This window comes from Gadus chalcogrammus, chromosome 23 (assembly GCF_026213295.1).
Source record: "Gadus chalcogrammus isolate NIFS_2021 chromosome 23, NIFS_Gcha_1.0, whole genome shotgun sequence".
Taxonomy (NCBI): domain Eukaryota; kingdom Metazoa; phylum Chordata; class Actinopteri; order Gadiformes; family Gadidae; genus Gadus; species Gadus chalcogrammus.
The window spans coordinates 1,705,266-1,809,251 of record NC_079434.1 but is presented as its reverse complement, the minus strand read 5'-3'; the positions used below and the strand labels follow the sequence as shown (position 1 = coordinate 1,809,251).

General features: G+C 47.7%; 5 protein-coding genes across 6 annotated transcripts in view; 1 reads left to right on the top strand and 4 right to left on the bottom strand.

The window, feature by feature from the left end:
* Window positions 1-4,476: 4,476 nt before the first annotated feature.
* On the bottom strand, window positions 4,477-22,880 carry myd88 (MYD88 innate immune signal transduction adaptor). The gene is made up of 5 exons (XM_056584488.1): window positions 22,411-22,880; window positions 22,177-22,287; window positions 10,117-10,285; window positions 8,672-8,763; window positions 4,477-6,736 (listed from the first exon to the last, which is right to left on the bottom strand). The coding sequence occupies exons 1-5, from the start codon at window positions 22,730-22,732 to the stop codon at window positions 6,582-6,584; spliced, it is 849 nt and encodes a 282-aa protein (XP_056440463.1). The 5' UTR covers window positions 22,733-22,880; the 3' UTR covers window positions 4,477-6,581.
* Window positions 22,881-23,333: 453 nt separating this feature from the next.
* cry-dash (cryptochrome DASH) lies at window positions 23,334-32,711 on the bottom strand. The gene is made up of 14 exons (XM_056584487.1): window positions 32,461-32,711; window positions 31,994-32,166; window positions 31,356-31,449; window positions 31,103-31,230; window positions 30,774-30,922; window positions 30,427-30,515; window positions 29,985-30,058; window positions 29,823-29,912; window positions 29,500-29,579; window positions 29,361-29,420; window positions 29,026-29,183; window positions 28,757-28,876; window positions 23,991-24,179; window positions 23,334-23,859 (listed from the first exon to the last, which is right to left on the bottom strand). Exons 1-14 carry the CDS (start codon window positions 32,518-32,520, stop codon window positions 23,752-23,754), a joined length of 1,572 nt encoding a protein of 523 aa, XP_056440462.1. The 5' UTR covers window positions 32,521-32,711; the 3' UTR covers window positions 23,334-23,751.
* Window positions 32,712-32,789: 78 nt separating this feature from the next.
* Window positions 32,790-77,568, bottom strand: map3k22 (mitogen-activated protein kinase kinase kinase 22). The gene is made up of 18 exons (XM_056584486.1): window positions 77,163-77,568; window positions 70,598-70,677; window positions 69,632-69,676; window positions 62,959-63,068; window positions 59,937-59,974; window positions 56,085-56,184; window positions 55,146-55,244; window positions 53,305-53,419; window positions 50,793-50,926; window positions 49,629-49,696; window positions 46,453-46,514; window positions 43,452-43,523; window positions 42,762-42,926; window positions 42,184-42,332; window positions 41,630-41,761; window positions 39,065-39,194; window positions 36,183-36,360; window positions 32,790-35,934 (listed from the first exon to the last, which is right to left on the bottom strand). The coding sequence occupies exons 2-18, from the start codon at window positions 70,614-70,616 to the stop codon at window positions 35,706-35,708; spliced, it is 1,845 nt and encodes a 614-aa protein (XP_056440461.1). The 5' UTR covers window positions 70,617-70,677; window positions 77,163-77,568; the 3' UTR covers window positions 32,790-35,705.
* Window positions 77,569-79,560: 1,992 nt separating this feature from the next.
* Window positions 79,561-86,284, top strand: acaa1 (acetyl-CoA acyltransferase 1). Of its 2 annotated transcripts, none has more exons than XM_056584303.1 (12): window positions 79,561-79,880; window positions 80,287-80,380; window positions 80,478-80,535; window positions 80,644-80,723; window positions 80,807-80,849; window positions 80,923-81,021; window positions 81,427-81,507; window positions 82,183-82,373; window positions 83,645-83,824; window positions 84,773-84,828; window positions 84,932-85,078; window positions 85,570-85,706. In XM_056584303.1, the coding sequence occupies exons 1-12, from the start codon at window positions 79,704-79,706 to the stop codon at window positions 85,657-85,659; spliced, it is 1,296 nt and encodes a 431-aa protein (XP_056440278.1). In that variant the 5' UTR covers window positions 79,561-79,703; the 3' UTR covers window positions 85,660-85,706. The 2 variants fall into 2 exon arrangements, with proteins under 2 accessions (XP_056440278.1, XP_056440279.1); XM_056584304.1 differs by lacking the exon at window positions 85,570-85,706 and adding an exon at window positions 85,774-86,284 and having other exon boundaries at window positions 79,562-79,880; window positions 84,932-85,077.
* An 8-nt stretch (window positions 86,285-86,292) lies between these two features.
* dlec1 (DLEC1 cilia and flagella associated protein) overlaps window positions 86,293-103,986 on the bottom strand; it is a 26,817-nt gene continuing 9,123 nt past the window's right edge. The window contains exons 16-39 of the mRNA XM_056584745.1: window positions 103,724-103,800; window positions 103,452-103,593; window positions 103,259-103,352; window positions 102,989-103,119; window positions 102,198-102,359; window positions 101,558-101,688; window positions 100,848-100,998; window positions 100,371-100,487; window positions 98,893-99,011; window positions 98,446-98,640; window positions 98,221-98,288; window positions 97,988-98,139; window positions 96,647-96,762; window positions 96,454-96,524; window positions 96,105-96,362; window positions 95,790-95,938; window positions 95,471-95,593; window positions 95,113-95,204; window positions 94,911-95,001; window positions 94,611-94,808; window positions 93,009-93,185; window positions 86,881-87,031; window positions 86,669-86,786; window positions 86,293-86,507 (exon numbers count right to left, since the gene is read on the bottom strand). Of these exons, the coding sequence (XP_056440720.1) occupies window positions 86,381-86,507; window positions 86,669-86,786; window positions 86,881-87,031; window positions 93,009-93,185; window positions 94,611-94,808; window positions 94,911-95,001; window positions 95,113-95,204; window positions 95,471-95,593; window positions 95,790-95,938; window positions 96,105-96,362; window positions 96,454-96,524; window positions 96,647-96,762; window positions 97,988-98,139; window positions 98,221-98,288; window positions 98,446-98,640; window positions 98,893-99,011; window positions 100,371-100,487; window positions 100,848-100,998; window positions 101,558-101,688; window positions 102,198-102,359; window positions 102,989-103,119; window positions 103,259-103,352; window positions 103,452-103,593; window positions 103,724-103,800 (3,210 nt within the window). The 3' untranslated portion in view covers window positions 86,293-86,380. The remainder of the gene's footprint in view (window positions 86,508-86,668; window positions 86,787-86,880; window positions 87,032-93,008; window positions 93,186-94,610; window positions 94,809-94,910; window positions 95,002-95,112; window positions 95,205-95,470; window positions 95,594-95,789; window positions 95,939-96,104; window positions 96,363-96,453; window positions 96,525-96,646; window positions 96,763-97,987; window positions 98,140-98,220; window positions 98,289-98,445; window positions 98,641-98,892; window positions 99,012-100,370; window positions 100,488-100,847; window positions 100,999-101,557; window positions 101,689-102,197; window positions 102,360-102,988; window positions 103,120-103,258; window positions 103,353-103,451; window positions 103,594-103,723; window positions 103,801-103,986) is intronic.

Sequence of the window (103,986 nt, the reverse complement as noted above, 5' to 3'; positions counted from 1 at the left end):
AAAGAGCCAGACAAGGTGCGCATATGTGTTGACATGCGCCAGGCAAACACAGGCATCGAAAGAGAGCATCACCTGACTCCTACTATAGACAACGTCATTCACGAACTGAATGGAGCGACAGTATTCTCAAAGCTGGACCTGACGTCAGGATACCACCAGCTGGAACTACATCCCCTGGGACTGAGGAGGTACATGCGCCTCAACTTTGGCAGCTCCTCAGCTGCAGAGGTGTTAAAAAATTCTATCAATCAGACACTTCAGGGCATCGCCGGAGTGAAGAATCTCAGCGATGACATCATCGTTTACGGGGCGACACAGGCTGATCATGACAAGAGCCTGACTGCTGTGTTCCAGCGACTAAAAGAGCGCGGCCTCACACTGAACCGAAAGAAGTGCGAGTTCAACAAGACTCGACTAGAGTTCTTCGGGTTCATATTCTCAGATGGCGGCATCTCAGCTGATCCGAAGAAGGTCGACAGTATATGCCAAGCCGACAAACCCAAGGATGCAGCAGAGGTAAGAAGCCTCTTGGGCATGCCGAACTACTGCTCACGCTTCATTCCTGACTTCGCTACAGTCACGGAGCCGCTGAGAAAGCTCACGAGGAAGAGCACACCATGGCAGTGGGGTGCGGAACAGGACGCGGCGCTGAGCATGCTGAAAGAGAGTCTCACCAGTGAGACCACGATGGAATACTTCGACCCGAACATGGAAATACAGCTCGTCGTCGACGCTAGTCCAGTAGGATTAGGCACAATACTACTGCAAAAGAACAAAGAAAAGAAACACATCATTGCATATGCAAGCCGAGCGCTCAGTGATGTAGAGAGGCGCTACTCTCAAACAGCGTGAAGCGCTCGCAATCGTATGGAGCTGCGAACATTTTAATCTCTACATCTACGGCAAAGAGTTCACTATGGTGACGGATCACAAGCCACTCGAGCTCATTTGGAACAACCCGAGGTCCAAGCCACCCGCCCGCATCGAACGATGGGGACTTCGACTGCAGCCGTACAACCTCAAGGTAAAATACAGAAAAGGGTCTGACAACCCGGCTGACTACATGTCCCGTCACCCAATCCCAGCAAAAGCACCTACCAAAAACACACGTGCAACAAAAGTAGCTGAAGAATATGTGAATTTCATCATGCAGAATAACACACCAAAAGCAATGACTCTGGATGAAATCAAGTGTGAGACTCTCAAAGATGAAACACTACAAAAGGTCAGTGCTCTCATACACAACAATACGTGGCACACGTTCACAAAAGACACTGTACTGAGACAATATGAACATGTGAAAAGAGAGCTCACAGTGTCACATGAAAATGACATACTAAAAGGTTCCAGAATAGTCATTCCCTCCTCACTTGAGCACAGGGTCCTCCAGCTCGCACACGAGGCACATCAGGGAATCACAATGACAAAGGCCCTCCTGAGGGAGAAGGTGTGGTTTCCAAACATCGATCGACAAGCTGAGGCGATGGTCAGAAACTGTTTGGCATGTCAAGCTAATACACCAGAAACACACAACAAAAACCTCTGCAGATGTCAGACCTCACCGACACCGTCTGGCAAGATGTCAGTGCAGACTTCTACGGCCCACTGCCGACAGGTGAACACTTGCTAGTTGCTAGCACTTGCATCCCCAGAACGGTGAAGACTGACAACGGCCCCCCTTTCAACCGTGAGCAGTTCAGCAAGTTTGCGGCCTACATGGGGTTTCACCATCAAAAAATCACACTACTATGGCCTCAGGAACGTACTGTTTACGTCATTACAGACTAGTAGTATAAACGCAAACCGGATGTGATGCCCGGGGCGCGACCTACAGTCAGGGCAGGATAATGTCATATTTTCTTTGTTTAAATAAATCACTGCACTAAATAAATCACTGTGTTACAGTTTGACTCACACTGGCTCAGTCACTTACTCACCTCACCTCGTCCACTGTGTGTGTGTGCCTTTCTGTGATAAATAGGCTACACAAACTGTCTTTACCATGTCGCAGTCAAAACTGTACCAACACAAATATAGAAAAGAGTGGGAAGCAAGCTTTTAAGGGCTGGTTAAAGCCGTTTATTGGAGACGATACACAAGCATACTGTCACTATTGCAAGGTAGATTTCTGTGCCATAAACTATTTTTTGCAAACTGTCATGTACAGGGCCTTATATCAAGTCTTTTAAGTCTCCCTTGGATGGTGATGAAATTAGGGCTAATAATGTTTTATAATGGCTATGCAATGGAGAAAATGAATGGGATTTTTACTTCCGGTTATGCAAATTATGCGATAAAGTCATCTAGCGACTTCTAGCGACTTTTAGGAGAGCCAATAGATACTTTTCTTACTGAAGAGTTGGCAACACTGCTTTCAGCTGCCCACCCCTCCCTCTCCGTCGAAAAAATAATAACATAAAACGGCTAATGAAACGCTTGAGGTGGCGTTTTGAAAAGAAAACGTAATTTTTTTTAGGACCCGTCCACAGCCCGCTTAAACAGCTGCAATACCAGGCTGGGCCGCCTGTTATATATGTATCATATGTAATATGTCTCATATTTGAATGTTTGGTGGGCTTTTATTTTGAAAGTCGTCGTCGACGCTAGTCCAGTAGGATTAGGCACAATACTACTGCAAAAGAACAAAGAAAAGAAACACATCATTGCATATGCAAGCCGAGCGCTCAGTGATGTAGAGAGGCGCTACTCTCAAACAGAGCGTGAAGCGCTCGCAATCGTATGGAGCTGCGAACATTTTAATCTCTACATCTACGGCAAAGAGTTCACTATGGTGACGGATCACAAGCCACTCGAGCTCATTTGGAACAACCCGAGGTCCAAGCCACCCGCCCGCATCGAACGATGGGGACTTCGACTGCAGCCGTACAACCTCAAGGTAAAATACAGAAAAGGGTCTGACAACCCGGCTGACTACATGTCCCGTCACCCAATCCCAGCAAAAGCACCTACCAAAAACACACGTGCAACAAAAGTAGCTGAAGAATATGTGAATTTCATCATGCAGAATAACACACCAAAAGCAATGACTCTGGATGAAATCAAGTGTGAGACTCTCAAAGATGAAACACTACAAAAGGTCAGTGCTCTCATACACAACAATACGTGGCACACGTTCACAAAAGACACTGTACTGAGACAATATGAACATGTGAAAAGAGAGCTCACAGTGTCACATGAAAATGACATACTAAAAGGTTCCAGAATAGTCATTCCCTCCTCACTTGAGCACAGGGTCCTCCAGCTCGCACACGAGGCACATCAGGGAATCACAATGACAAAGGCCCTCCTGAGGGAGAAGGTGTGGTTTCCAAACATCGATCGACAAGCTGAGGCGATGGTCAGAAACTGTTTGGCATGTCAAGCTAATACACCAGAAACACACAACAAAAACCTCTGCAGATGTCAGACCTCACCGACACCGTCTGGCAAGATGTCAGTGCAGACTTCTACGGCCCACTGCCGACAGGTGAACACTTGCTAGTTGCTAGCACTTGCATCCCCAGAACGAAGACTGACAACGGCCCCCCTTTCAACCGTGAGCAGTTCAGCAAGTTTGCGGCCTACATGGGGTTTCACCATCGAAAAATCACACTACTATGGCCTCAGGAACGTACTGTTTACGTCATTACAGACTAGTAGTATAAACGCAAACCGGATGTGATGCCCGGGGCGCGACCTACAGTCAGGGCAGGATAATGTCATATTTTCTTTGTTTAAATAAATCACTGCACTAAATAAATCACTGTGTTACAGTTTGACTCACACTGGCTCAGTCACTTACTCACCTCACCTCGTCCACTGTGTGTGTGTGCCTTTCTGTGATAAATAGGCTACACAAACTGTCTTTACCATGTCGCAGTCAAAACTGTACCAACACAAATATAGAAAAGAGTGGGAAGCAAGCTTTTAAGGGCTGGTTAAAGCCGTTTATTGGAGACGATACACAAGCATACTGTCACTATTGCAAGGTAGATTTCTGTGCCATAAACTATTTTTTGCAAACTGTCATGTACAGGGCCTTATATCAAGTCTTTTAAGTCTCCCTTGGATGGTGATGAAATTAGGGCTAATAATGTTTTATAATGGCTATGCAATGGAGAAAATGAATGGGATTTTTACTTCCGGTTATGCAAATTATGCGATAAAGTCATCTAGCGACTTCTAGCGACTTTTAGGAGAGCCAATAGATACTTTTCTTACTGAAGAGTTGGCAACACTGCTTTCAGCTGCCCACCCCTCCCTCTCCGTCGAAAAAATAATAACATAAAACGGCTAATGAAACGCTTGAGGTGGCGTTTTGAAAAGAAAACGTAATTTTTTTTAGGACCCGTCCACAGCCCGCTTAAACAGCTGCAATACCAGGCTGGGCCGCCTGTTATATATGTATCATATGTAATATGTCTCATATTTGAATGTTTGGTGGGCTTTTATTTTGAGTTGGGTGACCCTATGGGGTCGTGACCTATAACCCTGAAGTGAAATGAGCCTGGAATAACAGGGAATTGTCTTTTAAACTGAATCCAAAATCATATGCAATATGGCTCATATTGGAATGTTTGGTGGGCTTTTATTTTGAAATTCCACATCAGAATGTCCTGAAACATCCTGGGTGACCCTATGGGGTCGTGAACTATAACCCTAAAGTGGATTGAGTCTGGGATAACAGGGCATTTTCTTTTAAATTGAATCCAAAATCAAATGTAATATGTCTAATATTAGAATTTTGGTGGGCGTTTATTTTGAAACTACATATCAGAATGTCTTGAAACTTCTTGGGTGACCCTATGGGGTCGTGACCTATAACCCTGAGGTGGAATGAGTCTGGCATAACAGGGCGTTTCCTTTTAAATCTCCAATAAACTATTGGCATAAGCTTACATTTGTCAATTAGTTGGGCTTTTATTTTGAAAGTACATATCACAATGTCCGTACATCTCCTTTGATAGTATTTGCTTTTAATGACTGTCTTTCGGTATGTACCAGACAAATGCTTTTATTTTAAACTAGTTCAGAGGCGCTGAGGCGCTATTACCGTTATGGCTAGTATATACAGGTACAGCACAAAACTGGGTCGGCTGGCTTGACCGCCGATCTCGATGGGTCGGCTGGCTTGACCGCAGTCCTCCTCTGGCAGTGCAGTATAAAACAGGTCCAACAGTGCCTCTTCTGGTGGTGCAGTATAAAACAGGTCCAACGGCGGATCCTCTTGCGGTGCAGTGTAGAACATAATACAAAATATATGCGGAGCAATGACGACCCATGCTGGAACCTACTGGAACATAACGCTTCTGTTTTCACTGACATGGTCAGATATTACTAGTCTAAAATTAAAATGATGTTGCAAACCGCTAGGGACAGGATATGACATTCACACCGATGCGTTTGTATTTCCCCTTCATATATTTGACTAGAGGAATTAAACACAATGAAAAACGACCATAAATAGAAAACGAATATCATGATTGTAAAACATTTTGAAGAACATGAACATCCATGAAAGATCATAGCAAACAAAAATAACCGGTAATGCAGTAGTGAAACAGGAAGTTACAGCCACAGTAACGTTTTGCTCACAGCTGATTTAGGCAATGATCAGTAATAGGAAATGGCATCGCTTGATCACAACGTCTGATCTCAGATCTGTTACAGCAGGACGTCTGGGGAGGCACGGCACAGAGCCACAAACCAGGTACCGCAACGCCTGGGTCTGTTTCCTCAGAACAAACTGATGATGAATGAATAAATGAAGCTTTCAATACGTTTATTTTTTAGAAAGGTCAGTCTACAAGGGATTGATTTAAAACCTTTGGAGACTTTCTACCGTTTGCTAGTGCTGGCCGTCTGTTCAATCACTTAAAGATCCTCTCCTCCCGAGAGGTGATTGGTTGTAACAAATCCCAGCAGAATCAGGTGACACCTTTTCACTTAGATCACACTTTAATGTTCACCTCGATCACACTTTAATGTTTACCTAGATCAAACTTTAATATTCGCCTAGATCACACTTTAATGTTCACCTAGATCAAACCTTAATGTTCACCTAACACTTTTATGTTCACCTCGATCACACTTTAATGTTTACCTCCTAGATCACACTTTAATCTTCATCTAGATCAAACTTTAATCGTCACCTAGATCACACTTTCTCTAAAGTCTACTAAAGACGACACAACATCAACGCTGTAGGGAGTCACAAGTAGGCCTACTAACTGTCTTTTCCTTTTGAATCTATATTACACAATATGAATATTACATTATATGTTATTAGTGGAATTTCCCCAAACAGTTCAGAATAAAAAAATAAACCACAATTTCATAATTAAAATGTTATAAATGGGCATTGTCAGCAAATGCAACTTTAAATCCCTGCCTTGGTGACTATGAAAGGGACAGGGCCATGGCCAGGGGCCCTCGGACCAGCCCAGGGTGGATATGAGGAGGGAGAGGGGCCTGGGGGGCTATGAGAAGGAGAGGGGCCTGGGGGGCTATGAGAAGGAGAGGGGCCTGGGGGGCTATGAGAAGGAGAGGGGCCTGGGGGGCTATGAGAGGGCCCTGTGGGGCTATGAGAGAGAGAGGGCCTTGGCCAGGCGGCTCCAGAACCAACCCTGGGTGCAGGGCCGGGTGTAGTCGCAGACGGTCAGAAAGCGCAGGATGCTTGGGAAGGGCTCGCTCATGGTCTTGTAGACCACAGGGATCAGCCTCTTGCTGCGGGCCCCTGGGGGCCACAGAGAAACACATGCTACATGGTGAGACAATCACAAATAGACCACGGATCAAATCCCTCCGTGTCAAGCTCTACAGACCTGAGTCTCCACACACAGAGACTTGGTTCGTTGGTTGTGCTTTTCTTTGACCTACACGCCAGAGTCTGCATCCCCTGACATGTCGTGCTGCATGGAATCCCTTTGACTGAAGGCATGAGTGTATGTTGCTGTACAAATCATACGAAAATATGCTCGGGTTCGGGTTGGGCTAAGTCACATCTGCGTGATAAGGAGTTGGTTGGCATTGGCCTTGCTTTTGTGTTAAAGGTGCCATGACATGCTATTTTATGGATGCCTTAATATAGGTATTAGTGGGCCACTAAAACAGTATTCAAAGACGTTCCCGAAATTCAGCCGTGGTGCAGAGTTACAGCCACTCCGAGTCAGTTGCACATTGAGCTTCTCCCAAATGCGCTGTTTTGGTGTCTGTAGCTATAATCCAAAGTAGGAGGAGCGAGGCGGGTCAAGGAGGAGGGTGGGGGTGTGGCCCTGAGCAGCTTGCAGCCACGGTACCATGCGCTCTGTTTACAGTGGATGTATCGCAATGGCGAGGCACACACAGCCTTTAGCCGTGTTCTGTAAATATTCTAGAACACACTGGAGTCCTGGAGCTCTATATCTAAATAATATCATATTATACATAGATATCTATATCATATAATATATATTATGGCCAAAAGCTGTGTGAGCCGATATTATGAATCTCAAACGACAGCGTTGGGTTCTCAGACGTTCCTGGTTCTACCACGTCTACATCAATCTGAAGTAGACTGAACCGCGACATGGAGGAGAAAGGGATTGTTGCCGGGCAGCGCTTAGGCACCTCCGCCTCCTGCAGCGCCGAGGCGGCGGTCCCTCGGCAGCGGGAAGCGGGGCTCAAGCGGGAGACATTCGCGGCCAACAATCCCTTTCTCCTCCATGTCGTGGTTCATGTTCTTGAGGGAGTCAAAGCCAAAGTTCCTTTCCCCCAATTCATTCTCAACCATGGCTGAGATAACCCCCACTACGAGTCTCGTTGTGGAAATACAAGAGTCGTCAAAGAACCGACAGAAAACACTTGCGTTACAGTGTGTGTAATCACACACACACACGTGGCGCTCCTCGCACGGTCGTGTCTCATTGGCGGGCCAAATTCTCTGGGCGGGCAAGGCAGAGAAAGGGGAGGAGCCTAGATCCTTTTATGACAACGTATGGGACCACATTCCAAATCAGCGCGCTTGAGCCTCTGTTTTTTCTTCAAAGGCGAGCAGAACACCTAGTGCTCGTTTTACACCGAACACAAGATTTAGCCACTGGGGGACCATAGGCAGGCTAGGGGAACTCATATTTATGTTAGAAAACCTCATAAAGTGAGATTTTCATGCCATGGCACCTTTAACGCTAATTTTACTTCGCTGGGGACACTCGTGTTAATTATAATTGCATAGGCTACCTGTCCTACAGAACATCAGAGCATCTTGTGTCATTTTGTGGAATTTATCGTTATCGTGGTCATGTGGGACTATGTGAATTTCAATTGGTTATGATTCTGCGGAACAAGCGTGCGTACGTTAACAGCGAGCACAAGAATGCTCGCTGTTAATGCGTGCTTGTTGCACTCATCTGTTGACATTTCCAAATGCATTGCAGTTGTTTAATTAAGGCGTGCTTACATACACACAAACGTAAACGTGTCTTTAGTATGAGAAAAAATAGACTTTATCTCTGTCGGGCTCGGGTCGGGATCGGAAATATATATATTGATGCCTGTCGGGCTTGGGTCGGGCTCGGTTTCTTCTCTGTGGACGCGGGCCGGGCTCGGACAGAAAAAAACTGTGAGTGCATGTGTGTGTGGTGCTCTGAAGGCGTGCCTGTATCAAAAGGTTAAGATTAAATCGTCCGCTCACCAGGACACAGGCTGAGGGCAAACTTGGTCTGGAAGTCGCAGGCGTCGCTCCTCAGGTACTCATCAGAGATCACCACCACCATCCTCTTGCACCTGAACCAAACACAAAGGTCAAACATAGTGGTCAGCCACCTGAACTCAACACTGAGGTCAGCAACTGAGGCTGCTGTCTGATGAAGGGGTCAGGTATGGTGCTCAGGGTGGCCTTCATGTAATCTGTGGACCAGTAGGTCCGGCTGGAAGTCAAACACACTCTAGAATACCCCATTCTCCATTATATAGCAATAGGAACTATACAAAAACAACACATTAATAAGGCATGTATACATTGTTTTGTATTCTTCTTTACTTCAATACTATTTACCCTAATTTCCGTCCAAAGCTACTTCCAGGGACTAGGATGACTAACATTTCCTACACGTCCGATGATTCTCCTGAACCTGTTGAAGCGCCGCAGCAAAAGCATTGTATCTTTTTGATCTCATAGACATTCTGTACGTACGAGCTGCCATTGAGTCCCAGCCACGAGCACACAAGGGGGTCGCAGTGCAATGTGTTCACGCTCACCGGGATACGGATATCACCAGCAGATGTGGATGGGGTCAAATATTGTGTGGAATGTTACGTACATTAAGCACATAAGCTGCATTACGCCCACATAGCCACAAGGGAGCAGGATCAAACATACAAGCGGTAATATCTACTCCAGCCACAGAAGGCAGCATCTTTAACACATGCGGAAGCCAGAGCTAATACGTCACATAGGCCACACCTACTCGATACTAACGCAGCGCCAGGAGCCAGACGAGGTCAGAAACATATGGCAGTCCCGACTTGCGAGTTAGATACGAAGGCCTGCCGTTTGTCGCTCACACGCGTGTTCAATACAATTCCCCTCTTTTTGGGGCATGGGTCATGTTTGGAGCACACCGGATCTGCCGGGTTGATTGGGTCTGATTGCGGACACCTGCTCGCAATCAGACCTGCCAGGGAGTGTGTATTTATGTGCCTGCTTTGGTTTTGCAATAGGAAGGAAGGCCAGTGTGAGCGGGAGCTTGTGCAAGGACAATCGCTGCAGCAACCAAGCCGCATTCCGTGCTACCGCTTTGGCACGCTGATATGATTTACTGGCACACTGTTATTATTTTCCTCGATTAAAACTGCCTTTCTGCCAAGCACCACCCTGACTCCGTCCGCTCTGAAACAGGAACCGTTATAGTATGAATATATTCTACAGCCTGAACCCTGAGAGGTAAAGCTATGGATATATTCTACAGCCTGGACCCTGAGAGGTAAAGCTATGGATATATTCTACAGCCTGGACCCTGAGAGGTAAAGGTAAGGATATATTCTACAGCCTGGACCCTGAGAGGTAAAGCTATGGATATATTCTAGAGCCTGAACCCTGACCATGTGTACCAGTGACGGGCCTTGACTGGGTCTGACCTCTTTTCGATGAGCTCAGCGGTGATGGTCCACACACAGGACCCAGGCAGAACATCTCGGTCAAACACACACAGCTTCAGGTTGTAGTCTGTTTTCTCCAACTGCTCGATCATCTCATGGACGAACTGGAAGTCACTCTGACAGTAGCAGATGAAGGCATCGAACATCTCTGAAAGAATCAAACAAATACAAAACTCAAATCAAACAATGGTACAGACACATCGGTACCTTAACACTAGTGATCCATTCTAAGAATTGCCCTTATACACAGCTTTCAGAATTGCCCTTCTATACAGATCATTGAGTTCAAGGAACTGTGTGTTTTACATTGTGTGTCTGTTATTTAGGTCTGTATAAATCAGAATATGTTTGGGGTTCTTTGGGGTCTTAAGTTTAAAGGTCCCATGACATGAAAATCTCACTTTGAGGTTTTCTAACATAAATATGAGTTCCCCTAGCCTGCCTATGGTCCCCCAGTGGCTAAAACCTGCGTTTGGTGTAAAACGAGCACTAGCTGTTCTGCTCGCCTTTGAAAAAACGGAGACTCAAGCGCGCTGATTTGGATTGCCTTTAGGTATGTTGTCACAAAGCATCTAAGCTCCTCCCCTTACTCTGCCTGGTCCGCCCAGAGACGTTGGCCAGCCAATGAGGCACGACCTTGCGAGCGCCACATGTGTGTGTGTGATTACACACACTGTAACGCAAGTGTTTCTTGTCGGTTCTTTGACGTCTCTTGTATTTCCACAACGAGACTGTAGTGGGGGTTATCTGAGCCAGGGTGGAGAAGGAATTGGGGGAAAGGAACTTTGGCTTTGACTCGCTGAAGTACATGAACTGCGACATGCCGCCGGTTGCCGCGAGGCACCATCGCCGCGAAGCACCACCGCCCGGCAGCGGGCAGCCGGCAGCAGGCAATGCGCAGTTCAGTCTTCTTCAGATCGATGTGAAATTGGAAGAACCAGAGACGTCGCAGAACCCGACAAAGTCGTTTGTGATTCATAATATCGTCTGGAGGCGCACACAGCTTTCGGCCGTGATAATATGTATTATATGATATAGATATCTATGTATTATGATATTATTTAGATATAGAGCTCCAGGACTGTAACGCAAGTGTTGTACACTTCCTTGTTATTTGGATAACCGTTCTGCTTTTGGTGTTATGGCGCATAACCCGTCGGACTCTCGTCTCTGGTGTTTCTACAACGAGACTCGTAGTGGGGGTTATCTCAGCCAAGGTTGAGAATGAATTGGGGGGAAGTAACTTTGGCTTTGACTCCCTCAAGAACATGAACCACGAAATGGAGGAGAAAGGGATTGTTGGCGGCAAATGTCTCCCTCTTGAGCCCCACTTCCCGCTGCCGAGGGACCACCGCCGGAGGCGGAGGTGCCTAAGCGCTGCCCGGCAACAATACATTTCTCCTCCTTGTCGCGGTTCAGTTAGTCTGGCTGAACGGAAGTGGACTAGTGCCTAGTGTCGGATTTGGCCGCGACTCCTCCCCTTCCGGTTGCTGGCGTTCCCGTATTGTGCTCCCCCTCAAACTCGGAAACTAGGCAGTATGGCGAGTATTGAAGAGGACTTTGACAGCGCTGTAAAGTTGGCATGTTTGGCTCTTTCCGTCGAAATTTGCAAAGAACTGCAAAAGATTTGCTTACAGCATTTGCTGAGGAAGAAAGATGTTCTATTTTGCATGGACACCGCTGCTGCTTCCCGGGCTTAGCCCCGCCCTAGACGATTGTGATTGGTTTAAAGAAATAAAAACAGGCCCGCCCAGTTTCCCCACGGATAGACGGCTCGAGGTAGCGTGGCTCCAGACCATTCTACTTGCTGTAGTTTGGTCTGGCTTTGCGAGACTACGGTTCAGTCTACTTCACATTGATGTGGACGTGGAAGAACCAGGAACGTCGGAGAACCCAACGCGGTCATTTGAGGTTCATAATATCGGCTCACACAGCTTTTGGCCGTGATAATATATATTATATGATATAGATATCTATGTAGGCTATATGATAATATTTAGATATAGAGCTCCAGGACTCCCGTGTGTTCTAGAATATTTACAGAACACGGCTAAAGGCTGTGTGCGCCTCGCCATTGCGATACATCCAGTGTAAACAGAGCGAATGGTACCGTGGCTGCAAGCTGCTCAGGGCCACACCCCCATCCTCCTCCTTGACCTGCCTCGCTCCTCCTCATTTGCATTATAGCTACAGACACCAAAACAGCGCATTTGGGGGAAGCTCAATGTGCGACTGGCTCGGAGTGGCTGTAACACTGCACCACGGCTGAATTTCGGGAATGTCTTTGAATACTGTGTTAGTTGACTGTGTTAGTTGCCCACTAATACCTATATTAAAGAATACATAAAATAGCATGTCATGGGACCTTTAAGAAATTAACCAAGGTTTTCTGATACATGAGTGAGGTATCTCACTATGGGACACGCCCCTCGGGCTGTCCCCCAGAAGCAATTTTACACTCCGTCAGTCGTAAATGGCCAACAGATGGGACGTCTTCTTGCAGAGGAGGGACTTCCTCCTACTACATAAGTCTTGTCTCCACGTCATCTCTTCAGTCTATAGGCAAACACCTCTTCCTTGCTCCGGGCAAGGAGGGTGATCCGGTGAGATACCTCACTCATGTATCAGAAAACAAATGATAACGCTGAATCAAATACCTTGGGAACAAATGCAGGATTTAGCTCAAATACTTCCCCCATAAAAACTGCATAAATGCCGGGGTTTACCGAAGTGCATGGGTTTCACTCATGTGTTAAGCCGAGGCCAACGCAAGCCACAAAGCTCTCTTAAACGAGAGTGTCTTAGCTCTATCTGTTGTAAGGGCTCAAGCGGTGGGCGTGACAGCACATACATCCTCGAATGCACGCCATTTCCCGGCATATGCGTAATGTGTAGAGGAAGCCCTGGCACCCTGGATAGTCGTAATGACAATCCGTGGGAGCCCAGCAGTCGTTCACGGGCTAGGCCCACAGAGCCATGCGCTCTGGATGAGGATGGGAGATTTCCCAGTGCGCTTGCGTCAGGAGAACCCTGCATAAAGGCAGAGGCCAAGGCTGGCTGCACAGCAACTGGACTATTACTGCCAACCAATATTTCCCCTGCCAATGGGGGGCTATAAGGACCAGTGCATGACCCCTCTCTCTTGCACTCTGGCGAGAGTTAGAAATATCAGTTCTAATGGGGAGAAGCGTACAGTAGGACGCGTTCCCACTCGTATGCCAAGGCATCCAGCCCCATCAGGGCACTCCGACCGGTTAGGGAATAGAACAGAGGGTACAGAGTTTTCTCCTCTGCTGCAAAGAGATCGATCACCGCTTGACCGTATCGCTTCCATATCCGGTCCACGACTACGCTGTGGAGTTTCCAATCCTTTTAGCGAGGGTCGCCCCTGGACATTAATTCTGCTCCCCAGTTCCCGGCATGTTTGCTGCTCTCAGAGACAACAGGTTAGCGTTGATCCACATGGCCAGTCTGTGTGCCAACGTTTGCGTTTGACTGGAGCGTAGCCCCTCCAGTCAGTTTATATACGCCATTACCGTGGTGTTTTTGGTCCTGAAAAGAACATGTTGCCCTCTCAGAAAGGGAAGAAAATGTTTCAGCAACAGTGACACAGCCTGAAGTTCATGTGAACAAACAAGTTTATGTGAACAAACTGCATATGTGAACCCCACATGCCATTTATTGTTCTGCCCTTGTATACGGCTCCCCATCCTGCTCGAGAGGCATACGTCGAAAGGACTTTCCGTGCCAGGATAGTTCCCATGGTAACGCCCATAGTTAAAAAGGAGGCGCGTCTCTAAGGGCGCAGCACCAAGACGCACGCCATTGAGATCAAAATTTTGTGATGGCCATGGCGCGTCGGGTTAAATTTGAGTGATGCAACTCATCGCTGAACCGGGCTCATGTAGGCGGTCAAGTCGGACTACTACCAGCGCCGACGCCATCAGAACTAATAGTCTGAGGCACGTTTTGAACTCCAATATCATACCCCTGCAAAAGAGTGTTGTCTTCCAACCTCTACGCGTCACTGAATTGAGGCACAAGCCTATGAACGTTATGTTTTGAGTAGGAATCAAAACACTCTTTTACATGTTTATTGTGAACCCCAGGTATATTAGGTGCGATATGAGCAGCGCCTGAGCCTCCTGGACTGTGTGGTTAGAAGCCAGTTGTCTATGTAAGTTGCCAAACGTATTCCCTTCTCCATGAGAGGCCCGATAACAGCCTCTGTGCATTTCAAAGACACCCTTAGACTTAACGAAAGGACGAACGGGAGAACCAAATACTCATACGTTACGCCCTGGAAGGCGAACCTGAGATATTCTCTGTGAGGGGGATAAATTGGGATATGGAAATAATTTGTTAAATCTATGCTTGTGAACCAGTCTCCTGGGCCCACAAAGCATATAAGAGCGGCGTGTGTCAGCATTCTGAAACTGTACTGTCTCATGTATCTGTTCAGACCGCATAAATCTAATATTGGCCGAAGGTTCCCTCCCTTCTTTGGGACTAGAAAGTAACTTGCCTTTTAGTTTTTTAGACAGGTGATTTCCTCCTGTAAAACATGAGCATTTTCTCCAGGGGCCTGCGGCTACAGTATCCCGTTGAAACGGATAGGAGTGGACCCAAATTGGAGCATGTAGCTGTGGTATTATTGAATAATAGTGTAAGGAATGCCTTTATTTTGTAGTAACCTGATGACGTCTGTACCGGGGGGAGTCCCGTGCATGCGCACACTAGTGTACGGTTACGGCTGGAGAAGAAGCCTAATAAAGACACACTCCGATTACGTCGTTGTACGAGCCTTATTACAAGAATAACCCGACATGGTGTCAGAACTGGGCGACTTGTAAGCGGAGTCAAAAGGAAAAAAAAATAAAAAGACGACGAAGAGGAAAGTATATCGTTTACGCGGGAATGGGAGATGAGCCGGCAGCTATGGCGCAACCTACACCAACTGCTACGTTCACAATACAACCTCCAGAGCCATTCGATTTTACAAAGCCTCAAGATTGGGAGCGTTGGATAAGGAGATTCGACCGCTTTCGGCTTGCAAGCAACTTAAACGCGACGTCGGAAGAAAACCAGGTGAACACGTTAGTGTATTGCATGGGCGATGAAGCTGAAGATGTGCTTAAAGGGCTAACGCTAACTGCGGATGAGAGGAAGGGGTACACGGATGTCAAGGCGGGCTTGGATGCATTTTTTGTGCCTAAAAGGAATGTAATTTACGAAAGAGTCCTTCATCACTGCTCTATACGGATTAGCTGAACACTGTAAATATGGACAGTTAAGGAACGAGCTGATCCGCGACAGGTTAGTGGTCGGGCTGAGCAACGTCTCATTGTCAGAAAAGCTACAGCTAGACAGAGACCTTACCCTTGAAACTGCTATAACTAAGACAAGGCAGTCTGAAGAAGTTAGAAGACAGCAGTCTGACTTAAGAGGAGTAAATAGCGGTGCAAGCAGGTGCTCTAATGTTGATGCTGTGCATGCTAAAAGCTACAGAAAATTTCCCTCAAAGCCTCAGGCACAATCACCAGGCAGAGGTAAACCTAATGCATGGCCACAGTCAGGCTCAAAGGCCTGTTATAGATAAATGGAAAAATGCCCTCGCATGGAATAATGGAATGCCCTGCTAAAGATGCTGTGTGTCACAACTGTGGCAAAAATGGACATTATGGCAAGGTGTGCAGAAACAGTGCGAAATCTCTGAATGCTGTCACTACAGGGGAAGAAGAGTGCTTTTTCCTGGGGGCCGTGGATTCTGGAGAAGACCCGTGGACGGTGCAGCTACAAGTGAGACAAAAAACAGTGTGCTTCAAAATAGACACTGGTGCTGATGTCACCGCCCTGCCAGCCGAGGTGTACCATGACATTACAGGGGGGCATGATGTGAAGCACCTGGCAGAGTCGACACGCCCATTGTTTGGGCCAGGTGGCAATGTACTCTCTGTCCTAGGTGTAGCCAGAGAAACACTGCACTGTGGCAAAAAGACAGCCATAGAGGACATTTATGTCGTAAAAGACCTGCACACTGCACTGTTGGGAAGGCCTGCCATAGAAAAGCTTCAGCTTGTGTGTAGGGTTGACGGCATCACCATGGAATCGTTGAAACAACAGTATCCGAAGCTGTGTAGCGGCTTGGGTCTTGTTCAGAGGCCCTACTCAATTAAATTACAGCCAGAGGCTGTGCCCTTCTCTCTCCACACACCACGCAGAGTACCTCTACCCCTTATGGGAAAAGTGAAGGAGGAGATAGACCGTATGGAGAAGATGGGCGTAATCACCAAGATTGAGGAGCCGACTGATTGGTGTGCCGGGATGGTGGTGGTGCCAAAGAAAGCAGGTGCTGTCCGCATTTGTGTGGATTTCACAAAAATGAATGAATCAGTATGCAGAGAAAAGTTTATCCTGCCTTCTGTCGAACACACTCTGGGCATGCTAGCTGGCGCAACAGTATTCAGCAAACTAGATACCAACATGGGCTTTTGGCAAGTACCATTGACAAAAGAGTCGGCCAAATATACCACCTTCATCACGCCTTTTGGGCGCTACTATTTTAACCGTCTACCCTTCGGCATAGCATCAGCTCCCGAGCACTTCCAAAAGATGATGGTGACAGAAGTGACCGGTGGCCCGGAGGGGGTACTGTGTCACATGGATGACATACTGGTCTGGGGACAGACACAGGAGGAGCATGATGTGCGGCTACATGCGGTGCTAGAGAAGGCACAAAAGGCCGGCATTACGCTCACCATGGACAAATGTGAGCTCACACGCCACACAATCAGATTCCTGGGTCATGTGATTTCAGCAGATGGAGTGAAGCCAGATCCAGAGAAGACGAGAGCAGTACAAGAGCTGGATGCACCCAAAAATGACAGCGAACTCAGGAGTTTTCTGGGCATGGTCAATCAGCTGGGCCGCTTCTTGCCTAACCTGGCTGAAAAAGACTAAGTGCTACGAGACCTGCTGTCCAAGAAGAACCACTGGTACTGGGGGATAGAGCAGCAGACCGCCTTCGATCGGTTAAAAGCAGAGCTGTCATCCACACCGGTGCTCACACTATACAACCCAAACAGTGCACTAAAAATCTCTGCTGATGCCTCTTCCTTTGGCCTGGGGGCAGTCCTGCTGCAGAAGAGCAATGCCATGTGGTCACCTGTGGCATATGCATCCAGGTCAATGTCACCGACAGAGCAGCGCTATGCTCAAGTGGAGAAGGAGGCCTTGGCTGCAACGTGGGCGTGTGAAAGGTTCAGCTGTTTCATCCTAGGAAGACCATTCGAGCTGGAAACTGACCATAAGCCGTTGGTGAGTCTGCTGGGAGGGAATGCTTTGGATGACCTCCCACCAAGAATCCAAAGGTTTAGGATGAGACTCATGAGGTACAGCTATACAGTCAATCATGTCCCTGGAAAAAGCCTGTGGACGGCCGACACCTTATCTCGTGCTCCTCTCAGAGCCGCAAGAGCGAACACAGAAACAAGCCTACTAGAGGACACCAACATCTATGTAGACTCTGTCATCAGCAACATTCCTGTCAGTGGAGATTATCTGAGCAGCCTACGTGACCACCTGAAGGCAGACAGCACATGCTCTGCACTGATGGAGTACTGCACAGACGGCTGGCCTGACAAGAGCCAACTGCAGGGCGTGCTGAGACATTACTGGGCTGATAAAGCAGTGCTGACTGTGCACGATGGACTGCTGCTGCGGGGCACGCGGCTCGTCATCCCATCGGCCTTACAAGGTGATGTGCTGGAGAGACTACATGAGGGACACCTGGGGGTGACAAAGTGCAGGGGCCGGGCCAAACAGACGGTATGGTGGCCAGGACTCAGCAGCCAGCTGAATGACATGGTGCTGAAATGTAGGACCTGCATTCAGGAGAGAAGGAATGTCACAGAGCCGCTGATGCCAACGGAGACGCCAGACAGGCCTTGGCAAACCTTGGGAGCTGACCTTTTCACGCTGAAAGGCAAGGCCTATCTACTGGTCGTAGATTATTCTCGAGGTACGTGGAAGTTGCACTGCTGTCACCCACAAGGTCCACAGATGTGGTGGTGCACCTGAAATCCATGTTTGCTCGTCATGGAATTTGTGAATTTCTTAAAAGTGACAATGGGCCCCAGTTCTCCGGTAGCCACTTCAAAGCCTTTGCAGCAGAGTATGGCTTTGTGCACATCACGAGCAGCCCCAGGTTTCCTCAGAGCAATGGGGAGGCGGAGCGCGCTGTACAAACCGTGAAAAACCTGCTAACAAAGGCATCAGACCCATATCTTGCATTGCTGGCCTACAGAGCAACCCCTCTACAGAACGGTTTTAGCCCAGCCGAGCTGTTGATGGGGCGCCGCCTCCGCACTACAGTTCCTGCCCTTCCAACCCTGCTGAATCCAGTGTTGCCTGACTACAATGCGCTGGAGGCCAAAGAAAAGGAGAAGAGGAGGAACGACGCGAGATCCTTCGACAAGAGACACGGAGCGAGAAACCTGGAGCCACTCGTACCTGGGGAGGATGTGTGGATCACCGATGCACGAGTCCAGGGCAAAGTGCTATCTACACACAACACCCCTCGCTCTTATATCGTCCAGGTGCCTCAGGGCACACTGAGGAGGAACCGGCGTCACTTGGTGCCACTGCAGACCAACGGTGGGGTAGTCGACGCTGATGAGGGAGGAGAATCACCTGCACCAGATTCAGTTCCACCAGTGACAACATCACCCAGCAGAGAGGGCCCCACCACCACAGAGACTGTGTGGACCAGGTGTGGGAGAGAGGTTAAAAAGCCGCAGAGACTTGATTTGTGATTTATTGATTTGTTTTCCACAGTAAAAAAAATAAAAAATAAAAAGGAAGAAAAAGAGAGTGACATGTGATTGTTAAAATGTTCTGCTTCACTGTTTACCTGAAACCTGAGAGTTTAAGTTTTGAGAACACAGCCTACTAAAGTAATAGTTCACAGTATGGTAATGTGTAAGTTATTTTATTTATATTTTGCATGCTTCAAACAGGGACAGATCAGGGACAGGTCTTCCAGCAAAAGGGCAGAATAAAATATTGAATAATAGTGTAAGGAATGCCTTTATTTTGTAGTAACCTGATGACGTCTGTACCGGGGGGAGTCCCGTGCATGCGCACACTAGTGTACGGTTACGGCTGGAGAAGAAGCCTAATAAAGACACACTCCGATTACGTCGTTGTACGAGCCTTATTACAAGAATAACCCGACAGTAGCCGGCGGTTACAGTTTTTATAACCGAATCTGATGCACCACATGCCCGTCATTGTTGAGCCCGACTAGACAGAGGCCTGTCTAGCCGGGCTCAACAGAGGCATGGTGGGGTGTGCACTAGGGATGCACCGAATTTTCGGCCACCGAAAATGGCCCAAAAGCTCATTTTCGGTTTTCGGCAGAAATTATTTTAACACCGAAACAACACGGCCGAAACAGAAATTGGTGATAACGCAAACAAATAGCGCAGCAAGCAGCACACGCTTGTCTGGATAAGCGTCAATATGTCTGCGGTGTGGACGTTTTTCAACGTTTCGGAGAAAGACCCACGTATAGCGATTTGCAAAAATTGCAATGCCTTGATTTTAATGAAGTTAGTACACAGTCATAGCCATAAATGCAATGGTACTAGGGTTGCCGCGGTGTGGACACTTTCACACCGAGTAATACACTCGTGTCAACACCGGTATTACCGAGTATAAACGGTATAAACTTTGAAACTAGGTCAACCGCCATCTTCTCCGTCAACTCTCCTCTCACACTCGGTGACAGCGTCTGGCAGCGCGCCAATTCTCGTTGACAGCGTCTTATAACGTTCTATATATAATAGTATAATATAATTGTATAGATAATATCACGGCCAAAAGCTCTGTGCGCCTCCGGATGGCCGTAGCGAGGGGAGCTCTCGTAGGGATTGGGCTTCGCGGGGTTTGTTTACCGGCGTTGCTATGGCTACCGGTCTTGTGTGTTCCAACGCTTTATTAGGTAGCCTATGTATTAGGTTTGTATTTTTTTAAAGAAAAAACACATCAATAATAAAACGGTGCAAAGACAATTTTTTTTTTTAATCAAATAGGCCTAAAGATGACGGCAATTTTTTTTTTATTACTGGAAAAAAAGAATAAAAAATTACTTGGTGTTGGCCTCAACACCGGTAACACCGGTAGTACCATATACCGCAGCAACCCTAAATGGTACCAATAATTGGCATAATAATTTCTATCAGTGTTTTGGTTTTCGGCCTTGGTTTCCTCATTTTTGAATTTTTTTTTATTTTATTTTTTTTATGCCCTCCAGACACCGTTTTATTACATTCTGTTCCTTTTTAATGTTTTAGAATTTTTTCTGTTTTCACATGAAGCTCTCCCCGTCGTGGCCATTGCCTTGTAGCCCTTATCCGTCAGTGATGACTGGAAGCATTGGACGAAGTGTTGGGCTCGCCTAAGTCATGGCAGACTTCTTCGTGGGGTGGAGGTGCGACGCCAACAGTGGTTCAACCGGAGGCCGGTGGAAGAACCCTTCGCCTGGATACCGGCTCAATCCAACAACGAACCACCCTGGACAGGGATCTAGGCTGAGAGAGGCTTGCTCCAAGACCGGGTCGCTTCATATAGCCACTCGGGAAAGGCCGGAAGCAGCAGGCTGGTTGAGATTCTAGCCTTTGGGAGCGCTTGCTCTCGTAGCGAAATGTGGCAGTTTCTACCGGGGGCTCAGGTCACTCGATGTTCAGCCTCGCAGCTGCCCTTTTGCAGGCCTCGTGGAGGTCCAAGCTGACGGCCGGGTTCGGGGACCTGGCACACACGCCACCTACCACCATAGGCGACGCGGTGCGGGGAGGGAAATAATCATCCTCCTCGTCCTCATCAGAGCCGAGGCTAATGGATTCCTCTCCCGACTCGGAGTAACCGCCCTCAGCTTCGTCAGGCTCTGCCAGCAGGCTAGCCTCGATAACGTCGGGTTGAGTCAACCACAGTGCCTCAGAAGCTTCGCATTTTCTCCGCTCTCCCCTTATGAACAGCCGCTGTTTAGTCACAGGCCATCTTAATCAAGTGGATTGCAGCTAGTATGGATACTAGCAGCTGCTGTATGGTGACGGTCTAGCTTTAGCCTCTCAGAGGTCTGATGTAGCGATGTAGGCTAGCGTTCGGTGACCGAGGGGTTAGCTCGCTCTGAGAACAGTCTGCCAGGCCGTCTACACCTTCCTTCTGAGAGGTGCTTCTAGGAGCGAGAAGAGGTTAAAGACTGAAGAGATGATGTGGCGACGGGACTTATGTAGTAGGAGGAAGTCCTTCCTCTGCAAGCAGACGTCCTGTCTTGTCTGTTGGCCAGTCACGACTGGCGTAGTGTAATACTGCTTCTGGGGGACAGCGCGAGGGGCGTGTCCCATAGTGAGATACCGAACGAATGTTGAAAGAAATCACAAACACTTCAGCAATGGCAGGACAGGCGAGATCAAGGTGTGTGTGTGTGTGTGTGTGTGTGTGTGTGTGTGTGTGTGTGTGTGTGTGTGTGTGTGTGTGCGTGCGTGTGTGTGTTCCATTATCAAGGTAACACGAATAACCCGCTTCAAAAACTAGCAAAATAAGGAACAAAAACAACCGATCAGAGAACGTGCATCAAAGAAAAATTAAAACTAGATCATAAGGATCTGAGAGAATAAGGAATAACTTTTAAAAGAATCACTATCGGTAAAGTATAGTTGTGTAGTGGTCTCAAGTCTGTGGGTCAGTATTGAGTGAAAATCTGCACCTGTTCTGTGGCTTATGTTCATTTTAGAATGATCCACATACTCTTCGAAGTAAGGCAGCAAAATGTGAACTAATGGCCCGTTTTCGTGTGAACTAAATAACAAGAGTAGTCTTACATACATTACCATTGTTATGACATAGGGGGGCATGAATGTAATATAAATAAGAGTATACCTCATTACACCACTGTGCACAATCAATCAGATCTTGCATCGTTATGACTGAAAATAGTATTAAAATGGGTCGTTCTATGAGGTGATGTGGATGACTGACCGTCTCCCATAGTGATGTGGCGGTCCTCGGCCCGCGTGACGCAGCTGTCCACTTCCTGGACCTGCACCGGGGGCTCACTCTGCCTCTCCAAGTACTTCTTCACATCCACATCTGTTCAAGGTTCAAGTCATGCATATGAGCGCGCACAATTTTCTTTGTTTAAACACCTTAAGCTCCCCATCAGTAATATGCATAGGTACCATATCATAATATAGCATTTAACACACAACCAACCTATTAAAGGCCGGAGCTCTTCTACGATGTCTCTTCTCTCTGAGGCTTCCAATATGTCCAGTAACTTCCCGACCGTTGCGTTCGTGCTGCGGGCTTCCCACAGCTCCAGGATCATCAGCGTGGGGTTCTTTGAAGTCTCAAAGTTCTTGATCTCCAGGTACTCGAAGTCCATGCTCTCCGCCACGGTGGTCCAGTCGGCAGCCACGGTGCACCGCGGGTTGAGATACAGGCTCAGCCGCCTCCGGACGCTCACGTTTAGGGCCACCAGAGGGATCTGGCGCAGGTCCACCTCGGGGTCCTCGCACAGCTTGGTGGCGCACATCTTAAAGAGGTGATCTATTACGTTTGTATTGAAGACGATACTTTCAAGAGACGACGTATAACGCTATGTTGTAGAATAACTTTTAGCAGCCATGGTCGGAACTTCTAGAGAATGAGGAAATGATTCGACACCAGAGAGGGAGGAGCAGAGATCGAGTACTTTCACAATGCCCCCTTCAAATATATACTGTTATGAATACTACTACAAAGAATGAATTGAAATCTTTCAATCCCATTGTTCTTTTGTTTTGGTTTTGATTATGAAATCTTATTCGGACGGACTAGAACCGAGAAGGCCCTGTGGGGCAGCCGACTGGCCATATTCTAGTTCTTAATCTAGTTCATTTAAATTAAAAGGTGCATTCTGTAGTTTGGTGGCATCTAGTGGAACGGACTTTGCAGATGTTAAATACAAAATTCATAACAAAAAAAGTACGCACTTAAAAAGGAAACATAACCGAACGACTTGTTAACTATGAACTAGTTTTACAGAATAGATCTATTAATGAACTTCCCCCTGAGTCACTTGGCTCCTCGTTGCTGTCGTAGACGATGTCATCATTCTGGAAGAGGGCTATAATCATAACACCAACAGCAATTACAAAAAGAAAACTTTTTTTATTTGCACATTTTTGTAACGGTTTCAGTTCTGCAACAAATATTTATGTTCAGTAGACAGCATAGAAGAAAGAAACGAGAAAGGGCTGAACACACCCCAAGTAGCTTTCCATAGAAAAGCATCCAAACCACAACCTTCTCAGTCTCACAGAAAGTGCAACGTGACGACGGACCAGAGCACATCTTAGAAACACTTTGAACGAGAACCAGAGATTGACAACCTCAATGCAATTCAAGCATTAAAATATAAAGACATGAGCACATTTCCCCCGATTAACAGCAGCGATATAAAATAACCACGCAGAACTACAGACAGGCCCCTGGTGTCGGCCCAGCGTAGAGGAAACCAGGTTTCACTTCTGCAAACAGGCAGGAGCTTTGTTACATCTATCCTTGTTGTTTTCATAAGTTTTTGCTTTTAGAGAAATAGAAATCGATGCCTCTGTCTTTGTGTTGCTTGGGCGTGTGAGAGGGGCCCTTCTTTCCTCTTGCTGACGGACAAGAGTCACTCTGAAAAAGACAATAAAGGACATGTTTCAACTGGTGAGCGGCCAACTTCCCTCCTATAAAGGGACAATAGTGAAGTGTCCATTGTTTCATGACTCAATATATGCCCTCACTCTGAGCCCACTTCCACTCACCTGTCGTCCGCCGGCCTTCCTGCCCGTGTGTCTGCTCCACTCCGGGGCCATGACCACGGGGTGGGGGTAGCTGGTCCCCAGTGTCACCTGGGCGTGGTTCAGGGCTGAGGGCCCCAGGGCCCATGGGGCGTGCACCTCCCCTCCCCCAAGGCCCTGCAGCTCAGGAACCCACCGTCGCACATAGTCCCCCTGAAACACACACACACACACACACACACACACACGTCAAGATCTGAAAATCAAGTGTTGAGCAGAAAGATACATGAATGAAGTATATAAAAACCAACGTGTTTCTTTTGAATAATAAAACCAGACAATGAATATTGTGTTTCTTATATGAGAGGAGGGAAGGAGGGGATGATCCCTGTTCTGTGTTCCCAATCAGAGTTCCTTCTTTCCATCTGGGCCCCTTCATGGGGTCCTCATCCTCTGTGGGGGCCCCTGGAGGGGGCACCTGAACCCCTTTCAAAAGGTCCCATGGCATGCTACTTTATGGATGCTTTAATATAGATATTAGTGGGCCCCTAACAGTATTTGAAGACGTTCCTGAAATTCAGCCGTGGTGCAGAATTACAGCCACTACGAGCCAATTGCACATTGAGCCTTCCCCAAATGCGCCGTTTCGATGTCTGTAGCTTTAATGCAAATGAGGAGGAGGGAGGCGGGTCAAGGAGGATCTTGCGGCCACGGTACCATGCGCTCTGTTTACAGTGGATATATCGCAATAGCGAGGCGCACACAGCCTTTGGCCGTGTTCTGTAAATATTCTGAAACACTCCGGGTGCTCCGGCGAGAGTCCTGGAGCTCTATATCTAAATAATATCTTATTATACATAGATATCTATATAATATAATATATATTATCACGGCCAAAAGCTGTTGGAGCCTCCAGACGATATTATGAATCTCAAACGACTGCGTCGGATTCTTCGACGTCTCTGGTTCTTCCACATCCACATCAATCTAAAGTAGACTGAACCACGACATTGAGGAGAAAGGGATTGTTGCCTGCGGTTGTCTCCCGACGGAGCCTCACTGCCGAGGCACCACCGCCTCCTGCAGCAGGCAGCGCCGAGGCGGTGGTCCCTCGGTAGCGGGCAGCGGGGCTCAAGCGGGAGACATTCGTGGGCAACAATCCCTTTCTCCTCCATGTGGTGGTTTATGTACTTAAGGAGTCAAGGCCAAAGTTCCTTTCCCCCCAATTCCTTCTCCAACATGGCTGAGACAACCACCACTATGAGACTCGTTGTGGAAATACCAGAGACGAGAGTCCGACGTGTTATGCGGCATAACAGCAGAGCGGTTATCCAAATAAAGAAGTGTACAACACTTGCGTTACAGTCCAGGAGCTCTATCTAAATGATATCATATAATACATTGATATCTATATCATATAATACATATTATCACGGCCAAAAGCTGTGTGCGCCTCCAGACGATATGATTCAAAAACGGCTGCGTCGGGTTCTCCGACGTCTCTGGTTCTTCCACGGCCACATCAATCTGGAGTAGACTGAACCACGACATGGAGAAGAAAGGGATTGTTCCCCGCGATTGTTGACCGCGGTTGTCGCCCTCCGGAGCCTCGCCGCCTCGGCAGCCTCGCCGCCTCCGGAGCCTCGCCGCCTCGGCAGCGGTCAGCACTTAGGCACCACCGCCTCCTGCAGCAGGCAGCGCCGAGGCGGTAGTTCCTCGGCAGCAGGCAGAGGGAAGCGGGGCTCAAGCGGGAGACATTCGCGGGCAACAATCCCTTTCTCCTCCATGTCGTAGTTCATGTACTTCAGGGAGTCAAAGCCGATGCCGAGATTCTTAGCCAAAGCCTAAGAATCTCGTTGTGGAAATACCAGAGACGAGACAAAGTCATCGTCTCTGAAATGCGCCGAACACAGCACTAATCTGGTTCTATCGTTTTTTTCCTCCAAAAATCAATTGCAACCATTTCTCCCTTAAAGGTCCCATGACATGCTATTTTATGTATTCTTTAATATAGGTATTAGTGGGCAACTAACACAGTATTCAAAGACGTTCCCTAAATTCAGCCGTGGTGCAGAGTTACAGCCACTCCGAGCCAGTCGCACATTGAGCTTCCCCAAAATGCGCTGTTTCGGTGGGCGTGTCAAGGAGGAGGGTGGGGGTGTGGCCCTGAGCAGCTTGCAGCCACCATGCGCTCTGTTTACAGTGGATGTATCGCAATTGCGAGGCGCACACAGCCTTTAGCCGTGTTCTGTAAATATTCTAGAACACACGGGAGTCCTGGAGCTCTATATCTAAATATTATCATATAGCCTACACAGATATCTATATCATATAATATATATTATCACGGCCAGAAGCTGTGTGAGCCGATATTATGAATCTCAAACGACCGCGTTGGGTTCTCCGACGTTCCTGGTTCTTCAACGTCCACATCAATGTGAATACACACACTGTAACGCAAGTGTTTCTTGTCGGTTCTTTGACGTGTCTTGTATTTCCACAACGAGACTGTCGTGGGGGTTATCTGAGCCATGGTTGAGAAGGAATTGGGGGAAAGGAACTTTGGTTTGACTCGCTGAAGTACATGAACTGCGACATGCCGCCGGTTGCCGCGAGGCACCATCGCCCGGCAGCGGGCAGCCGGCAGCAGGCAGCGCGCGGTTCAGTCGACTTCAGGTTGATGTGAAAGTGGAAGAACAAGAGACGTCGCAGAACCCGACAAAGTCGTTTGTGATTCATAATATCGTCTGGAGGCACACACAATATGTTATATGATATAGATATCTATGTATTATATGATATTATTTAGATATAGAGCTCCAGGACTGTAATGCAAGTGTTGTACACTTCCTTGTTATTTGGATAACCGTTCTGCTGTTGGTGTGATGGCGCATAACACGTCGGACTCTCGTATCTGGTAATTCTACAACGAGACTCGTATTGGGGGTTATCTCAGCCAAGGTTGAGAATGAATTGGGGGGAAGGAACATTGGCTTTGACTCCCTCAAGAACATGAACGACGACATGGAGGAGAAAGGGATTGTTGGCGGCGAATGTCTCCCGCTTGAGCCCCGCTGAGGGACCACCGCCGGAGGCGGAGGTGCATAAGCGCTGCCCGGCAAAGATCCCTTTCTCCTCCTTGTCGTGGTTCATGTTCTTGAGGGAGTCAAAGCCAAAGTTCCTTCCCCCCAATTCATTCTCAACCTTGGCTGAGATAACCCCGAATACGAGTCTCGTTGTAGAAATACCAGAGACGAGAGTCCGACGTGTTATGCGCCATCACACCAACAGCAGAACGGTTATCCAAATAACAAGGAAGTGTACAACACTTGCGTTACAGTCCTGGAGCTCTACATCTAAATAATATCATATAATACATAGATATCTATATCATATAACATATTGTGTGCGCCTCCAGACGATATTATGAATCACAAACGACTTTCTCGGGTTCTGCGACGTCTCTGGTTCTTCCACTTTCACATCAACCTGAAGTCGACTGAACCGCGCGCTGCCCGCTGCCGGCTGCCCGCTGCCGGCTGCCCGCTGCCGGCTGCCCGCTGCCGGCTGCCCGCTGCCGGCTGCCCGCTGCCGGCTGCCCGCTGCCGGCTGCCCGCTGCCGGCTGCCCGCTGCCGGCTGCCCGCTGCCGGCTGCCCGCTGCCGGCTGCCCGCTGCCGGCTGCCGGCTGCCCGCTGCCGGGCGATGGTGCCTCGCGGCAACCGGCGGCATGTCGCAGTTCATGTACTTCAGCGAGTCAAACCAAAGTTCCTTTCCCCCAATTCCTTCTCAACCATGGCTCAGATAACCCCCACGACAGTCTCGTTGTGGAAATACAAGACACGTCAAAGAACCGACAAGAAACACTTGCGTTACAGTGTGTGTATTCACACACACACACACATGTGGCGCTCGCACGGTCGAGTCTCATTGGCGGGCCAACGTCTCTGGGCGGGCCAGGCAGAGTAAGGGGAGGAGCTGAGATTCCTGATGACGTCATGAGCACAGATATTCCAAATCAGCGCGCTTGAGCCTCCGTTTTTTCAAAGGCGAGCAGAACAGCTAGTGCTAGTTTTACACCAAACGCAAGTTTTAGCCACTGGGGGACCATAGGCAGGCTAGGGGAACTCATATTTATGTTAGAAAACCTCCCAAAGTGAGATTTTCATGTCATGGGACCTTTAATATAATATAATAATATATAATTCCTCTGTCTTTGGCAGGAGATACAATGTGGACGTTTTGCTTTGGCATGACACACAGGTTCGATGTCGTTCTGCCATTTTATTCAAAATTCTGTATCTAGCCTGTTCTTTTATTAAGCAGAACTAGCTCAATGTCTCGGCTCCTTCAGAATTTCTGTGGGTGGTTACGAACCAACCAAGTGGGAACGTCCATGAATAATAATTTGAAAACGCTACGTAGCAGTGTCACCTTATCCAGATTGGCTAATTTTTTCTGCCTATTTCCTTTCATTGGCATACAGCAGAAAAAATGCATAGATTTCAAACTTACCACAGGTCACAAACTTATTCTGACCTATGTTATTTAACAAGCAATAGGAAAAATGTGATTTTAATGGCATGCGATCTTTAAAGTAACGTGATGAAGGCTTTACACATGAAGTACTCACTAAATTGGCAAGCCTGCATATTATAATGGATATAACACTGCATTTATCTTGAGAGCATTATACACCCCCACACTAAAAAAAAAAACACACTATACCTCCCCGGATACTCTGTACTGAGGGCCTTGTGTCTTGAGGGATCACTGACCCGACAGTACTTACGTCAGCGTCATAGTCCAGCCCCTGCTTGATCATGTTGAACTTCCTGTTCTCTCTGGGATCGTTGCCCAGGCCTGCACTGTACAGCCAGTTGCCATAGTTACTGCACACATCGTGATCCACCTGTGGCAGAGCAAAGCCATTGAACTCTGGATTGGTGGCTTGAGGCCAACATCATCAGGAATCTTCATCCATTTGTTCATGCTTTATATTTGGATATATGGTGAAGTAAAATATATGTATTATCACATTTAAATCCATAAACCCCTTACAAGTAGATATTCAAACCACTCAGCGCCCATCCTCCAGTCCAGGCCAAGGTCCTTGGTGAGGAAGCTGGCCACGTTCTGGCGCCCCCTGTTGGACATGAAGCCCGTCATGGCCATCTCCCTCATGTTGGCGTCCACAAAGGGTATGCCCGTCCGGCCCTCTGGGAAAAGAGGAACTCACTATAAAACACAATCTAATATATCATATAATACATCAATGCAGTTCTATGTAGAGATTACTATAGGCCTATATATCCTAACACACTCATGATTTACTCATACATCTGTTCACACAGAAACATTGAGGTAAATAATAAAGTTAAAACATCTTCAGAAACCTTTCCATGCATTGTAAAGTGTCATATCCTTCTTCCACGGAACAGACTTGTCTTGGAGTCCTGGACAGAAAACACGGTAAGATTAGATTCTATTCACGGATCATTTACAGAAATATGCGGAGGAATGAACTCTGTTGACCTTTGAGATGGAACAGTCTGTTTCCATACTTGACACCCACAAACTTGAAGTAATCCCTCCACAGCAGTTCAAATATGACCCTGTAGGAAAACAGATTTAGCGTTACAGTTGTGTTTGTGTTGTCAAGATATATCATCAATGATTGATACATTTCATTACATCTAGATCGTGAACATGAACAAAACAACTTCGATTTTTGGCATCCTCTAAAATCCACAGAGCTCATGTTCCTACGCTGGACATCACACAGATGAAGAGAAACCAACTATGAGGGCCTTTCCCCGATCAATCTCGGCTCGACGGAGACATACAGATGCACTTACCAGTAGGTGCTCTGATTGGCTGTTCGCTCGCTCTCGTACTGCCGGACCTGGTGGTAGATGTAGCGCGGGGAGATGCACCCCAGGGCCAGCCTGTAGGAGTCAGGGTCAGGGCAGCTGAAATACCACAGAGTCCGCCACAGATCTCATGTTCACCACACATACCAGGAGGAAAACTTAGTTGAGTAGTCCACACCAATGAGGCCATTGCGCGTCTCTTTGTAGCTAGCAACTGAATCCTAGAGCAGACAACACACAACCAAGGATCGGTTAGAAACGGGAGCGCTTTTTTATTCTTCCTGATAACGTTTTTTTGTGATTCCATATAAGATTGTCTATGCCTCATCCCTGGATAATACTCATTAATACTCTGTCTCTGTGAAGTTAGTGGATATTTAAACAACTGCATGTTTGTTTTTGACGTGATTATTAAGTCTTTAACAACTTATACAGCGATATACAATGATAATTCAAATCCTTTCATACATTTTTTACTGGCACAATTACACAACTTAATTCCCAATGACACACGTTCAGGAAACGATTCATCTTTATGTTCTTCATTTTGATCGGTGTTTATTATGTTGTTGATTGCAGTTGTGCATACCGTGTCCCAGAAGTAGTGTTTGAGTCTGGCCAGGACCTGGCTCTCTCCTCCACTGCAGGGGAAGGCTGAGCGAGGGTCAGACACTGGCTCTATGGACAACAGCAGAAGATCAGAGAACAGCATCTGACAGACTGAATATGAACCTCTCTTGTTAGCATTAAAGATGATTCAAGCTACGGCCTTGTTCCAGAACACAACATGTCCGCCCGCTGGCTGGCCATCCAAAGAAGAGGAAAGAAAGCAGTTGCAGCAAGCTGAGGGAAGCTGGGAAGAAATACTTTGAGCTTGCACCGCTGTAATGAGCAGGAGTGGGTGTGGATCGGAGAGGATATAGGAGCGACCTTTACCGGTCTGACCAAGTTCCTCCAAGGTGGGGATGTCTCCCTCTTCAAGGCCTGGGGGAAGAGGCCTCACCTGGTCTGGGCTGAGGAACAGAGGCCTCACCCTGCTTTGGGTCTCCACCGCCTTCCTGAACTGCGTGTACACATCGGGGAGCCTGGCACCAAACAACAGGACAGCAGAGGCTCAAGGAACGTACAGGCTGTTCTCTGGAGGTCAGAGAACAGCAACAACATCTGACCTGGTGTTCTCACACCAGGTCAGATGTACCAGACGTGCCAGACGCCACACCATCACAAGAGCAACCAGCAGGAGGGGGGCTGCGCCCGCGGGTCACCTGGCCGGTGGGAAGGGGAGGTCGTCCCTGTGGTACAGCGTGGAGCCCCAGCAGGTGTGAACTTTGACCTTCATCTGGGCACAGACTTCCATCACCGCCTGCTCCACAGCTCGCTCCTCAGAAGCCACCTGGCAGAGAACAGGAGAGGTCACATGAGGAATAGCGGAATAGGCTACAAGAGGACACGATGAGCTCGCCTGCAGGGACCCACGGCATGATTGGCAAGCGAGCTGACCAATCAGGTGCTACCGACCTCCTGGTGGAAGACCACTGCGCTGACAAAGGGCAGACTCCTGATGAGGTCCGCCACCACCTCCTCTGGGCGGCCACGCCGGACCACCAGCGTGCTGACACACACACATAAAAATACACACACACACACACAGACAATTAGCACCATGCCAGGCAAGCTGCATCCTGTGTAAGGACCATCACGACTCCCCCCTCGCTGAGCAGACTGAATTCTGGTAAATAGCATGGCAGTGATGGTTGATGTAAGCATGACCTATAATGCACAGGTATGTCCTGGACTGCTGGTGTTGTTGCAGTTGTTAAAGCTACTAGTGCCTACTGTCAGTTTTGTGGTGAGGATGCTGATGGAGAAAGTTGTGGTTCTATTTGTGGAAGAGGTACGCTAAATTGTAACTATTACCATATTTAAACAGAATGTGAAAATGAGTTTAAAAAGGAGTCAATTAAACTTCTTTCAGAGAAGGGGCCGTCCATTCAGAGAAACATGGCATGCATTAGGCACCTCGCCTAATGCTGCTTACAGGCAGAGAAGCCCTTTATGACGGCCCTGAACACCCTGCACCCAAATGCAATGTGATCAGAACACACCAATGTCCACAACACTCCACAGGCAGCTAGAGCACAAAGTTGGCTGCTCACCTGCCCTTCTTCAACAGGGCGCTACGGAGGTCCCTGATGCTGTCCAGCAGGAAGCGCAGCCGGAAGGGCCCGGTGCGGGGCAGGTTGTACACGGCTGTCCCCAGGTAGTGCCTCGGGTCGAAGCAATACAGCGGCACGATGTGCTCCGCATGGCTCTGAGCCCAATGGAACACCTGACATATACACACACACACGCACGCACGCACGCACGCACACACACAGTATACAGACTTATGAAATCGATAACATTGAGCGTCCACTTAAATAAACTATTAGCCTACAAACAGTGCCAGTGCGCACCAGACGATGTTCAAAATGCCATCAAATTTAGTTGTGATTAATGTTACGAACTTATGAGTTGCCACAGACACGTCTACAAAATAGATTTTGGAATGGTATTTGCTCCTACTTTACCTAACACTTTAACGTATGTTTCATGCTGACATAACATGTAATGTAAGATGTACCTCATGGTCGTGGAGGCGCAGGTCCTGCCTCAGTAAACAGATCACGGTCCGAGCAGACATCCTACCTATTGCCCGAGCGGAAAGTCACACTCTGATCTTCTTAATGTTTAACAAAAACAACCAGTTTCCCTTCTCTATCTTTCTGCTCTTCGGTATCACTGACTCGAGGCTCATCAGCTGTTAGAAACCCTAGATTTACATAAGGCAAGCTTCCGGCTGCCGCTGGTTGTACAACGAGAGGCACAGCGCAACATCCGGTCGTCCCACTCAGAGACCTTTCAGCCCCCCAGCCTCTAGTGTCTACTGGAGACCCTGCAGCCCCCCAGCCTCTAGTGTTTCCTCAGGAGATCCCCCAGCCTCTACTGTTTTCCTCAGGAAACCCCCAGCCTCTGTCTACTGGAGACCTCCCAGCCTAGTGTATACAGGAGACCCCCCAGCCTCTAGTGTCTACAGGAGACCCTCCAGATAGTGTCAACAGGGTGTCCCCATATACTTTCCAACAGTTTTTAACTTTCTCTAATCTTATCCGAGTATACTATAAGGTAAATATAAAGATAGAGAAAATGTCCTACTTAACATTAATGTATAATCCTTATATAATATTTAATATAGACTGAAATGTTAAAAAAAAAACATACTGGCATGCATTACTATAATATCAACCATCAAGTTATTTAAGAAATATAATATTAATAATATTTACCTTAAATCAGGATTCAGGATACAATAGAATAGTCTTAGACTTTTCATTTATTAAGTTAAATGTACAAAAAAAATTGATGACTTGATACATTCCATGTTTCAAGGCCTTGTCATTAGACAAATGTGTTCTTCAATCGAAAGCTTGCTTTTGTTCATACTGTCGTAACAGGTCACAAAGAAATTATATAGTCGTCAATAAATCACAGTCCAATCTGCTGCATAACATGGTCATTTGATCAGATAGATCTTTATATAATGTAAAGAATTTCATACAAAAGTGCATAACAATATCTATGTACAATACAATCATTTTTTTTGTATAAAACAACTTCAGCAAAGCATGTGTGCTTTAATCAACTCTATTTGGGGATCTCCTCACTCTGGCCGCTTTTCATTTTCTGTCTTTATTAAATTTGTCATAGATGAATCACATAAGGCACTGACAAGAGTCGGACATATTTGATCATGAATCTACAACTGCCACTCTTATTGGCTATCTAGCTTGAGCAAGTGGCAGTGCTCAAATTCGTGTCCTTCTCATTTCTCCCCCAAGTATACATGCATGCCTTATTTTTGGCTAATCCTAACATTGCCCCCCAATGGCAACATGTTGCATCGTGTTTCACCATTCAGGACGTTCTCCAGACGCACTCCTCAGAGGAAGTGGGAAGCCGATCATCGTCTAGACAGCGAAGTGGGATAAAGGCAAATGAGCAATGTGGGTTTGGTGTTGAAGCTCAGACCGGCAAGCTATGTCTGGAAGGTCTTCACAGCGACACCAGTAAAATCAGGGTAAGCTCTCCTCTCATTGGCCACTGTGGCAGATGTGAAATATCACTCTACCCATCACTCCTGAAAAACAGCAGAAAACGTTGAACACAAAATACACCCAACGCCAAATACTGCGGTCCTCCATGTTGTGGTGAAGCACCTGTGGCCAACCGCCTGCCCAGGTCCGACCAGTGACTCTCATATGGCCAAACCGTACCACTTCTAATTTATAATGTTCTGTTTTTCAACCTCATTCAGAAGGGTGTTGCTGGTCCAGGTGTGACACCTGATTCCGACCACATTGTAGATCCTGTTTTAGGTTTGCACTGCGTACTATTTCATGGTGCAGCAAGCTAGCAAAAAACAGAAAAGGCCACAGGGTCTGAGTTAACAAAACCAAAGGACAATCATTGTAATGTTAATACTGCACATCCAAATGTTCTTTATGTTTCTATGGGACCTTTTGTCTCTTTGGCCATTTCCGCACACAGGGAAGCTGTACATCATTGGAATGAATTTAGTAAGCTACCTTGAACAGTAGTGGTGGTATTGCTTATATATGCACAGAGATATACATTGCACATTAATGCAAAGACACAGAACTGCTTTCTTCATGTGGGACCAAATTACAGTCGCAACTATTGAAATTATATAAAAAGCCTTGAATAGAAAAATATCTATTTGATTTCTATTGATTATCGTGCATGTTTGGAATCTTTGAATGCAAGGTATCAAAAGTGCATCTCATGAACTCCTCAAAAAAAGAGAAAAATCTTTTTTGTGAGTGCGATGCAGCTAAGGTCTAAGGTCTAAGTACAAAAATACATCCTTACTTACAAACGTTATTGTAAGGCGTTAACAAAAATAGTTTTACTTTTTCTTTCTGGCGATAACAGTTAAGGCCCATTAGGTAAGGGGGCTTTTGGAAAGTGTTAATAATAGTCTTACGAAATACATTTGACCATCAATCTTCACCCCTCACAGCTTGGGCTTATGAGTGACTTACAGTACTATCAGATGTGATACAACTCAGCTGGACATTACAATCACCTTGTAACCTTGGTTACCACGACTCTGGACCAGTTCCCAGACACCATCCTTGGCAGTAGAGGACTGTTAGTAAAACACAGAGAGGGTTTCTAAAAGACAGACGCCTCCAGGGATAACCAGGCATCCTAGCCTATCTACACAGAAATATATATATAAATATATGTGTATATATATATATACATATATATATATATATATATACACATACATATATATATACATACCTCCAGGATCCACAAGGCATCCTAGCCTCTCTGGTGTGAGTGACTTGACCCTCTAACCTTGATATAGGTATAGATATATAAATATATATATGTATATATTAGTGCTGTCAGTTTAACGCGTTATTAACGATGTAGAGAGAGAGTGAGATAAAAAGAGACAGACAGACAGACAGACAGACAGACAGACAGACAGACAGACAGACAGACAGACAGACAGACAGACAGACAGACAGACAGAGAGAGAGACAGAGATAGAGACAGAGAGAGAGAGACACTGGGGGAGAGAGACAGAAATAGAGAGAGAGGAAATGCTTCTTCAGTCTGGCCATGGCAGAGACTGGTAATGGGTTGTATGTGAGACTGGGAGTGTGACTGGGTTGGCGTGTTTCTCCTCCCCTCCCTGAAGTCTTTCTGGGCAGGAGGGTGAGGGGGTGAGGGATGAGGGATGAGGGGGTGAGGGGTGCACCCAGGGCTGCAAGCGGGAAGGGGGCTCAGCGCTCAAAAGACCCCCTGGACGAACGGGTGACCCAGCAGCAGCTCAGCGGTGGGCCGCCACTTCTCCTCCACGAACACCTGGCGCAGGAAGTCTCTGCTGGCATCGGACGCGCCCTCGGGCAGCAGCGGTCGGGTTGGCTGCGTGGCGATCTTAAAGATGGCCGCCATGGCTTCGTACTCCGCCCAGGGGGGCTTCTGGGTCAGCATCTCCACCACGGTGCAGGCCACGCTCCTGGAGAGACACACGACATCATCCCCACGAAGCAGCATTATCATCCATAGACAAAGAGGACATAAACATGAAGTTAGGAATTCATATGAAGTTAGAGCTAGTTGGTAGCGGAATAGGCTACATATATCTAGGCTATGAATGAATGACATTGTTAATAACACAGCTGCATATTGAACATCGGCTTTTAGAGAAATATAAGATATAAGATAATTTAATGTGTTGAATCCACTGACAGAACAGCCGCTTACCACACATCTGCTTTGCGGCCATACCCCTCTCCGTTGATCACTTCCGGACTCATCCAATAGGGGGTGCCGGTGACGGACTTGATGCCTGTGCCAGACATGCAGATGGTCTGGATGCGTTTGCTCGCTCCGAAGTCTCCTAGCTTGACGTTCCCAGTGGAATCTCTCAAGATGTTAGCGCCTGGTGGAAATGGAACAAAAATTATCTTCAGACAGTTTGAAGAGTTCTCTAAGTGTTTAACCGTATTCCGTAAGACAGAACCTCATTGTTTCATAACCTGACCCTACCATAGGGCTGGGCGATATATTGCAAAAAAATATTATCACGTTTATTTTTTCGATATCGATATTAATCACGATATATAATATAAAAAAAAAAAGACATAACATTAGGTGAGGGACATGACAGCTGCGGTAGGACGGCGGGCCAAACTTGTTGTAGCGTGCATGTTCATACTTTCTGTGTAGTCGCTTGGATGGTATGTTTTTAGATGTTGAAATAAATTAGTTGTGTTTCCCAATCGTGCTGGCACCGACCGACGGCATAATTTACAGACGGTCTTATCCTGTTCTTCATCAGTTTTGAGATAGCCAAACCACTTCCATATAATGGACGTCTTGTAACCTTTTTTATCGACTACTTCACCCTCTGTTGTTCCACTCATTTTATTCTGTCGCAAAACGCTCCTCTCCTCTCGTCTTTCCTTACCGCGGTGCTGGAACGGAAGCTCAAACATGCACCAGGAAATGGGTGTGTACTTAGACATTAACCGCAAAACTGCGATCTGACTATTTTGTTTATTTCTGCTGTGTGATTGGCTGTTAGGTAAATCCATATCAGAACTGTTTTTTTTTATTTATTTTTTATTTTTTTTAAATTTTTTATATCAAGCATTTATGTCTTATGCTTATCGTCGTAATCAACGTGAGTTTTTTCGCAATTAATAATCGTAATCGAGTTATCGCCCAGCCCTACCCTACCATACATATTTCATTAGAATTATTTACATTATGTTACGTATTTTAAGCACATAAGCTGCCCCCCATAGCCACTAGGAAGCAGGATCGAACACACAAGCTACATTACCCTCACATAGCCACTAGGAAGCAGGATCGAACACATAAGCTGCGATAACTACTCCAGCCACAGATGGCAGCACCTTTAGACAGGTGAGAATGGACAGGTGAGAATGGCGGAGCCATTACGTCACACCAGCCACGCCCACTTCACATAGAGAGCACGATGAGAGCACGAAATTCAGATTGAGAGGCCAGAATCAATAGGAGCCCGGCCGATACGCGTTAAATACAATTCCCTCCCTTATGCTTCATAGTTACCATACCGAAATATGCCTACTTTAACAAATAAAGTGAGTTAAAAGCGACGAAGGATTGGACTACTTTCTTCAAGAAGAAACGCAACAATTAAAACAACTGAACATTGTTCCGTCAAAGCAGCTACAATTGCAACCTCAGGCTTTTTTTTGTGGTAAGTTAATGTAAGAAAATGTCCACTAATCAAAAATGGAGGAACTTTCCCCAACTCTAAAGAGGCTGTATATGACATCAATGACACGATAACACGTCACTTTCTGCTGTTCTACAAGCACTTGGATGCTGCCTCATGGAGGGCGAGCGACAGTTGGAATGGAGCCCTTTATGGGGGCCAGCGAGGGTGGGAATGGAGCCACTCAGAGGGCCCCCACACCAGGCCAGCCTGGTCCTAGTGGTTCATTCCTCCACAGGGCAGACATAGAAGACACAACCTCCACGCCCTACAGAGGGGAAGATGGGCAGACTGCTCCATTTTCACTTGAGCCCTCATAATCGATGTGACCAAAGACCTCATCGAGTCCCACTTTCTCACAGAAACACACATTCTGCTCCACTTCTCATGTGTGTGTGTGTGTGTGTGTGACACACACACACACACACACACATGCATGGAATGGAACTGAATTGAACTGAATGGAGACCCAGGTCTGAGCTACACGAGGCTGAGCGCTGCTCTCCTCCCCAGATGTTGTGCTCCTCTCTCCTCCCCAGATGTTGTGCTCCTCTCTCCTCCCCAGATGTTGTGCTCCTCTCTCCTCCCCAGACGTTGTGCTCCTTTCTCCTCCCCAGACGTTGATTTCCTCTCTCTGGATGTTTCAGTACGTCCAGAATGTTTGTGGGCAGCGCAAACCCATCGCATCCCGTTCACTGTTCACGGGGCATTTTTAATGTAGCTGATTTCAACCGACGCAAAGATCACCTTCAAACCAACAAGCCGCAGCAGGAGACGTGTTCGAAGCAGGGCTCTCTAAATCAGCTTTATTGTGGGTAATATTCTACAGCTCAGGTAACAATGACACTCCAATTAGGAATGGCCTTGTTGGTCAGGGTCATGTCTACGCTACGCTGTTATTTGTATGTAACGCAGCTTTAACAATAGGACAGTTAATAACTGCTGTGTAAACAGGTGTCATAGGACACAAGCCCATACAGGCAGTATAGGGGTGACCCGTTTCTTATGGGAGAGAATAAAGCAGGCGAAACTGCTCTCCTCATCCAGTTTGGAGCCAGTGAGAGGACAGGAGGAAACCCTGACATCTGCGGGCTTCCTTGGCCCAGATGCTGTTGGAGAAGAGATGCTATGGGCCTCTTCTGGATAAATAAAGGCTCACTACAACGACAAGAAGATAGGTTCCTGTTGCCATAAAATATCCTAATCAGTAAGGGCAGAAGCCAGCCTTCTGCCCAGAACCTAGGGTTACCTACCTAACCCTACCAAACCCCACGGTCATGGGTTTGTTGGGGTCGTAGGGTCGTTGGAGTGCTGGGTCATGGAGTTTTGGGGTCGTTGGGGTCATGGGGTCATGGGGTTGCGGGGTCGCATGCGTTACCTTTGATGTCCCGGTGGACGATCATGTTGCTGTGGAGGTAGAAGACACCCTGGAGGATCTGCCGGGTGTACCTCCTGGTCACGTTCTCCGTCAGAGCACCATACGCCTTCAGCTGGTCCTTGATGGAGCCCTGAGGGGGAGGGGACAGAGGCTGAGTGACAGGAGGACTAGAGCCCTGAGGGGGAGGGGACAGAGGCTGAGTGACAGGAGGACTAGAGCCCTGAGGGGGAGGGGACAGAGGCTGAGTGACAGGAGGACTAGAGCCCTGAGGGGGAGGGGACAGAGGCTGAGTGACAGGAGGACTAGAGCCCTGAGTGGGAGGGGACAGAGGCTGAGTGACAGGTGCCCTGACTGATAGTTACTTACTATTCACCCTCTCACTAATGACATGTCCCTGTTAGTACTGGGTCACTATTCACCCTCTCAATAAGGACCTATACCTGTTAGTACTGGGTCACTATTCACCCTCTCACTAAGGACCTATACCTGTTAGTACTGGGTCACTATCAGTGGTGGACGAAGTAAACCAATTGTGTACTTGAGTAAAAGCACAGTTACATTGCATTGAATATTACTCAAGTAAAAGTAAAAGTATTCACCTCATTTTTTTACTTGAGTAGAAGTACAAAAGTATCTGCCTTCAAAAATACTTAAGTATTAAAAGTAAAAGTATTTTATTTATTTTTTACTGTCACATCAAAACCCCTACTTGAACAGGTGAACAATGCTTTACATTTGCCTAATCAAACAAACAAATAATATTAATGATCTCTCTCAATGACCACACCACCTTGTGCTTCCAGGTCCAGCGTGACTTTGCAATTCTACAATCAGGACGACACCTGAGGTGCGTTCAAGTTCAGCGAACATAGGCGAACGTTCGCAACGAACGCGTTGACATTAAACAATTAATTTTGAACGATTTTTGAACACCGTTCTAAACAAACTGTAAACGAAAAAAATGGATACGAAGGCCATGGTATTAGCGGCAGCCTCCATGTTAATGGAAGAGTTTACAGAAGAGGGTTTGCAAGTGGTCGACCTCGTTGAAAGCCTACTGCAGACAACCAGTACGGACAATTCAAGAATAGAGGGCTACGTCACCGAAGTTGTACCCACTTACTGCGATATAACGTTCAAATCACATTTTTGGATGCAAAAGACAACAGTTGAAGTAAGGGTGTAGATAGGCTATATGAAACGTTTTATCTATTGCTTTCTGTGTAGGAAAGGAGTAAATGATTTCAATATAGTTTAGTTTAATGCCATGGCAACGAATGTCACGTAGCCGAAGAGAGCACCGCGATCCATCTCTGTTTGTGGAGAACTACCTCTTCAGACAGTTTGCCTATGTTCGTAAACGTTTGCTTGCTTATGTTCGTTTAACGGAAAATGTTTAAAATCGTTCGCGAACGTTCGCCTATGTTTGCGATTCTGAACGCACATCTGTTGTTAACTTCAGCAGATAATCGTGCGCTGGGCGCTGCCGCTGATTGGTTATAGTCGCGATACACTTTGACCTTTTGGTATTTTATTAAAAATAAAAAAGGAACGAGTAAGGAACGAGTGTTTCTGTAAATGTAAAGAAGTGAACAGTAATAATTCGCTTTAAATGTAGTGAAGTAAAAGTATAAAGTCTTACCAAATAAATGTACTTGAGTAAAGTACAGATACATGGAAATGTTACTTAAGTACAGTAACGAATTACATGTACTTCGTTACTGTCCACCACTGGTCACTATTCACCCTCTCACTAAGGACCTATACCTGTTAGTACTGGGTCACTATTCACCCTCTCACTAAGGACCTATACCTGTTAGTACTGGGTGACTATTCACCCTCTCACTAAGGACCTATACCTGTTAGTACTGGGTCACTATTCACCCTCTCACTAAGGACCTATACCTGTTAGTACTGGGTCACTATTCACCCTCTCACTAATGACATGTTCCAGTTAGTACTGGGTCACTATTCACCCTCTCACTAATAACATGTCCCTGTTAGTACTGGGTCACTATTCACCCTGTCACTAATGACATGTCCCTGTTAGTACTGGGTCACTATTCACACTCTCACTAATAACATGTTCCAGTTAGTAATGATTAAGTCCTTTAGGGGCAGGTAGGGGTCCGTTCTCTAGCTCCATGTGCACTGCGGCTGTCGTGGATTGAACCCAGAATCCTGAGGACTATACCCTAACCAGAGTCCTTGATAAAAACCTTTGCTTAATTACTTTGCATTAAACGGTTCTCGTGTTAGTTTTGGGATTTATTTGTAACTCAATTTTTGAAGTTTCCATAAAAGAGAGGAAGAATCGAGTAGGTCCAATCCTTGCTACTTATCATCATCCTCAAACACAGCGATACGGAGACATACTAGACAGGATCTATACTCCCATATAAATTGTGGGATGGGAGGCGAACACAGATTTTAATGTCTGGAAATGTTTAAAATGTATATATTTTCTACATTTCATGCTTACTCATCAAGAAAGTGGATTCAAGTGGAAGTTTTGTGGTACACACACAGACACGTAGTACACACAAACACACACGTGGTACATACCCCGGGCATGAACTCCACGAAGATGGTGAGCTTCCTGGTGTCCAGGTCCCTCAGAGAGCCGTAGTACTGGACGATGCGCTCGTGATGGAGGTTCTTCAGCAGCTGGATCTCACACTCCAGGGCATTCACCTCCTGAGAGAGACAGAGAGACAGAGAGACAGAGAGAGAGAGAGAGAGAGAGAGAGAGAGAGAGAGAGAGAGAGAGAGAGAGAGAGAGAGAGAGAGAGAGAGAGAGAGAGAGAGAGAGAGAGACACAGAGACAGAGAGAGAGAGAGAGAGAGATAGCGCGCGAATGGGACAGAGAGTGAGCGAGAGAGAGAGAGACAGAGAGAGAGAGAGAGAGAGACAGAGACAGAGAGAGAGAGAGAGAGAGAGACAGAGAGAGAGAGAGAGAGAGAGATGCACAGGAGAGAGTGAGAGAGACAGACACACCCACACACAGACAGGGATGAAGATGGACACAATTAATGGACGATGTTCTGGAACTTACGAAGATGTACAATAAGGGTTAAACATGAATCTGTCTGTGGACCGCAGGTCTCTGTGTGTCTTACCTTGCTGGTGTCCTTACAGTCGGGATCAAAGGGCACCTGCTTGGCGGCCAGCTCGCGGCCCGTGTCAACGTCGTAGCAGAGGTAGACCTCGCCGAAGGCCCCTCGTCCCAGCAGCTTGCCCTGCCGCCAGTTCACCGGGGCCCGGGGGGCTGGGGGGAGAGACCCCGTTAGACACACCTCCTGTAAATCAGTCACGACCACTGCCATCCACACGTCTTCAGTAAGACCCCCGGTACCCCCCCTAACCGAAGATGGGCACCTCACCGAGGCTGAGTTTTTCTGTTCATCTCTTTTTCTGTTCAACAAAGCAACCCTTTGCACCATCTTTTCCTCTGCCCTATCTGTTTCTTCAATCTAAAATGACGGACCCGCCGCGGTTGTCATTGCAGCAGGAGTAGGAAATAGACCCTTTTAAATTCTTCTTGTCTGGTGCTGTCGGATGGTTAGCTCAAAGGTCAGGGGTCATCAGGACTAGAGTGTGATGCTGTAGTGATATTTCAACCAGCAGCTACCTAACCATGAGCAGGCCCTGGTGTTCAGTGGCTGCTGGCCGTGATTGATCGGTTCAGTATGCTCACATTTGGGCGTGGCGCGCGGACAGCTCTTCTCCATGGGGCGAGCAAGGGTCCGCAGGTCTCCGTACTGCGGGCTGCTCTCTCCGTTGTAGCTCCGCGTGCGACTAGACGGAACCAGCTGGAACAGGTTCTCCTGAGGCATGAAGCTCCGTGGGAAAGTCCTGCGGCCTGAGGGCCACACACACACATGAGATATAGAGAGCGAGAGAGAAAGAGGAAAAGAGAGAGAGAGAGAGAGAGAGAGAGAGAGAGAGAGAGAGAGACAACAGGGCCAAAACTAAGAGCAGAGTGCCTCCTGCCATTAAGCTCTACTTCCTGTCAGATAGGAAGAAGCATGTTTTATTGTTAGCCAAATCATAGAATGCTGCAACAGTGTAAATCTTAACAAGCAACTTCTGCTTTACAGGACAACATAGCAGGCCAGCATTGGACCTCAACAAATCCCCTTCAATGTGAAAAACACACCGATGACTGGAGGCCCAACCCCTTCTGAGTATGGGACAGAACATCTATGTAAGTGTGTGGTTTGTCTGTAAGAGTGTGTTTGGTTTGTGTGTGTGTCTGTAAGAGTGTGTCTGTGTGTGTGTTTGTCTGTACGAGTGTGTGTGTGTGTTTGTGTGTGTGAGAGTGCGTGAAAGGATGTGTGAGTCCGTGAGTCAGTGTGTCCATAGGTGTGTGTGTAGTCAGGCTCACCGTCTCCGTAGTCCTTGCAGCGGTTCGGTAGCTGGAACTGACGGGGGAACGTCCCCCCCTTCCCATGGCGACCTGCAGGTGGAGCAGAGGAGCAGGGAGTCAGGAGCAATCAGGAGGAGCAGGAGCAGGAGCGAGAGAGAGAGAGAGAGCGAGAGAGAGAAAGTGAGAGAGAGAGAGGTGAGTGGTTCTTCAGAGTCTCTCATATCCAGGATGGACCAAACAAATAATACAAAGAAATCACATGCTTCATGAGGAGTAAAATTATCCACTCATAATTATCGATGGATTCCCAGTACCCTTCTCATCCAAAGTAAAGAGCCTCGGCGTCATCCTGGACAACACCCTCTCATTCGCACCCCATATTCACAACATCACCCGGACTGCATTCTTCCACCTCCGCAACATCGCCAGACTCCGCCCATCACTGACCCAATCCAGCACTGAAATCCTAGTTCACTCATTTGTCACATCACGCATAGACTACTGCAACGCCCTCCTCACCGGACTCCCCACCAAACTCATCAACAGACTGCAGATCATTCAAAACTCAGCCGCCCGGATCATCACCCGCACCAAATCATCTGACCACATCACCCCTGTCCTCATTCAACTTCACTGGCTCCCAGTACACTACCGCATCCAATACAAAACCCTACTCCTCACCTACAAAGCTCTCCACAACCTAGCCCCCAGTTATCTCTGCGACCTCCTCCAAGAATACACTCCCTCCCGCTCCCTCCGCTCAACCTCTGCTGGACTACTATGTATCCCCACATCACGACTCACTTCAATGGGTGCCCGGTCATTCAGCTGTTCAGCACCCAGGCTCTGGAACTCCCTCCCCCCACACATAAAACAGTCAGACACCATTACAACCTTCAAGTCACAACTCAAAACTCACCTGTTCAAACTCGCACACAACGTCTAACTGATCACTGTTTTGATTGTTTTTTGTTTTTTTTCTTTGTTTTGTTTTGTCTTGTTTTTGTTTTATTTATTTCTGATTGCTTATGTTTATTTATTTATTTATTTATTTATTTTTTCCACAATGTCTATATGCTATGTAAGGTGACCTTGGGTGTCTTGAAAGGCGCCTCTAAATGAAATGTATTATTATTATTATTATTATAAAACCAGTGCCTCCATTCCACGTGTGGTGGGGGTTTACACAGTAATCACTAAGTCTCTGCGCCGTATCCCGGGCAGAGAGCCTCAAAGAGAGAGTCAGGGTTCAGGCTCTCCTCTAAGAGCAGTAAGGCTGCTCTGTCTGGCCATGCAGTAAGTGCAGTTAACTTCAGTTAGCTGGTGTTAGTTTCAGCTAGCTTCAGTTAGCTGGAGTTAGCTTCAGTTAGCCTTAGGCACGTCCCCAGTAGAGCGGTAACTAAAGGCAGGTAGGGAGCAATGCTGACACTGACACACACTGACACACACTGACATACACACACACACACACACACACACACACACACACACACACACACACACACACACACACACACACACACACACACACACACACACACACACACACACACACACACACACACTTAATAATACACACACACACACACACTAATACACACACACACACACACACACACACACACACACACACACACACACACACACACACACTTAATAATACACAAACACACACAGACAAACACAAACATAGGTAATAATACAATAACACACACAGGCACACAAACACACATGTAATAATACACAAACACACACACACACACGCAATAATACACAAACACAGACAGTCACAGACAAACACACATCTAATAATACACAGACACACGCATGCACACACGTAATAATACACAGATGCACAGGCACACACACACACACACACACACACACACACACACACACACACACACACACACACACACACACACACACACACACACACAGACACAGACACACACACACACACACACACACACACACACACACACACACACACACACACACGTAATAATTTAAACACTCACAGGCACACACAAATGTGATCAGAAACACACATACAAACACAAATTTATAGTCATGCATACCCCAACACACATGTTTACACAAACCCACACCCACACACACACACACAAATACACAAATGTCTACACACACACACACACACTTGATAGAGAGCAATGGAGCCACTGTCAATTGAAAGCAGCTGTTGTGTCAGATGACCGCCTCCCCCTTACGTTGTTTTTGTGGTCGTATCCCATGGCGACGGCAGGAGGAGGAGGGTTTTGTTATTTTATTTTGGGGCTTTCTGGCCGGCGCCAGGGGAAGGGAAAAAACTACTCACAGCAAACGCTGAATAAATACTGAGTCAAGAGACGGAGGAAGACGCACAAAGCCCACAGGGGGGCGTATGTACTGCTGTGAACGAGAGCGAGAGCGAGAGAGAGAGAGAGAGAGAGAGAGAGAGAGAGAGAGAGAGAGAGAGTGAGAGAGAGAGAGTGAGAGAGAGAGAGAGAGAGAGAGAGAGAGAGAGAGAGAGAGAGAGAGAGAGAGAGAGAGAGAGACAGAGAGAGAAAAGACAGACAGACGGACAGAGAGAGAGCGAGAGAGAGAGACCCCTGTAGGGTGCTGAATCCTGTCAGCTGAATCACAGAGACTTGTGATATCATTACACCATTCTCCTTTCATCACCAAGAGATGATGGGCTTCGCCTTAGCAGAAACCATTACTCCTCCCTGCATAGGATATCCCTGTGATGCTATCTAACAGTTAGCAGCCCCCCCCCCCCTCTTACAAGCTGTGTCCAGATGATTTTTGCATTAATCTACACACACACACACATCTGTAAAAAAATGTCCCCTTATTACAAGTCTTTGCTGGAGTTGTGCATTGTTGTGCGATGGTGTTAAGGTAGAAGGCAGAAAAGGTAACGTGGGACTGAGCCACATGTTTCAGCGTGTTTGTAGGACTGTTGATGATAATAATTGTTCAAATGTATTGAATAAAAGATGGATTCTGTTCTTACCTTTGTATTCATAGTTGTGGTTCAGGTAATTGTTGTCACGGTTGTTCTGCGAGAAAGGAGGGCTGGAGACAGAAGGAGACACAGTGAAAGGGGAGAAGTCTGTAGAGCGCAGCATAGAGCAGGAAAAAAGGTTGAGTGAATTGTTGAATTTTGGTAAATGTTAAAACTGAATAGATTAGAATTTGCATAATAACGATTGTTTCAAAACGACGATAACCCGCCCTCTGCCGTCATGGGGGTCGCCAGTATTGCCAGAATGGGCGGGAAATCTGCCCCAATCTGGCAACACTGGCGGAGGCGTCACTTACTGATCCTAAGCAGTTTTATTTCAGAGTGCAGCAAATTGATTGATTCAGAAAAAAGCTTTGTTGATAGTATTTTCGAAAGCTTACATTTATGTCACGTCGTCTTTGGGGTCTCTGTGCAGTACGGATTGCGTAGCCGGTCAACGAGAGCTCTTTAGAGGTCCCATGGCATGCTATTTTATGGATGCTTTAATATAGTTAGAGTCACTACAAGCCAGTCGCAAATTGAGCTTTCCTCAAACGCGCTGTTTCGGTTTTAATGCAAATGAGGAGGCAGGCCGGTCAAGGAGGAGGGTGGGGGTGTGGCCCTGAGCAGCTTGCGGCCACGGTACCATGCGCTCTGTTTACAGTGGATGTATCGCAATAGCGAGGCGCACACAGCCTTTTGCTGTGTTCTGTAATATTCTAGAACACTCTGGGAGCTCCGGTGGGAGTCCTGAAGCCCTATATCTAATAATATCAATCTAATAAATTGATGGAGAACCCGACTGCGTCGGGTTCTCCATGTGTCGGGTTGTTCCACGTCCACATCAATCTGAAGTAGACGGAACCACGACATGGAGGAGAAAGGGATTGTTGCCCGCGATTGTTTCCCACTTGAGCCCCTCTCCCACTTGAGACCACCGCCTCGGGCAGCGCCGAGGCGGTGGTCCCTCGGCAGCGGGCAGCGGGGAGCGGGAAGCGGGGCTCAAGCGGGAGACAATCGCTGGCAACAATCCCTTTCTTCTCCATGTCGTGGTTCATGTATTTCAGGGAGTCAAAGCCAAAGTTCCTTTCCCCCAATTAATTCTAAACCATGGCTGAGATAATCCCATCTACACGTGTTATGCGCCATAACATCAACAGCAGAACAGTTATCCAAATAACAAAGCAGTGTACAACACTTGCGTTAGAGTTCTTGAGCTCTATATCTAAATAATATAATTTATATCTATATCATATAATACATATTATCGCGTCCAAAAGCTGTGTGTGCCTCCAGACAATAATATCAATCACAAACGACTGTCGGGTTCTTCAACGTCTCTGGTTCTTCCACTTCCACTTCAATCTGAAGTAAACTGAACCGCGCGCTGCCTGCTACGTGTGTTTGAACAATTCGCCAACTATTGACTCGTTCTTCCGACCTGTGGCTAGTGTGCCAGTGCCAGAGTCCTGCACAGGTCTTATTTAGAAAACCCGCAATCGCCCGTACCCGCAATACCGCATCCGACCCGTGTTCTGACACAGTAGCATGAACTACATTCCGCACCCGACCCGACCCGCTATAAAATTGATATTGACGCCCGACCCACACCCGAAGGAAAATTAGACACATAAGATGGAACGCCGGGGAATTACACTATTTTGTGTTTGGCGTGGTGTTTTAGATTGTTGTGCAAAAAAACCACATCATCCACTGTTGACGGTTTTAGTTGACTCCTCCAATCCTGAATAACATATCCAGCATCGGAGATGTCTGGCGCACTCCCGTGAAACTGTCGCTTCCGTGCTCATCGAACGCATGCACGGGCACGTGGAAACAGTTGGTATAGATGAGACTCACAATAAAATTTGACACTGAATTTGAAACCGCACATTGTAATTTATGCATCTATTATCAAAATATGTATTAGTAAGTAATACAGTGAAATAATGAGTCACATTGGCATGTTGATTTACGGTGTTTGCCGCAAAGATTTCTGGTTATGCCCCTAAAATTAGGGGGGAAAGTTAGGGGCCACAGTGCTCCTAGTGAAAAAAGTTAGTCTAGAGCCCTACACACACACACACACACACACACACACACACACACACACACACACACACACACACACACACACACACACACACACACACACACACACACACACACACACACACACACACACACACACACACACACACACACACACACACACACACACGCTCTGTGCCCGTCTGTCTGCGTCTAGCCGTGCCCTTCGACCCCCCCATGCGAGTGACGTCTCTGCTGTGACCACTGGGCGGCGGGGGGGCCGGGGGCACGCCGCCAGGTCACAGGGAAACGTTCCACTCACTCCCTCACTCCGCGCTTCCTGCCATTGTCCAGCAGTGGGGGACCAGATAAGCTCTCTGTGCAGGTACAGCTTCCTCCTCCCCTCTCCCTCTCACACTCTTTAATCTCGCTGCGGCTGGAGAGAGGGGTCTTTCTTTTGCTCCGTCATTCTTTCGTTCTCTCTCAAGGACATTTGGCTCACCACATCCCTCTCTCTCACTCTTTCACACCGTCTCATTATGTGTTCTTAAATGTTCTTGCTCTCCTGCTGTCATTCAACACTTGCTGTCACTCTCAACACCTTTCCTTACCCCTCGCTCTCTTGCAACACCTCTTTCACTATCTCTCCCCTGTCCTTCGCTCTCCCCCTCCCTCTCACTCGCCCTGTCTCTCTCCTGCGTTCTCTCTCTCCCACAATACTTCTCCGCGGAGAGTGGCGATAACGGTGGAATCCACGTGTACAGATAAGGGGTTTGGTCGTCATGGTAACAGCGTAGCGACCTGATTTCCTCCGAGGGGACAGAAGGAGGGGTCGGGGGCGAGGCACTGGCCTTCACACCCTCAATACCTCACTGTGTATTTGTGTGCGTGAATGTGTATGTGTGGCTATGTGTGTGTGTGTGGCTGTGTGTGTCTGTCTGTGTCCGTCTGTGTGTGTCAATGTGTGCGTGCGTGCACAGGTTCCATGTTCCCAGTGGCCTGTCGGCGCTAGCCTAAACGCCATGGCTACAGCCGTTGCAGCTGTGTTTAAAATACACTTAGTTGCTTAAAAACGGACACATTCACACCCATACACACAGAAGCACACACCCAGACCCAGTGTGACAGTGTGTGTGTCAAAGCACATAGCCCACCTGTCCAGGGCCTGGTCTATGGATTGACAGCTGCTGGAGATTGAGTTGTCTGCACAGGCCTGGAGCAGCTGTGAGAGAGAGCGAGAGCGAGAGAGAGAGAGCTATTGTCAGCATGGATCACATCAGCGAGGAGAGACTACATGCAGGACCCTCAGCTGACACAGTACGGACATCCAGCCCTGACATTCCACTGGTTCAGAAAGACCACGACGCAGGCTGTTGTTCCCTTGTTTTGGATCTATTCCTTCATGTAGAGAAATGGCCACATGACATTAAAGTTCATCTCTTCTCAAAGGACTGGGTGATAAACCCATCATAACCGTCGCTTATGGCTTCATAAGGGAGACTAATTAGACTCAGTGTGCAAGCTCCTCCACCTCTACCTGAGGCTTCACCACGCTGTGTGGAGACTCTGTGTTATGTCTACGTCAGTACAGGGCTGGTATTTGTTACTTCTACGTCAGTAGGGAGCTGGTATTGTTACGTCTACATCAGTATGGAGCTGGTCCTTATGTTATGTCTATGTCAGTACGGAGCCGGTAATTGTAACTAGAGCCCGACCGATATATCAGCGTGCCGATATTATCGGCTGATATTAGGCGTTTTCCAAACTATCGGTATCGGCCGATTAATTCATATTTTTAATTTTCTTTCTTTTTTTGGGGTTATTGTGTTTTTTTCGAAGGACTTTGATTTTCATATCTTAAGTTTGTATTTTTATACATTTTATTGATCAGAACTTTAATACATTTTGATTTAGACTTTTCTGTTGTGACAATAATATAAAGTATATTTTTAAAATGCATTACCTTATTATCTTAGTGAGGACTCATAAATAACTACAAATAACCAATGTTAGGGAAATCGGTTTATGTTACGTGTTTCTGGAATTTCTTATGCAAATATATATCGGCCGGTATATCCGAATATCGAATTTTTAAATCACCAAATATTTGTATCGGTATCGGCCTTAAAAACCCTTTATCGGTCAGGCTCTAATTGTAACATCTACGAAAGTACAGAGCTGTTATTGTTACGTCAACGTCAGTAGGGAGCTGGTCCTCATTGTAATGTCTACTTCAGTAGGGAGCTGGTATTGTGACGTCTACGTCAGTACGGAGCTGGTATTGGTACGTCAGTACGCAGCTAGTACCCGGTCCTTACGTTCTGCTCCAGGCTCTCGGGGATGAACTCCCCCTCGCTGTGGATGCTGGTGCAGGAGCCTTGCCGGGCGATCTGCTGCTGCTCCTCCGGGACGCTGCCCGGCGGGGGGGAGGTGCGGCCCGTGTGCAGGGAACCTATCGGGGTGGAGGAGGAAGAGGAGGAGGAGGAGGAGGAGGGGTGTTGTGCGGAGGAGGAGGAGTGGGAGATGATGGTGAAGGACCGAGGGGATGGTGCAGGGGGAGGAGGAGATGGTGATGGCGACGGCGATGATGAAGGTGATAGAGAAAGAGGAGGAGGTGGAGATAGTGAGGGCGAGGATGATGAAGGTGGTGAAGGAGGAGATGGTGTTTGGGGAGGAGGAGGTGGAGAGGGCCATGGGGAGCATGATGATGAAGGTGGTGATGATGAAAGTGGTAGAGGAGTAGGTGGTGGTGGAGGAGGAGGAAGGATAGATGGGGAAAGAGATAATGGTAGGATGAGAGAAGAAGAGAAGAGAAGCTCCAGAGATGGAGCAGAGGAGAGAGAGCAGAGCCCAGGGTGATTCAGGTATTCATGGGTCAGTTCACGACGGAGCAAAAACAACAAGAATGATTTAACAAAACTCTGGGATTTGCCCCTTCAGCCTAGCAGCTACAGCTAGGTACCTCTACGGCCCTCCTGCCTGTTGGGAGTCATTACACAAGGACGGCCTTCCATCGCTCCAAAGACAACAGTAACCACGAGGCAAAGGGACAGCAGAAAACCCAGGGGCATGCTGGGACATTTGTTGAAAACGATCAGGGTTTGGCCCTCATCTAATGTATTTGCTTATTAAAGGATCCCCATTAGCTGAAGTCAGCTCATTGTTCTGGGCTGAGCATACAGAACTGTATAAAACATAATACAAAAACAAAAATAGTAATACTTAAGAACCTGAGCACTTAGTACTCTCTCTCTGTCTCTCTCTCACCATTTTCATCCTTCTTTAGATGTCCCTTTGGGGATAAATAAAGAACTTTAACTATCCATCTATCTTCAATCCCCATCCCTCTCTTGGTTTTGTTCCCTCCCACTTTTTCATCTTCTTCCCCCTCCCTCTCTCCATTCCCCCTCCTCCCCTCCATCCCTCCCTCTCTCCGTTCCTTCCTCCCCTCCATCCCTCCCTCTCTGCGTTCCTTCCTCCCCTCCATCCCTCCCTCTCTCCGTTCCTTCCTCCCCTCCCTCTCTCCGTTCCTTCCTCCCCTCCATCCCTCCTCCTCTCTCTTCCCCCTCCTCCCCTCCATCCCTCCTCCTCTCTCTTCCCCCTCCTCCCCTCCCTCTCTGCGTTCCTCCCTCCCTTCCATCCCTCCTCCTCTCTCTTCCCCCTCCTCCCCTCCATCCCTCCTCCTCTCTCTTCCCCCTCCTCCCCTCCCTCTCTGCGTTCCTCCCTCCCTTCCATCCCTCCTCCTCTCTCTTCCCCCTCCTCCCCTCCATCTCGGCGTTCCTCCCTCCCTCCCATCCCTCCATCTCTCTCTAACTGACTGGCTTCTTGATTGACAGAGAAGGGGATTCTATCCTTCTGTTTTCTCTTCATCCTTCCACCACGCTGGGGCTCACACTGCCAGACAACGCATTACGGTAGACGTATCCACCCCAAGGTCTAGGCAGCGTGTTACAACACCAAAAGCTCAGAGTGAATTCAACGCACAGCATGGCTTCATGGGCGGCTATATGCACTTCATTATCTGAGACGTTTCACATCATTTCATCATTCCTTCGTTAGTCTGGCTGCTGGCGATATGTGATCATAACTGACACACAAACATGAAGTTCAAATTTCCTTCAATCTTCCAGGCTTTGCTCCCAGATGAACCCAAACCAACCTTCCTGAGCCTGGTCTAACTGCCACGTGTCGCGGAGGTTCTCCAACAACACTCATCTGGTGTGTTCCTGGTCCTGCTCTGTGGCTCTCAATCCTGGGTGATGATTGATAGAGTGGGGCCCCCTGGGGTGGCAAGTCAATGATCTTCCCACAGACCGGATTGGCCTGCAATAGGTTAACTTCAAAATCTGTGTCTCCCAGCGTCTGTGTGGAGGTCTGTGCCTTAACTCTCTGTCTCCCAGCGTCTGTGTGGAGGTCTGTGCCTTAACTCTCTGTCTCCCAGCGTCTGTGTGGAGGTCTGTGTCTTAACTCTGTGTCTCCCAGCGTGACTGGAGGTCTGTCCCTCCCTGTGATCTTGGCCCAGCACCCTGTGAACAAATACTCCATGCGTGTACCGATGAGCCAAGCTCCATTACAGAGATTACTTTAGTCAGGACTCTAAATGGCTCATTCACGTCTTCTTGCATTTGGATCGACCAATAGGGATTGATTCGGTGTGATTAAACTCTCATTGTGCGTAAGGCTGTGTGTGTGTGTGTGTGTGTGTGTGTGTGTGTGTGTGTGTGTGTGTGTGTGTGTGTGTGTGTGTGTGTGTGTGTGTGTGTGTGTGTGTGTGTGTGTGTGTGTGTGTGTGTGTGTGTGTGTGTGTGTGTGTGGGGTCACCTGACCTACCTGTGGAGTGTTTGCGCACCCTCTCTCCTCCCTTGAGCAGGGAGCCCTTCAGGTCGCCCAAAGACCGGGAAGATCTCATCTCACTCTGCTTGTCCCTGGTGTTCACCTGAAGGTACTGCAGGAGGGGCAGGAGGTGCAGGAGGTGGAGGGGAGGAGAGGAGGAGAGGAGGAGAGGAGAAGACGAGGGGAGGAGAGGAGGAGAGGGGATGACGAGGGGAGGAGAGGAGGAGAGGAGGAGAGGAGGAGAGGAGAAGACGAGGGGAGGAGAGGAGAAGACGAGGGGAGGAGAGGGGAAGATGGGAGGAGGAGAGGACAGCATAACGTCATTAACACGGTTACAATATTGATATCACGACAGTGCAGGCCTGAGACCAAGGTGCTGTAATCAGGCTGGTGGGCTTCACTAGACCTTGATGAGCTCTCAGTGGGAGCCTCTTGGCCTCAGCCATCCCCTCATGGCCTTGATCAGGGCAACCCACCTGGTTTGGAAGTAGGGTACTTCAGCTGCTGTTGGGAACTTTTTTAAAGTAGTGCATATTTAAAAAGGTGGTTTGAGTCTTTTACCTTCCACTGTTTCTCTCTGGCCGTTCTTTTAGAAATCATTCATACACATAGTACGCCCTTTGTACCATCTCATCTGGGGTACAGGGACCGGTCTGTGGTCAGTCTACGGGGACTGGTCTACAGTGACGGGTCTACGGGGACTGGTCTATTGTCTATGGGTACTGGTCTATAGGTAGTGGTCTATTGGTAGTGGTCTATGGGTCCTGGTCTACGGGAAGTGGTCTATGAGTACTGGTCTCCGGGAAGTGGTCTATGGTTAATAATCTATGGGTTGTGGTCTATGATAACGGCCTATGGTTACTTACATACCTTTGGTTGTTTTATACAGTTATATATGCTAGTGCCCGCCCTGGTCCAGGATCCTGGTCTACCACCGTGGTGGGCTACCACTAGGGTCTACCACTGCGGTGGTCTACCATCGCGGTGGTCCACCATTACGGTCTACCCTTGAGGTGGTCTACCACTGCGGTAGTTTACCACTGCGGTCTAACCCTGCGTTCACACCAAAAGATTCATTTGCTGCCCGAACGCGTTGACGCCTGAGTTTTGCGGCGCGTCAAATCAAGTTTTGTCAAAAGTTGAAATATTTCAACTCGAGCAGCATTTGACGCGCCGCAAAATACGTGAACGCGCCCTTCGCCCGTGCCCGGCAGCGGGCACGGGCATGCCGCGCCGCAAATCAGATTTTGACGCGCCGCAAATCAAGTTTTGCTGCCCGTTTTCTCGGCAGCAAATGCTGCGGCAGCAAAGCAGCAACGCGTCTCTACATTCACTTTGAATGGGATCACGACGCGCGTCAACTTTTTGCATCTTTTGGTGTGAACGCAGGGTAAGATTGAGGTCTACCACTCTGGTGGTCTACCATTACGGTCTACCATTGAGGTCTACCACTGCGGTGGTCTACCACTGGGGTGGTCTACCACTGCTGTGGTCTACCATTGGGGTCTACTACTGTGGTGGTCTACCATTACGGTCTACCATTGAAGTCTACCACTGCGGTGGTCTACCACTGGGGTGGTCTACCACTGCTGTGGTCTACCATTACGGTCTACCATTGAAGTCTACCACTGTGGTGGTCTACCACTGCGGTGGTCTACCATTGTGGAGGTCTACCACTGCGGTGGTCTAGCATTGAGGTCTACCTTTGAGGTGGTCTACCATGGTTTCTACCATTGCGGTCTACCACTTCGGTGGTCTACCATTGCGGTCTACCACTGTGGCCCACGACGGGTCCTCTAGCCAGGCCTCTGATCCTGGTCTAGGGGTGGTGGACTCACATGGTTCTTGGGGGTCTTTAGCAGTACCCGCAGCAGACCGTTGACTCCCAGGAGCACGGCCCGGTCCAGCTCCTCCTGCGTCTTCAGAGGCAGCAGCATCTGATTGGACCAAACATATCACATGACTGAAGTAGCGCTCCGTACCCACGAGGCACTGTGTCCCCATGTTGGACCACAGGTCCCCATGTTGGACCACCGGTTCCCATGTTGGACCACAGGTCCACATGTTGGACCATGTTGTCCCCATGTTTGACCATGTTGGACCACAGGTCCCCATTTAAGACCACAGGTCCCCATGTTGGAACATGTAGTCCCCATGTTGGACCACAGGTCCACATGTTGGACCATGTTGTCCCCATGTTTGACCATGTTGGACCACAGGTCCCCATGTTGGAACATGTTGTCCCCATGTTGGACTACAGGTCCCCATGTTGGAACATGTTGACCCATGTTGGACCACAGGTCCCCATGTTGGAACATGTTGACCCATGTTGGACCACAGGTCCCCATGTTGGAACATGTTGACCCATGTTGGACCACAGGTCCCCATGTTGGAACATGTTGTCCCCATGTTGGACCACAGGTCCCCATGTTGGAGCATGTTGCCCTATGTTGGACCACAGGGCAGTATGCTAAAATCGTTGGGATGAGATTTAGGTACTAGGGGTCATGTACTTAGAAATACCTGTATAATATATACATATATAAATATATAGATATAGATATATATATATAGTAATTTAACAACCAAATTTAATTAAATATCGGAGAGTATGTTTTCCTTCCTAAAGGAAATGATGAATGTTCCTGATTCTGGTGTCTGCACGTTCTCTCCTGTTGGTTTGTTTGGATTTAGACTTCCATTGAGGAGGCGTAAGATAGGACCACACTTTGGCTTAGCAATTTCTGCTGAGACTTTTCTGCGTCAGGGAGACTGACCTCTCTGTCCAGGTAGAACATGTCCATCCTCTGGTCGAAGGCCTCCGTCACCTTCTGTACCAGCTCCTTAATGTGCAGGGGCCTTTGGAACGGGATGATGCTGAGGAACACCAGGGACCCGCAGGGTTAAAGGTCGAACAAACTCACGAAGCGTGTGAAACAGGAGGCTAACGAGGACAACCCCAAAGGTCAGGGTTCAATCCATTGTTACCACTTCAATGACCAGAACTTCTTAACACACCACTTCCCAGCAGACCTCCAGGAGTGACTACAGGCCCTTTAAAGGAGACTGGAGTCAGGGAATCAAGCACCCACATGGTGAATGTTCATTATTCAAGTCAGCGAAGAGAAAGTAGATCAATGTGTACAGACAGAGAGAGAGACAGAGAAACAGAGAGTGAGAGGCAGAGAGACAGAGACAGACAGAGCGCGCGTGAGAGAGAGCGAGAGAGCGAGAGAAGGAGAGAGAGACAGAGATAGAGATCGATGCATTCTTATGCTTAATGTCCGTCTGATGCAAAGATTATCAGCAAATTTTGCAGACAAAAAATCTACTGAATGTATACTATATGTATGTGCAGGTGTGTGTGCCTGTGTTTGCATGTTTGTTTTTCTAAGTTAGAGTAGTGTGTATGTGACCCATGTTTTCCTGCATGTTTGTGTCCCTACGTTTGGAAAAGTGCCTGCATACGTGCGTGTGCACAAAAAGTGTTTATGTAGAATTGAATTGCACAATGAGTGTGTGTGTGTGTGCGCGCGCGCATGCGTGCGTGCGTGTGTGTGTGTGTGTGTGTGTGTTCTGAATCAGCACATGTATGGACCACAGTTTGGACAGCGATGGGCCCCTCGGGGAAACAGAGAGGAAACTTCCTGAGAGGAAAGAGAGAGCGAGAGACCAAGGGGGAGAGAGACGGAGAGAATCTGGAACAGCAGCATCATCAGCAGGAAGTCGTCTCTCCCCCAGAATGACAGAGAGGAGGGGGGAGACAAGCATGGAGAGAGTGGGAGAGGGAGAGAGAAACAAGTATTGAGAGAGTGGGAGAGACAAGAATGGAGAGAGTGGTAGAGGGAGGGAGAGACATGCATGGAGAGACAAGCATGAAGAGAGTGGGAAAAACAAGCATGGAGAGAGTATAAGAGGGGGGAGAGACAACAGAAGGGAGATAGTGAGGTAAAGGGGTGGAAAGTACAGAGCTTGATCTCTCGCCAGCCTTAGTCTTGTCTCTCTGCTCATCTGAATCCAGCCTCCTCATCTCCCCCTGTCTCTCTCTCTACCCTCAATGTAGAATGATTAATCAATCAATCTCTCTCTCTCTCTCTCTCTCTCTCTCTCTCTCTCTCTCTCTCTCTCTCTCTCTCTCTCTCTCTCTCTCTCTCTCTCTCTCTCTAATTGACTCTCTCTCTCTCTCCCGCGCCACCTTCTCTTGGTATGTGTTTCGCTCTCTCCCAACTCTCTCTCTGGCTGAGATTTTTTGTGTGTGCTCCCCTCCGTTATCTCCTCCCAGCATCCTGATAAAGACTGTTTTCATCCCTTCATTTCCTCATCAGAGGCCAGGCGCCTGCTATCTTAATGACTGCTCATTGGTGTTTCATGTGATGGGATGCATTCTGGGAAGGGAGGGGGAGTGGGGGCGTGAGATGAGATAAAACCCAGTGCCGCTCCATCTAGTGTTTACCCCTTGATGAGGGGCCCGGATGGGGAGAGGGCCGCTCCAAACGTTTAGATTTAGGCTTTCTACTTTCTCAGTGCTGCACATGCACTCACTCACACACAAACACACAGGGCAAGAGGCAGGATCCTGTTTCCTGCCTCCAACCTTTACTACCTGCCAATGAAAAGAAGAGAGCTCGTCCAATCAAACTTCAGCGTGGACGGAATGCAGCTGACAGACCGCTCGTCCCGCCTGGGAGACGTGTGTCACCGAAATGTTGGACAAAAGGGCTTTCTGTCTTCAGCCAGTCTTAGGTCTGTCGTCAGTCAGTCTTAGGTCTGTCTTCAGCCAGTCTTAGGTCTGTCTTCAGCCAGTCTTAGGTCTGTCGTCAGTCAGTCTTAGGTCTGTCTTCAGCCAGTCTTAGGTCTCTCTTCAGCCAGTCTTAGGTCTGTCTTCAGTCATTCTAAGGTCTGCCTTAGGTCTGCCTTCAGTCAGTCTTAGGTCTCTCTTCAGCCAGTCTTAGGTCTGTCTTCAGTCAGTCTTAGGTCTCTCTTCAGTCAGTCTTGGGTCTGTCTTCAGTCATTCTAAGGTCTGCCTTAGGTCTGTCTTCAGTCAGTCTTAGGTCTCTCTTCAGCCAGTCTTAGGTCTGTCTTCAGTCATTCTAAGGTCTGCCTTAGGTCTGCCTTCAGTCAGTCTTAGGTCTCTCTTCAGCCAGTCTTAGGTCTGTCTTCAGTCAGTCTTAGGTCTCTCTTCAGTCAGTCTTGGGTATGTCTTCAGTCATTCTAAGGTCTGCCTTAGGTCTGTCTTCAGTCAGTCTTAGGTCTCTCTTCAGCCAGTCTTAGGTCTGTCTTCTGTCAGTCTTTGGTCTGTTTTAGATCAGTCTTCAGCCAGTCTTAGGTCTGTGTTCAGTCATTCTTAGGTCTGCCTTCAGTCAGTCTTAGGTCAGTCTTCAGCCAGTCTTAGGTCTGTCTTCAGTCAGTCTTAGTTCTGTCTTCAGTCAGTCTTTGGTCTGTTTTAGGTCTGTCTTCAGTCAGTCATAGACCTGTCTTTGGTCAGTCTTCTGTCAGTATTTGGTCTGTCTTCATTCAGCATTTGGTCTTTCTTAGGTCTGTCTTCAGTCAGTCTTAGGTGTGTTAGCATTGAACATGTCCCGCGAAACCAAGAAGGAACGGTAAAAGTAAAGGCGGTGTGTGAGGAACAAGTTCATCTCCACTCCTAACATTGGAGAAAGAGAGAGAAGGAGAAGGGGAAGGGAGAGAAAGAGAAAATGTGGAGTGAATTGGACATAAGTGAGTGGGACAAGGTAGGGTTATGCATGGAGATTCAGAAGGAGCTCTTCTTCCCAGAGTGAAGCAAGGTGTGAAGTGAGCTGAATGAATGGAGAGTGAGAGGTGAAAATAACCAAGAAACAGGAACATGACAATGATAATCATAGCCACAGCAGTGGCCAATTAAGCCAGGGAAACAGAGTCTCTCTCTCTCTCCATCTCTCCCTCTCTCCCTCTCTCTCTCTCTCTCTCTCTCTCTCTCTCTCTCTCTCTCTCTCTCTCTCTCTCTCTCTCTCTCTCATCATGCCTTCCTGTGAGCCTCCCCCAGGTGAGCTCAGTGTCACCAACCGAAACTTGATTCAGATAATCATGTGAGAGCTAGGCATGTTCCAGGGCTTTTTGTTCTTCTGATGTTCTCGGAAAGTGACTTTTCATTTTTCACGAGCTCATAGCACATAGTTGCACATAGAAATGGAGACAGATGGCTGAAGTCAGAGAGCGTTGAAGCAGCAGCATCGTGGAAACTGTTGCAGATTTATGGCTGCAGGGATTGTGTTGCAAAGGTCAAGCAAACTTTTCCTCTTTGACAAACGTCTCAAACTGCAGGAGTAGAAACTGCTGTCTTGGATGTTAAAAAAGGGAATTACATTTGCCGTCCTGGAAAGGGAAATGTTATCTGATAGCGTTTAATACGGAGAACAGATCCATGTGTCCTCCTGTCTGTCCGGACGTCCTCACTTCGTCCTATAGCTGAACCAGTGAACCATTATTTCTCTCATTATTTGTTTATAACTGACCACCGGGAAATTCCTCTGCCTCCATGGCACATTGGTCTCCCTCCACTGTCCCCATAAAGCCTTGGAAACCGCAGTAAAGCCCCCGTATATCCGCCCAGAGCAGAGGAGAAAAAACAAGAAGACCATCCAACCTACCGTTTTTCTCTCTCATGCTCCAGCTTCACTCGTAGATCCTGTGGAAAGGGCAGAGACACGGGGCAGGGTTAGGACGCACGCACACACGCACGCACGCACGCACGCACGCACGCACGCACGCACGCACGCACGCACGCACGCACGCACGCACACACTCAAACAGGCACCCACACGCACGCCCGCACGCACCAGCAGGACGTCGTTGGTCCATTGTTTCATCATGAGGCTGAGACGTAGAATACTTAGACATAATGAAATGATGAATAATGAATGATAAACACTTAACAGTAAGGACAAGATGACAAATGTTAACTAACTTCAGTTAATGCAGTAGCATGAACTAACAATGAACTACCTGTTAACTTATGTATCTTGTACTAATGGTGTTTGTGTTTACTTTTTGTGTCGGTAACCCTAAAACTATTTAATATTTATTAATACCTTAGTTAACATGAACATTTTCTAAAGATGAATACCATTAATCGGTATTTTGGATAACTGCAGTAGCTCAGGAGGTAGAGTGGGTTCCCTGGTAACCAGAAGGTTGCTAGTTCGGTCCCAGGCTCCTCCTAGGTGAGTGTTGAGGTGTCCCTGAGCAAGACACCTAACCCTGACTTCTCCTGACGAGCTGTCTGTCGCCCTGTGTGACTGACTCCGAAAGCTTTGGATAAAAGCATCAGCAAAATCCCCTAAATGTCAAATGTAATGTATATATTTATTAATCAGACCACTGTTAGTTAATGCTGTTACTGCATTAACTGATGTCAATGAATGGTAGATTATGGCACCCTTATTGTTACCACTGAATGTCCCGTTCCTCATTCCCCAGCCTGTTGAAGCCTCTCTCTCCCTCCTTCGCTCTCGTCTCCTGCTTTTCTTTATTTGAGGTGAATTCTGGCCAGTTAACATTCCTGCTAAGACATGGAACCGTGTTACCGTGCAAAGGGACAGCGCTCGATTGGCTGAGGAGACTAAATTATGACTCGCTCAGGGACATCTAGAATCTGTCCCAATGAATAGAGAACAGTGGAACACGGTTCAAACACAACCGATAACCCCCAATATGGACCCCGGATCAGGGTATGGATGCATGAAACTCCATTAGGTCAATACAATATGAGTCTCTCTCTCTCTCCTGTGTCAGTTACACAAAGCCTCTGGTCTGCATTGATAAAAAGCCTCTGATAAAGGTGCTGGCATGTTGCTACAAGTGTTACAAGACTTTCCGATCCTCTGGGAGATTAGAAAACAAATTAAAATCAATGACAACGTCGCGCTACTGCACATGCAAACCATGGGGCTAGACCAGAGCCACAGTACATATCAAATATACACGATAGTGTGTATAAAAGCCTGTGTACATCATTATGATGCTATAATAGAATACACCATGGTGTCTATCAAAGTCTACATCTGAGAGATGCCTCAGATGATCTCTCAACCAACCAGAGTCTTTACTAACACTGCTGGCCATACTTCTGCAACTTGCATAGACCATATTTACATAAATATTCCTCCATGCTGCACTAACCAGTTTCTCTATTGGTGGCTTTTAGTGACCATACTATTATAACAATTATCAGAAAAACTAAAAATCCTAAATGTAAGGTCAATAAAGTACATAATAGCCCTGAACCTACATAATAGTCCTGACATTTTTTGGGCAAATATTGGTGATATTTACTGGACTGATGTGTATGCTGCTGAGGAGCCTGAGGGCTCCTTAAATATCTTCATGGAAAGCTTCATGAAGATTGTTGATAAGCATGCCCCTATGAGGAAGTGGATTGTAAAAACGAGACCAGCTCCATGGCTGAACGAGACTCTAAAGCGCTTCATGAAGGATAGAGATGAAGCCAAATTAACATTAGTAAAGTCTGGATTAGTGGAAGACAGATTCATGTACTGTCAACTAAGAAACCAGGTTACAAAACTGAATAGATCTATGAAAAAATAATATTACATGCAAAGAATAAATGATGTAAAGAAAGATGGTAAAGAACTCTCGAAAACCCTTAATGAAATAATGGGGATAAGGACAACCTGGTAAGCTTCCTTTGTGGAATCAGAACATACGTTTCTGACCAAAACATCTGATATAGCAAATTATTTTTATAATCCTGCATAAATAAGGTCTATGCACTAAGGCAGAATATGGACAATACTGATACTGATTGTATAAAGCTCATATCAAATAATGTGATGTTAGACAAGAGTTGTACTTTTCAGTTTAATAGTGTGGATGAGCGGGAAGTAAGGAATTTGTTGAAGTTCCTGCCTGAACACAGCTCATGTTGGACAGTTAAGTACTTGACATGGCAGCTGAATATGTTTATGGTCCGATATGTCATATATTAATTGTATGCTTAATGAAAGGGGTTTATCCCACTATCTGGAAAGAGGATAAAATTATTCCCTTACCTAAAGATGGCAAACTAGCACTCACTGGGAAGAACAGTAGACCTATCACTATTCTCCCAGTTCTCAGTAAACTGATGGACAGAATAGTCTACTCACAAATACAGGAATACTTTGATTGTAGCGGTTTGAGCAAAGCTTTTCAACATGCTTACAGACATAACCATTCAACTTTTTCCGCCATACAGTAATGACAGATGACTGGCTCAATGAAATACATGGTTGACTCTGCCGTCGGTATGTCAATGTGTGTATCAACCGATGTAAGTCGCTTTGGATAAAAGCGTCTTCTAAATGCCCTAATTGTAATTGTAATACAGTTTATCATATTTTCATGTCTGCCCATGCCTTGTGTATGGAACTGTTTGGAACGGGGAACTGTTTGTAGAGCAGGGCTCTGCTCTATATACATATATTACCTGTTAATACAGGCTCTGCTCTATATACATGTATTACTTGTTTGTACAGCATGTTCTGCTCCATATTCATGTATTACCTGTTAATACAGGCTCTGCTCTATATACATGTATTACCTGTTTATACAGGTTCTGCTCTATGTATTACCTGTTTGTACAGCAGGGTCTGCTCTACATACGTGTATTACCTGTTTGTAGAGCAGGGCTCTGGTCTTGGGCTTGTTGCTGTTGTGCTGGGCATAGCAGCGACCCAGAGCTGCCAGGTCCTGCATGATGGAGTTAAGAGCCTCTTCGTCATCTGAGGAACACACACACACACACACACACACACACACACACACACACACACACACACACACACACACACACACACACACACACACACACACACACACACACACACACACACACACACACACACAGTTATAATCAGGATTATTACTTAATCCCCTAGCAATAGTTGCCCTCACTATTGAAAAATACCTTTGTGATCCATATTTTAAGTTTTTTGTTGATTTAACAACATTGCAGGATTTCTTTCAAATCTACAGTGTAAACTGTGTATAATGCGTGGCATATTGTTAGACAATAATTGACAGGCAACAGAAGATAATACAAGATCTTTAAGAGACAGCGAGAGAGTGGCTGAGAGAGAGGCAGAGAGAGAGAGGCAGAGAGAGAGAGAGAGAGAGGCAGAGAGAGAGAGAGAGAGAGAGGCAGAGAGAGAGAGAGAGAGAGAGAGGCAGAGAGAGAGAGAGAGAGAGAGAGGCAGAGAGAGAGAGAGAGAGAGAGAGAGAGAGAGAGCAAGAAAAAGAGTCAGTCATGCATTCCAGCTTTTCAGCGGTATTTTGAGATGAGGCAACACCTGCTTCGACTACATCCTGCTATGATGTCATGTTGTGCTGACAGATGCCCTATCCTCCATCCAGCAGGGACATCGCCATGATACCACCAAATATGCGGAGATAACAAGAGGTATACAGAGTCACTTGACTCTTCAGGTGCGTTCAAAGCTTTTAAACAGGAGACAGGTGTTCCACTGTTTGTTTCTCCCTTTTCCTGGGAGACAGAAAGCCCACTGCTACTCGGGCATTAGGCTAATCAGGAGTAGGGGACAACGGAGTGTGTGTGTTGGGGTGATATATGTGTGTGGGTGTGTGTGTGTGTGTGTGTGTGTGTGTGTGTGTGTGTGTGTGTGTGTGTGTGTGTGTGTGTGTGTGTGTGTGTGTGTGTGTGTGTGTGTGTGTGTGTGTGTGTGTGTGTGTCTATGTGTATGTGTATGTGTATGTGTATGTGTATGTGTACGTGTACGTGTACGTGTGTGTGTGTGTGTGTGTGTGTTTGTGTATGTGTATAGGAGTTGTGTTTTTTTTAATGTATGTATATAGTCGTTTGTGTGTGTGTGTGTAGGTGTGTATGTGTGTGTGTGTGTGTGTGTGTGTGTGTGTGTAGGTGTGTAGGGGTTGTTTGTGTAGGTGTATAGGGGTAATGTGTGTGTGTGTGTGTGTGTGTGTGTATGTGTGTGTGTGTGTGTAGGTGTGTAGGGGTTGTTTGTGTAGGTGTATAGGGGTTATGTGTGTGTGTTTGTGTGTGTGCGTGTGTGAATATATAGGGGTTGTGTGTGTGTGTGTGTGTGTGTGTGTGTGTGTGTGTGTGTGTGTGTGTGTGTGTGTGTGTGTGTGTGTGTGTGTGTGTGTGTGTGTGTGTGTGTGTGTGTGTGTGTGTACAGGGGTTGTCTGTGTGTGTGTGTGTGTGTGTGTGTGTGTGTGTGTGTGTGTGTGTGTGTGTGTGTGTGTGTGTGTGTGTGTGTGTGTGTGTGTGTGTGTGTGTGTGTGTCCCACCACGCAATCATTAGACACTTCAAAGGGAATGGGCGAAAAATATTTTACTTTATATCAACACAGCGACTCTGAGAAAATAGTTGTTGGGATTAAATTTGCTTTCCCTTGATCATAAGGGGACAGCTTTACTTTTATCCTAACTAAAGAGAGATTTGCACGTTTAGAGGAAACTCAGCCCAGCTGGTCTTCACGCTGGCCTCTCTGTGCTGGACCGCAGTCATCGCTGTGTTGGAAATAAATAACCTGGTCTCCTTGGTCCAATAGGTTAGCCTTTTAAATTATGACAGCTTTAAAGATTCATGGACTGCCGAGGTCAAGGTGAAGCCAGAGCAGGAAGCACATGCTGCACCCTCTCTCACCCCTTCACCATCTCTCTCTCCCTTCCTCCATTCCTTCCTCCTCCCTCTCTCCATCTCTATTCATCCTTCTTTCTCTCTGCCCGATCATTCACTCGATCTCCCTCTCTCTGTCGTCCCCCTTTCTCTCCCTCCCCTTCTATTGTTCAAACTCTCTCTATCCCACATGTACACTCTATTGTGCACTTGCCTGGGTCTAAACACACACCCTCTCTGTCTCTCTGTAATGTGTACACACACATGTACACAGATATACACACACACACGTATACAACGCCATGTACACACACGTGTACACACACACATGCACTCTTCCTTGTCCCTGGTTGATAAGAGCAGCAATCATGCAGATGAGCCTGTCAGGCATTACCATATGTAGCGCCTCTAATAGGTCCAATTATCTGACTGCAGTGATTACAATATGGAGGAGAGGCCGTTGACCCCGCACTCCGTAGAGACACACACACACACAGCGTTTGTGTCTGAGGCGGACAAACCGCAATAGGACTCACTCTCCTTATGCTTTAGGATTGTCTGTTTGTGAGCACATGTGCTCTGTTGACAGCTCCTTAATGAGAACCTGAGACCAGGATGAGCCTACTGACCCCTCCTGACCCCTCTGACCCCTGCTTACCCCCCAGCCAGACGTTCCTGAACACTCACTGAACGTGGCTTTGGATTAACGCGTTTGCTAAAGGGCTCTTTAGTAAATTATGCCTTTTGCAATATAACTAATATTTAAAACAGCATATATAGAAGAGCGTATATAGAAGAATATATACAGTAGAGCGTAAATAGAAGAGTGTTTATAGAAGGGTGTAGATGGAAGAATATATAGAAGAGCATACATAGAAGAGCATACATAGAGCGTATATAGAAGAGCCTGTCTAGTGGCGGTAGATGGCTGCACCCGGTAATAGGAGAGAAAGGTAAACAGATTAGCAGCAGTCTGTATCACTGTCAGATAATGGCGATGCAAAGCCAACAGGTCTGAGTAGCACTGCTGGCTGCTGGTTCCCCGCCTCCCTCGAGCAACAGCTGCTGCATGATGTGTGGATGTGTGCGACTCTACCGCAATAGCTCTGAACAGAAGGGTATTACAACACTCATCTGGTCTCTGTATTCCTCCGATAAGATAAACCGATGAGCCGAAGGGGAATCACTCTGACGTCAGCACAAACACAACACACATCAGAAGTCAAGCCTATCTGCGTTCACATCAGCACAGAAGGGGCGTGGCCTGTGGAGTTAAGGGGCATGACATGTGGGATGATGGGGCGTGGTCTGTTGAGTGAAGGGGCGTGGCCTGTGGAGTGAAGCCTGACAGCTCTGAGCCTCAGCAGGCTGGACGGAGGTGAGGAGCAGTTAGGAGCTGTGAGGATGAGGAGCAGTGAGGAGCATTGAGGATGAGGAGCAGTGAGGAGCAGTGAAGAGCAGTGAGGAGCAGTGAGGAGCAGTGAGGAGCAGTGAGGAGCTTTGAGTAGCGGTAAGGAGCAGTGAGGAGCAGTGAGGAGCAGTGAGGAGCAGTGAGGAGCGTTGAGTAGCGGTAAGGAGCAGTGAGGAGCAGTGAGGAGCAGTGAGGAGCGTTGAGTAGCGGTAAGGAGCAGTGAGGAGCAGTGAGGAGCAGTGAGGAGCGTTGAGTAGCGGTAAGGAGCAGTGAGGAGCAGTGAGGAGCAGTGAGGAGCAGTGGAACCCCCCCTGGCAGGACCTCCCGCTGGGTACGAGGCCTCAGAGCCTAGGTGTCCCTGGGTACTGGCAAGAAAACACATAACATCCTACTACTGTCTCCAACTAATGTGGTTTGGACCATAAGTACCTGCTTTATGGGTCTATTCTTAACCGTCATATGCATCCATACAGTCCATATAGACCTAGGCTGTCTCACACACACACACACACAAAGTCCAAATTGCACACGCACAGACAGCCTCCAGACAGCTACCTACACACTGGCCAAGGCCCAACACACCTGTGGGACACACCTTGTGCATTCAAGGTAAGGCAGGCTTCAGGCCGGCAGGATAGGTCTTTTTTTAATCATCGTTTTTATATTTTTGGAAACTTTTTGTTTTGCCCAAATGTTCAAAGTTTCCAAAACCTACTATGTATCTTTCCTGGGGAGGGGCCAGAGGGCAGATTGGGAGGGGCCAGAGGGCAGATTGGGAGGGGCCAGAGGGCAGATGGGGAGGGGCCAGAGGGCAGACGGGAGACAGGAGGACCAGGTGAGGACCAGAGGGGAGACAGGAGGACCAGGTGAGGACCAGAGGGGAGACATGAGGACCAGGTGAGGACTAGAGGGGAGACAGGAGGACCAGGTGAGGACCAGAGGGGAGACAGGAGGACCAGGTGAGGACCAGAGGGGAGACAGGAGGAACAGGTGAGGGCCGGAGGGCTGTCCAGCGTCTGGATAAGTTGAGATTTCCAGCCGGTCTGACCTTACCTTTGTGTCGTGTTCATAAAAGTATGTTTAATAAGGGTTATTTCCGCCAAGATCTCGTTCTGGCTCACCTAGGGAGCCCGAATGTGTGTCTTATGTGTGTGTCCTATGTGCGTGGGTCTTATTTGCATTTTTGTCCCATTTGTGTTTGTCCTACGCGTGTGAGTCTTATGTGAATGTGTGTCCTATTTGTGTTTCTCCTATGTGTGTGTGTCGTATGTGAATGCGTTTCCTATGTTTCTGTGTCCTACGTGTGTGTGTTTTATGTGCATGTGTGTCCTATCATGTGTGTGTGTCCTATGTGCTTGCAGCCCCCAGACAGGACAGGGTTACTCTACACTGAGGTCACCTCTCTGTAACACTGCCTTTGTCTCCGCCTTTTCTCAGTCCTTCTGTGAATGTCTAAACAAAAACACAAAGCCTCCGTCACCAATGCGTTGTTCCGCGTTGCATCTGATTGGCCGGGCCAATCAGAGAAGGCCGTTTCACTGAGGCCAGGAGACACACATGAGAGTGAACTAGAAGCAAAAGGAGAAGTGTTGGGGGTGACGGAGGGCGGTCGTGTTTTGCCCTAAAAGGCAGAAGTACAACACTAGTGCTAGTTCCAGAACCAAGCTCAACCTCTAAACTGGGCGGGGCTACAGGGCGGCCAATGTTTCCAGGGGAATGAGGAAGGCAATGCTTGTCACGCTCCAAGCTTGTGAGCAAAAGCCACAAGAGCTCACACTGTGGTTGATATAATCACCACCAGCTAGCTGAGGTTTATAAAGGCTCGGGCTGGGCGTTGCTAAAGTGTTCTGAGTGAAGAGTGCTGACGTCATGCTGTGTGTAAAGTTGCTGGTTTGCAAGCAGGTAGTGCCAGCTCAGGTTGAACAATGTCGATTTCAGGGTTAGAGTGTGTGTGTGTTTGTTTGACTGCTTTAGCTGGTGCCTTGCCTTGCTAGCAACAGAACCCGGGCCCTCACACCTAGCAACAGAACCCGGGCCCTCACACCTAGCAACAGAACCCGGGCCCTCACACCTAGCAACAGAACCGGGCCCTCACAACTAGCCACATAACCTGGGCCCTCATATCTAGTCCTCCTGAGGCTGAGTCTCTCCAGACCTTTCAGGGGGTCAGCCTAGGTCCTGAGGCGGCCCCAGGTCTATCCCAGTGTTGTTTTTGGCAGGCATTTTAGATTTAGTTTTAGTCTTAGTCTTTTTGACGAAATGCTTCTTAGTTTTAGTCCCATTTTAGTCATTTCTATCTTTGAAAGTTTTAGTCTAGTTTTAGTCTGACGAAAACTCAAAAGGTTTTAGTCTAGTTTTAGTCCGACGAAAACTTGTCCACCAGCCTCTCTCTGTAGTGTATGAGTGTGTGTGTGTGCCGTGTGCGTGCAGGCGCAGCTGCGCGCGAGCACACGAGCCAGTGTTGCGGGGGGGGGGGGGGGGGGGGTGGAAGGGTCTCACGTGACGCGTTTTATCCAATCAGGTTGCTTGGATGCTCCCATTGAAACCCATTCTATTCTACGTGAACCACCTACATGTAAGCCGCTAGAAGCAGTTAAAATCGGAGCGGACTGGAGCGGAGTGAAATCCCCGCTCCGGCCTTTGAATTTAAAACCGCTCTGCGCTCCAACCCGCTCCAACGTATTTCTTCCGCTCCGCTCCACCACCCGCTCCACCACCCGCTCCGCTCACATGCTCTCACTAACAATTTAGTCTCGTCTAGTTCTCGTCTGACGAAAATGTCTACATTTTTCGTCACATTTTAGTCTTTATATGGCTTTGGTGACGTTCGTCTTAGTCTCATTTTCGTCATGGAAAAAAGGGGTCTGACGACGTCATTTTCGTTTTCGTCTTGCCTGACGAAAACAACACTGGTCTATCCAGACCCCTTGTTTGATGTGTTTAGGAGGAGGGGTTTCTAACTGCTACGCTTGTGATCTTCAGATACAAAGCCGTCCCATTGAGGAAATAGGTTTGATATGTAATCCCCAAAAGTTAGTTTGGGAATTAAAGATGGTCACCATAAATAAAGGCCCTTGTTTGAATGTGAAAGGAGCTGTGCTGGGCTTACCTTGAAAGCCTTTCCCTGGAAATCCTCAAGTATCTCTAGAGAACCTGCTCCTGATCTCCATGTGAGTGGTACAGCCTTTATGTCATGAGATCGGGTCAATCAAGCTATGTTTACAGTGGAGTTAGAGAGAGGGAGGGAGAGAGAGAGAGAGGGGGGGGGGGGGGGTACCTTGTGTATTCCTGTGCTGCCCAGGTCCAGTCTGGAGGCCTTCATCTGTAACCGGAGTCCAGAGTGAAACAACCAGAAACCACATGAGGGAGCAGGATGAATAATAACGTTTTTACTTTCTTTTGGTTTTTCAAATAAATAAATGACAACAATAAAGACATGCAGGATGAAGTACGTACATGCAGACACACACACACACACACACACACACACACACACACACACACACACACACACACACACACACACACACACACACACACACACACACACACACACACACACACACACACACACACACAAACACACACACACACACTATGTGGGTAAACTAGTGTGTGTTTGTGTTAGTGCTCAAGGTTGAAATGGATGAATATGAATAGATAAGCTGCTTCATAATGACCTGAATGATTTTAATTCAGGAATATCAGCGTAGTCTCTTTATTACGCAAGACCCCTACAAGAGACACTAACGTATTAAGAAATAACATAACAACTTGCTACAAACCGCACCATCTGGTGACTCTAGAACTGTTAATGTCTCCATCAACACATTTCCTATCTCTCCCTCCCTCTCTCCCCCTCCCTCCCTCCCTCCCTCCCTCCCTCCCTCCCTCTCTTTGACACACATTTATTTTTCTCACACTTGAAAGCTGTGCCTGCATAGTGTTCCTGCTGGAGGAAGTGTGTATGTTTGTGAGTGTGTGTGTGTGTGTGTGTGTGTGTATGTGTATGTGTATGTGTATGTGTGTGTGTGTGTGTGTGTGTGTGTGTGTGTGTGTGTGTGTGTGTGTGTGTGTGTGTGTGTTTGCATGTGTGTTAGACATGGTATTCCAAAGAGGTAAAACTTTGAAAATATACAGATACACAAATGTGTGTGGTGTGAGTGAGAGTGTGTGTGTGAGAGTGAGATTGTGTGTGAGTGAGAGAGTATGTGTGAGAGAGTGCGTGTGTCCCGTTACTTACCCATGTTTACTGTCATCATCAGGAAGTGGTTCTGTTGGACCGGAGCACAGAGCTCAGCTCCTCCTGGTTAAGTCTTCAGCCTGAGAGACAGAGAGCACAAAACAGAACCATTCATAACTCGCAGTTTATTCCAAAATGGACGCCCAAAACTGGTCACACAGCTATGTCACGCAGAAACCATCCCAGGAATGTCTGTTCCTCTGTGAACTACTAAGGGCACATGTACGACCATGAATGGTTAACCACATACCTAACTTCTAACCTGCCTCTTCGCTGAGCTGCACTCTTAGGCAACATCACCAGCCCTGACTATTGCATAAGCACGTGTGTGTCCTTGAGAAAATAGAACAATAGGTGTGTGTCTCAGCGCACATCACCAGGTAAACACTGTATGCACGAGGAAGTCAGGAAGAGACAGCCTCCTGCGTGCCTGAACCAGAGCAACAGGTGAATAGCGATGTCCACACAGCAGTAAGAAGCCAGTGAGCCGCAATCAGCTGGTCAACCTCGTTGTGAAAGTCTCTTTGCGCCGATGAAAACTAATTACCTTTTCTATTTGGCTGTCAGCTTGTCACTTTGGCTGTCGGCGTTTGAGCCGCCACCGTCCCATGACGGCCTACCTGTAGATCCAGCTCCCCCTGCTCCTTACCGTCCTGTAACGGCGAGCCCTGGACAGAGGGGCTCTTTAAAACCCATAACATCTACTTCCCTAATGAACATGGACAGTTCTGATTCCCCAGCAGTGCGCCTATCCCTGCTCTGCATTCCTGGGTGTTTACTGGCTATTTTGGTAGCTGCTGTATTCCACACCAGCCCTTTATTACACTTGTTTATTGAACATTTATATCATAATGTTACCTCCTTTATGAACGCCCTATTGCACTTCTGCTGGGATGCTAAAGTGCATTTCCCAGGTACTAGGACTAAAACAGTGGAGTCGAAGCTAGCGTTGTCTGGCTAACTCTGCAATAGATCTCTGGATCTAATTCGGACCTCAATCCATTGAATCCATGTTCATTGGATTGGAGGGTTTCCACTGGCAAGAGCAGGGATGAGGACGATAGAGCTCAGGAGGGAGACAGACTGAGCCGAAGACAGAGCCGCTCACCACAGAAGAAGAGGACCAAGACAAGAGCAGCCGACCGCCGAGCAGACGGCCGTGCACAGTGCTTGGCTGAGAGAGTGTACATACGTACACGCCTGCAGACACACCAGTACACACACACACACACACACACCCTCTCCCTTTCTCTCCCATACACACAACCCCTCTCTCCCTCTCACACGCACTCTGAAACCCACACTCAGATCCACAGACCCGGGCCTGTCTGGCAGCCAGCTCACCAGAGATGCCCATCTGTCTAGCCTCTCCTCGGCCGAGCGTGGAGCCAGGTGGCCGACGCTCACTGACGGCCGGCCCAGAGCACCCCACCGTCCCCGGCTTTGAGGAGGCCCCCCAGGGGAAGGGTCTGCTAACGACCACGCTGCTGCTGCTATCTCCTCCCTCTGTGGGGATGTTTCCTCACAGAGGAAGAGAGCGCCGATAAGAGGACCGGCCCAGAGGGGGGGGATGCAATGGGAGAAAGAGACTCAGGGTGATGCTACTTCTGAGCTACATCTGAGCTACACATGCTAACGCTAGCACTTCAAGATTTCACCACCGAACACTGAACTCTGAGTCTGTTTCATGTTTCCATACGGAATCCCTATAAGCCTCATGAAAACCTGCCGCTTGTTGGTCTGCATGGATGATGGACAACAGGAAACTGAGGAGGGAATGTCTGCGGTACGTTGAACAGGAGGGAGAGAGAGGGAGGAAGAGGGACAGAGGGAGAGAAAAGGAGGGAGAGAGGAACGGGAGGGAGAGCGACGGAGGGAGAGAGACGGAGGGAGAGAGGGACGGGAGGGAGAGAGGGACGGGAGGGAGAGAGGGACGGAGGGAGAGAGATGGAGGGAGAGAGGGACGGGAGGGAGAGAGAGGGAGGAAGAGGGACAGAGGGAGAGCGACGGAGGGAGAGAGACGGAGGGAGAGAGACGGAGGGAGAGAGGGACGGGAGGGAGAGCGACGGAGGGAGAGAGACGGAGGGAGAGAGACGGAGGGAGAGACGGACGGGAGGGAGAGCGACGGAGGGAGAGAGAAGGAGGGAGAGAGGGACGGGAGGGAGAGCGACGGAGGGAGAGAGACGGAGGGAGAGAGGGACGGGAGGGAGAGAGAGGGAGGGAGAGAGACGGAGGGAGAGAGGGACGGAGGGAGAGAGACGGAGGGAGAGAGGGACGGGAGGGAGAGAGAGACGGAGGGAGGGAGAGGGAGGGAGAACGACGGAGTGAGAGAGAGGGAGGAAGAGGGACAGAGGGAGAGAAAAGGAGGGAGAGAGGAACGGGAGGGAGAGCGACGGAGGGAGAGAGACGGAGGGAGAGAGGGACGGGAGGGAGAGAGACGGAGGGAGGGAGAGGGACAGAGGGAGAGGGACGGAGGGAGAGGGAAGGAGGGAGAGAGCCAAGGGGTACAAGAGGTGCAAACACACACACAAAACACACACACACACTTCCTGCTTTGTTATTACGTCTTTTACTAAGGAAACTGGTGGTGGAGGAGGGTGGGGGGGGACTTTCAGGGTAATTCTCCTTCTTCTGGGGCCAGGCTGGAGGAGGAGGAGGAGGAGGAGGAGGAGGAGGAGGAGGAGGAGGAGGAGGAGGAGGAGGAGGAGGAGGAGGAAGTGCCCAAGTAAGGATTGTGACCACATGTCTGACATCATCGCTGCAGAGACCAAGAGAGAAAGCCTTCGCTTGGCTGCCCTCACTGGAAGAACATTTCACAACAAGGACTTTCCATCCCCTCCCCATCATCATCATCATCATCATCATCATCATCATCATCATCATCATCATCATCATCAGGGCAGATCCACTACAGCAGCCCACAGAGGCCTTCTGACCAATCAAGGCTCCAAATACAACAGACTGGGAAATGTCCCGGTAGACATCCCCAACGTACTGCAGTGTGAAATACTCAGTGAAGGAACATGAATTACTGCCAATGATTTAGACACTCATACCCACAACAACAAAACAACCACCCAATTGGCCCGTATGATGACACATGACCTCTGACATCACTGGCCAGTGGCCACCAGCTGATGACATATCAACCAGAGAGCCGTCTGGACAGAGGACTCAAGAAGCCCCCTGTGGTTCCCCCGTCGCCCGGCAACCGGGGGGGGGGGGGAGGCAGCCACTGAATGGAGCCAGGACTAAACACTAAGGAATACACACTCCGCTTCCCCCTAGCCTGGAGTCCGGGAACTGGGGGATGCTGGGAAATGAGCAAACTTCTACTAAAGATACGGTGGAGGAGAGGGTTGGTGTGTGTGTGTGTGTGTGTGTGTGTGTGTGTGTGTGTGTGTGTGTGTGTGTGTGTGTGTGTGTGTGTGTGTTTGTGAGAGTCTGATAGATAAGGGTGACAGACACAGAGATGTATATTGAGTCTCAAAGTGTGTGCATGCATGTGTGATTGTGAGTAAGTGTGCGTGAGTATGAGTGAGTGAGTGAGTATGTGTATGTGTATGTGTATGTGTGTGTGTGCGCGCGCAATGGTGAGATCCAGATGCCTCGGACACAAGCTTTCTGAGTTGTGACGTAATTTCCGGTCTCGGAGCACTTATGGCGTTCCCGTTCGTCTTTGTGATTTCGCCATGAAATTGGCTAGTCTTTGTTTATTGTTAGCTACATTAGCAAACCAGCTCGAACACAACTTTACATTATATTGCACACACAGCAAGACCTTGCAATGCAATGCAATCAAGTGTGTAAGAGCATTTAAAATTGAAATTAAAATGACCAACATGGTACAAAGAAATACAACGAAAATAAATCTCTTTGCGGGCGCAGCACTTTTTGTTGCGTCATCACTGAACTCGGTATACTCCGAGGGGGTCCGACCATATTCAGCCTCTCGTCGGGATCTCACGATGTCCTCGGTTGAAAGCACAACATCAAAACACTCTGGGTGACTCCGTCGTTAGAGGTGGTCGCCAGAGACCCAAGGACCAGCAGCATAAATTATCTGCCTGCTTCTCCTCCCCCTCCTCCACCCTCTCCTCCCTCACCTCCTCCTCGACCCCCTCGTGCTCCTCCCTATAGCCAGAGGTACAGAGTCCCTTTTGGGGAGACGCGTGTGGAGCAGCTGGAGGGGTCTGGGGAGGAGGCACTTCCCTCCTCCGTCCCTCCGCCAGGTGTCACAACGCAGGGCGTACAGAGAACCCAAGGGTTCTGAAGGGTTCTGAAGGGGTTTCAGTGGGAGTGAAAGGAAGCGGCTTCACAGCAGAGGGCCGACATGGGGAACTATTGCAGACGTTACTGTGATAATGTGGTTGGGGACGGACACCCTGGGGAGGTGACTACGCTTTATGTTGAGGGGCTTCAAAAGGGTCAGCCCAGGGGCCTGGCCTGGTGGAAAGGGTGACCAGGAAGAGGCTCATTTATTGGGCTGGAAACACAGATATGATGAAATAAGGATGTTGTGCTGCTCTGGTCTGGTGGTTTGTTAGGCTTCAGGCCTGTGTTGTGTTCTGTCTGCGGTCACGGCTCTCCTCACAGAGTCAAAGAGAAGAGACTGGAACAGCCTTTCAGAGAGCTGCTATCTGGAGAGAACGCTCCTCACACCCTGCTAAGGCCGGCGCTGCCTAGGAACGTAAACACCAGCGCCACAACACACCGTGCTGCGTGAGTCACTCCACCTATGACCCCCAGGCCTCATGCTGCCAGTGGGCTGGTTCCTTGGCGAGGGTGGAGGGCCGCTTCTGAGATACAGAAGGAAGGGAGCTCTACACAAAGTGCACACACACAGTTTGAATGGACACACACACACATTTTTTTTAAATAAGGCTGTCGCCGTGGTGATTCTCTCCCAAACATTTCCTCAGAGGTTTATCAGGGGCGAGGAGGGCTGGAGGAACACGATTATTTTGAGTCTAAATCCAGACACCGCAGGATTATTGGTGGAGCTGGTAGACATGCAGCGACATTAAGACAAATTATATCATGACCATGACTACCACGTTTCCATGTGTGGGCGGGGAAGAGAGAGAGAGAGAGAGAGAGAGAGAGAGAGAGAGAGAGAGAGAGAGAGAGAGAGAGAGAGAGAGAGAGAGAGAGAGAGAGAGAGAGAGAGAGAGAGAGAAAGAAAGAAAGAAAGAAAGAAAGAAAGAAAGAAAGAAAGAGAGAGAGAGAGAGAGAGAGAGAGAGAGAGAGAGAGAGAGAGAGATTGCAACACCTTGTTGAAATCTCGCCTGCATGAACGGAGTGAAGTCAGGGCAACGTTAAACATATGGAGAGAAACCCAAGCTGGTCTTAAAGTGAGGAGGGGTTTTGTGTTGAATGGCTTCAGATGTAGCTGTTTTCCTTGGGACTGGTACTCTGTTAAGTGAGACATATTTTCGGCATTTGGGGAAGATATCAACCCAGCAACACACAGCAGAGACGTCTCTCTAACACACAAGGCTGTGTGAGCACTGCAGAGAGACGTGTGTGTGTGTGGTTGTGTGTGTGTGTTTGTGTGTGGGCACAAAGCCTTGCGTGTGTGTGCAGAAAGAAGTCTGTGTGTGTGTGTGTGTGTGTGTGTGTGTGTGTGTGTGTGTGTGTGTGTGTGTGTGTGTGTGTGTGTGTGTGTGTGTGTGTGTGTGTGTGTGTGGAGATGAGTGAGGTGAGGTCTATATCCTGGGAGACCCAACAGTGGTATCACCTCAGACTGGACTGTTCTGCTTTGATGCAGGGGCAGGGCTTAGCGTTTTGACACTTTGACTTCAACCCCTAGTCTCTCCAGCAACCCCATGCCCCCCCAGAGCGTCTCAGAGGAACAGGTTTGTGCTGATGGGTCGTTCTCCTGTGGTGATGATGACCTCCTCCTCGTTAAACGCTCTCCCAAAGGCTCGGAGTGTGTCTCTGGTGTGTTTTGAGAAGATAGAGTTGTTGGGCCTAAAAGGTAGGCTTAGTAAGACCTGCTTTCAAGGCTTGATTTTAAACCCTGCAGGACAATGAGTGAAGACGCTCAACAGATGTTTCAACAAAACAAAAATCACACAGTAATGACGACAAACCAAACCACAAATGCTTTTTCTGAAAAACAACAATGATTGTGAAAGCATCTCCGGTTGTGTTCCTGCTCTGATGCACACTGGGTTCACCTCGTCCTCCTCGGGAGGGATTCCCCCGCTTCAGTAAAGTAACATAATTTCCATGTAAAAACCAATAAAGAAAACAGATATATAAGAAAACTGCTCTATAACATCTAGCATAAGATATTACATTGTAGTAGCCAATAATGCATAACATAAATTCTATTTTATTAAGGGAATTCTGGTCAACTCTTCCTAGTTGATGGTCTAGGATGCGCTTTAAGGCCCATTTGATCAGCCTCAGTGCAGGCAGCCTTCTGCAACTTAGGGAACAGGACATCAACACAGTCTAATACTTTGGTCCCACTAAAAAAATGCTTATATTTGCACTGCCTTAACATAATGCTATTCTAAATATCACAATAATTAAAGATCATGAAATACACACTTACCAGGTTATTCCTCTCTTCATTTTCTTTAACAAACGCGAGTTGAGGGATAGTTTGTTTTTCTACTGAGAAAATCCCGAAATTATCGAAAAGGAGCCGTTGATTTTGTTGAAGACCCGATAAATGCAAGGGGAAAAAATATTCTCGAAACAGTAGCCTACAATATCCGGAAAATACGCTCAGTTATGGAGCGCATAAATTGCAACATAGGCCTACAAATTCTTCAGAACTTGCACTCATAACTCATCAGATGATTTACTCCACTCAGTGTGCACATAATCCACAGGGTCCGGCGTGTTCATCAGTCACTATTAATTGCAGACAACGTGTTTAGAATAAAGTTTTCCTCTCCCGTCAGCGTCCGTCTCGTCTCCCTACAGTCGAGACCTCCGAGGTTTTCCGTGGAGCTTCTGACGTCAGCAGCAACGTGACACTCAGGAAGCGGTGACGCCGTCACTGCGCCCTGCATAGCACTGCGTAAAGGTGGGGTCTGCTGCCCCCTGCTGGGTAAAGCACTGTATAAAGGTGGGCTCTGCTACTCCCAAGTAGTGATGGGAATTTCGATTCACTTAGAAGATTCATAGTCATTTGAGTGAATCACTAAAAAGATCCCAATCTTTTGAGTCCTTTGAATCTGAATCAGTTGAAATTTTGTCGCTGAATGAGCCCAGCAGCCCACTCCCTAGTGCCTAATGCGCACGCTCACAGCAAACCACTGTAATGCAGTTTTGAGGATATCCAGGGGAAATACGCGAACATATTTGAATATTAAAAAGGATGCATTGCAAACATCGGAGATGTCGCCAACGTGACTGCTATCTGAATTAGGAAAAAAACGTATGGATTAATTTTTTTTCTCTTCGAAGCTCGTCAAACACAGAAATATTCTGAGAGTTCACATAGTCAGCAAACAACTTTATTTTTAATAAGCTACTTTCATTTTAGAATACAATCTCTTGTAAAATAATGCCTTTGTAACAAAAGAGTTTAACGATTTACATTAAGTATGAGCCCGACCCATTTAGTATGAGTCCGTTGAGTTGGTCTTTCACTCAACAGGATATGAGTCCGACCCATTCAATATGAGTAATTTGAGTTAGTCTTTCACTCAACCGGATATAATCCGACCCATTTCAACTGAGTCCTTTGAGTTAGTCTTTCACCCAGCCAGATACGAGTCAGACCCATTTCATCTGAATCCTTTGAGTTAGTCTTTCACTCAACCGGATTCGAATCCGACCCATGAATTCGCTCAGTCTATGGATCTGGATCTGTGTACAGCTCTGTCTACAGGAAGTTCTTATTCAACCACGCAGCTGGCAGCTCCGGGTCCGTATGCTTTATCTAAGTTACTATGCGCATGAAAAACGGATGTGTTAATGTTGTTATTGACCTACAGTTTGATGACATTCGTGCATTGTTTTAATAATGTCGTCCGTAGCAGCCAGAACCGAAAGATTCGGGTTAATTGAGACCACGGACTCGTGACTCATGGGTGAATGTAAGGATCCGGATCTTTGAATCCGATTGACTCAGATTCAACCACCACTACTCCCAAGTGCCCCTGACTGCAGCCCGCAGATCGAGGAGGAGCTAAATGTGGGCGGGGTTAAACGTTTAACCCCGCCCACATTTAAGGAAAATTCCGCGCAGCATCATGGACTCAGACGGAAATACGTTCTCCCGCTTTCTGCAGAAAGCGGGAGAACGTATTTCCGTCTGAGTCCATGATACTTTTCTGCCTAGAGGTAAGTTGCCGCTCTCTGTTCGTGTACATTATACACGAACAGTAAGTCATCGTGCTGTGTGCTGTGCTGTGCTGTATTGATGTTTGAGAATGTGCTGCCGGATCTCCGCCACCAGATGGCGCCCGAGAGGGTAAAACCATGGGTTAAACGTTTAGACCCACCCAGATTTAGCTCCTCTTCGATCTGCTGGGCTGAAGTCAGGGGCACTTGAGTTCTGCAGAAAGCGGGAGAACGTATTTCCGTCTGAGTCCATGATGCTGCGCGGAATTTTCCTTCAATGTGGGCGGGGTTAAACGTTTAACCCCGCCCACATTTAGCTCCTCCTCGATCTGCGGTCTGCAGTCAGGGGTTACTCGGGACATCTGCACCATGCAGAACGCTTTGTAAAGATGGGGTCTGCTGCTCCCTTGCTGGGGATATCTGCCATTACAGGATATTTTATCTTCAGCCGACAATAAACACAGAGAGTAATTTGATATATTGCACTCAGTCTATGCTTATTCTGATATGCTTTTTAAATTAGTTTCGTACCTCACGATGCTAAGGGTATAGTTGTGAATAACATTAATAATATTCTTTAGATAAAAAACGCACAATTCTTTGTAGGTACATGCATGATTCTCACCCTTGAACTTTGTCCCTCGGTACTTGCCTTAACTATTTGCGTTAATTTCACAACAAGGAACAGTACAGAAGTTCAACGACACGTGAAGTTATTGTATCAGGACGCACTTTGATTCATCAGTCCTGCATTCTGCTTTCCTGCGTATTTGCGTATTCGCCCGACACCTTCACCATGCACAGAGTTAAAGTCATATCTGGCCATCTTTCATCTTACCCTCCTCAAGGTGGGAACAGAAAATGTAATATAAACCACTGTCGTGCCAGAGCTGCAGTCTCCGGGCCGGAGGACGTGGTGGTAGTGCATGGACGCAGGACGGCCATCGGGAAGGCGAAACGGGGTTTATTCAAGGTTTGGTCCTTTAAGCCTTATTCAAACAGCGTCGTCTGCCCAAACGTTTCCCTAAGGCCCTTTGAAATTGTGTTGCACAGCTTGCATGATAATCCAATCGGTGCCTCGTATTGCGTTTGTGCATGCCATGTAGTCGGTATACCACTATTTTAAGTACCATGGTATAGGTTGAGGTGCGTTCCCCTCAGTACAATATGATATAGTTTGAGGCGCGTTCCCCTCAGGATACTATGATGTAGTTTGAGGTGCGTTCACCTCAGTACACTATGATATAGTTTGAGGTGTGTTCCCCTCAGGATACTATGATATAGTTTGAGGTGCGTTCCCCTCAGTACATTATGATATAGTTTGAGGTGCGTTCCTCTCAGGACACTATGATGTAGTGTGAGTTACCCCTCTACCTCAGGACACCACACCTGATGAACTCCTCAGCGCAGTGATGAAGGCCGTGATGACGGACATGGGGCTGTCCCCTGACCGACTCGGGGACGTCTGTGTAGGTAAATTAAGTTATCATATATATTAGAGTCATAAGGAGGCATAGCCCACGATGTCTTCTAACACTCACCAACATCACTGTGTGTCTTACACTGGCAGGCAATGTGCTCCAGCCCGGAGCAGGGGCTGTGATGGCCAGAATAGCACACTTTCTCAGGTGACATGACTAGGGTTATTATGGTGAACCCCAAAGAGTACAAACAGCACATCCTGCTCCAGGGTCCACTGAGTTCCACTGATCATTGTTTTGGTGTATCTGCTGCAGTGAGTTTCCAGAGACGGTGCCTGTGTACACGGTCAACAGACAGTGTTCTTCTGGCCTACAAGCCCTGTTCAACATAGCAGGTTATCCATCTAATCTCTTAATAGCTGCTTATTGTTACTGATGTATACGACATGATAGACAATACCTTTTATTCTGTCTCCAGGAGCGATTAAGAGTGGCTCCATCGACCTGGGCCTTGCGTGCGGGTAAGGAGATGGGACCACTCAAGCCTGTAGGCCAGGTGTGGCTGTAGACTCCTAACCATGTGTTATCCTGCAGCGTGGAGAGCATGTCGCTACAGGAGATGGGGAACCCCGGGGACCTGAGCCCCAGGCTGGTGGACTTTGAGAAGGCCAGGGCCTGCGTGGTTCCCATGGGGTGAGGCTCATATGTTAACCACCACTCCATCGTGGTGTCATAACAATCAATGTGTTCAGGACCGCTGGTATGAAATGTATTATTAAGGACCACCTGAACATACACCCTCATCTTTGATTGGCTGTATTTGTATTTGTATTTGGGTATTTTTTAATCATCCTTTTAGTTCTCATTTATAAAATGTGTATTTTATAAGATGACTGAAACGATAGTGACCCAAACAACAAATAAGACTGGGCCATCACCATACTGGTCCGAATGGTTTGGAAACACAAAGTGTGTGTGTGTGTGTGTGTGTGTGTGTGTGTGTGTGTGTGTGTGTGTGTGTGTGTGTGTGTGTGTGTGTGTGTGTGTGTGTGTGTGTGTGTGTGTGTGTGTGTGTGTGTGTGTGTGTGTTCTTTGCAGTATCACCTCAGAGAATGTAGCTGAGAGATTTGGGATCTCCAGGGAGAAGCAGGATGCCTTCGCAGTGAGCTCACATCAGAAGTAACACATCAGACAGCCTTCTCCACCTACTGCTACACCTACGACTGCACCTACTGCTACTACACCTACTACCACACCTTCTACACCTACTGCTACACCTACTCAGACCCCTGCTCTACTCCTACACCTGCTACTATTCCTGCACCTGCATCTACACCTGCTGCCACACCTGCTGCCACACCTGCTCCTACACCTGCTACTACACGTGCTCCTATATCTGCTACCACACCTTATACACCTGCTACTACATCTGCTACACCTGCTAATACAGCTGCTACTACATCTGCTACTACACCTGCTACTACACCTGCTCCTACACCTGCTACACCAATGACTACACCTGCTATACCTGCTACACCTACTACTTTACCTGCTGCTACACCTACTACACCTTCTGCTAAACCTGCTACTTCACCTACTGCTACACCTGCTACTCCTGCTGCTATACCTGCTACACCGACTTCTACACCTGCAACTACACCTGCCACACCTGCTGCTACACCTACTACTACACCTGCTACACCTATTACTACAGCTGCTCCTACCCCTGCTACTACACCTACCTCACCTGCTATACCTACTACTACACCAACACACCTACTGCACCTGCTGCTCCTCCACCTGCCTCTCCTGGAGGCTCCAGGTCTTCTGACCTCCGCCCTCCTCCGCCCTCAGGGCCGACCGGGCCCAGCGGAGCGGCCGATTCGAGGCGGAGATCGTCCCAGTGGTCACAAAGGTGACGGATGCCGAGGGGACAGAGTGCACGGTGACGGTGCTGAAGGACGAGGGCGTGCGGCCCTCCACCACGCTGGAGGGGCTCGGGAAGCTCCGGGCCGCCTTCAGGCCGGACGGCAGCACCACCGCCGGTAGGCCTGGATCCACCCTCTGCCCCCCCCTCTCTGCTCCACCCTCCTGGCTCCGCTATCTGCTCTGCCCTCTGCTCTACCCCTCCTGGCTCCCCTCTCCTGGCTCCCCTCTCCTGGCTCCGCCCTCTGCTCCATCCTCTGCTCCGCCCTCCGTTTCATGATGGCTTCAGCGCTCACTGTCTACTAGTACAGCAGCGTCTTTCTTTATGCATAACTCATGACAGTTTAACACTCATTAATGCATAATTTGGTGAGTGCTCCATGCAGCACTCAACTATTGTTCTTCATAAGTTTTATTCTTTCTTTCTTTCTTTCCTCTTTATTATTATCTACAAATTGAGACTTATTTCCTTCCTCAATTTTTCATCTAGAGACGCCATTCAAATTTAAAAAAGCTTTGAATCGTGAGCTTATTTTCAGATTTTTTTTAATATTTTATACTTTTAAGAAATTCTACCTTTTAAAATAGTATATTTTTCTTTAACATTGGAGTCAATGGAAGGACAGCAGAGCCATCCTCCTATCTGCTCAACTGTTTTAGACTTAACTAACTATAGATTTTCAACCGTTTACCTTCATTCAAACCATTTAACAAATCTACACACATGTATCTTCAATAATATCCAGATATATCGATATCATTTAAACTTTATTCAGAATCAGTTTTAGTTTCATACCGGCTTCGTTTTCAGTTGGTCTCATTGATTTATGTTTACGCTGGAGCGTGAGGACGTTCAGCAGGTTGCCAGATTGGGCGGTTTTCCCGCTCTATTGGGCTACTTTTAATCACGCACCGGCTTGCTATTCTTTTACACACACACACACACACACACACACACACACACACACACACACACACACACACACACACACACACACACACACACACACACACACACACACACACACTGCAGGGGAATACATTTGACCTTTCAGATTCTTCAGTTCAATTCATTTTACATTTATGCATTTTTAGCAATGCTTAGTGCTTTTCATTCACCTTTATTTATTTATTTATTTATTTATTTGTTTCCAACCATTTACATTTGCATTTGTACATTGTTTACTCCATTTAGACTTTAAATTTTGTTCAAATCCCTTCACTTGATTTAAGCCTTTTAACGTTTCTTTATGTCTTAATGTGATTGTGATGACTAGAGCAATACTTAACTCTAGTTAAGCTGACCTTAATAACCTCAGGTCCTTCACGATAGAGGTTGCTGCTAACCCTTATTGTTGAGTAGTATCATCATCCCCACCTCCTCCTCCAGGTAACTCCAGCCAGGTGAGTGACGGGGCGGCCGCCCTGCTGCTGGGCCGCCGCTCCGCCGTGGAGGCCCTGGGTCTGCCCGTCCTAGGGGTCCTGAGGGCCAGCGCCGTGGTGGGGGTCCCCCCCGACATGATGGGCATCGGCCCCGCCTACGCCATCCCCGCAGCGCTGGAGCAGGCTGGTGTGTGTGTGTGTGTGTGTGTGTGTGTGTGTGTGTGTGTGTGTGTGTGTGTGTGTGTGTGTGTGTGTGTGTGTGTGTGTGTGTGTGTGTGTGTGTGTGTGTGTGTGTGTGTGCGCGCCCCCAATTCCTAGGTACTGGGTCCTGCTTGTGTCCTATTTTGACCAGACTGCTCTTCTTTTAATGATGGTGGAAGGGTTCAGAGTCAAATGTAGCCATGTCCTTCTTACAGGAGGGTGAAGGTTTCACTCTAGCCATGTCCTTCTTACAGGAGGGTGAAGGGTTCACTGTAGCCATGTCCTTCTTACAGGAGGGTGAAGGGTTCACTGTAGCCATGTCCTTCTTACAGGAGGGTGAAGGGTTCACTGTAGCCATGTCCTTCTTACAGGAGGGTGAAGGGTTCACTGTAGCCATGTCCTTCTTACAGGAGGGTGAAGGGTTCACTGTAGCCATGTCCTTCTTACAGGAGGGTGAAGGGTTCACTGTAGCCATGTCCTTCTTACAGGAGGTTGAAGGGTTCACTGTAACCATGTCCTTCTTACAGGATGCCTCAGTAGACATGTCCTTGGTACAGGAGGGTGGGGAGGGTCTGTTCATGGACATGAGGACGAAATAAGCTGGTCTCTACTAGCTGCTGGGGCTTATAAAGTCCTTAGATGATCTTAACATGTTTGCTACTTCAGTGTGGTAGCGTCAGTTAAGCGAGGCGTTGCACCATGTCCATACTCATGGAGTTATGGGTTATGCAGATGTACCCTGTGTGCTAGTAGATTCCCACTGCACAAAAATGTGTAATTCCCAGAGCCAGTTCACAATATAAATTATGGAATACACTCAGAGGGAACTCTTGCCCATGCAATTTTAAATGATAATTATTGCCTGTCTTTGAGAATTATCTTTGTAAAAAAACAGTAAAGGATGGACCTAACATTATGTTTTTTCCGTCCATAGGACTGAGTGTTGCTGATATTGATGTCTTTGAAATAAATGAAGCTTTTGCAAGCCAGGTGAAATATACGACAATACTTTTTAATTAACTCTTAGGCTCTGTAGCAACGAGCCTAAAAGGACAACGTGTTGTATTCTATTTAATACGGTATGTGTTGGTAGGCGGTGTACTGTGTAGAGAAGCTGTGCCTCCCGCTGGACCGGGTGAACCCGAACGGCGGAGCCATCGCCCTGGGCCACCCCCTGGGCTGCACCGGCGCCCGCATGACGGTCACTCTGCTGCACGAGCTCCAACGCAGGGGGAGGAGGTGAGGCTGCTCGCTGGCACCGCCACACGCCTAGTCAACCGTGGGTCGCCAAAGCACCTGTAGTCCACAACAAAGCACCTATTCTACAGTATCACCGGTCTTCCTCCAGAGGCTCTACATATCATTTGGGTTTATGGTAAACCGAACCATGACCAAAGTCCCAGTGCCAATAATGTTCCAGCAGTCCTACCGTGTTACACCGGAAGTTCTAGAGGGAGATGGCACAAAGCTGAGAGTCTGGTCTCTGTTTGATCTCCATGTCTGTCCACTGGGGGTATGATGTGGTCACTGTCTGGTCTCTGTTTGATCTCCATGTCTGTCCACTGGGGGTATGATGTGGTCACTGTCTGCTCTCTGCCTGATCTCCATGTCTGTCCACTGGGGGTATGATGTGGTCACGGTCTGGTCTCTGTTTGATCTCCATGTCTGTCCACTGGGGGTATGATGTGGTCTCTGTCTGCTCTCTGTCTGATCCCCGTGTCTGTCCACTGGGGGTACGGTGTGGTCTCTGTCTGCTCTCTGTCTGATCCCCGTGTCTGTCCACTGGGGGTACGGTGTGGTCTCTGTCTGCTCTCTGTCTGATCCCTGTGTCTGTCCACTAGGGGTACGGTGTGGTCCCTGTCTGCTCTGTTTGATCCCTGTGTCTGTCTACAGGGGGTACAGTGTGGTCTCTGTCTGATCTGTCTCTTTCCACAGGGGGTACGGTGTGGTCTCCATGTGCATTGGGACCGGGATGGGAGCTGCAGCAGTCTTTGAGTATCCTGGGCCCTAGAGGAAGTCCTGAGAAAAGTAAACTAGGATCTCTCCACCCAACCATACTGAGTCATACTGAGTCTAAGGAGCGATGATTTAATGGTGTTTGTGAACGCCTCACAAACTGCCCTTTGGTCAACCAGAAGAACTCTAATCTTTGAAATGATTGATTTAATCTCAGGTGCATCCATTTCTTTACATGACACACCAATCCTGCCAGATGGTTCCCTGTACATGATGTATTAACCTTAATTAGTTAAGGTGTTGCAACTAATGTTTAATCCAGCGCAATGAGAAGTGTGTAATTAATACGAATAGGGATGACGGGACCAAGCACAGGTGTTGAATTTTAATAATGATCACTGATTGATTTGTTTTTAATGTTCAGAAAATAAACAGAATGAAGATTAATAAAGAGTCACAGATTAATGTTGAACTTTTTATAACAACTTTATTCTTTACTGCTCTAAAAAATATTTTCACCGGGAAATGAGGCGCATCAATAAAGCAGAGGTGTGGGTATAAAGAGCGTTTACAGGGAGACGTGTGGTCAGTAGGACCCCAGGCTGGAGCCCAGGGCCTCATCGTAGCCTCCGCGGCCCCACAGACGAAGCTTCAGGCTGGGCTGGATCAGAGCGCCGTGGATGGTCAGCGTGGCTCTGAACTCCCTCGCCTCACTAGAGAACATTAGAGAACAACCACCGTATCAACAATCCTTCTGTGGGCTGCGGCTTGGGGAGACCCCTCGTCCACTTCCTGTGTGGCGGCCCTTCTAGGCTGCTTCAGTCCCTCTGTCAGGAACCTGCTGGGAGCGCGTTGAGGCGTGAAGGTGCCCTACCTGGCAGTGAAGCAGACCTCCAGATGCTGCTGGCCCCTGGTGAGGGCGGGGTCCGGGCCCCTGAGGACCCCACTCTCAGGGGTCACGCTGAAGGCATGGGAGTCCGCCTCGCTTGACTCTGAACGCACATGCACACACAGAAAGACCACCTTTAGCCGTGGTAGTGCACAGCGAGAGGCTTCACTAAGGCCCCCGGTCCAGACGGGGCTTACCGAGGCTGGCCCTCCAGTAGGTGCAGGTGCCATGGCTGAGCAGGGTGACGTGGGCCAGCTGGGTCCGGCCCACGTAGCACATGCCAAAGTCCACTGAGTCCCTCGACAGACGGAGCCCCGACACGGCCAGGCGGGCACACAGAGGAACCACCTGCAGCCGAAACACAAACCTCACGTTACCATGTCCCGTCATCTGACCTGATATTCTGATCATGATCCTTTCAAACGGGAGACATGTTTGAACTCTGGGCCGTTTGGAATAAGAAACCTACAGGTGTATAGGTCAGTAATCTTTTAAGGGCTGGAATCTGGACAGAAGCCCAATGACTATGGAGCCAGTTTCCTGCCATAATTCAAACCTGAAAAAAAAAGTTTCAAAGGCTTGTAAGTCTGTGTTTGAAAACTCAACACCTTGTAAAAAAGGTTTTGCAACTCTGAAAAAATAGATTATAACCTGAAAAAATTCAAACGTCTGTAAACATGATTTTGTGTTCTATTTTATCTTTTTCATCATTTTCACCAACACATTTTCAAAGTTCAAACAATTTCACCAGCGCATTTGCAGAGTTTCAAATCTGGCACTCTTCTAACAGTGTATTTCATTGTTTCCCGGTTTTGAAACCTTGTGAATGGCATTCTGCAAACAGGTGTTCATACATTGAGAAATAAGTGTTGAAAGGTTGTATATTTAGTTTTAAAAACTTGTAAAGGTGTATGTTTACGCCATTGCAACGTATTTTTTCAGCATTGACTTTTCAGAGATTTGACCACACAGGCGCAAGCTTTGAGTCACGTGAATATTGGCACTGTTCTGTCGCGCATATGTTTTGAAACTCCTGACAGTCAAGTCTGAAGAAAAAAAAAACGTTCCTGGGGGCGGGACCATTTAGCTTTAAACCTATTGGTTGCCCTCGGCTGACGTACATTCCAATCACATTCTTGTCATCGGCAGAGCACTGTCAATCACGCACAGCCCGGTGAACGGCACGTGTACATCCTTCGTCCCTCCCTTATCCCCATGCGGGTGTTGGCGGATGGGGGAGTCTGTATGGCAAGCCGAGTGTGCCACAATTCGACTTCAATTAAACGCGTTCTGAAACGCCAGCACGCGTGCCCAGAACGCGTTTTGGTTTTCCAGAACGCGTTCCGGCGTTTCAGCGCGCGCGCCCAGAACGCGTTCCGGCGTTTCAGCGCGCGCGCCCAGAACGCGTTCTGGCATTTCAGCGCGCGCGCCAAGAACGCGTTCCGGCATTTCTGCGCGCGCGCTCAGAACGCATATTAGCATATTAACAGCACGCGTGCTGTTAATATGCTAATGCGCTCCTCCCCTCAATTTTCTCAGCCAATAGATTTGAGCCGTTTTCCCCTAATCATATGCTAGGGCAAACACACAGACAACATCAGTCGAGACCAGTGCCCTATACCACGAAGCTCGCTGAACATACCCAGGCTTTCTTGGGAAAACCTGGCTCGACAGAGCCGCAACTCGCAATCAGAGTTAAATGGTACCACGAAGCTCACTTTAGATTCAATTAGTTGAACCAGGTTTTCCGCATTAGGTTCAGTGCGCGTTCACGTGAAAGGGGCGTTTTTTGCGTCATTTTTCTCACCTTTACGATAGATCAAGCAGTCTATATGCGTATAAGTGAAAATATTCTGCATATTGTCTGTAAAATAACTATGCCAAATGCAGAATTGTTCGCCATTAATCCAAATAGAATGATATCATCTGCATATTAACAGCACGCGTGCTGTTAATATGCTAATATGCGTTCTGAGCGCGCGCGCAGAAATGCCGGAACGCGTTCTTGGCGCGCGCGCTGAAATGCCAGAACGTGTTCTGGGCGCGCGCGCTGAAACGCCGGAACGGGTTCTGGGCGCGCGCGCTGAAACGCCGGAACGCGTTCTGGAAAACCAAAACGCGTTCTGGGCACGCGTGCTGGCGTTTCAGAACGCGTTTAATTGAAGTCGAATTGTGGCACACTCGGCTTGCCATAAGTCTGGGCGGTGGACTGCGACGGCATGATAGTTGTCTGACCCCTTGGAATGTACTCAGGGGCGATTCTAGTCAGTGTTGCCAGATTTGGTTGAGCTAAATCCGCCCAATCACGTTCCAAAACCCGCCCACTTCAGCAAAAAACCGCCCAATGACGTTTTTCACAGGAAAAAAATAATTTTTGAATAAACATTAAACGCATGTTGTGGTTCTAGTGTTATATGCGCCAAGAGTTACTTCTAATGGCTGCAATGTTTTATGCTCCGTCCGGTTGAGGAGTAATAATAAACATCCCTGGGGATTTTACCATATCGACTCGTCCTTCTGATTACGCGGTAACGCTACGGTATTAAACAATTAAGCCCAAATGGCAAGTTCTATTTTATTATCACAGACCGTGCATGTCACAGAAAATGTGGAAAAATTAACAGCAGTAACATCCTATCTATGGTAACATCAACCACCTGCCTTTTCGTTAGTCCTAATAGCGTATGTGTGTGCGCGAGAAAGGTGTGTGTGTGAGTGACGTCAGCGAGTGAGTGGACGAGCGAGGAGAGTGAGCGGTAGGGTGTGTGTCTAGTGAAGAAGCGAACGAGTCCGGTAGAATAAAGTATCCATCCTGTCAATAATCGGTGGCCGCTTCATTCCGACCTATAAGCAGACACACTGCCGGTGAGGTGGGCTCTTAATTCAACGTTACAATAGCCTACCTGCAACGAGCTTTGCTGTCATCTGCTGGGGCAGGCGCGATCCACGATTTTAATTCAGGGTCGGTCTCCCATTCCTTTCTATAAAGTTTTTTATATTTCCCCCACTTCGGCATGATGCTTATTTCGCTAACAGAGTTGAGAGAGAGCGGGCTTTTGCCTCAGACTTCTGCGTCGGCGCACAACGGTTTGTTGATGTGACATCACGACGTGAAGTATATTGAAGTATAGGCCTACTGAGTTTTGTATTTGTACCGTTTTTAAACCATAAAATAACAGTTTGGTGTGCTGTTTTCACATTATTAAAAAACCGCCAGATATTGGCAAAAGCAGCCCAAAATGTATATACCCGCCCAATGCATTTTTTCCCCGCGAGATGAAATCTAAAGTAGCCCAATTGGGCGGGAACCCGCCCAATCTGGCAACATTGATTCTAGGTAGTGTGGGGGTGTCACGTTAAAATTGTACCGGGGGTATGGCAAGCCGAATTGTCATTTATTAACTCAGTTTGACTATCCGGAATTTACATTGCAGATATCTGCAATTCAGTTTCGCCTAGTCAAAACTAACATTTCGGATATCCGCAACTACATTCCTCCTATCCGCAATTGTCATTTCAGATATCCACAAAGACATTCCTCCTAGGCGAAATTACGTCATTTTCGCCATTCATGTCTATGGGGTTTCTCATTGCGGATATCTACAATTCAGTTGCGGATATCCACTTTGTGAATTACGGATATCTGCAACTGAATTGTAGATATCTGTAATTCCAGTTTCAGATATCTACAATTTGATTCTGACTAGTCATAATTCCAGTTCAAGATATCTTTAATTCACCTCAATTCAAGATATCTACATGTCCCTTTTTAGATATCTTAAATTAAGTTTTGACTAGGCGAAATGAAGTTGTAGATATCTCCAACTGGAGTTACGACTAGTCAAAATGACGTTGTAGATATCTCTAACTGGAGTTACGACTAGGCGAAATGACGTTGTAGATATCTAATATCAAGTTATAGATATCTTGAAAGGAATTTTGATTAGAGATATCTACAATTGTAGATATCTTTAACTTTCATTCTGCCTAGGCGAAACTGAATTAAAGATATCTTGAATTCGAGTTTTGACTAGGCGAAATGACGTTTCAGATATCTCTAATGACGTTTCAGATATCTGTAATGACGTTTCAGATATCTGTAATGAAAAATTATAGGACCGTTTACTTTAAGCGGGAGCGGAGCAGCTCCTCGTTCAATCATCATTCACACAATTCACTGATTACATCGCTCCATATTTTCTCGTGATCTTTTCGATCACAGCCAACGCCATGACTGCTCCTTTCTTATTCCATTCGGAAATGAACCCACTTCTTCTTTGATTATGGCGGCAAGGGGAAATTACGTAATTCTGGATATCTAAAACGTAATGCCCAACACTGAAATGACGTTTGAGATATCTTTAACTTTCATTCTGCCTAGGCGAAACTGAATTACAGATATCTGCAATTGTCATTTAAGATGTGTGACGAGTTGAATGTCGTTTTCCTTGAAGTCATTGCAGATATCTATAATTCAGTTTCGCCTAGTCAAAACTGAATTACAGATATCTCTAACTATCGTTTCGACTAGTCAAAACTACGTCACAGATATCTCTAACTGTCGTTTCGACTAGTCACAACTACGTAACAGATATCTTGAATGAAGTTGTTGATATCTACAATGTAAATTCCGGATAGTCAAACTTAGTTAATAAATGTCAATTCGGCTTGCCATACGGGGGCGAAAATTGTACCGGCCTACGTCATCGTTTGTTTACATCCTGACAACCTGCCCGGCAACAGACGACGCGATGCAGAAAACATGTTTCCAAACGACGAAATAACATAATACAGATAGCGGATCGCTATCTGTATTATGATAGATAGCGATAACACTTGCTTTTACTTTATATTTGTATTGTATTTAATTGTTTAATCGAAACAATAAAAAAAATTGCCCGCAAAACGGGCGATCGCGTCAAATGACGCGTCAAATCACGTAGGAAGGTTCTTGAACATTCTAGACTATGAAACCTGCTTAAAACACTCAGTTTACTAGCTAAATTCGATTAAACAATTCAATACAATACAAATATAAAGTAAAAACAAGTGTTATCTAGCGATCCGTTATCTGTATTATGTTTCAAGAACCCTCCTACGTCATTTGACGCGATCGCCCGTTTCGCGGGCAAAACATTTGTCATTTGACGCGATCGCCCGTTTCGCGGGCAAATTTTTTTATTGTTTCGATTAAACAATTAAATACAATACAAATATAAAGTAAAAACAAGTGTTATCGCTATCTATCATAATACAGATAGCGATCCGCTATCTGTATTATGTTATTTCGTCGTTTGTAAACATGTTTTCTGCATCGCGTCGTCTGTTGCCGGGCAGGTTGTCAGGTTGTCAGGATGTAAACAAACGATGACGTAGGCCGGTACAATTTTCGCCCCCGGTACAATTTTAACATGACAGGGGCCCTAGGCAGAGGATTGTTGACGGGGGGGGGGGGAATGTACGTCAGCCGAGAGCAACCAATAGGTTTAGAGCTAAATGGTCCCGCCCCCAGGAACGTTTTTTTTTTTCTTCCGATTTGACTGTCAGGAGTTTCAAAACGAGTGCGCGACAGAACGCTGCCAATATTCACGTGACTCAAAGCTTGCGCCTGTGTGGTCAAATCTCTGAAAAGTCAGTTCTGAAAAAATACGTTGCAATGGCGTACACCTTTACAAGTTTTTAAAACTAAATATTCAACCTTTCAAAACTTATTTCTCAATGTATGAACACCTGTTTGCATAATCCCATTTACAAGGTTTCAAAACCGGGAAACAATGAAATAGACTGTTAGAACAGTGCCAGATTTGAAACTCTGCAAATGCGCTGGTGAAATTGTTTGAACTTTGAAAATGTGTTGGTGAAAATGATGAAGAAGATAAAATAGAACACAAAATCATGTTTACAGATGTTTGAATTTTTGTTTGATTTTTTTCAGGTTATAATCTCTTTTTTCAGTGTTGCAAAACATTTTTACAAGGTGTTGAGTTTTCAAACCCAGACTTACAAGCCTTTGAAACTTTTTTTTTCAGGTTTGAATTATGGCAGGAAACTGGCTCCATAAACGACCAGAACATCATGGCAGATTGTGTTTGAGGGAACCAAAGCCCTTTTGGAGCTGGGCCCTTCCAGGACCCCATAGGTTCACGGAGGCATGGGCCTACATCGTTGTTCAGGCAGCACCATCTCAACCGGCTCCAATCAGATTTGGGAAGAAGACTAATATCACGTATATGTGTTTATAACACTTCAGCATGTGTATTGATCCATTTAAAACATCTTTGATGTGCATATTAATCACCATGGCGACCATGGAGTGTCTGTTCACCTGGAGGCTGTTGTTGCTGTATTGAATATGGAGTTTTTGCCGGAAAATCAGGGTCCTCTTCTCACTGCCACGGCGGATAGGTGAGACAGGTGAGACAAGTGAGACAGATGTGGGCGGGGCTTCCTTCAGATGGGACTGCTCCAATAGGGCCAGCGAGCAGTGAAAGGACACCTTTACCTGCCAATCACAAGCAAAGCATCTTGAATACGGAGGAGTAGCGAGGATTGATCAGGGATCCTGACCATGGAACCTAAACCCACGTGTTACCCACAGCTGTATGTTGACCAGCCACTTCTAACCCCTCGTGGCGGTGGGTCCTCCCAGATGTGTAATGATAGAACAGCCTACTGGGGAGATAGATACCCTAGCGGCTCTTTTAATCTGCTTTGTTTTTTTTTTAACCTTCATGGACATGAAGGTGGAGAGGGAGGGAATGACAGAGCAAATAGAGCGTAACAGTGACCGCCCGCTTTTTTAACAGCTCTGTTTCCGGAAGTCAATTTCCCATTCATTTTCAACGTCCACTTTTCGTAAAATCCTTACATAAAGAGTGTTTAGCCTGGAACCAAGCCAATCATTCGTCAAGGTAGTCGTTACCAGAAAACGTTTGAGTCTGGGCAAAAAATAATTTGGAAAAGGGAAGAAAAGGAAAAGGTACAACTTGTACAAGCCTTTTCGCAATGGTTACAACCCAATCCTTAAACGCGTTTCTTGCATCTTATAACCTTTGTCATGATTATATTGTTTATATTGTTAATACAAGTTGCGTCATATATTCTGTGTGTGTTTGTTTATATGTGTGTATTTATAGTGTTTAATATAGTGCATTGCGTTGTCATCGACATGGCACGTACCTTCGTTGCTGGCTGCGGTTACCACGTAACGTTACTCGTTTGTAATACATGTGAATTCAGTGTTGTATTTCAATTATGTATTCATTCAACATTATGTATTCCTTTGCTTTTATGCTACCCAAATTACTTAAAAGCACTGCTAGTGCTATATCATATATTTGTACTTTTATTTTTAACATATATTCTATGTCAACAAATTTTTCAACATGTAGAGCACATTTCCTCTACAGCTCTAACCACAGCTCGAACTTTCCAGTGATATAAATCATGGTTGCTCTGGTAATCATGGTTGTTCAGCAGCAGCACAGCCCGTCTACGGACTCTTATTCCTTCCTATTAGACATTCTCTGGTAGCAGTAGCAGTCGATCACTTTCGCAGGTGCAGTAAACGTTTCCTGGTAACAGCGAGCTCCACCAATCAAACACGTGTTTTTAAAAAAAACTAGATGTTGCCTCGTTCAAGTGGGCAACATCTTTTTTTGGGATCTACAGAAGCAAATACCATCAATTCCCAATATAACGGTGCGTGGTACGCATCATTATGATGGTTACGACATTATGGCTTTAACCAACATCTCTGATGAAAATGAATGGGATTTTTACTTTCGGAACAACACTGCTGCACGCTATAACCCAGGGCTGGATGGACCCTTTGTCTGAGGTTCCCGGTTGATACCCCCAGGCCTGGAAGGCCTGGACGTAGACCCCCTGGGGGCCATCCCCCTCTGGATGGGGCTGGACCTCTCACCTTCAGATTCTGCTGCGGCTGCAGCAGCAGGGGCGACCCGTCACTGGTGGTTGGGTTGCTGGAGCTGCTGGTGCGAGGGCGGGGCTGAGGGTGGAGGATGGAGAAGGGAGGCTGCGTCCCCAGCCTGAAAGACAGGGGCGTCTCCAGGGGGTTCCTCAGCACCAGCATCTGGCCCACCTCAAAGTCCCGCACACACATCTGGGGAAGGCAATGGGGATTGGATAACAGGATGATATGATGATCAAAAAGTAAACTGTGTAGCAGAATTGTTTGGCCTCAGGTGAAAGCCCAAAGTCCCACCTGGCTCTCTGACTCCCCCTGCAGGAGGTCATCGGCGGAGACGTCAAACTGCAGTCCCCCGTGGTGGTCAGCGTCCGTCTCCACCGAGAGTCTTCAGGGAAGACCACCAACATGACTCATGTGACTCACAACCCACCAGAGCTCTCTGTGTGGCCGCCTTCCCTAGAGATACTGAATGGGTTTCAGGATACATGGTACTTACAGCGCCGCCCTGACCACTGCCTGCAGATCCACCCTCACAGGCTCCAGGTCCAGACCCTGGGCCCTCTGAACCTTACCTGGGACACACGCCGCCTGAGGAGTAGAGTTGAAGACGTTGAGACGTATCTGTCTGAGGCTATGAGGCACAGACAGATAAGATCCTGTTCACTACTCATATACATATGCTGAATCATTAAGCAGACAAGAGCCTGAGACTATCCATCACTAAAGACCAGGAGGCCTTCAATGGGTTCAGAGACCCTGAGACTACAAATTCAAGAGCTCCAGAGCCCTGAGCACCAGCCCCAGCTGCAGACTGATGTGCGTCAGGGGGTTGGAGTGTGTGCATGGAGGCGTACCCTAGGCTCCAGACTCATGAAGCCCAGGGCCAGGCCCCGGCAGGTGGCCTGGTCGAGGTCCCACGACAGGCTCAGGGGGGTGAAGGCGACATGGACGGTAGCGCTCCCCTTGGCCGGGACCACCTGGAGGGGGTGTAGAAACGGGCACACAGGGGTCAGAGGGCCTGCTCTACCACAAGGCGGCAGCTGATGGGGTAGCACACGGCTTGTCACAGGTGGGAGTGGTGGACCACATTGTCACCACTAATCAACCATTAGGCGCAGCATATCAGACGCTAATGGAGGAGCACAGCTTACTGCACTGTCACAGGTAACTGACCACTTGCTGTGGAGTGATGCAGTATGGGTAGTCGGAGAGGATGCCTTTATGTGGCCGGATGTAGACGGAGAAGAGCTTCCTCTTTTGCCGCTGTGGAGAGCAAGCCCCCTCTTCCTCCTCCTCTTCCTCCTTTCCCACCACTGCTTCCTCTGTGGTCGGGGAGTGGTCACCAACTACATCCTGTGGCAGATGAAACCGAAAAATGTCAGATTTCTTGTTCCTATGAAGGAGTTTTAGTACAAAGCCACAAGAAAATCACTTGTTATCAAATTGTTCTTATGTCTTTTGATATTGTTTAGTTTGTTTCCTCTGAACTCACAGGCTCACTCTGGAGGGAGGAGCTTGTTCGCTCAGAGCTTGGCGTGCGCTCTCTCTGCCACAGAGATTGGACGTTGTTGTTAGGGAGGGCCAAGGCCCCGCCCACAAGCTGGTTGCCGTCGGCATCCTTAAGGGGGAAGGAGTCTCCGTAGGCCACCACCATGTCCAGAAGCTTCCGCTCCCGCTGGGGGTCCACATTGTGGGGGTCCAAGTTCTGGGCATCCACGTTGTAGGTCTCCCAGTCCAGGCGGACGTCTGGGGGAGAATCAGGAAGACCACGCTTACACGGGGGTCTAACATCTAAACATATACTCTAACACGATGATGACATGATGATATACGTCACCATATGGGCTGGGGTTGATGATACGAAGACAGCGGGAAACTGTGTCTCCCCCCGACAGGTGAGTACCAAACCTAAGGACAAGTCGATTCAATGAAATGATTCCCTGGTTAATGATATCAGTACATCAGTACACCGTCCAGCTGACGACACCGCAGCTGGGCCAGCTGTATGAATCAAGATAAGAGCCACCCACTGCAATGTGGGCCCCTGGTGCTGGTCTTCAGGGCGCGGCCCGGACATCTGGAAGTACAGCGGACAGCCGCTGACACGCATCTGGACGGGGATGAGTCGGGGCCGCAGACCGCCGACCTGGGGGCCACAGACCAGACAACCGCAGGAGAGAATAAGGGAAATACGGTATGATACATTACGATAGTACTTTATGGTCAGAGCAAGTCTGAAATGTGTCTTGAATCCCACTAGCTCTAAGTACAAACATTACAGACAAGACATCAGGACAGGACATCATAAAGGACATCAAGATAGGACCCACAAATAAAAGAAAAATACATACATTCATCATAGCATTACAACAGACGCGAACATTTGGAAGGAGAGAAATGTCGGACAAATTACGTAGATCTTGCTTCATTTATATGAGAAAAGTAACAAATATTACTTTACTATGACTATGGCTATCTCTATACTATTAGTATTAACAATCCATGTATTCATTAATTGGATCAAAGTGTGTGCTTTCATCAATAAATCAAATAAAGTGATTTGGAGTACTTAAGGAGTAGGTAGGGGTAAGGTAAGGGACCCTGCTCCAGAATGTCCTTAAGGAGCAGGTAGGGTCAAGTTAAGGGACCCTGCTCCAGAATGTCCTTAAGGAGCAGGTATGGGTAAGGTAAGGGACCCTGCTCCAGAATGTCCTTAAGGAGCAGGTAGGGTCAAGCTAAGGGACCCTGCTCCAGAATGTCCTTAAGGAGCAGGTAGGGGTAAGGTAAGGGACCCTGCTCCAGAATGTCCTTAAGGAGCAGGTAGGGGTAAGGTAAGGGACCCTCCTCCAGAATGTCCTTAAGGAGCAGGTAGGGATAAGGTAAGGGACCCTGCTCCAGAATGCCTCCATGTAGATGCGGACCATGGGGTACGACACAAAACCTTTTGGCTTAGAGTACAAAATAACAGTACACCATCCTTCCCCCCACAGAAGGCCGCTCATCCAGATGTTTTCTGAGGCCCTGACTAGCGTTAGGTTAAGATTGCAATGAGAGGACATTTTGAATATGTATTGCATTATATGTACATGCATGTGTATATGTATATATGTATATATGCATAGAAGTATGCATGTGTGTGTACTTTATCCATATTTGGGATATAGTTGGTTTTCAAAAGTATGTCAAGTGTCTTTGCTTAAAAGACAAAGTATTCTGATCCTCATTATTAAGATCAGATGAGTTGTAATACAGTAGCTCTCCTTGTGAGGCGTTGTGTATGTTGTGTACTTTCAGACGTCGTTGACCCCTGACCCTTACCGTATAGACCAGGTGGTCCCGGTAGTGGCCCCACGTTGACCCCTGACCCTTACCGTACAGACCAGGTGGTCCCGGTAGTGGCCCCACGCGTCGCTGTACGCCGTGACGTCCAACAGCCGGGTCTCAAACGACGCCAGCGTCCCGGAGCTGGGTCGGGCTAGGAACACCGCACCCCTCCCACCGCTCAGCAGGTCCTCTGTGAGGTCTGTCACACACACACATGAAGGTCAGGGCTCTGGTTCCTGAACGGAGGTTCTGGTCTAAACGCGGATGGGTAGACCCCCACCCTCGTGGGCTTTCAGCTCCAGCTTCCTGGCCTGGACGGAGTGGAGCGGCTTCTTTCGGTACTTGAAGCTGAAATGCAGGTGAAAGTGTTTTAGTAAGTGAGTGAACGGTGCTCTCCCTCTGTCTGTCAGTTGTGATTTGCAATATTTGAAAGGCACTTTCAAAGGCACCGAGATCAGATTATTCAGGTCGGATTCAACGCTGGTCCTGTCACGTGGCATCTTACCCTTTCTGTGATTGGCTGTTGGATCCTGAGGACGCAGGAGCATGAGCCATAAAGTACCGGGCCTCTACCTTGAAGGGGGCGGCAATGGCAGAGTGGTTGGTGATGGCCATCTGCAGGGTGACCTCTCTCCTCAGGACCATATCGTCTCCAAAGTCCAGCAGCAGTGGGGCAGCGTGCCCGTCTGGAGAGGAGGAGCTATGGAGAGAGACGGTGCCAAAGAACAGCGCCACGCTAAGGACTCCCAGACTCCCAGCTCAAAACCCTTTGTCCTCAGTCTCCCTGTGGGCATCCTTTAGCAAGATGTTTAATCCCTACCTGCTCCTTAATGCCACGCATCTGAAACTCGCTGTTGGTCACCTGACTGTAGCAAGACCACAGACTAAATGAAAATGTCAGCAATATGTGTTTGGTTTACAAAGAGCCTGCAGGAAGCTAATAGAGAATAACCTCTGGCCGGGGACAGAGTAGGACACGGAGAGCGGCTTGGCTTTGGAGATGAAGCCCAAGACCACGGGGAGATCCATTCCATGGACACGGCACAGAGCTGTCACACCCCTCACCTCTGACTAGAGAGAGAGAGAGAGAGAGAGAGAGAGAGAGAGAGAGAGAGAGAGAGAGAGAGAGAGAGAGAGAGAGAGAGAGAGAGAGAGAGAGAGAGAGAGAGAGAGAGAGAGAGAGAGAGAGAGAGAGAGAGAGAGAGAGAGAAGAAGAAATGGGAGGGATAGTAAGAAGAATAGAAAGGAAAGCATGGCTCACGAACACAGATTAAGATGATCTGTATGCAAAGTTGACCTTGTTGAACACAAATGCAGAGCAAATGCTCCAACACAAAACACTTTACATTCGCTACAACGTCCTCAATATAATGTGAGCTCCAACCTAGAACCCATATTTAAGGGATGATGTAATTTGAAACATTTCACTCTAGCAAAATAAACAAAGCAATAAAAAAATAAGAGCAGGACAAAAAGCAGGGTTTAAACCTGGATCTAATGGACCAGAGACCCAGAGGGACTCTAGAGGGTTTAAAACTGGATCTAAAGGGCCCAGAACGTTGATCCAGCTAAAGTCTTTACACCGCGCAACTGGGTAGATCTTTTTCATGCCGTCCACCTCTTCCACCTAGTGGGGCCCAGTCTCTCATCATCCACTCATCTCCCACACACTTGCCGGCAATCTTCCATCAGCATGCAATATTTCAACCCCTATTTACCAGACAATCACCGCTAGATCGTTGTTTCACACCTAACAGTCAGTACCTCTTCCATGGCCCTTCCTAGTGTCTAGATTGCTTAGTCCTTGTGTTCTGTTGCTCGCTCCCCTGTGTAAAAGGTTGCTGAACCCTCGCCTGTCTGACTACCCTCCTGTCGCCCAACCCTCCCCTTTCCGACTACCCGCCTGCCATCAAGCCCTAAAGCCCCGCCTTTACTTATTTGTGTCCCTCATTAGAGACCCTTTCGTTTGACTGTCCGTCTCACTATGTGTTGAGCATTTGGGTCCACTCGCTGTACTTCACCATAACAATCTTGCTGAGAATAAACACAGTGGTATGAAACACAGAGCGTCTTCCTCAGTTAGGTTCACGATTTAGGTTTAAAACCTTCCTTAAGTTGTGTTGTACAGTCCTTCCTGTAATCACAATGCACTACGTGGATGTGGTTGTTTTCCTACACTGCTGAAAAAACAAAATTTAAAATAACTAAAACGACTAAAGATATATGCAAGAAGAGGGAGAGCGATGTGAGGCAGAGCGATGTGAGGTAATTGGAATCACCCGTAACGCAATCTGGGGAGTCAGTCTTCTAGAGAACCCTAAGACCTCGTTACAGCAAAAGATTACTGGCACAGTGACCCTCACTGGTGGATGAATACAAACAGGTACGCCTCAGGAGGTTAGGAGCACCCTTCAGGAGGAGCGTGCTCACTTCCGTGTGTGTGGTGAACTCAGCCGTGACCTCCAGGGTGGCATGAGGGGCCAACGTCCCGGATGGGGGCTGGAAACTGGCGGTGCACAGGGCCGCCTGCTTCCCCTGCAGCTGGGACTGGCAGAGGAAAGGGCAGTTCATATGGGTTTGCTGGAAAAACCAAGGTACAGCTCTGACAGCTGCCGGGCGCTCTTTGGAATATAATGGATGTCCACCAACTGCCCAATTTTCGTATGGTCGTATGGTCCAGCCATACGCCGCTAGAGGCTGATTTACAACTCAACAATGCTCGGGTAACAACCAAGACTTTAAGGAGGATGATAGAAATTGTAGGCATAGTTAAGTTTGTTCAACTCTGTTAAGCCTTTCACGTTTCAGATGTTACTGTAACAATGTTAACGGATGTTACCAAAGCCCATAATACCTTACCTCTTATTATACAAAAAGCATGCCAACATCCAATCAGAGAGAGCGTACCATCCAGGTGAAGTGGGCGGGCAGCAGGGTCTGGTTGAACAGGACCACAACCCCCCTGGCGGGGACCCCCATGTAGATCTCAGAGAAGGCAAGCTCAGGGCTCACCAGACACACCTGGGGGGTCTGGACGTCTGCCTGCACTGACAGGTAACTATGACGACAGGAAGGAGGCGACAGAGGAGCAGGAAGAGCAGTGAAGGTTAGAACTCTAAGATGAGGCCGCTGCCACAGCAGAGCTGGGACACAAGATGGAGTCCTAGAATACAGTGGAACTTATTCTTAACATATATTATTATTAACATTCTTTCATCCACATGAACGAAGATTGAAGTCATACGACCTCGAGTTAATAATATCAGTGGATATTTATATCAATGAAATCCCCTCCTTTTTATGAGAATGCTTGTTTACCAAATACAAACAATGGGCTGTTTGACGACCAATTGTGCCAAATGTGACGGCCATTAATATCAATGGAAATAGAAGAAGAAAGTGTGTCATCCGATGGAAGGGTTCTATTTATACTAAGGGAAGAGAGGCATGCGAATCATCTTCTGCATGGTTAGCGCATTAGCGTGCTGAACCACGAGACAGCGCTTAGAGGCTGGTTCCCCCCTACCGAGGCTGGTTCCCCTCCAGTGAGGCTGGTTCCCTCCCACAAAGGCTGGTTTCCCCCCACCGAGGCTGGTTCCCCCCCCACCGAGGCTCACCATCCAGAGCCCTGCTCCACGCTCAGCTCCAGCAGGGCCTCGAAGTGTCTGCAGGCCCGCCCTCTGAACACCACCTCGACACTGCAGGACGCCTGAGGGGCAAGCTGCCCTCTGCACGGCTCCACCACCAGCTGGGAGGAGAGAGCACCCCTAGGGGTTAGACTAGGACACTAGGGAGGAGAGAGCACACCTAGGGGTTAGACTAGGACACTAGGGAGGAGAGAGCACACCTAGGGGTTAGACTAGGACACTAGGGAGGAGAGAGCACACCTAGGGGTTAGACTAGGACACTAGGGAGGAGGAGAGAGCACACCTAGGGGTTAGACTAGGACACTAGGTGTTTGTCAGTAAGTGCAGAATTGATCAATGTGTATAGCAGGTTTGTGAAATTAGATTAGAAAATTGCTACCATTTCAACAAGCTTAAAATGACCTTGACATAATGGTCAGTAATGCTGACTATTAGTGAGTTCAATAATGTTAGCAATAAAAAACTCTTTAATTGATACACTCTACAAATGCTGACTAGCCCGTAATTCACTCTGTGTACAATAATCATAATATCGACCCTCCCACTCCCCCTAAACCCCTCCCACTCCCCCTAAACCCCTCCCACTCATCATCACAGCTGTTTCAGGTACCTGTGGGGGCTGGTCTTCTGTTCCTCCAGGGCCGCCCCCATCCAGGCTCCAGAAGGCCTCCAGGGGGGAGGTGTTGTTTAGGAGGACGGTGGTGCGGCTCTCCTCCCCCAACCTCAGGAGCCCAAGGTCCAGGCTGGGCTCACTGAGGGTCAGACTTGGGCCCTAGCAGGAGGAGATCAAGGGAGGAAGGACATGTTAGAGGCCCATGCTGGGGTGATATAGAAGGCTGGATGGATGGATGAAGACTAAAATTGACCGATCATGGAACAGTGTGAGAACGTGAAGATGGATAGACGATGGAGAGATGGATTAGTGGTGAAAAATGGATGGATGGATGGATGGATGGATGGATGGATGGATGGATGGATGGATGGATGGATGGATGGATGGATGGATGGATGGATGGATGGATGCATTGGTGAACGGATGGAGGGATGGATGGAGGGATGGATGGATGGATGGATGGATGGATGGATGGATGGATGGATGGATGGATGGATGGATGGATGGATGGATGCATTGGTGAACGGATGGAGGGATGGATGGAGGGATGGATGGATGGATGGATGGATGGGTGGATGGATGGATGGATGGATGGATGGATGGATGGATGGATGGATGGATGCATGGGTGAACGGATGGAGGGATTGATGGAGGGATGGATTGATGGATGGGTGGATTAATGAATGGTTGAACAGATGAATGAGAGAGTAGAAAGATTGGCGGATGAATGAAATCGCAAAGTGAAGTGGTGAATTGAATACAAGCATTTGGCACAAGCTCCTTCCTACCTTGAAGCAGACCTCTACGGGCAGGCGGAGAGGCTGCTGCTGGTGCTCTATGTGGCACAGCAGGCTGGTGACCAGCCTCCCCGGTCTCCCCCCCGTCACCACCAGATCCAGCTCCACACACGACTCCACCTCTGGACCCAGACACATGCATCACCACAAGACCTTCCCCCCCTCCACTCCATCCTATTCACCCTGTCTCAGTGGCTTCAGCCCCACCTTAAGCAAAGCAAGACAGTAGCACTCCATGAAAGGAGTGAACGCTGAACACACCTAGTTCACCCCTGCAGGGCTCCACCTCCAGTGTGTGACTGTCGTCCATTCTCTTCCAGTGAAAGAGGACACTGGATTTACTGTGGTTCCACATCTATAGAGAGATAACGACAAAAGGAGCAGGATAAAGCACCAGGTGCCATGAGCGGCCTGACAAACCACAAGACAAACACACGGTCCATGGAGGCCCAACCTTGAGTCCCATGCGAGTCGGAATGCCCATGAACAGCTCCCCGGGATGGACGATGGCGCAGGGCTCCAGGCGCAAGTGGTAGGGCTCCGTCGACCCCTTAACCTCGATCTCCATGACGATCACGTCGCTGATCTTTGGGGCCCTGCATTTCCCATAATCCAAGACATCAGCGTTGAAGTCAAAACACATCATTGCAATGGGGATCCATTTAGTGGTGTTGGATGTTACTAGGAGTATGAGGATACTCCTGATCCCCATCCCATAAGCCATACCCGTTGTCACTGGACTCGTTGGGACACTGGGGAACGTCCCGGACCACCAGCTGACACACACTGTGGTGGTCCTTCAACTGAAGAGAACAACAACACTTGGCAACGTTTCATCATCGTTTCCCATGCAGTTGATTAGCTCGACAGCTTCTAGGAACAAGTCGATGCTCTCATGTTTTTTTGCCTGCAAGTCTTGCCGTTGATATTCCGCCATACAACGATGAGTGTCAAAATAACAGCGTGCCGTCATGAACAGTCTGCTGTTC

Excerpts from the sequence above, each read along its gene's own strand:
- myd88 (XM_056584488.1), bottom strand. The coding sequence starts at position 22,732 with ATGTGCGCCACCAAGCTGTGCGAGGACCCCGAGGTGGACCTGCGCCAG. Across the intron at positions 22,288-22,410 it reads AGAGCTCCGGCCTTTAATAG|ATGTGGATGTGAAGAAGTAC; the intron begins GTTGGTTGTGTG and ends AACCTTGAACAG. Across the intron at positions 10,286-22,176 it reads CCACATCACTATGGGAGACG|AGATGTTCGATGCCTTCATC; the intron begins GTCAGTCATCCA and ends TGATTCTTTCAG.
- acaa1 (XM_056584303.1), top strand. The coding sequence starts at position 79,704 with ATGCACAGAGTTAAAGTCATATCTGGCCATCTTTCATCTTACCCTCCT. Across the intron at positions 81,022-81,426 it reads GCCTGCGTGGTTCCCATGGG|TATCACCTCAGAGAATGTAG; the intron begins GTGAGGCTCATA and ends TGTTCTTTGCAG. Across the intron at positions 82,374-83,644 it reads GGACGGCAGCACCACCGCCG|GTAACTCCAGCCAGGTGAGT; the intron begins GTAGGCCTGGAT and ends CTCCTCCTCCAG.
- cry-dash (XM_056584487.1), bottom strand. The coding sequence starts at position 32,520 with ATGTCTGCTCGGACCGTGATCTGTTTACTGAGGCAGGACCTGCGCCTC. Across the intron at positions 29,913-29,984 it reads TCAACTAAGTTTTCCTCCTG|GCTGGCCCTGGGGTGCATCT; the intron begins GTATGTGTGGTG and ends TGACTCCTACAG. Across the intron at positions 29,421-29,499 it reads CAGACTGTTCCATCTCAAAG|GACTCCAAGACAAGTCTGTT; the intron begins GTCAACAGAGTT and ends TTTTCTGTCCAG.
- map3k22 (XM_056584486.1), bottom strand. Across the intron at positions 56,185-59,936 it reads GAGCATGAGAGAGAAAAACG|CATCATCCCGTTCCAAAGGC; the intron begins GTAGGTTGGATG and ends GGTGTTCCTCAG. Across the intron at positions 42,927-43,451 it reads CTGCAAGGACTACGGAGACG|GCCGCAGGACTTTCCCACGG; the intron begins GTGAGCCTGACT and ends TGTGGCCCTCAG.